Source organism: Danio rerio, chromosome 11 (assembly GCF_049306965.1).
Source record: "Danio rerio strain Tuebingen ecotype United States chromosome 11, GRCz12tu, whole genome shotgun sequence".
Lineage (NCBI taxonomy): Eukaryota > Metazoa > Chordata > Actinopteri > Cypriniformes > Danionidae > Danio > Danio rerio.
The window spans coordinates 26,651,608-26,768,663 of NC_133186.1; the positions used below are offsets into that span (position 1 = coordinate 26,651,608).

The window sequence follows — 117,056 nt, forward strand, 5'->3', positions numbered from 1 at the left end:
TTGAGCATGTGTGTCTGCTCAGACTCATCATGGCTAACTGTCTCCACAGGCTCTTCTTAAGCTGATTAGGAGCTCGGCAGATTAATTAATTCATTTGGAAATAGAATAAATGTGTTTAGGCCATTAAATCAGTAGGAAATTGGGACTATGTGTACATTTTTTACACGTGTACATTCTATTACATGTTTAAAAGATATATATCTACAACTTTTTAAAAAAATACTGTATGGCAATTATCAAACTATTAGCATTGAAAATGGCTCAGTTAAATTAAGAATATATATTGAATATTGATAATCGAATGTAAAAAAAAAAACGCAATTTTTTCAAGCAATTATAGTACCAAAATAAATATCACATTAACCCAAAATTTCTGACATTTCTTAATACTTTATTAATTGAAAGTAATTTAGTAAATTAATATTATATTTATTTTTAGAATTACTTAAGTATTACGACAAACTTTTAGTTTTATTTAAAGCAAAAAACAAAAATGCTGTTTAATGGAGAGAAATTTTTTTTTTCAGGACATTTAAAAAACATGACAGTTTTAATAGATCATTTAAAATGATTAATTTTGATATCTGCAAGATGACAGACAATGTTTTACTAGTTACCCTTGAAATCGGAATTATTAAACCCCCTTTGATTTTTTTTGTTTGATTATTTAAATCTTTGATATTTGAAATGATGTTTAACAGAGCAAGGAAATTTTCACAGAATGTCTGATAATATTTTTTCGTCTGGAGAAAGTCTTATTTGTTTTATTTCGGCTAGAATAAAAGCAGTTTTAAATTTTTTTAAAGCCATTTTAGGGTCAAAATTATTAGCCCTTTTAAGCTATATATTTTTTTCGATAGTCTACAGAACAAACCATCATTATACAATAACTTGCCTAATTACCCTAACCTGCCTAGTTAACCTAATTAGCCTAGTTAAGCCTTCAAATGTCACTTTAAGCTGTATAGAAGTGTCTTGAAAAATATCTAGTCAAATATTATTTACTGTCATGCCAAAGATAAAACAAATCAGTTATTAGAAATGAGTTCTTGAAACTATTATATTTGGAAATGTGTTGAAGAAATCTTCTCTCTGCTAAACAGAAATTGGTGGAAAAAATACACAGGGGATGATAATTCAGAAGGGCTAATAATTCTGACTTCAACTGTATTTTGCAAAATACTATTCAGCTTAAATTCTAATTATGTTTAATAGTATTAAACTCCAACCAAACTAAATAAATAAGACTTTATCCAGAAGAAAAATAAATTATAGTGTTATACAGTGAAAATGTCAGTGCTCTGTTAAACATCACTTGTGATATATTTGGGAAAAATGTTTTTAATTGCATAGCAAGACTAAAAACGAGGCCTTACAAAGTCAATATTAAAAATAGAATTCATTAATTTTCTTTTGGTTTAGTCCCTTCATTAATCTGGGGTCACCACAGCGGAATGAACTGCCAACTTATCCAGCATATGTTTTATGCAGCGGATGCCCTTCCAGCTGCAGCCCATCACTGGGAAAGACCTTTACATTCTCATTCACACACATACACTATGAACAATTTAGCTTACCCTATTCACCTATAGCGCATGTCTTTGGACTGTGGGGGAAACCAGAGCACCCGGAGGAAACCCACGCCAACACAGGGAGGGAGAACATGCAAACTATAAACAGAAACACCAACTGACCCAGCTGAGGTTCGAACCAGCAACCTTCTTGCTGTGAAGCAACAGCGCTACCCACTGCACCGCTGTGCTGCCCTAAAAATATAATAATAACAATAATTTAAGAACAAAAATAACTTTTAGAAAATCCGACATTTACAGTTTTCTATTCCTTTTGCCCCTGGTCTCCCCTTCTACTCAGCTCAACTGTTCATTTTTCTTCAAGGTTAAATTTAGACGGTTGAAATTGGAACTGTCTGCAGAAAACGGCCAAAGTCTGCAGTCAGAGAGGGAAGAGAAAACGAGAGAGACTGCCTGAGGTCTTAATCAGATGGTTTTTAATCAGTTCCTTTCCTTCACTCCCCTGTCTTACCCTTTCCTTCAGTTTATTTCTTCACTTTCCCAAGCCTTGTGTCTACAGTGAGTTTTGCCCTTCATCCCTCCTCGGTTTTATATGAAAACTTGTATCTACCATGCAATAAATAAAATAACAAAGTACTTGCAACCGTTTGATCCTTTTTTTTAAATAGGGGATAAAACTATATAGTTGATAGGACTGTACTGTGGATAGGGAGGCCTTTCAGCCAAAACTAAGGACTGATGCATACTCAGACTGATAATTTAATATGCATATGCATGATGTCACTGATATCACAAAAACATATTTCTATTATTTAGTCAAATCCCTGTTGTATCACCAAAAAAATAAAACATTTTCGGTTTTTATGTGCAATGTATGTAAATGTATGACTGTAAATGTATCCTCCAAATTTAGACGTTGTTTTAAGAATATTAAACGTTTTTTGCAATTCTGAAGAAAATAAAATAAGAAAATAGGCAAAATTGTGACAATAAGTTGCAATTATGTTACCTTTTTACTTTTTAACAGGCCTCGTAGTTTTTTTCATCATTCTTCACCATGACTATATAAAAGATATGAGGACATGATTGAATTTTTTTTGGTAAATTAGTTCTGCACAATAAAATAATATAGCAAGTTAGTACTACACTAACGTTACATGCTACATCCACGTGCTAATTTTAGCTGAAATGCTAAAAACAAAACAAAAATCAAGACATTTAATAGCTAAATAAATGACTATAACTTACTGAATGCCACTTTTCAGAAAAAAAAGTGTTTGTTTGTTGTTGTTTTTTTTTTTGTACAACAAATCCTTAACGACTGAACAGAACTAGTTTGTTTTGGTTTACCCATAGGGTTTACCACGTTCTCTGATTTTGCTGCTTATGCTTCTACTCCCCCTGGTGGTAAACACTCGTAAATGCAGAACATTTTATCCACAGACTTGTAGAGATTCTGCCGTCACATGAAATCAACAGACTGAAATTGTGAATCACGTGAATCTTTACACACTTTGTCTCAGCCGGTTTTCGTGGTGACATGATCTGTTAACAGTTGCGTGTGAGAATGAGTGAGCTGCTAGATGTCCCTCTGGGCTCACGCTGTCACTTTTCATTCCCTCAGGCACAAATATACTGAGTTCAGAGAATCAGCCTGCAGGCTCTCATCAACAGAGAAAACCACGGTGGGTTTGAAGTTTGGCCAGTTTCAGCTGCATTGCAGGTTCATGTTTATATGGGAGGGGGTTGGTTTACGGCAAGGACTCTGAAAAACCTGAAATCACATGCACTGAGGAGACCAGACAGCAGAAATAGGTACAGAAGCAAAAACTGGTTTTTATCATAGCTAGGATTTTGGTGTATAAACATTTCTATTATATTTTCTGGATTAATATATAAATTATTATAAGGAATAATTATGACTCTACTTCTAATAATATGCATGTTGCTTACATTTTTCTGATATTACTCATTTATGAGTTTTATTGTCTTTTTGTATCTACAGTTCATAGATGTAAGGTACTTTTCTGTCATTTGACTTTTGAAATATGTTATATGTTTGTCTTTATATCTGTACTAGATGTTCTTTCCAAAAGTCAGTATTTGAAAAGTGCTGATCTGCTGTTTTTACTGAAAGGGTGTCAAAACCACAATATGTATAATCTCTAAAGTTATAATCATAATTTTATCATAATTTTAGCTGTTGTCATAATTAAGTTAAATTTGTTGTCATAATTATGTCAAGTTGTCATAATTTTTTTAATTAGCTTTAATTGGGTTATCCTGACATGACCTATAGCCTAAACCCTGACCTAATTTCGGTGTAGAAAACAACTTGTAATATGTATATTAGTGACATAATGGTCATATTTGTTTGGCAGTTACTGGTCAGCATAGAATTAGTGCTAACTTAAGAAGACAAGTAAGTTCTCTTGCTAAATGTTTTTCTCTGGCTCTTGCTTTTTAGCACATGCTTCTAAGGCCTTTTATTTTCTTATTTTTTTTCTGAGCTTATTAATCTCAGATACTGTGATACTTAGAATACTTCTATTATTTTGGAATAATAATTAAAATTATAAGTGTATGACTCCCATGAGCTTGGAGGACCCCATCCATACATCTCTGCAATGACTTAAATAACTTACTAATAAAGTCATCTGGAATGGCAAAAAAAGCATTCTTGCAGGACTCCCAGAGTTCATCAAGATTCTTTGGATTCCTTCATCTTACGCCAGACATGCTCAATAATGCTCATGTCTGGTGACTGGGCTGGCCAATCCTGGAGCACCGTGATCTTTGTCTTTTTAGAAACTTTGATGTGGAGGCTGAAGTATGAGAAGGAGCACTATCCTGCTAAAAAATTGCCCTCTCCTGTGTTTTGTAATGTAATGAGCAGCAACACAAATGTCTTGATACGTCAGAATGTTAATGTTGCCATCCACTCTGCAAATCTTTCATACCGAATGTATGATTTTCATACCATGATTTTTAGTTCACCAAACATTTCTTTGTGACTCATTTCTGTGAGAATCTTGGGTCCACGCGGGTTCCAATAGGTCTTCTGCAGTGTTTGTGATGATCGGGATGCAAAAATCTACCTTCTGTCACTTTTCATGATCAACTAGAAGTCAAGTTATTATTTGTTACCGTACAACTGCAATTGACAAGAAGACCTTTGTCAGGTAGTCTATATCTAGAAGGATGTTCTTGCAGAATAAAGCCAGACCGGTTTATCAGCATCTGTTTTATAAAATCAAAGACTTTATTTAGGGAAAACCACTGAGTAGATGTACGTTATCTGACTTATAACATTTAACATGAGGGTAAACTAGAAACAAAACACTGATCTGAGCTATAATTTACTAGTTTACAATCAAATGTAAACTTGCAGTAAGGTTTCAAATGCCACCAAGCAGTCAAAAGCAGTCATGACTATGTTTTTGGATTGCCCCCATGATACCGTTTGGTTTGGACCATTGCCTGCCTGACAAAGTTGTAAACAAACTGCATTTGGACCCTCAACTCTATCACCCTGACCATTTGGTACAGTTACTAGTTTTTTCCACAGTTATCTGGGAATAACATACCTTGGAATGTTGTGATTGACCAATCAGAATCAAGTATTCCAGGCTATTCCAGTATTCTCTTGTAAAAAAAAAGGTTGGGTTCCACATAATTCCTTTGACACAACACAAACCAATTAAGTTAACTTAATTGTTTTTACAAATTTAAGTTGATTGAACATAAAACAATTAAGTTGTCCCCAAAAATCTCAACAATTGTTGTTTGAACAAGCAGCAAAAAATCATGTTTTGAATGTACATAAAATGTGTCACCCAACAATTGCGACTAGCAATTAACATAACAATGCTTAGGCAAAACAATCACTTATCTATAAATATCCATATCTGAATGTGTTATGTGTGAATTCCATGTGCTGTTTTGTAGCTAATAAATGCAGCACATTTACAGCATACTTGTGGCACCCATCCACCCACACTCACAGACGCTCTTTACTTTAAGCTGCTATACATTCATTTTAGCATAATCCTCTGTCCACTCTCCATATGTTGCATCACAGCAATAAACCTCATCTTGATCATTATGGACCCTTTTTAAGCTTCATTCAGCACCTCTATCTACATAGCGCATGATCTAATTAGCATTTAAAATAACCTCTAAGCCCGACAGCTACATTTTTCCCACCTGCTTCCTGATCGGATTCAACCTTGTATGGAGATAAAGACTAGACAGAGCGCACCGCGGACACAAATCAATTTCCAATCCTCCTACGTAGAAAACACTTTATAGATTAGCCCACAGGCACAGGTCTTTCTTAGACTGACCCGCGCTCATTACAAAGCTAACTATTGGATTTTGCCTCATTAAGACAGGGCCACATGCCAGCGGGCCCCTACCTGAGGTCAGCAGCTTCTTATCTCTCCTTAGACATGGTTAAAAGAAGCCAAGATAACAATGGCAGACCCGCTCACTGTGCTTCAATGTGGGAGGCTTCCGCAGGGCTACTGTAACTGGGTATTTTTAGTCATATGCTGCTGAGAAGCTAAATGACCCTTGTGGAATGATCCAGAATGAGGTATTCTGCTCACGTCCACACGCTCAGTTCTCAAAGTGAATAAATGGATGACGGTCTCTAAAGATCTGCAGTCTTCTAAGGTGCCTACAGGAGCTCCATCGCTCACAGTTCTCATTTCGGTTTGGCCCCTCTAGACTGATTGCATTACGACAGAGTTCTCATCCATCGCAATAAGAGGGAATAATGAATGCCAGATTCCATAGCGCGGGTGTTATGACATGTCCGCAAGGGTTGTGTTTTTGGGGGGGAGGTTTGCTGTAGGTTTTGTTCTTGTTGAAAAAGAAAGTAAATACTGAAAGAGGCATTCATCTAACACTGTTTTTTTTTCTTGGTTTGGTAAGTGACAAACTGGCCAAACTGCACTCTAACATACAGTACCTTGTCTACATACAATGCTGGGCAGTTTGTAAGTGTCAGTTGAGTTATTTTTTGCCATATGTTCCACATATTGGCTCTAATTATTTCTAGTCACATTGGTGGCAGCTTTCAGCATTTTTGAATTGGTGTTAGGGCTGTTGGTGAAAAAGATCACTCTGATTGGTTGTTCATTTTAGGAATCAGGAATAAACCACTGCATCTGATATCACATACCTCCATTGTGCTGTAAGTATATGAAAAACAATACATGAGCCGAGTAGTAATTTATATTAGTAGTATTAAACAATCGTACTTGTCAAAAATAAGAGCATTCAGTGGCCACTTTTTTATACTTTGAGGCCACAGGAGAGGATTTATGAATAAAATCACAGCTGATTCATGAAAACATCACAACTGATGCTAGATGATACACTCAGTGGCCACTTTATTAGGTACAGCTGTTCAACTGTTCATTAACGTGAATTTTAATTAGCCAGTGACATGGCAGCAACTCAATGTGTTTAGGCATATAGACATGGTCAAGACGAACTACTGCAGTTCAAACTGAGCATCAGAATGGGGGGGAACGGTGATTTAAGTGACTGAATGTGGCATGGTTGTTGGTGCCAGACAGGCTGGTCAAAGTATTTCAGAAACTGCTGATCTACTAGAATTTTCACACATCTCTAGGGTTTACAGAGAATGGTCCAAAAAAGAGAAAATATCTAGTAAGCGGCAGTTCTGTGCCTTGTTGCTGCCAGAGGTCAGAGGTGAATGGCCCGACTGGTTGGAGCTGATAGAAAGGCAACAGTAACTCAAATAACCTTCGTTGCAACCGAGGTATGCAGAAGAGCATCTCTGAATGCACAACACGTCAAACTTTGAGGCAGATGGACTACAGCTGCATAAGACCACACCGGGTGCCACTCCTGTCAGCTAAGAACAGGAAACTGAGGGTACAATTTACACAGGCTCACCAAAATTGGACAATAGAAGATTTGAAAAAACGTTGTCTGGTCTGATGAGTCTCGATTTCTGCTGCAACATTTAGATTGTAGAGTCAGAATTTGGCATCAGCAACATGAAGGCATGGATCCATCCTGCATATCAATGGTTCAGGGCGGTGGTGGTGGTGTAACGGTGTGGAGGATATTTTCTTAGCACACTTTGGGCCCATTACCAATTGAGCATCATGTCAACGCCACAGCTTACCTGAATAATGTTGCTGACCATGTCCTTTCTTTTATGACCACATGTGTACCCATCTTCTGATGGCTACATCCAACTGGATAACATGCCATGTCATAAAGCATGAATCATCTCCAACTGGTTTCTTTGAACATGGCAATGAGTTCACTGTACTTAAATGGCCTCCACACTCACCAGAATTCAATCCAATAGGGCACCTTTGGGATGTGGTGAAATGGGAGATTCGCATTATGGATGTGCAGCCAAAGAAGAAGGGAATTGACTTCTTGGGAATCACTCACTTTCCTTCATTTCATTATTCTCTTCTGCAACCATACATAGGTATTTTTATAAACAGTTTTCCCCTCATTTGTTTAGAAAATGTCTCTATCCACATAAATATAGATGCTGATGCCATGTCAAAAGCATCATGTTGGCCAATCAGATGCCTGCGAAAGGAGATAGCCGTGCATAATCTGACATCATACAAAGAAGAAATTATATGGCAAAAACTCGAATTTGACCAGCCACATGAGCACTGGTATTGGAGTTTCCGAAACTTAAAAAGGTTTCAGTCACCTGATATTGCTTTACTTGTGTGCGATTGATCAAACGGCATAGCTAAAAACTGCAGTTTTGAAAATATTGTGTTTATGTAGATGGCCTGAAAATATATTAGCTAATGCAACCGCCTGTGATGGAAAACACCTTACATTAGAAGCAATTTAATTGATCTAATTCTCCTATATCACATCTTTAGACTTTGGGGCAAACCAGAGCGCCTATGCAAACATGGGACAAACATGCTAACTTCATGCAGAAAGGTCAATCTGAAATCAAACCAGGCACTTTTTTTGTTGTGAGGCAGCTGAGCTACCCACCAAGCAATTGTGTGCTCCATCTTGGGATTCTAGTGCCACATAAAATGATTTACCAGTAAAGAGTGCTGTTTAAAAAAAAACATTGTCCCGTCAAATTATCTAAGAATGTTACGTTTTGAAAATAATTCCTTCTCATCTAATTTAGCTGGTGGTATTCAAGGTAAAATATTAATTGAAAAATTACAGAATCATCCTACATACATCAGTTTATACCAAAATAAATAGGTTTCCACATTTTTCAGTGTAATGTTTTACTTTTATTAACTCTACCATGTAGCATTCAATCAAATGAGCATCATTTTTCATCATTGATAAGCAGCACTGCAGATGGCCAAGTCAATGGAGTTACATAATTACTGTTTATGTGGAGATATCAGCTATAACTTTATAAAAAGTTCAAACAACTGACTTAGTGAGTGAATTAGCCAACCAGTTTTGGAGGTTTACTTAGTGGTACTAAGGTGGTAAAGGAGAAAGTATTTCTTTAAAAAAAGGGGAAATAAGAAAAAATACACAAAGTTTAAATATAAAAATAGGCTAAAAATCATCACAAAATGGGCGATTTTTCTTTTCGAAAAAAGCACATTAGCATTCATTGCATCAGCTGCAATTTTTAATATTACATTACTTCAAAGCTGCCCAATGAATACTACTGTAAGATGAGGATGAATAATAAACTCATGTGAATTTGCTTTCAGTAAAACAATCCATGCAGTGTCCAAAACAGTAATCAACCGCTATGAAATGGGCTTGTCCCAGTCGATTGGCTTGTCATTACATTTGTTCATTTTTAATTTAGAATTCATGTGGTAACTTAAAGCCCATTTAACATTCTAACTCTATTCTCAGGTCTTTGCATTAACACAAAGCATTGCGGATACTCACCATTTGCCATAAGAATGCTTTAATATCTATCTATAGATGACTGGCAGACCAATTAGAGTGCAACCTCAACAGCTGTCTTTAACAAAGACTTAAGAGCGATGGTTTTGACAGATAAAACCACCGCGGAATCCGCTATAGTCAAAGTGATCCGCCTTGCCTTACCCTATCCTTTAATCTCCTCTCTATATCTCTGGTGTGTCACAGTTGTGCAGGTCAGGACATAGACTGATAGCTAATGAGACCTTTCTGCATTAGTTGTTTTCTCATCTGGAAACAAGACACCCAGGGCTGTATATCACAGCTTAACTCTAGCATCCACTGACATCCATCTTATACCACAGTCTTGGATGGCCTGAAGCCAGCGGCCATTCATGACACACCACCATAACGTTCGTTCCTATGAGCACCATTTTTCTTCATTGATAAGCAGCACTGCAGATGGCAGAGCATGAAAATGGGATTTGTGTGTGAATACACAATGAGAGATTCGGAAACATCTTTATATTTGACAGTAAGTAATTATGTAAATCCACACATGATCTTGCACGATCATGAGTTATCTTTATGCAGAGTTATAATAACTGCTTGTGTGTGCACATCCTAACATATGTAGAAAGATATTGATCACCAGAATAATGATGATACATTGACTCCTATAGGGGAGATAATGTAAAATAATCATTGCTGTTATAGCCATATATTAATGTTAATATTGCTTTAGAAAATAAAATCTCCCATTTGTTATACATCTATGTCAAGTCTGATTTTATAAAGGCCACTGTAAAAGTGTAGCTTCACTGTTTAAAAAAAAATCTGAATTAACAGTTTCTGTATTTTGTCATTCAAAGTTGTTTTCTGTTTATTTACATTGTGAAATGCATTATGGGAGCATGATCTCTGCTCTGTTAATATTTCATTTCATTTTCTTGTCAGCTTAGTCCCTTTATTAATCTGGGGTCGCCACAGCGGAATGAACCGCCAACTTATTCAGCAAGTATTTACACAGCGGATATTTTACCTTCCAGCCGCAACCTATCTTTGGGAAACATCCACACACACATTCACACACACACACTCATACACTACGGACAATTTAGCCTACCCAATTCACCTGTACCGCATGTCTTTGGACTGTGGGGGAAACCGGAGCACCCGTAGGAAACCCACGCGAAGGCAGGGAGAACATGCAAACTCCACACAGAAACGCCAACTGAGCTGAGGTTCAAACCAACGACCCAGAGACCTTATTGCTGTGTGGCGACAGCACTACCTACTGCGCCACTGCCTCGCCCTGTTAATATTTGATGTTGAAAATTAAACTACCGTTTAACAAAGTGACTTAAATTGACATTTTAGTAGTTTGATATAATGTAATGTATAAAAAATAATATATAGAAAACAAGGCTGTAAAGAACAGAAAATGTACTGGCAGTTTATTACAAGTTTTTTTATCCTACTATACAACACCAACCCAGACAATATATCACTTTAAACTATTAAAAATGATAATAAAAGTCACTTTCTCGATTTTTTTCAAGGGTATAAGTTATTAAAAAAAAGATCAAGGTCACATAATGCAATGCATAATGCAAAATCATAAATAAGCAGGGAAATATAAAAACATGAAAAATACAGAAAACTGCTAATTTATGGGGTTTTGTACAGTGTGTGTTGTCTTCTCACATTGCTTTTGTCGAGCCAAAAAGTTTAACTTCATACACCAAAGAAAGACTACAGCCTATGGCTAACAAATATGTTCAAGGGACTGTCTAAAACATCAAGTGGCCAATATGTATCATTCTAAAGAGAAAACTAGCATTGCTATGATGCACTAATCAGCACAACCGACTACCTACTGTAATATGTTGTTGGGCTTCCTTATTGCAGGAAAATTAGCAGAAAAAGGGGTTCCATGGTATCTGGTACCAGGATGTTTAGCAGATTGTGTAGATTCTGAGAGAACCATGCATCAAGTTTATCGGCCCAGCACATTCCACCAGTGCTCAGTACGACTGAAATCTGAAAAATGGTCAGTAGCAGGGAATATTATCCTGCTAAAAGAGGCTATTTCCATCAGCAACCACCTTTGTTATGAAGGTTGTACCTCCAACCATGAAATAATAAAAAGAAAAACCTCAACAAAACATTTCTCAACAAAACCATTGTCCAGTTTGTCAACATCCAACAATGCATCCTGGTGCCATCACTTCTCCAGAAAAAAGATGCCAGAGAAGAAGTAAGTGGTAGGAATAAGAGAAGCGAGTGCATTGGGCAGAGATATTTGCTGAAAGGTGACTTGACCAAGAGGGCTTGGAGCAGATTTAGCCATGTCAAAAGCACAGAATTAGAAATGCCATTAACTGGCACACAAGCATAATGCTGTTCAAGTGCTTCCATGAACATATCCCAACAGATGTAGAGAGAAATTGATCACCAAAATAATGATGATACCTTGACTTTAAGCAGAGGTAATGCAAAATAATCATTGCTATTATAGCCATATTCATTCATTCTTTCAATCATTCATTCATTTTCTGCCACTTTTCCGGGGCCGGGTCACAGAGGCAGCAGTCTTAGGAGAGAACCCCAGACTTCCCTCTCCCCAGACACTTCCTCCAGCTCTTCCGGGGGATCCCGAGGCATTCCATGGCCAGCCGAAAGACAGTCCCTCCAGTATGTCCTGGGTCTTCCCCGAGGCCTCCTTCTGGTGGGACATGCCTGGAACACCTTAGGTAGGCTTCCAGGAGGCATCCAAAACAGATACCCAAGCCACCTCAGCTGACATCTCTCCATATGGAGGAACAGCGAGCCATATGTTAATGTTAATATTAAAAAACAATTAGGCATTTGTTATACATCTACATCAAGTCTGATCTTTATAGGCAAAACTAAGTAAGTGGTAGGAATAAAAGAAAAAGTGCATTGGGCCCAGATACTTACTGAAAGGTGACTTTACAAAGAGGGCCTAGAGCAGAAACCTTTGTTTATGGCCCAGGATTAGAAATACCATTGAATGGCACACAAGTGTAAGGCTGTTCAAGTGTTATAAAAGAAAAAAGGACTCAGAACACCTTCTTGAACCTTACTCTAAGGTCCAGTTCAGATGCTTGCATGCCCGTTATAGGAGTTTTCAATGGTAGACAGGGGTCATCACAGATGCTCTGATTGCTCTCAGGCTCACTGTGTGTTGTGATGCATTCCTCCTATAGTCATCATTAAAATTTTGTGTGACCTGTGCCGCAGTAGACCTTCTGTTAGCTTGGAACAAATGGGATAACCTTTGTTGCCCTATGCATCAATGATTTTTTGGCACCCAGCACACTGTCATTGTTTTGTGGCTTGTCTCTCGTCATGTGTTTTTTGACTACTGCTTAAAGTTTTTAGGAGGTGATTTATGGTATTCTCTTCACCTGTGTCTGGATATAATGTTTTGGCTCATTGGTACAGACCACGAGCAGCATTTGCTTTCCATTTTGAATGTGATTCATGTTGATAAGTTGGACTTCTTTATTCCATAGAGCGATGTTGTTATAAAATATTTCACTTTAGGTTTATCACTTTTGCTTTTTCTTCTCTTCATTCACGGGTTTGCTCAACTGAACAGCTGATCCAAGTGACCTCTCTAAACAACTGCCCAACAAGATTCATCATAATCAAAGGGGCAAAAAGCTGCTGACTGGGTCTAACTAGTGCTGACGGAGCAGATCTGCGCTGAAAGATGACCAGACATTGCATGCTAATGACTGCAGTGTCTAGTGTTAGATGCTAGCAGGCCTCTTGAGGCCAGGGGACTGATGTTTACTCACACAGTGACTACTAGCTGACCTCAATTACTATCAATCTCCTTAACTAGAATGACCACTGCAGCCATTCTGACCACTCACATAAGATCATATTTTTACGTCATAATTATACTCAAAGTTTTTCTTGGGATTATTGAGTCTGTTTTTCTGTCTGTCAGTCTGTCAAAATTTTAATAATTCATTAACATAAGAATATTATCTTTTTTTGTAATATAGCCTATAATTATGCATGAGTTACTAGACCAATTGCTAAACATATATTCAAATGCGCAGGAATAAGTAGTGAAGAAAATAAGTAGCTGAACTTCCTGTGGTCAATTTACCCTGGATGGCAATTCAAGGTAGCAATAATCAGAACTCTTTTGTGTTTTGTAAAGTTAAGAAATAATACTAAATTAAATAAAATATAAGAAAAGACAGTGTACTATAGATATATTATTTTTATTTTCAAAAGATATTACATTACAAAAGTCAAAATGGCTGCCTCAGTAGATCTAGCCTTTACCTCACTCATATCCGGGTCATGGCACCAATGTAACCCCTCTGGTTCTGCTGTGAAAAGCTTACACAGCATTCCATCAAAGAAACTATAGGCTGCATTATCTATTGTTACTTGCTTGCTTTGCCCTTTGAGGCAAGGAGAGGTTTACTTGTACTATCTGGCCTCCATTACTGTTCCTTACTGTATTTGGTCACCTTAGGCCAGTACAGACTCATCCTTCAGAACATGTTATGCCACTATGATGGAATTAATCATTCTGTCAGTGGGTATTAGACTCTCTGTCTGTTTCTACACAAACACAAAATCAAAGCAGAGCCACATTTATAATCTAGGGCTCTGCAAAGTCTATTTAGATCTTTGGCTGAAGAAAACCATGCCACTAAAGAATGCAAAAAAAGCAAGCAAACCTATATAAAAAGCACCAATAGAAACTCAAATGTCATTATATAGAGTATGAAGGGGAAATGAAGCAAATCAACAGGCAAACTATTATGGTACAATGACACTGAATAATTACATGACTGATACAGAACAATGGAATTGTTGTATGAAAAATATATTCTAGAAGGTGTAAAAATGGAAGCAAATTTCAGCCACACAAGAAGAAAAATAATAATAAAACTAAATGTTGAAATTATGCTAATTCAGAGTTGTGAGATGAAAATTAAAATTAGTTTTTGTCTTTTATAATTCACCTAATACAATAAAATGTATTTTTTTATATCATAATTATGATATTTAATGTCATCATGTAATAATAGTTTATCTCATTATGAAATTGTATCTCATAATTATCACTTCAAAACATAATAATTCTGATTTACCAAAGTATGACATTTTGAATTGTCAGAAAGCAGCAGTTGTAAAGTCAAGCTTTTTTTAGTTAAGACAGCGTAAAAAAGTAAAGCTATTTTTCTCAAGGCAACATTTTGAGACCATAATCCAAGCCTTTATCACCACTAGCCTGGATTACTGTAACTCTTTATGTGTGCACTTTGACAGCTGGCTGGGGTGCGGTGAAAAATATATATTGAAAAAACAGACATTAAACAACAGAAATTGAAATATAAAGGTTCACAAAACACCAAAACCATACCTGCCAAGACTCCCAGTTTTCCCGGTAGTCTCCCGTATTTCAGACCCATCTCCCGTTTTGTTTTGTCTCCTAGAAAACTCCCGGAATTCCCCCCAGCCCTACCCCAGTCCTCCGCTTTTTGGTACAGTCCCCTGATTGCCTACCCTGGTAGTACTGACCAGGGACCCCAGTCTTTAGTTTGAGACACCATACACCCCCCCCCCCCATACAACTTTGACACTTGATTTTATTGATTTTATATTTGTTTTAAAAAGTGTTAAATTATATCTTACTTATGCGTTTGTTTTCCTTATTTTAAATATGTTTTTACGTCTTGTGTTGTGTTGTGAAATTGGACTTTGGTCTGCTGTCTGGTGGTTGTTAAGTGCTTTATAAATAAACAAATAAAAGTTTGTATTGTATTGAATTTTAGTCTTAAAAAAATAAATAAAAATTTCATAATCACATGATTAAAAAAAAATAATGTTGTAGGTCTTTGATTAAAAAATATTCAGCCAAAATGCTAAATTAATCCTTCACTTCTCATCATGTCACCATATGATTGTCTTTCTGAACCCAAATGAGATCTTTTTTTGTATGTGAATGCAGAACATGACTATTGATCAAGGTTTTCAGTGAACAAAGACTTGCAGCATTTTCATATGTATTCAGAAGAGACTACATTTCAATCATATCAACCACATTGTGATGCTTTAAAGTACTTTTCTGACATTTTTGCCTCTTGACAAGCCCTAGTCCACATTTGCTTTGATATTCTGTTAAACTTTTCCTTTCATATTGCACAGTGAAAAAAAATCAAATAGCTTTCAAATGACAAGAGCGTGAGTGAATGATGAGAGAATGTTCATTTTTAGGTGCTTAGCGGGTGCATTGGTTTCCTTGAACTGCATTACTATAGCATCTTTGAATCAGGAGAAGGTGACACATGCATTGCCCTCCTTCAGAATTTGCACCTTATTAGCATCCCAACTGTTCAGCCTCCCTAATGCGAGCTCAGAGATGAATTTAGTTTTGGAAGCGAGGATGGTGTAATCTGAATTAGAATTAAAAACGATGAACAGAAATACTACTCAGCCGTTGATTAAAATTCTACTTTCATTTCTGATCTTCTACTGTACCGTTTGTCCTTGTTTAAACACCGCCCCGTTTCTCTCAAACTATTGAGTAAGGATTACATTATAAAACTGCAAAGTTAGCAGGTTTTGCCAGGACAGTTATAGCACCATTAAAATTGGTATGAAAATTTTAAAGACAGTATTTTGTGTGTATGTGTGTGTGTGTGTATGTGTCTGTGATATGAATCTTTAATTATTTGTACTCATTATGTATTGTATTTTCTTGTGAAATGTCTAGGAAAATCATTTTAATTTATGTGAATTACAGTATTATGGTTACAGTGATAATATAAGTCTTTGTGATCCATATGGTGTTGAAACCAAGGTGCTAAATACTGTAATCATTACAGTCATGAGCCTTTTAAATGGTTGAATGAGTACATAAATACATTGTTTATAAACAAAACTTATTTTTAGTCTCTTGGTTTTAAGGATATAAAGCTACCTAGTGTCAAAATTTATGTTAGAAAATATAAAACTGTTATAAACATGTAAAGCTTGCAGTTAGTCACTTCCGCCTTAATGGATCAACTATTTTTTTAAGTCACCTCATACTTCAGTTTCTTATCAAATCATAACCAATCAAATGCTCTCTAGTATTTGACATTTGTTGTCACACATCCACCAGAGACCACTGTATACGCTTTTTCAGATCTCTGAAAAACTCATGACTGAATGACTGACCAATCGATTGACCCACCCTCTTCCTTCCCTAAACCCAACCAATAGTGTTTTCAAAGCACAGATTAACCTATCCACCCACTTCTATAAACCCAACCAACAGTTTAGAAAGCAATCCAGAAAAAAAGAAAAGCCTTCGCCTGACTTTCAGCACGTTTTCAGATTTTACCACATTCTCACCCTGTTATTTACTTGCTTATTTTTATTTTTGGCTTCTGTTTTTGTCTTACCTGTTTTCTGGAACCGTTCTTCTCCAAGCCTGACTCAAACCCTGTCATCCTACTGGACAAACTGCTAACAGCAGGAAAGCATCCAAACAGAGGTAAGCGGTCAGCTGGTGAGCGTGAAAGAAATGGCATCATACCACCCAGTGATGCCCTGTGATGTACATCCTATTGAAACGGCCCTGAAATGATAACTCATGATCTTAATGATTTCGTCCATTATGAATTGATTGAATCATTGGAAGATAGGCATTGCTAACAAAATGAAGGAGCATTGATGAATGGACAAAAGGCAGAAACAAAACCCATTGAAAAGCCATTCCATGCTACCAGAAGTGAAGAAAAAGTTTCTGATAAAATATTATGAAGACAAATTTTTTTTTACAAAATAATGCACTGATACATACTGTATCAGTATAAATAAGAAGAACAAGAACACATTTTTGTTTCATTTCAAGAGTTCACACTCGGATATTGCTTGAAAATGATAGCAGGTTTGGCAAGCCGTCCCGGGAGAGAACCCTGAACTCAGAGATAATTGAACCCATGTCAATGAGCATGTAAGGGGGTACGAGATCAGGTAGTTCTTGAGAGCTCCTGCTGTTAAAGGAGGAAAAGAAGGAGATAGGGTGGATGGGGCAATTCTTCAAAAAACGAAGTTCTTATTAAATTAAAACTGTGTCAGTCCAGTTTTCATAGATGAATTTCAGTTTAGTTCAGTTCAGTGTGGTTTAATTTCACTGCTGAAAGTCCAAACACTGAAGAGCAAATCCATAGATGTGCAGCTCCAGAGTCCCAGACAAAGCAAGCCAGTAGAGAAGAACAAAGCTTCACCAATTGACGAAAAGAAAGGAAAAAAAAAACTTGAGAAAAACCAGGATCTGTTGAGCGCGACCATTTCTCCTCTGGCCAAACTTCCAAACTTCTGAGCTGCAGTCTAGACGCATGGAGCCTGGAGAACCCTTAATGTCCATCGTGGACAAACTGCAGATGTAAGTAGGTCAATGGTGGGTGTTCAGGCTGGCCCACGGGACCAATGTGAAGACTCCTCTGATGAGAGATGAGAGACCAGCCACGATCAATCATATCATCTGCTCCTCCCAAAATTATTGTTTGTGAATCTTCACTTAAAGGGGAGGGGAAATTCAGATAAATGGTTAATTCTGAAAATGTTTTGCATTTTGAACTTTATTTGTGGCCTCAATTTAATAAATGACTATCAGTAATCGTTGTCTAATTTGTTCAGATCCTGTTTTTTAATCATTAAAACAATGCACATATTTCAAACACAGCCCACGTGCTACATTACTGGCTCGACTTGCTGTGTTTATGTGCTATAACTCCCACAGGTAATTCAACAATCTGGATAAACTACATTAAAAAATGTGGATTACTTCCCGTTGAGCATCTCTGTTTGAATGAAAAGCCCTGCATACTGATTCAGTGCATCAGGATGGATACTACAGTGAGATACATGCAGGGAGCAAATGCAGTAAATCTGAGCCAGGGTCATATAGAGACCTTCAACGTGCTTCAAAGTCACACAGAAGAGAGCTGAGGGATCAAGCAGTTTGATGTTACAGGATGGCTTTGATCCAAAGTATTAACAAGAATAAATTAAACTATCCCTGTGCAGAACCTTTGCACAGAATTTTCGATCTAGTTTTAAATGCTCCGTTGATTAGTATTCTGTGTGTATTTAGGCCCTCAGTCCTCTGAGTTTAGTTCAGCATTGTCCTGATTGTAGAGTGTTTATTTATATTTTAGAGTATTTTAGAGTTTCAGGTCATTGACCTATTTGCCTGCATCATGAATCTTTAAGCAATTTACTGCATACAGTATAGTAAAAAACGACTGTTCTGACAATGATGAGGAGGAAAATGACAATGAAATATTTTGTTTTATGAAACAGATGGGAGTAAGCAAGCAAAAATATGTGACATTTCACAGAGATAATCAGATAATTTGTAAATCATTTCAGAAAGGTTGGTATATTTTTTCAGGTGCATAACTATATATTCTTTAGATACTGTAACTATTGATTTAACAAAAATAATAGCAATAATTATTTAGAATTATTTTTGTTATTATTAGTTAACTAAACAAAGTAATTAATGTTGTTTTATCTAATTCCTAATGCACCAATGCTATTGTAAAGTAAAAAATATATATAACATATTAGGAGGAGTTCAAGTATCTCGGGATTTTATTCATGAGTGAGGGAAGGATGGAACGCGACGTCGGCGCAATATGGTGTAGTGGCACGTCAGGGCATCCCGAGATCGAATCCCGGCTCGAGGACATTTCCCTACCCTACCCCCTCTCTCTCTCCAACCTTGCTTCCTGTCTCAATACTGTCCTATCTAATAAAGGCAAAAAGGACAAAAACAAATCTTAAAAAAAAAAAAAAAAAAAACGGATGGAACATGAGATGATCTGTGCAGTGGCAGCATTAATGTGGTCGATGTATCAGTCCGTTGTGGTGAAGAAGGAGCTGAGCCGAAAGGCAAAGCTCTCGATTTACTAGTCTATCTACATTCCTACAGCAGTCTCAACTATGGTCATGCGCTTTGGGTCATGACCGAAAGAACAAGATCTCGGATACATGTGGCCGAAATGAGTTTCCTTTGCAGGAGTTCTGTTAACCGAGAGGATCTTGGAATAGAGCCGCTGCTCCACCACATCGAGAGAAGACAGCTGAGGTGACTCAGGCATCTGTTTCAGAAGCCTCTTGGATGCCTACCTAGGGAGGTGTTCCAAGCATGTCCTACATAGAGGAGGGAATATGAGTGTACTCACACTGTGCTATTTGAACCATGCCCAGAAGCGTTTCCTGGTTTGTTTGAAAAGCGTGAGTGCTCCAAACCGGGCTCAGGCATGGTTCAGTTTTTCGACCCTGGCCCTTAGAAGAGGTGTGCTAGAGTTGGTCTTTGGTGCAGTACGTTTAAAGTGTGACAGCAAAGCACGTCTGAGCCCAAAACGGGGGAAGCCAAGTCACTTTTAAGGTACTGTTTCATTTGAATTTAATAATCATTATTACTTTTCAATTAATGCAAACTACCGTAGTTTAATATTTTGTATTTTATAGACACAAACCCCATGCTGCATGTCAGCTTCACCTACAGCAAATCTCCTAATACGTGCAGCACAAGGACTTTTATAACTATTTATGAGCGTCAAAAATTGTGGATCTGTTTGGTGATATATTTGACTGTGTGTCACTGCATCCCAAATGACTAAAACGATATAACTAAAGCAATCGCCACTGTACAGAGCGAGAGCGCTTCGCTTATTTTTGGTATTTTTGTCTTTATTATGTTAGGACATTTTTTGGATAGGAAGTTAAGGATAGGCAAAGGTCTGTGAGACGTGACTCGAACTTGGGACCCGTAATGCAATGGAGCTACAGTACTGTACATGCCAGTGCACTGCCTAGTGCCTATCAATAAAATTTTAGCAAAGTAAATATGTATATAAAATGTGTTTGAGTTGCTCAATGTATCTTAGTTGCATTTACAAAAAGTATACCACAAAGATCTTGACATGTGTTGCTGGAAAGCCAGAAACAATACTAAATGTGTATAAATAATAATGACAAAACATCGGCACATATATTAGCTTAATATCACTTTTGTTTACAACAATATATCATGCAACCATAATATGAGTTTATTCTAGCAGGCAGAATGTTTTGTACTATTACCAGAAACATCCTTTAATGACAGTTTTATGCAATATTTCAATTGCACAAATGGAAAAAAAATCCCTACAAATGTTTTGCTTGGGGGGGGGAGGGGGGGGTTGGGGGGGGTGGCGTTGTGGCTCCAGCTGTGCATTTCAGAGATGATTTTCACCTCTCAAAATAATCACCTGTTTGAGAGCATCTCGTAGTGAATGGAATAGCTGAAATGAGTTCTCCAGAGGCTGGCTATTTTTCTCCATCTCCGGTCTCTCTGCGTCTCTGGATGTTCTTGAAGGATTCAGTCACAGGTTGCAGCTGAGACCCCACACTGTTTGCATATGAAATATTCATCTGTGTTCAAGGCCTCAACGAATGGAGCCCATAAGTCTGTTCCAAGCAGATGCTCTGTATTAAGAGATAAAACCAGGAAAAAGTTTTATATATATAAGTTTCATGCTCTGCCTGTTGTCTGTATTATTGTTTACTTGTTTTTCCTCATATATGTTTTCTAAGTCTGAAGATGGAAAGAGACAAATAAGATTATGTTGGTGCCATGAATTATATCATATCTTATGAAAAAAAATGGTTCTTTAACAATTATTTAAAACAACTCTCAATCTAAAATAAAAAATACAAACAATAAATGAATACATTCGTAAATAAGAAAAAACATTATCGTCTTTCTACATGCATTCAAAATTATTTTTGTTGCTTGTTCAACCTATTTATTTATTTAAAATGCTGAATCAACATAATTCTTGAGTTAACTTAATTGTTTTTTGTTCAATCTATATAACAGGGGTGTCAAACTCAACTCCTGGAGGGCCGAAGCCCTGCACAGTTTAGTTCCAACCCTGCTCCAACACACCTACCTGTAGGTTTCAAACAAGCCTAAAGGACTCAATTAGTTTGATCAGGTGTGTTTAATTAGGGTTGGAACTAAACTGTGCAGGGCTGCAGCCCTTTTGGAACTGAGTTTGACACCTGTGCTATATAAAAAACATTAAGTTAACTTCATTTGTTTTGGGACAACATGAATGAATTGTGGGACGCAGCATTTTTTTTACAGTGTAACAATCTCTTTTAATTCAGTATGTTGCTTATTTTCATTTATTTTATTTTCAGCTTAGTCCCTTTATTAATTCGGGGTCGCCACAGCAGAATGAACTACCAACTTATCTAGCATATGTTTTAAGCAGTGAATGATCTTCCAGCTGCAACCCATCACTGGGAAACACCCCTACACACTCATTCACACACATACACTACGGATAATTTAGCTTATCCAATTCAACTACACTACACATGTTTTTGGACTTGTGGGGTAAACCGGAGCACCCAGAGGAAACACACAAACACGGGGAGAACATGCAAACTCCACACAGAAATCCCAACTTACTCAGCTGGGGCTCAAACTAGCGACCTTCTTGCTGTGAGGTGACAGCGACACCCACCCAAGTGTATATTTTTTTTATAGAAAAATTTTTCATCACAATTGTAAAGCCGTAATTATTACCACAAAAAACATAAATTATGCATATTCATCTCTCAAGGAAGGCACGAGGAAACATTTAATTCCTGTTTTTGGCTTGCTCAGGAACACCATGACATCAGGTTTCTTTTCAACGACCACAATACTTTTCATCTCTAGTCAGTATTCATCCTTTCCATCCCTTAGAGGGTCTCAATTGAGTCCACTGCCTTTGAATGAGAGAAGCAAACTCTCTTTAATGTATTCTCAATTCAGCTCTTTCGTAGTAACACAAATGCTTCAGGTTCTCTCTATGCGCAAAGGAAAGCTTTGTAGAAGGAAACATGAAAGTTTTAGGCAGAGCGGCAGTGAGGCCATGTCCTTGCTCTCCCTTCTACTCTCTTGGTGAATTTTTAATAAAGGATTTTTACTACACATCTTTCCTAGGAACTAAGATATAGCTTTGAACTGCAGCTGAATGTTCAACTAACATCCAAAAAGTACACATTTGATAACCCTATTTCAATAAACGAATGTCAAAATAAAAGCTTCTATTGTCTTGAATGACCAACGGAGGTCATATATAAAAGCATACATGGTTTATATAATATTTTGTATAAGTCTGAAAGATGGATACTCGTATTACAATAAAATATATTTCAGATCAGTGCATCAATGTTGTAACATGCTGTAAAAGTTGTTACAACATCTGTAACCTATTAAAGAGCCCCTTTTTTGCGGCAGAGTATTGAGTTCAGAAACGCATTTAAATCATTAAAGGAACATGGTTTTGGACACAATATGTGAATAGACCCATGAAGGTTTAACCCAAGAGATACAGTACAAGCACTGATCTATAATAAATAAGTGATTACAAGCTGTGCGGGGCGATTACAACTTAAAACACCCAATTAAACACACATTTTGCACTACACAAAACAAGGCAACAATTATAATTACACTTATATGTTATGAAGCGGAGGAAGAAGAAACTGGTCCATGTAAACTGCAACAGTCCCATACATAATAGTCTCTGCTGCTCCTTCCTCTAATAGCAAACGGCCGGCTGAAAAATCTGAAAAATGACAGGAGCAAACACACCACACCGTTGGCTACACTGTGGCATTGTTGTGAAAATGAACTTTAACCCTGTATTCCCCACAGCCAAATCTCCATCTGTGAGTTATCTTCATATTTTTCTCATGATCAGTCCTGTGATTCTTCGCGCTCATGCTAGTGTCTGAAGGGAAAGGCACGTTCACTTTTTACGGATCCAATAGGCTACTTTATATTTGGTGATGTACCCTATCAACGTCGACACGTTCAAGCGAAAGATCCGAACCCAACATGATTCCTTTATTTCACTCTGAGTTGACAATTTCGTTAAAGAATCAATAGTTTTGAACATGACGCACTTTTAGATTCAGAAACCTCAGTTGGATGTTTCCATTCACTTAGTGCTGTTACACACTGCATGGAAGGTCATTTTATAAAACCCATAATAGGAGCTCTTTAATAACGTGTTGATTAATATTAGCACATAGATTTCTAATATGTTTTGGCTCATGGCTAACATGTGTTATCTAAGTTTCCATGAATTGGCATGTGACAAGTTCAAATGCTAGCATGCTATTACTTGATTATGATTTGATAACATGTGTTCCAAGGAAGTTTCTATTGCATAAATAAGCAGTGTATCAGCACATTGTTTTTGACGAGTTAGCATATCGATTATTTAACATTCTGTTAGCATAAATACTTAGGTTGCTTGCATCAAGAAATAAACATGGAAATAGGCAAATACTGTTTGTAAATGCTGTTTGTATAATGTTTAAACTTTTTAATCTACATCCAGGACAAGCAAAAGTAAGTAAATGATAAAAATGTATCTCCATAATCTAATGCTCCATATTGGCATGTATTTGCTCAGGACCATTTGTAGGCTGTGTAAAAGGGGTCATTAAAGTTAAAATTGCTAAAAACTAATATTCAGTTTCTTGCACAGATCAGTTATTTTGTCTCTTGATGTCAGGTGTAATATATTAATTTAGTTTTGCCTATATATGTGTACTATCAAAGTGCCTGTCGCTGTTTGTGTTCATTGTGAACCATCAAGAATAAAAATACTACAATATTCTAACATTTACTAACAAAAAGTCACCCACATTCTGAATAGCCTGAGGGTGTGTAAATGAACAGCAAATTTAAATTTTACATAAGCCATCCCATTAAATACAAATACTAAATATGCATTAAATCTGCAATATATGAATTAAACATATGCGTGAAAGGATGTGTGATTAAAAACAGAACAACATAGGCTCTTTCTGAAAACTTAGCCCTATGTAGATTTCTGGAGACCGCAAATTATGTAGCCAGAAGTATGTTCGTAAATGAATGATACAGGGCGGTATGATGCCGTTCCTTTTCACGCTAACCAGCTGACCGCTAACCTCCGTATGAATGGCTTTCCCGCTGTTACCAGTTTGTCCAGTTAGTTCGCCATGTACATCTGTGACGCAGAGAGGAGTTGACCACAACGACGGGGTTCGAGTCCAGTGAAGAATGTTTCCAGAAATCGGGTGAGACCAAAAAGTAAAAAAAACACAGTTAGAATGTGGTAAAATCTAAAAATGTTGTAAAAAATCAGGCAAGGTCTTTTCTTTTTCTGGGTTGCTTTTGAAATCTGACAGTTGGGTTTAGGGAAGTGGGTGGAGGGGTCAATTGGTGCTTTTGAAAACATTATTGGTTGGGTTTAAGGAAGGAGGAGAGTGTGTCAGTCGATCGGTGGATTTACATGAGAACAGCAGGCACGAATGGCACTCGCAAAAGAAATTTAAGATCTGAAAAAAAAGCATACACAGTGGCCTGGTCAATTAGCGAAAATAAAAAATGCAAAAAAACATACCTCCTAGGGGACGTGTTTTGCGATCTCCAGAAATGTATACAGTGGCACATTTTCAGAATGAGCCTGGGTTGAAAAATAATCTATTCCAACCCAAAATAAATTAAAGCAAACTGCCAACAATGTGGCTCAGCATGTCAGTTCCAGTTTTAAGATACACACCTCCCACACTGAAAGCGAATGCACCACTGACCATGATGGAATATTCTATTAACAGGAAAAAGAGACATTTACTCTTGTTCTGCAATGTTGATATTGTGCATGGGCCTAAGAAATGAGATCCCTTCAAGTACCTCGCTCTCCATTACTCAACCAAAAAAAAAAAAAACGCATCAACAGACGATCAATAGCTACCCGAACAACACTCATCCCAAGAAAACCTTCACCAGAACATAAGAGGAGATTGCTGGTATTCCATCAGACTAAATAATAGAAACTTTAAACGCTGGGGAACAGTCTATAACAAAAAAAAAAGCCTCTAGCATCTAAATCAGGGTCAAGAAAGGAGCAGTGGACTGAAGAAGGAGGAGCTTCACTTTTCTCTATCCGATGTGAGAATGACAGGAGAAGGGAGGAACGAGGGGAGGGGAGTGGACAAAAAAACTGGCTTAGGCACAAAAATCTCCAAGACCTGTGTTTGAACAGTAGCTCAGAGGAAGATCTAGATGAGAAGCGATGCAGCACTTTGGCTCCCAGAGCACCTGGGGGTACTATTGCTTCATTAAACCTGCACAAACAATCGCCCACATGCGAACATCCAAGAGTTGCAGAACCTACAAGTAGTAGCATTGATTTTTCATGCACTGCGACCACCAGATGACAAACGGACAAAACGATTGGGATTTGGGCTCACAGAATGAGTGCCGTGGCCACTGAGGAGCAGGACATGTTTTGTGAGAAGGCTGTGGCCCTCATTGTTGACCTCTGCCTTGATGACAGCCCTCTTCTGGATGCGAAAACCTGTCAGGATTTCCTGGTGCTTCTGACCAATAAGAACCCCAACATCTCCAGTACAGGTAAGTTTTGTGTTTGTTAGGGGACGTGGGTGGGGGACGTGCTCATGTTTATTTGCGCAAATGCGAGGTGGGACATCAAAGGATGGTGACCTTTTAGATATGCCCACTTAAAACTGCGCTAACGAACTTTTTGAAAGTAAGTTGTGTATAAATAATGAATTGCCATTAGTTACCTGGCACTTTTCTGATTTGCCTAATGAGGCTGCTTGTGTTTGATGTTGTTGGCCTCTAAATTAAGCATGCCAGTCATTGGTGATTTAGATCATTTGTAACTGTGGTGCCTACTTTTTTCACTGTTTAATGACAAGTGCACAATTAAGCCTCGGTTGGAGAAACTCCATAGAAAGATGGATGCAGGTGTCTTGCGACGCACCGGTTCGTGGCAGTCACACAAGGTAAAATTGACATGAAATTGAATTTCAGACACAAGATCGAAGGAGCCGTGATATCTCGATGTTGGCAGGTGATAGGAATGTCTAAAGCAATACAAATTATAATGAATTCCCGATTTGGGCAACTGCCATGGTGGTAGACGCAGAATCTAATTGTCACTCTGAGTTTCTGTCACAGGAGAAATCAAATAAACCACTGCAGGCCCTGACCTGCATCATGTCCCTGACCACAGGGATAGTGAATGCCACTGTGTGTTATCCACAAATAAACATGAATCACTGACACCACAGAAAAGCTCTAATAATAGCTCTTTTTGATGCTGAATTTTAATAGAAAATATTACTATATAACATTACTAGATAAATACTATTGAAATGAATTAAAATTTTAAAAAAGGCTAGAATTAAAATAATACAGCCCATGTTGCAGCTTTCTTTTCAATTACAGTAGGCCTATATAAAAATAGCCTTTATAGACAGACTTTTGACGAAGTGTTCCTTGTTATACTTTGGGTGTATTTTAATGTTACTAATTTTGATGAATTAGCTAAAACTTGTTTAAGTTTTTTTAAACTGCATTTTTCTTTTTTATACTTCTATGTGTGCATTATTTTTCACATGCATATGCAAGGCGACTAAAATTAAAATTAAAACACAAAAAATACTGAGCCATTAGTTTTAAAAGTAAAAAAACAAAAAAAAACTATTATAATTTCGAAGGAGAACTGTGACTTTTTGAAAACTGAACTGAACTGAAACTAAATTAATAAAAATGAACTTGCGGGACTTTATTTATGTCCTGCGTTAATATAAATAAAAATAATTATTAAAATATTATAATTTTAGTAAGTCAATTTATTTTATGCTTTTGAAGTAGCATTCAACTTGAGCTCTTGAGACTATGCCGTTTCTCTGTGTTTCGCAGGTAATATCTTTAAATAAACATATATTTAGGCCTATTTAATGATTCATTTATTATTTATGTACAATAATTGAGACATAAAATAAGATATAAAATATAATCAACAACGAAAATGAAAAAGCTTACTTATTGACTGTCTTAGTCCTACCACTTTAAAATAATATATACTGTAAATCTCTCTAAAATTAGGCTAAAGCGCTGCTTTATTTATTTATTTAGGTCTACTTATTTGTATGGTTGTACTTTCATTTTATTTGTCTTTTAATTCTGTAATTTTCCAAAATGAATCCTCATTTCACTTAACAAGTTTACAATAATAGAACTTGTTAACAAGTTTTTTAATGATTAATGAAGGAATTATAATGCTTTGTTTCATTGTTTCATTTTCATTTAAAAGTTGTAGGCTATTTACAGCTACTGTATATTTTTGTCCGTTCGCATCTCATGTTCTTATTCCTTTAGTGCAGTGGCGGTATAAGTCAGGGCGGTAATGTTTCTTTTAAAGTGTCACCCACTGTATATATAGATGTTCCATGTGATATTGCTACTTTAATAAAAGTAAATATAATTAACTTTAATTTTATATATGTTCAGGTAGCAGCCTAAATATATATATATTTTTAAAACTATTATAAATTATTAAAGCACACAGCAAAACTTGTAGTTTTTTACTGTTACTTGTTGGTTAATTACTAAATTCCCTTAGGTTCTTGTTCTCTCAGTTTATTTGTGTTCCCAAATAAATTTTGCACTAGGTTTTTATTTTCCTATTCATTGCCTGAGATTTCCAAGTCTTGTTGGACCTTTTTAAATGAACTCTCTTAAATAAAACTGCAAAGAAACCGCATGTCAACGTACTGTGGATGCTTTCTCCATTCATAACCATAACAGTCATTCATGAATTATCAAAATTAGCCAGATTCCAGTCTGAAGACCTTGAAAAACCATAAGAAAAACTATACAATACAACAGAATATGACAAAAGCTCCATTAAATACACATAGGACTTGATACTTGTTTGGGTTGCCACTTTACACCCAATGTGAAATCTCAAAACCGTAGTACTTTATAAGCTTTAAATAGCTTATAATGTCATAATGATTGAGCTCTAATTAGGAAGGAAGTGCTGAGTGTGTGAGGGAGATGCCTGCTGACTTGACTAGGAGTGAAGGGAGGTTCTGGAACCTGCAGTCCACAGGCAGTAATACTAGATGAATGGAGGACTGCTGCTGGCCTCCGCAACCCCATGGCGAGAGCTGCACCCAGCCTGCCAAAAAGCAAAGGTCATGCATCAGGAGAGCCAGGTGGTGCAGCGCTCATGCAATGCCAAAACCCGACACGATAGAGCAGGACCGGGATCGTAACAGTGGATCTCTGATCAACTCTCTGCTTTCTGTTGCTAATGGTCTGAAGCGATTGTCCAACATCCCTCTTGAAGCATGTGTTACTGCAGCTGCACTGGAGTAAAGAGTGTCACTTCCTATTAGGAATTCATGGGATGCTTGGGTTGAAGTCATGCCTTGGTTTTCTCATGAATGAATATTTCAAAGATGTCAGATCTAAATGTAACAAAAAGCTGTTTGTTCAATAATTCAGGTTTTGCTTCCTACAGTTCAAAGAATCTTTCTGTGTTTCATTTTGTCTCAAAGAATGCGTACACAGGCCTGGATGCTTTTAAGTTTGCGTGACACTTTATGCTGTTCGAAATAAACATTATGGCATCTGTGTAATAGAACTACAAAGCATTATCTTACCTGTCTCTGTCTGTGTCATGGATGTTGCCACGGTCAATTATGTGCATGCCATTTTTAAGCACCGCTCATGGCATAATAATATAGGATTACAAGAAGCATTTATAAATGTGAAACAAGCTGGTGTTTTCATTTCATGTCCGTGTTATGTGGCAATCAAGCAATACAATTTGTCATTAGGGGCTGAAAAGAAGTTGTACTTATAAAGTATGTGTGCATTTGTTTGCTGATGCAGACAAAACACTGTACTAAAACACACTTATTTCCTGTTCTAATGTGTAGCCGTAAAAATCTCAATGGAATAATCTACAATGGCTAGTGTTTGTTCTTCAACAGAAGTATGATTCCAGAACAAAAACACCTTCAGATGTTTGCAAATAAGAACATGTCTTACGTTAATCTGGCTTTAGGTTTACTCCATGATTGCATGGAGAGTTGACATCTCATCTTTGCTATTTAAAACTGTTCCGAGTCCCAGCATCAAAGTTGCTTGACTACACCTAAATGCCAGTCCTAATACTCACAGTTGCAGCCATGGCCCTTGGCCATTTAAAAGCGGAAGTTGCAAAAAGTAAGTGTCCCAGACCTGAAAAACAGCAAAGTCCATTTCCTTTAAAACCCTTGTGTGAACTGGATGCAGCCCTTATGATGCAAGCTGAGATCACAATGCACTCAAAGGAGTGAGTGACATCACTGTGAAGGCTAGGGTAAGGTGAGCTCATTAAAGTTGGATGCAGCTCAGATTGCACTGCACCAAGTCTGCATCCAGACCCCTCTCAAAATTTCTGAGTTTTTATCTGATTTAAAGAGTTCACACTAAGGGCTCTATTTTGATGGTCCATGCGCAGAGCGCAAAACGCAGGGCGCAAACGCTTTCAGGGCGTGTCAGGACGCGTTTTTGCTAATTTAAGGACGGGAAATCTGCCTTGCGCCGTGGAGCATGGTCTAAAAGGGTTGAGTTAATTTTCTTAATGAGTTATAGGTGTGTTTTGAGAATAAACCAATTAGAGTCTCATATCCCATTCCCTTTAAGAGTCAGCTGCGTCGCGCCAAGAGCGCATTCGCTATTTACAGGACGCAAAGTAAGTCAAAGTAGAAAAAATGAGCATTTCACAAGCAAACAGTTAACAGTTAACATTTTTTTTTAACAGAAAACTGTTAAACAGAGCATCTACTGCGTTTAGTCTATAATTAGTCTATAAATAAATACTTTAGTTTGTTAAGCGCAAATATTCGTTTTAAAACTATTTCTAAATTTAGTTCTAATTTCCAGCAAGCGAATAAATGAACAATAATAACGAGTATTATCCTAAAACACATGCTGTGCCCCATATGGTCTAAAACCAGGTGGGCAAATCTAAGCTTGTTTTTAATAAAACAAATATAAATATGAATATAATAAATAATACTGCTGATAATAATAACATTATACAAAAGCAAATTGTTATGAATGAACTGAAAAAGCCTCCCGAGATGAAGAAGACATAAAAGCCGTGATTTTTCATATTTATGTAGGCCAGAAAATAATGTGTTTTGTAATATTTTAATCCTTTATATTTATATCCTATATCTATTTTTATTATATCCTATATATATCCTTAATATTTACATTTTTTCATATGTAAAGATATTTGCCTATTGCTCTCTTGTGTGTATTAAGCAGAGCGTAAGCGAGGCGCAACTCTGCACCAGAGTTTAGACCGGGTTAGTTTTGGTCTAATGAAAAATCTATTATAGTTTCTCAAAATAGCAACACGCCAGCGGTCCGCCTCAGAACGCCTTCCTTTTTAGACCAGAAGGCCTATGGGCGCACAAATGAGCGCTAATGCATTTGCTATTTAAACAGCGTGACGCAACGCCTCAAAACGACTCTTGCGCCAAGCTGAAACTACCAAAAGACTATTGCACCGCGTCTTGCGCCACACTGCGCCGGGTGTATGATAGGGCCCGTAGATACAGCTTGACATGATTTGCAGATTAGGCATGGTGTCCCGGGGGAGAACCCTGAGCTCGGAGATCAGGGCTCCTGCCTGGTTATTTAGCATAAAGGGGGTCAGAGATCGGGTAGATCTTGAGAGCTCCACTTGGTGAAGGAGGAAAAGGAGGAAATGGGGTGGAAAGGGGGATTCTTCCAAAACAGAGATAAGGCAAGTAGTGACATCTGTCTATTTATTGCTGATCACAGACGAGAGACCATCCGTCATCAATTATATTACATTCTCCCCTTAAAAATAGTTTATTTAAACAGTATGTGTGTTGAATATTAATTAAGAAATGTTAGCATCTGTTTGCTTTAATTGTAGGGAACAACTGGTTTCTGGCTTTGGCCACTTTAGAGTTTAAGTACATGGAACTTACTTGAAGAGGTGGTCTCGGAACACTTTCAAACGAACCCTGGAGTGGTTTCGTTTGTGGTGAGATTATGATCTGAATTAAAACAGACCCAACGGCAAAAAGTACTGTGCTTTTTTGTACTAATCCAGCTGCCGTAGGCCAATATGCTGTGCTATATGGAATGTGAAGGAGAGAGAGAGAGAAGGAAAAACATGATGGATCATTGATAATATTTCTGGAAGATTTTCAGTTTAGCTAAATTAATTCAATAATTCATAATTTGTAATGCTTTAAAACATTGTTTTTCAGATGCGACTCATTCTCGAAATGTATAGTTTTTAAGTGATGTATACCAACTATATAGAATACTATGAGCAAGGATACAATCAGTCAGCACAGTCGTAGCTCTATAGTCAAACGCAACATTTTGTGTCTGCCGGTTTGTTACTTGCATGAGTTCCATTGGCATTTTCCCACACGTGAATTCTGACTAATCAAAAAGCAGTTTAGGAAATATGTTCAACAACATCTGGCCAATGAGTGAATTGGGTTTTGTCAGATCACTGCATTTTGGTTCTTTTCAACTAATTCGGACCAAAGCAATCAGTGTTACGTGAAAAGGACCCAAAAACTGCAGAAAATGCTACAATGTATCATTTATTGCTCTTGGTCAGGTCCAAATGAAGCGAACTACAGATGTGAAAGCACCCTTAAATGCTATGGCATTAATTGTAGGTTTACACAACAACTACTGTATGTTGCCAAAAACAGAAAAGGTTTTGTCTGAAGTTTAAAAAAATAGTCACATTTTTCAAGACAAAGTTTAAAATGATCCATATTTACATATCCACAAAAACTGCTAAAAATATTTTATTATATGTATGCTAAAACGGTATTCAATGCTATCACATTGCTAGTAAACAATATCTACTGTATGAAAGTGATATGACGCATCATTTTTTCATGTATATATGATGCATCTCTGCTGTTTAGTGCAATGTGAAGTAAGTCCACACTTTTCTGAGGAACCATAAGCAAACACTCGAGCAACAACAACACTACCACATACTGCCATTGTTGCAGGGCCGGCCCAAGCCTTTAGGGGGCCCTAAGCAGAATTTTATTTGGGGCCCCCTTGGTGCAGACAATATGATAAATTATCGTTAATCCTTGATTATTTGCACACTTTAAATTTAAACACGCGTTATCAATTTTATTTGCTGTAGCTGTGTTGCTTACATTATAAAATATGCTTTTTTTCTTACATATACTTTTTGTATTTTCTAGTTCAAATATCTAAAAAAATCACTTTAAATCAAAATCAAATTAAATCAAGAAGCATGTTCCACAGAAAATCTGTCTAGAAAATGTTTATTCTTTAAGATTTTTAACATATTTGGACTAGAAACAAGACAAAAACAAAAAAAAGGAAAGAATTTTTGCAGTATTTACCAACTGTCAATGATTCATAGTACATGGCTGTGAAATTTGATCACAAGAAAACCAACCATGATATATAAAAATTTTTGCAAATGAAGAGTAAAAAATGCATCAAAAAGTTATAAGATGCATTTCTTTCATTAAAAGCACATGTTTATAGTATTGCAACTGTGTATAAAAGCACACAACTGTTCAACAAGCTTAAAAATGCAGAGATAGAGGGCGCATCTCTAAATTAGTCAGAGCAGCAGCATCACAATTAACCTAGTTAAGCCTTTAAATGACACTTTAAGCTGTATAGAAGTGTCTTGAAGAATATCTAGTCAAATATTATTTACTGTCATCATGACAAAAATAAAATAAATCAGTTATTAGAAATGAGTTATTAAAACGATTATGTTTACAAATGTGTTGAAAAAAAATCTGCTCTCTGTTAAACAGAAATTAGAGAAAAAGTAAATGGGGGCAAATAATTCAGGGGGGCTAACAATTCTGACTTCAACTGTGCATGTTAGAAAACAGTTAAAATAGCAATTTATTGCTTTCTAGTTTTCTATAAACTAAAGACATTTATTACAACTTGTCCAACCTATTTGATGTATTTTATGCATAGCCCTGGTTTATTTTTATTCATGCAAAATTTTGCATTGCCACTAGATTAATATATTTTCTTCAAGTGAGCACAGACTCCTCTGAGCACTTATAATTCCTCCAGCAGTGGAGAACATTAGTTATTTACTCGTCAGTTTAAAAAGAGCATTATTTTTAAGTTTTTCTTTTTAATTTATCTAATATTTTCAGCAAAAATACCATCTACAAGACTTTGCAAAAGTCTGCAAGGGTTAAATAAATGAAAAACCCTTCAAATTATGTGTTCTTGTCCTATTGATATCTTTATATATTTTGGCGGAATTAAATAGTGTGAGCCCATATTCCTGTATGAAGTTTCACAATTGCAATCGCTCATATGTCAGTGGTTAAGAAGGCTGGTGCGTCTCTGATGTATTGTTGATCCACCATTACGGGAAGAGCCACCTGGTGGCCACAGCGGTAAATGGCTGCAGTCAGATTAGATTAATTAATTCAGATCTTTTGTAAATTTTAGATAAATATCGATTATTGGCGCCAGAGCATATTGATATATTTGCCCCACCCATAATCTATAACCAAATTCTCCAACAAACTTAAACAAAAACGAAAGTTAATAATTTAATGCACTCTTGGGGGCCCCCTGGTGGCCATGGGGCCCTAAGCAGCCGCTTAGCTCGCTTATGCCTTGGGCCGGCTCTGCATTGTTGTGTTGGTTTCACAGTTGTTTTTACCTTAAACATGTTCTATGCACGTGCATGATGTCCGTGTCATTGATTATATTTTTCAGGTGTTTACACACACACACTCAATGTCTACAATTTCAAATAAATTCCATATTGTAACTCATTTTAAGTTTTATGCATTTTCAGTGAACATCAACGAACAGGTATAACACATTTTAAAAATTCTGGTTTTGACCAAAAAGTTGTTGTGTAAATGGTCCCTGAATCTTTCCCTTTTTTCAACATCCACAATTCCGGTCTTGGCCACTTGAGAGTTCATCTACGTGGCAGGAATAGTGCAAGGCTGTTCCAGGTCTAAAAGGTGACAAATCTCAGTCTCTTTAGTGCAAAAATTAAATCCTCCTTCCTTTACAGTACCCACACACTTCCGGCCTGGGCCACTTAAGACTTCATGTACATGCATGGCAGGAAGTGTGCAAGACTGTTTCAGGTCTAAAAGGTGGCAAATCTCACTTTCTTTAATGCAAAAATTTAATCTTTCCCCCTTTTTACAGTACCCACACACCTCCACCATGGGCAACTTGAAAGTTCATGTACATGGCAGAAAATGTGCAGGGCTTTTTCAGGTCTGAAAGCTGGCAAAATTTTTATTATTTTTTATTCAAAAACTAAATCTTTCACTGTTTTTACAGTACCTACACACCTCCACCATGGTCAACTTGAGAGTTCACGTACATGACAGGAAGTGTTTCAGGCTGTTTCAGGTCTGAAAGGTGGCAAACCTCAGTTCCTTTAATGAAATCTTTCCTCCTCACTTGAAGCCTTGGTTGCTTGAGAGTGTATGCTTGGCAACTGGAAGTGTTCAAGACACTTTAAGGTCTGAAAATTGGCAATGCCTGTAATCCACAAAATCTTTCAGGTTACCAGTCACCTAAAGGGATTTCAGAATAGAGGAACCTTTTCACAATTCCTAGAACTGTTGGTGGAAATACTCACTTTCTATGTAAGTTTGCAGGAACTGAAATCGGTTTCAGTTCTAGTAACACCATTTGCTACTACTTCAGACTAGGGTTGTAACTACACAGTTACCAGTGATGTAATAATATACTGATTAGGCATTTGTATGTTAAAGAAAAAAAATGCATTGTTTATTCCCAGCATGATATGTGGCATGATAAGTTGTTCTAAGTTTTACATTTACATTCCTGCTGTTTGATATTTGAGTTATGGCTTAATAATGAATGAACAAACTCCCTGTTTACAATAGTTAAAAAGTACAAAACAAAGAAGTTAAAAGTCACCCCATATTCTGTACCCAGCTGTAAATACTGAAACCCTCGATCATTCACAAAGTAAACAAGCATCACTCGTTTATTGACCACCTCTAATAAAAAAAGTGCTGAGAAAGGAGAATTTAAGATGGTCAAAGTCAATATAATGCCACTCATGCACACGGTGATGGCGTATGTTAGAGATGACCATCTTTCTCACCCCATTTCTATTTTATAGAGGCCCCCAAGGTTAAATCAATTACATTTCCTTTTGAACATGACAAGAGGGATATGACTGAGTGCAATGCTTGAGCAATAGAGGGCACATGTAGAGGGGGACCTCATTTCTTTCCACTAGTCTTGAAATAGACGAAGCGAAATCGTGCAGAATGCCAGTCGCATTACTGAGTGGCACCTCTCCCGCTGCTGTTTCTGTAGCACATTGAGCAGAACATTACTATTAGAGTAGTTTAAGCTCCACTGCAGCGAACCAGACGCTCGTTTTAGACCTACTACTGCAGCTACCGCATTATGTGGCCATGAATAAATAAAACAGCTAGTAGGCATCAGACCAGCAGGGGAAATCGCATACACACTCTATCTATCAGCCGAAAAAAGGATCAAGATAGAGAGGGAGTTTTGCGTGGCTGTGTGTGTGTGTGTGTGTCTGTTAAAATCACTACCAGGGGAGTCAATTCTCAGAAACCCAATGGGGAATTCCTGTGTGCTGGCAAAGTCCTGTGAGGTGTGATTAAATAATTTAGCATACCCTAGTGTTGTGTGCCAAGCTAATTTGCGACCGTACCTTTATAGACTTTGTTAATTACTGAACAGGTGTAGACTAGGCACAGCCAAAATTACCTCCTTTGTCATTCTTCTTTATGGGACGTAATCACGTTCTCTTGCACTAAGCTTTTTTTTCTTTTAATAGAAAAATCTAAAGGGAGTTTGGCTGTGCCTTTAACTTGGGTATGAATAATGTGAATTTATGCATGTAGACACCCAATGAGCTAGTGAAGTAAATGTGAGAACCAGTTCAGCAGTCTTGTCTCTCAACTTCGCAATATCACACTTGCATCAGACCCTAAGTTGGAGCATATAGGGAAAAAATGCTTTAACTACTGAGGCTGGATGGAAAGGAACATCCTGTCATTATTTATTTACGTTTAGTGGTTTTTAAGCTCTTAAAAAGCACCATATTATGAATATAACGCGCGCAGTGAATTTTATCTAGCATTTCAGTATGTTACTAGCATAAAGATATTTTAATTACTTCTAAAAAGTTTGTGTCATTCACTTCCTATAATCCCAGCAAACTTTTTTTAAAACATGTCTAATTGATGGCTTGACTAAAACTATCATGTGAGGGACGCTGTCAATGGAGTAAATGATCCATGTGCAGTTTATTACAAGAATGGTCAAGCATCCAGGTCATAAGATTTAGGTGATTTAAAACGTCCAGATCACATGATTAAGGTGATTCCAAACACTTTGGTCATGTGATTAAGGTAATTTAAAACACCCAGGTTATGTGAATAAGGTGATTTAAATGCCCAGGTCACATGATTAAGCTGCGGTCACACTGGGCTTTTCCTCCTATAGACTTCCATTCATATGCGGGCGAATGTGTCAGACCTAAAAACACAGAGTCAAGCGTCAAGTTTCCCAGGTTGCTAAGGTGCAAAATTCAAGCTTGGTGAACTCTGACCTGCGAAATCGCATCGCTTGACTGCGTGAGATCAATCGAGGATCAAAACATGACATCTCTGGACAGAAATTTAAAACATGGAGCAATTGCTCGCTTTTTTTAAATGTCTAGTAAGCTTGTTAAATCCCGCCCTTTTCGCAGCGCTGCACGACAGAATATCGTATGCTTAAACTCTAATGTGACGACAGCTTTAAGATGATTCGAAACACCCAAAGTCTTGTGATTAAGGTGATTCGAAACAACCAGGTTACGTGATTAAGAGCCTAGTGGGCTGTGTATGTGGACAGAGTAACTGTGCTGCAAATTAGAGATCTGCGCGGGACTAAATTTTGAATCCCGCTCCCGCCTGCACCCGCCAGGTTTTAGCCCGAACCCGACCGCTCCCGCTTATACTAAGAATTTATTGTCCCGCTGCCCTACCCGCCCCGTTTTCTGCCCGCCGTGCCCGATCCCGCTAAAGAGCGGGGGAGAACAAAACCGAAAATCCCCCAGCTATACAGTCCAGACAGGAATCGGGCAGTGAGTCCACAAGCATCCGGAGTCCGGCAGCCGGAGCCGGGCTGAGAGGTAAGTCTCTGGCAGGCGAGAATCTAGCCGGAACTGGCCCGAGTGTGTTTTTCTATCTGCGAAAGCTCTCTCTCTCTCTCTCTCATTCGCGCGCACGCGCACTAACATACACACACACAAGCACCAAGCACACACACAGGCAAAGCTATCTCTCTCTCTCTCTCTCTCTCTCTCTCTCTCTCTCTCTCTCTCATTCGCATAGCAATATCCGCGATATTGCTAGACAGCCTGCTCCCGTCCCAAATTAAACCCGTTACCGACCGCTCCCGCGATTTATTCTGAAATTTATCTGGTCGAGTCCTGCGGCGCCCGCGGGACAGCCACGGTAATGCAGACCTCTACTGCAAATGGCCCTAGTTTGAATCCCGTCTTGAAAAAATTCTCTAAAATTATGATTTGATGTATTTTAATGATGTTTTATGACCAAAAACAAGACAATATTTATTCACAGTTCATTCGAATGTCAGACCAGTGTCAAAACAAAACACGTTACAAAAACAGAGCATTTACAAACTAATATTTATAACTGCATTACCCTGGATTCATGCTAGTCTGTAACTCTCAACGCTCCCTTAAATCACTCGAAACCTCAGCTCTACAACTGGAAAACTGGAACAGATGTGTGTTTGTGGTGCATGACAGAATTTGTAGTCCATATGGTGATGGGATTGTAGTCTTCCAGCAATCTGTATGGAATAGAATGCTGATAATTGTAACAGATACAAAGGCTAAGTTTTAGGTAAAAATCTAGACATCTAACACTAGTCCATAAATAGATTATTCATCAAATAGACAGGAAGGAATGACTACATTTGAAGTCTGTCTATATAAAGAATAGTCTATGTTTTATACTATTGTTAGACGTCTATTTAATTTTTCCTTACAGCCAAATTGTAGCCTTGTTTTAGCCAAGAAATCTATGTTTGGATTTCTATTAGAAACCATGTTTTATACACAAATCTTCTTGGTTGGATAGCTCTTATTTATAATTTGAGTTACACTCTACAATAAAATATAATTTCTTGACATCAGCATGCTATCATAATTTACTGTTATATATTTTTACTATACTATAACAGTTTACATAAACTAAAAATGAAAAATACTTTTTATTCATTTATTTTCCCTCAGCTTAGTCCCTTTATTTATCAGGGGTCGCCACACCGTAATGAACACCAAAAATATTTTTAATGCAAAAAAAGTCACATTCAACATTCATTAATAACATAACATCAAATATATTTGTATTTACTGTAATATTTTACCTCATATTTGTAATTATTTATGCACCGTGGTGTGAACTAATCTGAACATAATTTTATAAAATTGCATTTATACAATACATTGCTGAAATGCACCCGTTGTCTTCTTTTTCAGTTTTATACACTGCACAGAAACCTTTATGTTCAGGCCATTGAGAGAAAGATAATGGAGGTCATTTTGTGCCAAATGTGTTTAGGCATTGCAAAGGACATTGATCTCTGATGTCCACCCCTATGTGCTTCACTTCTAGGAATCAAGACATTTAAGCCATGACCACCTTAAAAGATGAGAGCGAGCAAAAAAAGAAGACGGCTGAAAATGAGCCTGACTATAACAAAGGAAAATTGAATCACAGGCCGCCCTGTAGCGGGACATGCAGGGGGATTCAGGGGGTTTAGGTAGAGAGCAACATCCAAATGGACTCATTTCTAAAATCTAATTTCCAGGGTCTGCCTATAATGGGTGACTGTGACATTTCATCCCTGATTGTGTTAAATCTGTTCTCTGTTCAGTGGCATGGGCCGAGGTTAACAAGCCATGCATGCGGCCCGTTGACAAGCCCTGCAAATAGAGTGGGATTCTGACAGTTGCATTGCATCTCGGAGGTAAAATTCTAGAGAAAAAAATTCAGCTGTGAATCTGAATGAATCGCTGAATAAATCATATACATATATAGAAGTTATTAGGATAATTAGGTCAAATTAAATGTATATTACTGTATAAGGCAATGAAAGACATTTCAGCCTGTTATTGGAAACCCCCAAAACCAAAATATGACCTTTTATAATGCAGAATAGGGGCACTTGAAAGGTGTATTGCATAGCTTTTCCGCCATTAAATGGTTTAAAAAATAATAGTCCACATAAAACACTTCAGTTATGTGTGTTTATGCCTTGTATTACTTATGTTGTGGAAGCAAATGTCCCAAAAAGTATAGCAATTGTTAACAATTTCCCGTAGAATCTACAGTAACTTACTGGCAGCAGTTCACCAGTTCTTACTTATTCACTCCCAGGGCCGTTTATGTCGAAGTTGACATTAAGCCACCACCATGTCATCCAATTTTTACGACACACCTAGAGGACCAGGACATACACTATGAACAATTCACCTTTAGCGCATGTCTTTGGACTTATGGGGGAAACTGGAGCACCCAGAGGAAACCCACACAAACACAGGGAGAACTTACAAACTCCACACAGATATGTTAACTGACCCAACCGGGGCTCGAACTAGCAAACGTCTTGCCGTGCTACCCACTACGCCATTGTGCTGCCCTAGTTCGCCAGTAACTTACTGTAAATCAATTACAGTTATAATACTGTGTTTACATTTACAGCACCGTTTATCTTGCTGTATTGCAGTATTGTATATCTTTACTGTAAAAATATGCAGCAATTTTCACAATGACACTTGAAAATACAATAACATACTGCATAACTGTCCTACAGTAAAATTCAGTTCATATTACAGTTTAGTTTTCTAGTAACTTACTGTATAAATCAATTACAGCAAAAATGCTGTATTTACATTTACAGCACCATTTACCTTTCTTTGTATGTATTTACAGTATTGAATATCTTTTTAAAAAAAAGTAATTTTCACAATGCAACATTAAAATACAGTAACATTCTGTATAACAACTGTTCTTTGGTAAAATTCAGTTCATATTACAGTTAAATACTTTGTCATTTACAACAATCTTTAACAATGTAACAGACCACATTACATATCTTAAAGGATTTACTAAATTTGTTATGGACTTCAGTAAAAATATACATACTGTATGCAATCCTTGTTCCCTATAGGTGGAAACAAAGATGTTGAAACAACAGAGGGGGATTCTGAACTTCTGAACGACTGATAGGAAGTCAGGGTTATTTCACCAGATTTTTATTTTTAATACGTCTGAAAACATTGGTGTTGTGTTTATGCAAAAACATGTATGTAATCTATATATTACAGAACTAAACAAAAATCATGTTTTACTTCAACACATAACAATAAATTAAAAATCCAAGGAAATGGGAATATTGTTTGATGTGGTCTTGTAGTCACCTCTATTAATTTTTATTTTTATTTTTATTCATTATTTCAATTATCTCCATTTAAAAAATGTAGTTTTGTTTTAAATTCTGAAGAAATGTCATCAGTAGTAGTTAACACAATAAAACAAAAATGACTTTTTACTCAAACATTTACAAATAAATTGTGAATTCATGCATAATGAAAAAATTCAAGTGATCTTTTAACTTTTTCTCTATATGAAAATGTACTTTATTTATTCATTTATTTTATTTTCGGCTTGGTCCCTCTTTTAATAAGGGGTCACCACAGTGGAATGAACCGCCTGCTTATCCAGAATATGTTTTACGGAGCGGTTATCCTTCCAGCTGCAACCTAACACTGGGAAACATCCATACACTCTTCCATTCATACTCATACACTATGGCCAATTTAGCTTACCCAACTCACCTATACCGCATGTCTATGGATTGTGGGGGAAATCAAAGCACCTGGAGGAAACCCATGCGAACACGGGGAGAACATGCAAACTCCACACAGAAATGACCCAGCTGGGGCTCAAGCCAGCGACTTTCTTGCAGTGAGGCAATAGTGCTACCCACTGCGCCACAATGATTGTAAAATGTGTTTTTCTGTGTTGTTGTTTTTTCTTGGTGAAATTAAAGTAAATAAAAACAGCAGTTATTCAAGTTTATGAACAATTTTAAATGTGAAAATTCAACAGCAATGCATATATGCACACTTGTAAATAAATAAATTAATATTAAGATAGAAGAATGTTTTTTTATAACACATTTGTCATTAGTAACTAAGGGTGAAATCATTTAATACACATACACAAAATGCGTGGTGCATCTTGAAATTGCATATGCCACTCAAACAGACATAAATACACCTCTTGTTGTTACGATCATTTTTTAAAGTTGATTTAATAGCCTCTTCAGAGTGAATAAACGTAGTGTACAGCATTTGCTCAGTCAGTGAGCTCTAAAGCTAGAACAAGGTGACAAATAAATAAACACGTTAGATGTACAAACACTCGGGAGCTCGAGTGCTTTTCCATTTTAGGCAACAGCAAGGAGTAAACGGTTTTTGCCACCTGGGAATAGAACACACAATTTTTCAGCTCATAAAGCTGATTACACAGCGGCAAGTACAAAGTGCCATTGAGACCTATATTGCTGTGAGGTCAGAGGTATAATCTGTCCTGCAGTGGTTCCAAAGCAAGCCGAGAAATCCAAAAGCTATTGCTGCCAAACATACTGTATATGATCATTCATTAGATCAGTGTAGGTGCTGACTCCCACGTCATTCTGTATGATTTCATCTCTTAATTCAAAGCCAAATGCACAGACTGACAAGTAACTCTCATTAGTGTTTAATGTAGAACACAATAGGGCTTTTCTACGGTGGCCGAGAGAGCTTAACATGCTGCAGTTTAGGAAAACGCAAGCAATTACAAAAAACATCAGCAAATTGAGACAAGATCTTCATCAGTTTGACAGCACATGTGCTGCAAATTGTCACAACCCAAATACATATTTGAAAAACATCCTGCATTTTCTCACAATGCAAACAATTAATAAAACACACTGCATTTTCTCACAGTGCAAACAGTTTATGAAAAATGCTCTACATTTTCTCACAACACAACGGAAATGTTTTAAGGTGACCCCAAAACATGACAGACTTGGCTTTTTAGGTCATGGTTATTGAGGCTAATAAATACTAAAGACACTGGAATCTGTATATTAAAATAAACACACAAAAATCTCACCTTTCAAAGACCCCCTACAACTTCACTGAGCAATAGCCATGGCACAGCGGCGTGTCACGTTTTCGGGGTCCCCTTTTCCATTGTGTTCTGTTCTTTTTGTGTTGTGAAAAAATACAACGTGTTTTATTAATTTGTTTGTATTTTGAGAATTTGCAGCACATATGCTGTCAAACGGATAAAGATCTTTTCTTAATTTCCTGGTGTTTTCTTAAATTGCAGAACGTTAAGCTCTCATCAACCGTACACACTTCAGATTGTAAACCTCACGTAAATAGAATCCGTCTTCATTTCAACAGTTTATTCTGGATATGGCGACGCAGTGGCACAGTAGGTAGTGCTGTCGCCTCACAGCAAGAAGGTCCCTGGTTCGAGCCTCTGCTGGGTCAGTTGGCGTTTCTGTGTGGAGTTTGCATGTTCTCCCTGTGTTCGCGTAGGTTTCCTCCGGGTGCTCTGGTTTCCCCCACAGTCCAAAGACATGTGTTACAGGTGAATTCGGTAGGCTAAAATTGTCCGTAGTGTATGAGTGTGAGTGAGTGTGTATGGGTGTTTCCCAGTGATGAGTTGCAACATGTGTTGGATAAGCTGGTGGTTCATTCCACTGTGGGGACCCCAGATTAATAAAGGGACTAAGCCGAAAAGAAAATGAATGAATGAATATTCTGGATATTCGAAAACTCTCATAAACTCTACACAGAAATGCCAACTCGAACCAGTGACTTTTTTGCTGTAAGGTGATTGAGCTACCTACTGCACCACCGCGCTGCCTATATTCTGGATATTTGTGCTATAATTTTTTTATTAGCATTTTTGAGATTGTTTACCCTTTTTTCTTAATAGGTTTTATGGACTATAAAAGTAAAAGTAAAATTTTCTTGTCAAGTTCAAGTAATTATTTATTCTAATTATTTGAATTTCTTTGTTGCTATAATGTTATTATTTGTGGTTCTTTTTGGAGAGCTTTTAAAAAGCATAAATTATGGTTTTCCTTAACTTGATCTTACAAAGAAAATGGAACTATTTTACATATTGGTAGAAAAGTGGCTTATACATTCATATTTGTACAATTTTTCTTAGAAACCAAATGTATAAATAACAAATGTATACGAATTAGCCAGTAAATGTGTTGTGTTGGATTTTCCCTTTGACATCCCACCACACAGTGCACTGTAAAAAAAATCCTGGTTGACTTAAATTTTTAAGCTGAATCAAATTAACAATATCCATTGGCAATAGTCCATTGAACTTATATTAAGTTAAACTGACTTAAAACAGCTTGCATAACTTATGAATAAAGTTAGAACATGATTATTTTAGCTTAATAAGTTTAATACTTAAAAACATATTCTGTCAGGACTAATTGATCAAAGAATTTTTACAGTGTGTAAAAAAATGTAATGACAAAAAGTCAAGACCACAAATAGTTTAATGTTGCTTTAACTTATTTTAAAAAGTTAATTTGATTTCAGCTAAACTCTCTAAGTTATATAAAGTTTAACTTATTATTTTTAGACAGATTGATTGATGTACTTTGAAATGACCAGAAAAATTAATTTGATTCAACTGAAAAAAAAAATTAAGACTGCAAGTCTTTTTTTACAGTGCATCTACTAAAGGGCAAGGATGCAAAGATAAATATTTTGTTGCAGTGACATTTAATGCAGCAAGTGCAGCCCAGTTATCATCTTGGAAATGTGTGTGGTTATTTTACATTTTTAATCCAATTTTAGACAGATTCATTCATCATCTTGCTAATGGAGTATGTAAGGTGCAATGTGTTGTGAGGCACGGGTTTGCTCTACTTTTAAATCACCCAGTTTCATAAGCCATACTGTATGTTGAATCTCAAGATAAGGATTCAGGTTTTTATTCAGAAGATAGTAAGTGCAAATAGCATTGCATTTTATTCACAATATAGTTAAAAGCATAATTTTTTTTTGTATGTGACTTTAGATGTTATATTTGTTGAATATTTAGCTTATTTTTAACTCAGAAATAAGACTATATTATAAAAACATACAATAATACTATATAAAGTGTATTAAAATTACTTGTCATTTGTAATTCTAGTATTCATTTCTGAAACAAGGTACTTATATTTGTAACACTGGAGCATAACTGAGACCTGGAAGAGTTCACTTGATGTTGTCAGGTTGTCAAAGGTGCTTTTTTTGTGCTGTGCTTTTTTCGCTTTTTTTTGGAAGTGTGAAAGCAGATCAACTTTCAAAGTGTGAGGACTCACACATGGCAAAACCAGCTTCATCATTACAGTTTGCATCAATGTATTAATCAGTACTGAGGAAGCCGAACACTGTAAAACAATTATGACAAAAAGTCAGCACAACAAATACTCTTATGTTCCTTTAACTTATTTTAATAGGTTAATTAGGTTTCAACTACATTTTTGTCAACAAGTTATGCAAAGCTGAACTTAATATTTTTACTCTGATTGATATAAGTGGAGATGACTAGAAAAGTTCATTTGAGTCAACTAAAAGATTTAAGGCAGCAATATTTTTTTTCCCAGTAGAGCTGGAATCTCTCTAAATTGTTACTCAAGTGGAAGTAAAAGTATCTGGCCAGAAACATAATTGAGTAAAATTAAAAAGTATCACTATAAAAATGTTCTAGAGTAGTAAAAGTGGAATAAAATAACAAAATAAAAACTAGAGATTCTTAAGCATTAAGTCTCTTACAACAAAATTAATTAAATTAAATTAATTGAACCACATGTTTTTTTTTCCTGATTTAGAACTGTTAATTTTAACCAATGCTAAACAGCTCGCACACACCATAGGCCCAAGTCTATTCTTTGTTTATTTTGAAGAATGACACTCGGAGAAAATCCTTCATGTTCAGTCATAGCCTGTATTTAATTTTATTGTATGCGGGTGCCATAAAGGTATCTGAAAGTTTACCCCAAGTGTGCTGCACAGTCATGGTCCTTTTAAGTGACGCTTCCAGCCACTGCAGTACAAGTCATATAGCCAGCCATGTTAAAGGGTCACGAAACACCAAAACTAATTTTTTGAGCTGTTGACAGTCGTATATGTGTCACCCACTGCTAAAAACACTATTAGGACACATATATTTCACTAAAAAGTGAAAATTTGTTGTTTTTACAATATTTCGAGCAAATTCGTACTTCCGGTTTGAAACAAATTTTTGAAGCAGCGTCACGTCCATGAGATCTTAACATGTATTCCAGCGTGTAGACTGGACGTCTGTACCTGGGAGTGCCTTATTACGTCTCTGAGTGTGCTGCATTTATTCATGAGTAAAACTTGGTTCAAACCAATCAACACGCTCTATTGCTTACGCAGTGCAACTTCATTAATATGCATGATAGCCTTTAAGACTGTTTTTACCTGTTACAGTGTTCATACGGCAAAGAGACGCCACATTGTGTTGCAAAGCGAGAGAACAAGAATTGTTTGGAGATACTGTCGTCAGAGTTGCTTTTATAATTTGCTGCAGTGAAGGTTTTGTTTTAATTTTTCCTCTCTGAGAGTGCGGCTGGACTCACGTGTGGATTACAGTGCATGCGATGCTCAACAGAAATACGTGTCTAAGGAACATCGTTTACTCAAGAGCTTTTCTCATCTGGAAATGGTGAAATCCGGATTTGCCTCTCGTCTTCTTTTAATAAAGACGCAGCTCCAGTTGGTGTTGATTGTCCTGTCTCTACAGATTTGGTAAGTGAGTGATCCGTAGTCTTTGTTTGTTTATTTAGAGGCAAAATTAGTTTGTGTCGTAAGCATTAACGTTCGTTAATATTACCACAATATTATGGACTGAAAAATCTGCTGTAAATGCTGCTCTCCGAGTGTAAACATGTACACAGCACAATCAAACTTACCGTCGTGTAGGATTTTTGCCGCATTTAGAGACAGGAATAACACACATGGATTTCTGACGCTACCTACAGAGTGCATATAAGTTAAAGAGAAATGCGGAGGTTTTCATTCGCCATGCGGTGTCAAACGTTGCATGAAAAATACACACTTCCAGCAATTCCTCAAATCAAATGTCTTGTTTGTCATGAGGGGCATAAATGAAATTCTTGAAGATAAGAGCCAAACTGCAGTTAAAGTCCACCATTTAATAATTTGGCAAATAATTTAATTACTGATGTCCATGTAAACACAGTTACTGTCTTTTTCCTCTGTGAAAATCAGTGCTTGCCCAAACCGACACTCCCATTTTTATGAACATTTTTTACAGACCTTCCATTTTTCCCTCCTCCGACACTCCCCCCTAAACAGAGCTGAACACTTGCAATAAAATTTTGGTTTTGGTCAATTAAGGCCCTGGTTATCAACCTAATATGGGTTTAGATTTTCATTTTTGTAAACAGTTCATTTTTTGTTAGCCAGTAATTTAATACTATAACAACATGCCTTGTTTCAGGAGGAGATTGAAGTGATATTATTCAGTTTCTGTGTTATTTTACCATGATAAAATGAGTTGTTTAGCAATAAACTATACTTTCTGACCTACAGGATCTGATGGACCACTGTTTATTCAAGTAAATGTGGGCTTTTGTTTGCTGATACACGCCGAATGTTATCACGTCAAGGAAAACAGGTGATCATTATCTAGCAGTAACTCTTTTTATGGGTCTGAAATAATAATTAGGTAGACAAAACTAGCATTATTCCCCCATGGCAAATAGCTGTCCATGATGTGTGTATTTTGGGTCCTGTTAATTGCTAATTAAAAATAAAAAACATTCATAAAATTTCTGTGTTGTTTATATGTTATTTTTCATGTTTAACAAATGTTATTTCTACCCTTATGAAGATAATAAATACCAACAACCCATTATAAGAGAAATTTTTTTGTGCTCATAGCTTAGTTTCACTCAAGTTAGAGTGTATGAAACATTGTTTATTTTGCAGTCCAACATGTATTGTTTTTATTAAATGATTAAAAACAGTACGCACACAGTTTTTTAATGAATCGTATATTATTACGTGTTTTTAAATTTAAGCACTTATATTTATATTGGTGAGCCTTTGTGCAAATATGGGCAGTCAAATGAGAAGTTCGGGGGGCGTGGTTGATTTGAAGTACAAGCATTTAATTGGAAGCTTGATTCCGCAGCTCCTCCTCTGGCTCCATCATGCAGTCCTTCTGCGAATGTCCAGGCTCCAATTTCTGCATTTTTTGTGACAGTTTGTGCTCGTCTTGAAGTATTTTGTATTCAAAATGTTCAATTAAAAAGGCACTGACGCGTCCATTTTTTTTACAGTCATTGGTTTACCCTGGTGCCATGAAACCAATGTGCTGCATCTATCACTATTGCTGTGTCTTTAATCTAATATGATGAAACCCCAGGGGCCACAATCCAATGGGGAAAATGTGTGTTGTTTTATAACTATAAAATACTATTTTTTATTTTCTGTAGCATATGGACAAAATATGCTCATTCTAATTGTTTCATGAAATAAATTAGATTTTTGGAAATCATCAAGTGACCCCTGCTCATTATCCCGCGAACCCTCGAGGGGTCACGACACCCACTTTAGGATCCACTGTGCTAAGGTACTATGTGCTCTTGGTCTTGTGGCTGGTTTTGGATTGTTCACAACTTCTTCCTACTTTTTTTTTCCACTGATTGACTGTTTTACACTGTGACACTGATGAAAATGTTTCCTCTCTTCCTCAATTATTCTTTATTAGCCACACGCAGGCCAAAAGTTTATCTTAAGTTGTTTTAATTAAGCTTCTTCCAGACCTTTTCTCTCACCTGCTTATGCAAGGCTTTTTTCAGTTTTTATTCAGCAGTTTCACATGAACTGCTTTTTGCAGAGGTCACACTCACTGCGTTCATGTGGAGGGCAAGATTTTTATAGTACAAAGACGAAAACCTTGGGTTGTAAGCATTTCTTTTTTATGTGTGTAAACATATAGTATGGCTATAGCACACATAGATTCATACACATTGACTTTGTATAGCAAAGCAGGACAAAAGGCAAATTCATCATGCCTGGCAGAATCATTATCCAACGGTTGTGAATATCGATTTCAAACATGGTTGAATTATCAGGACTGAACAAAAGAACAGAGATACTGGAGTTACACGCAATAATACATCTTTATACACCATTAGTATAATTAATGACCCAGTGAGAAGATCAAGAAATGTTCCCCCTCTCCACCTTTTTAAGGTTTCAGTGATTTACAAATTCCACATTTTAAACATTTGCTGTATTGGATTGGATTGTTTTATGTGTTGAAGAAATGCGATATTTATTATAATACAATAATGAGACTGTGCACCCATCCAGAAATATTGGATTTGTTTTAGGGTGAAATTCATTTTATGCCACTGCAGTTTCATTGTGTGACATGATGGATTTAATTATTGTTATGTAACTTGAATGATTTCCCAGGTATTTAGTTATAAGGAAACTTCAGTCATCCTTTTTTACCTGTGATTTTCTATCCTCTGCAGAACACTAAAGTTGATATTTTAAAGAATGTCTCTAAAAAAATTTGTTTCTTTAAAAAAATCGTATTATTCCGCATTTACTCTCCTTTCGCATTATCTTTCTGTTAATTAATTAATCTCAATATTTACCTAGATAGCATTCAAATGTGGGCCACTTTAAGCAGTTATGCAGCACTGATGGTCTTCTTTCGGCCCAGACAAAACAAACTTGAGCCTGAAGTGGCTCAACTGTACAATGACAAAAGAGGGCCAAAGATTCCAATTCAAGTATGGGCCATTTTAGGCAAAGATTTGGCAAAATGTTATCTAAATGTAAACCTAATATGGTCCATAAATTTAGCCCAGATGATAGAGGACAAATGTGGGCCACAGTGGGCAAAACTGTGGCATAGTCATTTAAGGGTAATCTGAGTCTAAACCCAAAGTGGCTCACATGTGTAGGTGCAAATGTGGCCCAGTTATTATAAAACAAATGTGCACCACTTTTGGCAAATATTTGGCAGAGTAAGCTCTGGCTAATGTGGCTGTAAGCCTAAAGTGGCCCAGATGTGATTTGACAAATGTGGCCCAGTTATCTTAAGATATATGTGAGCCACGTTTAGCAAATATTCGGCATAGTAGGCTCTGGCTATTGTGGCTGTGAGCCTAAAGTGACCCAGATGTGATATGACAAATGTGGCCATTTATCTTGACATATGAGGGCCACTTTTAGCAAATATTTGGCAAAGTAAGCTCTGGCTATTGTGGCTGTGAGCCTAAAGTGACCCAGATGTGATTTGAAAAATATGGCCCAGTTATCTTGACATATGTGGGCCACTTTAGGCAAATATTTGGCACAGTAAGCTCTGGCTATTGTGGCTGTGAGCCTAAAGTGACCCAGATGTGATATGACAAATGTGGCATAGTTATCTTGACATATGAGGGCCACTTTTAGCAAATATTTGGCACAGTAAGCTCTGGCAATTGTGGCTGTGAGCCTAAAGTGACCCAGATGTGATTTAACAAATATGGCCCAGTTATCTTGACATATGTGGGCCACTTTAGGCAAATATTTGGCACAGTAAGCTCTGGCTATTGTGGCTGTGAACCTAAAGTGACCCAGATGTGATATGACAAATGTGGCCCAGTTATCTTAAGACATATGTGGGCCACTTTAGGCAAATATTTGACACAGTAAGCTCTGGCTATTGTGGCTGTGAGCCTAAAGTGACCCAGATGTGATTTGACAAATGTGGCATAGTTATCTTGACATATGAGGGCCACTTTTAGCAAATATTTGGCACAGTAAGCTCTGGCAATTGTGGCTGTGAGCCTAAAGTGACCCAGATGTGATTTAACAAATATGGCCCAGTTATCTTGACATATGTGGGCCACTTTAGGCAAATATTTGGCACAGTAAGCTCTGGCTATTGTGGCTGTGAGCCTAAAGTGACCCAGATGTGATTTGACAAATGTGGCATAGTTATCTTGACATATGAGGGCCACTTTTAGCAAATATTTGGCACAGTAAGCTCTGGCAATTGTGGCTGTGAGCCTAAAGTGACCCAGATGTGATTTAACAAATATGGCCCAGTTATCTTGACATATGTGGGCCACTTTAGGCAAATATTTGGCACAGTAAGCTCTGGCTATTGTGGCTGTGAGCCTAAAGTGACCCAGATGTGATATGACAAATGTGGCCCAGTTATCTTAAGACATATGTGGACCACTTTAGGCAAATATTTGGCATAGTAAGCTCTGGCTAATGTGACTGTGAGCCTAAAGTGACCCAGATGTGATTTGACAAATGTAGCCCAGTTATCTTGACATATGTGGGCCACTTTTGGCAAATATTTGGCAAAGTAAGCTCTGGCTATTGTGGCTGTGAGCCTAAAGTGACCCAGATGTGATATGACAAATGTGGCCCGGTTATCTTAAGACATATGTGGGCCCCTTTAGGCAAATATTTGCCACAGTAAGCTCTGGCTATTGTGGCTGTGAGCGTAAGTGGCCCAGATGTGATATGACAAATGTGGCCCAGTTATCTTAAGACATATGTGGGCAACTTTTGGCAAATATTAAGCACAGTAGCTCTGGCAAAACAGGAGTGTACCACCCAATTGCCATCATACCATGTGGTATGTGGGCCGGATGTAAGTGTTTGGTGTGGGCCGGATTTGAGCCACATAAATTTTACTATCTGGGTAACAACTACATTACACGTAAAAATAAAGGTACTTTTTGCAATTTAAAATAATCTAATAATTTTTTCCATTGCACAAATAGTCTATTAGATTTAAAAAAAATGTTTTTTTAAGTACTATTCATTAAAACTTAACAAAAATGTTTCTTTTGTGGCATTACTCCAAAAAACCCTTTAGAAGCCTTGTTTTTTAGAAATTACCATACATCCTCATGTCCAGAGAGTAAATTACCAATTAAACCTTCGTGGTTGGGTCTGTTGGTTTGTAAAATCGGTCTCCACAGTGGAAAAAACCCCAACCAGCATGATTGAGGGTGCGCATAATTACCACATGATTTACATTAGAATAAGCCTTGTTGTACAGTATCTCATTGTGGACAGGAGATGGAAATTAAAACAGAGCTGGCGCTTTTGACCAAACCCTCCAGAGGATCAGTATTCAAACCGCAGCCTTCATTCTGCCGTCATTAGCATCCTTTCCTACAAGCCCCTATGTTGAATTCCAAGATCCCCTGTTCATGTTTTGATGCAGAAGATAACAAAGCCACAATTACCACTAAGCAAATTGCATCATTAATAAAATATGTGCAGTATCATTCTGGAAAACTGTACGCTCTGTGTAGCACTAATGGACAATAGCACTGCACCGTTGGAAAATATTTATGAAACTGCACATATCTGTGAACATGCATCTCCGGCGGTTTCAGTATGTTTAAGCAAAGTGTGTTCATGAAGTATTCAGTGTTGCTTAACTGCCTTTGAGAAACGCAGAGATGAAAGTCCAGGGCTCTGCTCAGTGCTCAACCATCCTTCCCTCTGCAACCAAGAGCACATCCCCCTCCAGGATCACTGATGTTAATCTGTCTAGAAGTCAGCTAGGGGGAACTGTGACATCTCAGCTGGAGAAGTAGCGGCAAAGCACATAAATGTAATAACAAGACACATAGGGTTTGTAAGAAGGAGGAGCCTATTAAAGCAGCCATGCATGCATCGCTGAGCTTACAACTGTGGTCACAGTCAGACTTGGTGCATGGATCCATGAATAAAATGAAAGGAACATTTCACCCCGAACGAGCATTTTGTCATCGCTTGCTCACTTGTGCCAAACTTCTAGATCTGAATTTCATATACTGTGTGAAGAGTTCAATCTGAAGATCATTTGTCTCAGCCACTTCAGTTATTTCACTTTAAAGGCAATGAAATGAACACACAATCACCAAAGTGAAATGAATGACAAACATTTCGGACGGTTGTTGTGTCTGTACTCTTCATATTAACATTTGTTCATTTTTCATTTGCTTTGATCTGTGACTTGCAAATGAGGAATGCAACAAACAATTCATTATAATGTAAAGAGGGAACATAAACAAGATGTGCCTGGTAGTACAACGTTACCAATGTTGTTTAGAAGATGGCTGACTAGAACAGAGAGAAATGAAGGAAAAGTGAAAGCACACACTCTTAGAAAGAGTTTTCGCAGTAGTGATGCTATAGAAAAATCATCTTGGGTTGAATCCTTGTAGAGGACTCATCTTGGGTTGAATCATCATAAAAGAGTCATCTTGGGTTTCTTAAACTTGAATGAATATTTATTTAAATAGCAATGACTGGTTGCAACATAGGCTCATTGTAGCCTATGTAGCCCTATATAAATTTCTGGAGAATGCAAATTATGAAGCCAGAAGTACGTATGGCTGCATTTCATCTTTAAAACTAAGCTACAGTGCGGTATGATGCCGTTTAGTTTCACGCTTACTAGCTGACTGCTTACCTATGTATGGATGGCTTTTCCACTGTTAGTTTGTCCAGTAGTTCGCCATGTACGTCGGTAGACTTGAGATGCAGAGAGGAGTTGACCAAGACAACAGGGTTTGAATCCAGCGAAGAACGGTATGAGAAAGCAGGTAAGACAAAAACAGAAGCCAAAAATAAACAAGTAAATAACAGGGTGAAAACGTGGTAAAATCTGAAAGTGTGGTAAAATTCAAACGAGGGCTTTTCTTTTTCTCAATTGCTTTTGTAAGCTGTAGGTTGGGTTTACGGAAGGAGGAGGGTGGGTCAGTGAATTAGTCAATCAATCAGTCGACAGTGGCCTCTGGTGGATTTATGCAAGAACAGCAAGCACGAATGGCACTTGCGAGAGAAATTTGAGATCTGAAAAAGCATGCACAGCAACCTCTGGTGGATTCGGGAAAACACACTTGCAAAATACATAGCTCTTGGGACACACCTGCGCTTTCCAGAAATATATAAAGGGTTACGTTTTTAGAATGAGCCCGATTTATTAGTGTGAACAACAGTTCTGATCTAAAGAAGCTTTTGTGAAGTTTCCAGGAAACCATCAATATCAATAAAGTGAGACCGTTTTATTAAAGTGTTGATATTGATGGTGTCCATGGCAGCTTGGTTTTATAAATTGGCACTTTTCTGTTATAGAATGTTTGACAAGTGACATTCAATAATCTAGAAATTGTCTGCATTTGTGGTTGTTTGATGATGCGCTCTGAATTTTTCTTAGACTTCATTCATTCATTTATTCATTCATTCATTCATTCATTTTCCTTCAGCTTAGTACCTTTATTCATCAGGGGTCACCACCGTGCAATGAACCAACAACTTATTCAACATATATTTCACGCAGTAGATGCCCTTCCAGCTGAAACACAGCACTGGGAAACATCCATACACACTCATTAACACACTTAGGGTGTGGCCAATTTAGTTTATTTCATTCAACTATATCACATGTCTTTGGACTTGTGGGGGAAAACTCATGCAAACACGCGGAGAAAGTGCAAACTCCACACAGAAATGCTAACTCACACAACAGGGACTTAAACCAGCGATCTTCTTGCTTTGAGGCAACAGTGCTAGCCACTGAGCCACCAAGTCTCCCTTCTCAGACTTTATATGACAACATTTATTTTTTTAATTACTTAGCAACTACTTTCCATGTAATCACAATATTGGGTAAAAGTTTTCAAGACTCTAAAAAAACAACATAAAAGCAACATTATAGTTTATGATCGGATGAAAAGGATTTTAAATACAGTGCTCAAGCTAAAGAAAAGCAATATTATTTCTGTTTTGTCATTTTGGATCTGGATGGAGCCAGTATTCGTTACCTTTCATTACATTTTTTTTTTCACAAATTTTAATCTTTGTGATGTATCCCTTTAAGTGTCTAAGTCTCCTCCATGATTCATTGCATTTCAAAGTTGAACCTTTTAGGTCTTTCATAATTACCCTTCCTGCCTTTTAATCGTTCCGAAAATAACAACTAAGCCTTTCTTGTCAGTGCTTTTTGAAATTCATGAGGCTTTTAATTAATATGCATGCTTTTACGTCATCCCTTCTCTATTGTAAATTAGAAATTAAAGCAATTCCCCTTTTCCTAACTTTTTAAATAATGGCAATTTAGTAGAGAGTTTAAAATATGATAATGTCAGCTATTAACTGTAAAATCCTTTTGAGCTATAAACTCTTTTTTTTCACAGTGTCTGTGTGTTTTATAAATCATAAGCACATAGTATGTCATTGATTTGGGTAGATTGCCTCTACCATTACCAACAAATTAATTATCTTTTATCATTAAAGAATGATCGTGATATAAACATCAACAAAACAGCATGTTGCATAAATTTTGCATTTACATATTTAAAAAAGTAAATATTGTTTGCAGATTTAAAATGTAAAAGAAATGAATGAGCATTTTGGTAGCTGTAAAAATAGATAAAGCAGTTGATATATTGCATATAGCATTAAATGCAAATTGTTTAATGAAGATTTTGCAGCAAAACCCTTTTAAATTAAAGTCGTTAAATCAAAGGCAATTCCTGCAATAACATACAAGGGTTTTACTGGAGAGTTTTTGAACATTTTTACAGTCATGTAATGTTTGCTACGCGGGGTTATTTGTTTGAAGCAGTTGTGACCGCTCTTTGGCTTGGTGAAAGTGTGCGTGCTTCTGTGCGTTTGTGTGCGCGCGCGCGTGCCCCTAGACAATTACAATACAGCATCTCTGAGCAATGGCTGGCTTCCTTGCGGTGCCATAGAAACGCGGTCCCGTGCGCGCTGCTGTGGAGAGCTCATTCTGAGGCGAGCTTGCGGAAAGACAAGAGCTGTTTTGAGGCAGGGGGTCTCAAAAACTGCAAGAAAGCGACTTTAAGTGGGAATACCAGAAGTAAGGCAAGGAAAAACGCTTTGTGGTAAGAATCCATGCATGTATTTGTATTTACACTAAAGTTGAGGCTATTTGTTATTCCTGTATGCTGTGCTTTGACAGAACCGCATTACCTACAAAGACGCAGTTGTTGTTTATTTAACTCGAGGAATATTTCTATACTTTCGTGCCATTTTCATCTATAGTATGTTTTTATATGATACTTCTTGTTTAATTCAAGAGTTCAAAGTTCCTGTAGCATATAGGATTTTCATGCAGGTGTTCAACTGATTTGCGTCAACACCTACTGAGGCTCCCTCGGCTGCTGAGGGGATTATGGGTTGCCCTGTTTCATAATAGGCTAATTAAGAAGTAAATCTGCATAAACCATAACTTTGAGTGGGAGTGGATGACTTTTTTGCTGCTTTCTTCTAATCTAGTTTTTAGTACCACTTAATAGGCACCATCTGTGGCTGTTTCGTCCCAGGGAAAAGTCTTTATGACCTCAGGACAAAGGTTGATGTCTATTATATAGTGTTGTATTGATTTCACAATAGTGTCTGAGTGCTTTTGCTTTTAGCATATTAAACATATGGCAGTGAAAAGAAGGTGTTGCTGGTGCCCCGGGGCTGTTCAGAGCTACATTTTATACCAGTTGTATGTTCATTGACGCACAGAGTCTGTGTGCGAATTCAGCCTCTTGTGAATGGGGTGCTGAAAGAAGCAGGGATGAGTATGGTGTGTAAACACAGCACATACATTATCGTCCACTCAAACTGCAGTCAGCATCACATCACGCTCTTGTTCTGTGTGTTTACGTGTATGTGTGTTTGGTACAGCAAGTGCAGTGATCTGCTTGGTTGGTGCAATGGCAGTCTGGTTCATCACGGATCCTCTCAGCAGGTCGTCTAGAGCCTCTTCCTGCATTGGCAGTTGATCACACTAGAGGTGATAGTGTTAAAGCATTGTTGTCAGCTGCATTTCCCAAAGCTGCAATGTAGGCAAATGAAAGATTGGGTTACAACAGGCTGCTGAGCATATCTTGCCCATTAGTATTAAACTGACTCAGTGTCCCAACATTTAGGTGATAATGGCGGTGCTGCCAGTGCATTAGTTGTACAAAATGAAATATCTTGTTGTAGTACAAGGGGGAGTGGAAAAAATATCCAAGATGTGTGTGAAAAAAGTTGCACTCTAAAAAAAAATATGTTGAAAATTTAGCAAAATTATTAACAAACCCAACCAATGGAGTACATTTTAAACGTATTTAGAATTACATTTTTGAACTTACATGTTACATGTTCATGTTTTATCGAAATGTACCGAGCAGGTACATGGTGTCAACATGACAGCAGATTGACGTTGTACCCCAACGTCATGGGTAGGCATGGGCAGGTATAAGATTCTGACGGTATGATAACCTTGGATAAAAATATCACACTTCCACGGTTCACGGTATTGTGCTCACTGCTCAAAAATATATTCTCTGGGTAAAAAAAAAAAATTCCGATTGAAAACATATTTTATTTTTTTGAAAGATTCATGATATTTTGAAGCAGTAAACACGTCAGGCTATATAATGTTAATGAATAATTGACTTCTGCTGTCTTCATTAGCTTCAAAAACACTGATTTCTGTACAATTTAAAACAGTATCTTTGGATATTTTTTCTGCTAGCGATACTGTTCTTAAAAAAAATAATAATAATGTAAATAAAAAAATCTAACACATACCTTAGGCATGGTATTACAGACATTTTTGACGGTATTAAAACCTTGGCTTTTCCAAACCGTGGTATACCTTGAAAATGGTTATCGTCCCATGCCTAGTCGTGGGATGTTGCATTTTGGGTGAAAATGAAAATCGGGTTGCATTTTGGTTACTTTTCAACGCAACCTAAAAACAACAAAATATCAACATCTGATGAAACAGCTTGACGTTGTGTGGACGTTACCACTATGACATCTATCAGATGTTGGATTTTGGTTGCCACGCCTGACGAATAAATGTCAGTATTTGACGTCAATATGACTTTAGCTTAAAATGTTGGCTCAACATTGGATTTTGGTCACTTTAAAACACAACCTAAAATCAGCAAAATATCAACGTCATTTCACGTTGTTATTGGAAATCAAAATAACATTGTCTTTAGACGCTGGTGACCTAAATCTAACCTAATATCAATGTCTTATGATGTTGTGTGTCTGCTGGGTAGGTTGAGGGTACCCAGCATTTTTAGAGTGTGCATTCAAGACACGAGGGCAACAGCCACTGCTTGATTAAATTGTTAGTAATGATAATATTTCAACCATTTCCCAGTGACCTACATGTGATGTAATTATGATTTCATGAGACGTCTTTTGATGTTGCTGCTTGTAAACTTGGCAAAAAGTACATTTCACCAGTTGTACTATACAGCAGCTGTGTTTCAGGTCATCTTTCTGTCTCCAAGCTATATATTTCAGGGGTTTATTACTAATAATGGATGCATAATATTGGTTAAATTTTGCTGATGGGGTTGTATTTTTATAGGACCAATGGCGCTGTGTCATCAGTACAGCGCTAATGACTGGGTCGAACTACACAGTCAACCTCAGTATGCTTTGTTAAAACCTGTTTGAGGTTTTGTTGAAAGCTGCTCGCTTCCTCTGTTCATTTCTCTTCCACAAACTGCACTGCATTTTGATGGAAACACTTAGGGACAGTTTTACCTTTAGGCTTAAAGCTGTAGTCAGTTGTACCACCATGTCACCCCATATTGTCATTCTCAATTGCTTATCTTAAATGCCTCAATTTCACCTTTCTTGGAACCCCTGTTGTTGGCTTTTAGAATTGGCTGACAGGAAGATTTAGGGTTATTTGTGTAGCCAAATACAGGCATTGGCCAGTCACTTCAGCCTATTCTGTGAATGACTGGCCGTGTCCATCAAGACCAGTAAGCTAGCTCCTCTCTCGCCTTATCTCTGGCTCACACTCCCCTTTCGTCTGCACAACAAATGCTAATCTAGCCCAGTTTCAACCTAAAGGAAGAGGATGCCACTTCTAAGTGGCACATGATGTGATTTTTTTTGCTTATCTGGAAAAGGCACCATCCTCAATTGTATGCGATGCATGTGGCCTTTGGGGTAAAAACAATGCTTTTGAGTTTTGCATGTAATGAGCTGTATTTATAAGCGCTCTCAGTTCTCACTTCTGTGCAGAACGCACATTAGCCTGTGGGGTGCAATGAAGGCGAGGAACATGCTAATAACTTGTTAACACTGCAGTGAGATTTTCCTGCTATGCCTAATTACGAGGTGTATTTTTCAAATCCAGTACAGCTTATGACTTTGCTAAACAGATATATTTAAAGTTTTAGTCAGCTCAAGTTCTATTCTCCCTTTATATTTTAATATTGTTCCTCACAAAATGCTCTACTATTTGTATTCTGATTCATAATTTTTAAGATGATGTTTTATTTAAATGAAAACAAAATTGAATTACACATATATTCTGTATACCTCCTCCAACTTAAAGTCAGAATGAGATAAATTCACTTTATTTATTGTTATAGCAGTTTTTTTTTACAAATCTCATTTATTTTATTCTATCAATACCCAAGTCTTCATTTTTTGTTCTATTTTAATCTTTATTTGACTGTTATTGACCTTTGTTATTGTGTCAATGTTTTGTCCATGAAAAACTGAACTACACTGTTCCAGTTACTATGACCATGTATGTGAAGCTGCTTTGACACAATCTACATTGTAAAAGCGCTAAACAAATAAAGCTGAATTGAATTGAATTGAATTATTTTTAGATTTATTTTTGCCATTTTTTGCCTCAATTGTGAAAGGAAATTAGCTTGACAGGAAGTGACAGAGGAGAGAGAAATTGAGAAAGGTCTACAAACAAGGACTTAAACTCAGTCAGAGCATTGCCCACAAGGCAATGTACCAACTTTGGCCATTTATTTACACAATTATGGAATTTTGGGGGCCTGAAAGTGTGGGTGTCAAAATGCAAGTTTTGAATATGAGACTATTATTATTTCCATGTAAACTACAAAAATTTGGATTTGTGAAAATACTGATATAATGCTCATGATATGTTCAACTTAGGCTCATTTTGAAAACGTAGCCCTACATACATTCCTGGAGATTGCAAATTATGTAGCCAGAGCTACATTTGGCTGCATTTAATCTTTAAAACCAACGCTACGGGGTGATATGACGACTATTCCGTTTCTCGCTTACCTTTGTCTGGATGACTTTCCGCTGTTACCAGTTTGTCCGGTAGCTCGACAGGTCGGCGAACTTAAGACGTAGAATGGAGTTAACCGTGACAATAGAGTTTGAGTTCGGTGAATAACAGTTCCAGAAATCAGGTAAGACAAAAACAAAAGCTAAAAAATAAAATAAAAAAGTAAATAACAGTGTGAGAATGTGATCAAATTTGAAAATGTGGTAAAAATCAGGTGAGGGCTTTTCTTTTTCTGGATTGCTTTTTTAAAACACTGGGTTTGGGTTTAGGGAAGGGGGTGGGTGGATAAATATGTGCTTTTTAAAGCACTGTTGGTTGGCTTTTGAAAAAGCATACACAGCGACGTCTGGTGGATTCGTGAAAACAAAACCTGCAAAAAAACATAGCTTCTGGGACGTATTTTGCTCTTCTTCAGAAATGTATATAGGGGTACGTAATCAGAATGAGCCTGGGTTGGATATGTTCAACTATAGGCTTCTGCGACTATACTTAAACTAAAATCACAGGCAATAGGAATGTGTTTCTTTAGCGAAGCCCAAGTACTTGCCTGGCATGCATGACACACTATTTTTAGACATTTTCATTGATCTGTGTTGAAAAGGGATCATTTTTACACTGTAGTGATTTGTACACGGAATATTTTACAAATGTGAAGGAAAAGTCTATCAGGATTCAGTACATTGCAGTTATGTATACCTTTAGTATGGATACAAAGCTGCTACTTATGACTACAAGTAACATTCAGAATTGTGAATTGTGAATCAGAATTGTGTGAACTGCAATGTAAGATGTAGTGCTGTTCCGTCTATCCTCTATGAAGGCTAAATATTTACCTTATATTCTGTAGAATTTTGAGCAGTATTTTGTCATAATCAATATTGAATGTATTCTTTGAAGGAAAACAGTTTCAAAATAACCTAAAGCATCATATTTTGCATGCTGCCAAGTGTCACATAGTGTGTGAATGGACTGGTGCATCAGCAATTTTTCCAACAATACCTCTGCTCTGGGAGAAACCCTGCTTCGAGCGATCCTGCAGCGAAAGAAAACAAATGGCCTTCAGCTTTCAACAAACCTGTTCCTCACTCCAGGCAAAATAACACAACTTTTCCCGATCCCCTCACATAGTCTGGCCTGGAATGCACAGTATAGCTCAACGTCCCAATGCTGTAATTCTAAATGTCAAAATGGTTAAAGTTTGGACTCTGCAAAAGTCTAAAGACTTAGATATTCTTCAAATGAAATATAATAATGTTCGGGAGCCTCAAATATAAAAGTTTGCACACTGTAAATTTGATCTTAAAGTGTGCATATTAGGTCAAATATTGCATTTATGCGCAAAAGTTTTAAAATGTCTTAAACAGAATGTTTGCCAGAACTTACAGAAAATGAACACTGACATTATTAACTTGATTTAGATAACCAGCTCATTAGATGAGCTTCATGCATGAACTGTGCTCCGATTAACAGCTCCCTACCTAGTGTGAATTGTTGTCTATTTTATCATTGCTCTCTACCTGAGCACAAAAAAAAACTTTATTTCACCTTGGAACATTAATTCATGGATTTGCACAACAGCATTGCCTACAGTGTCTTCTCACTAGAGAAGTATGAAGTGTGGCATAATATACCTACATAAATAAATACAATTTAAATTCACATATCACACACTAAAAAAGTCATTTAAATTAAATGTATGCTCCCTTTAAAATTAAACTAAGGGGGAATATCCTGTGGAGTCCACTTTGTAGGACAAATTTCTGAAAAGTGAGAAGAGAAATGAATGAAAAGTGAAAGGAGAAACATACAAAAGGTGCCGCACAAAGATTGGGAAATGCTGGCCTAATAGAAAACCTTTTTTAACATGAGCATTACACAAGAAAGCCATATACTATATTCTTGTATATATATATACACAGACACAGTCTAAGTCAGAATTATTAGCCCCCTTTGAATTTTTTTCTTCTTTTTAAAATATTTTACAAATGAAGTTTTACAGAGCAAGGGAATTTTCACAGTATGTCTGATCATATTTTTTCTTCTGGAAAAGTCTTATTTGTATTATTTTGGCTAGAATAAAAGCATTTTAAATTTTTTTAAACACCATTTTAGGGACAAAATTATTAGCCCCTTTAAACAAATTTTTTTCTTGATAATCTATACAGAACAAACCATCGTTATACAATAACTTGACTAATTACCCGAACTCACCTAGTTAACCTAAATAACCCAGTTAAGCCTTTAAATGTCACTTTAAGCTGTATAGAAGTGTCTTGAAAAATATCTAGTAAAATATTATTTACTGTCATCATGGCAAAGATAAAATAAATCAGTTATTAGAAATGAGTTATTAAACTATTATGTTTAGAAATGTGTTGAAAAATCTAAAAATTGAAAAAATAAACAAGCGGTCTAATAATTTCAGGGGGCTAATAATTCTTACTTCAACTGTGTGTGTGTGTGTATATATATATATATATATATATATATATATGAAAGCATAGACTTTATATTTTGTTAATATGATGTATATTGTCATATTGCACAGCCCAACTTTTTTATATTGTGTAAACTGGTGTGGGACAAATGACATGCATTTTCTGTGTGTGAAAGTGAGGAGAAATCCCCTTGCTTGCCTTATTGCATCTGGAATATAGCCTATAAGTAAGCCCACACGGAATCTGCAAATGCAGAAATCCACAGATTTACGCAGATTTTTATCCCATCACTGAGTCTTTTATTTACTTGTGTAAATGTGTGTAAGTTTATATTAATTCAGTTTTTCAATTAATTCCAGTAATATTATTGACTAATAGGAACATTTTCATATTTACAATACAGATTAAGGAATTTTTTACATTTAGTAGATATATTATATGAAATATTACTTTGTTTACCAAGTAAGTGGTTCTAACTGAATTTGCTATGTGAATTTTCTATAAAAGTTAAAAAGGAATTATTTTTTATTTAATATATGAAGTTTTTTGTTATGATACCAAAATAATTCCGCATAAATCCACAGATTCTTTACAAAATTCTCTGAAGAAATTGCAAAAAAATATTTGCAGATTCTGTCTGGTCCGACCTATAAGCCATAGCTTATAGCATTTATGCTGATACAAAAAGCTGTGCAAGGGAAAGTGATGTGATCATACATATAACCACCTTTTCATGTATTTCCTATTGAAAATGAAGTAGAGATGAGCTTATGGTATTTTATGTGAAATTGTCTGTCTCACACTAAGCAATTTTTAATCATTCTAAATGATTGTAGCATGTCAGACTGCACGAACATGGCTCCCATGTCACACAGTAAGAGTTCAGCTGTCATAATGTCAGATTGAATGACAATAAAGTTTGACGTCATCCATCTGTGACACTTTTACTATTCAGCTTTCTGAAATGATGCCTTGCGGCAAACATAAACATAAATGATCTCAATAATAAAAGCAGAGGAAAAAAAACTTTTTTTGACAATTACTCGCTGTGTTTTGAGCTGATTGTGCCATCAGATCCTATTCGTTCTTAGATTTACGCTCGTCGTCACAGCTGTTCTTACACTGTAGGATACTGTCTGACTTCTGACACTGCCAGAACTTAATCAGCAGGAAAATCTAATTGCAATGACCATTAAGAGGCTGTTGGCGAACATGTCAAACCAAGAATCAAAGACTACAGATCTCACAAATCTTTTATTATTTCCCAAATTGGTCTCAAGATGATTAAATTATGGCTGAAATGGCACAGTGTGAGCAGGGCTTTACCTGGCCAGGCCCAATTCATGAGTGGCCCACCAGGAATTGGCCACTCCAGGCCTGCCTCTGCCTAAAATAAGGAGTATGTTGTTCTTCTGACCATTTTCATTGTTTCTCTACATAAGCATTCTCATAGAGCAATTTCCATTTACAGAAAAGCATCCATAACTTGTTTAGTTGCTATAAGAGTCTTTGACTGCTTGAATCACACTGTTGTGAAGCAGTTTGATCAATGTTCCTGAAGTCTAAGGGCTCAACAGAGACATAACATAAGACCAATAACTGAACTGCTGAAATGGGTTTTATGCACTAGGTCCACTCAAACTACAATAGAGAGGTAATCGGAGGTTAGCCTATGGCCATTACCGCTCAGCAATCAGAGTAATTGCTTGTCTGCAAATTGCTGCTGGAGTAGAGCATGGAAGAAGACGACTTTCCCATGTTGTCAACGTGGCCACTGCAAGGGCGGAGGGAAATATTAATGCCAGTGGTTTTTATTTAATCCACTCTGCTTTCACATTTTAAGGCCTTGAACTCTGCGATTGATGCAAGCATTTGGTGTTATTTGGAGCTGTATAAAGACTACCAGCTTATCTGCAGGACGTAAGATCTTATTACTGGCATCAATTTACCCTGCAGTTTTGTTCATGCTGGGAATACTTGGTCCTGCAGTGAACGAAATAAATGATTAAAAAGAGCAAATCATAGCAACACACCGACACAACTATAAATAGTGTGATTTTAATGAAGCATTTCTGAGATGCTTTATTAAAGTGCTTTGTATCTGCATTAAGGCTGTGTTTCGAGCACTGATAACAAGCATGTTGTTCTATTCATTAAAAGGGACTATAGTCTTATGCTCGTCCTGATTTTGCCAAGTGCTAGTTGTCCTGAGACCAACATATTTTATGATGACCCAGGGACAACATCTCTATCAGCCAATCAAATGTTATTACGTCATCATTATGAGCCTCCTGCAGAGTCCGCCAAAAAACGCAAATTCAAATAAGAAAACACACCCACCCACACACAGGCAACTGCCATTTTCACCAGTGAAGAGGACAGGTGAAGAGGACAAGTGAAGAGGTGAGATCACCGGTTTTCTTCTGTAAGTTTACAGAAGCAGTAATGATTGTAAAATTCATATGTTTATGGATTTGTCCCTTTTTTCCAGCGAAGTGAACGAGCAACGTTTAACTTTTGTTTGCATTAAGTTAGCCTAATTAGCCGTCCCTACCTAACGTTAGATTAGCGTGCTGCTCTACCGTTACTGTGACTTACTTTCTGGTATTAATTAAAACAAGCTAACAGTATTTTTTTGAATATTTAAATCTAGCAAACGTTATTAAACGCGACTAAACTTGCCCTCTTGCTAACTTAGCGCCATTTTTTCCTAATAATTCGGTTTTTAACATGTATTATGTCAATTTCATTTAAAGACACGCCAGAAATGTGGACCAAAACAGCACTAGTTTAAACACAAGACAGTAGGTTATTTGAGGTGTTAACTTAACTACTGTGAATCGCTGCAAAATTCAACTAACGTTAGTGATTTCATTATTTATTCTGTTAAATATGTTGGCATCATCACAGGTTTATTAATATCATTTATATTTTAACCTCCGGTCATCATCACTGATTTATTAATATATTTAATATGTAAACTCAGGTCATCATCACTGATTTATTAATATTATTAATATGTTAACCTCAGGTCATCAACAATGATTTATTAAAATTATGAGTATGTTAACCTCAGGTCATAATCACTGATTTATTAATATTATTAATATGTTAAACTCAGGTCATCATCACTGATTTGTTAATATGTTAACCTCAGGTCATCATCACTAATTTATTAATATATTTAATATGTTAACCTCAGGTCATCATCACTGATTTATTAATATTATTAATATGTTATCCACAGGTCATCATGACTGATTTATTAAAATTATGAATATGTTAACCTGAGGTCATCATCACTGATTTATTAATATTATTAATATGTTAACCTCAGGTCATCATCACTGATTTATTAATATTATTAATATGTTAACCTCAGGTCATCATCACTGATTTATTAATATTATTAATACGTCATCATCACTGATTTATTAATATGTTAACCTCAGGTCATCATCACTGATTTATTAATATTATTAATATGTTATCCTCAGGTCATCATCGCTGATTTATTAATATTATTAATGTGTTAACCTCAGGTCATCATCACTGATTTATTAATATGTTAACCTCAAGTTATTATCACTGATTTATTATTAATAATAATATGTTAACCTCAGGTCATCATCACTGATTTATTAATATTATTAATACATTAACCACAGGTCATAATCACTGATTTATTAATGATAACATGTTAACCACAGGTCATTATCACTGATTTATTAATATTATTAATATGTTAACCACAGGTCATCATCACTGATTTATTAATATTGTTAATATCTTAACCTCAGGTCATCATCGCTGATTTATAAATATTGTTAATATCTTAACCTCAGGTCATCATCACTGATTTATTAATATTATTTAATCAACCTCAGGTCATCATCGCTGATTTATTAATATTGTTAATATCTTAACATCAGGTCATTATCACTGATTTATTAATATGTTAACCTCAGGTTATCATCACTGATTTATTAATAATAATAATATGTTAACCTCAGGTCATCATCACTGATTTATTAATATTATAAATACGTTAACCACAGGTCATGATAATTGATTTATTAATATTATTAATATGTTAACCTCAGGTCATCATAGCTGATTTATTAATATTATTAATACTTTAACCTCAGGTCATCATCACTGATTTATTAATATTATTAATACGTCATCATCACTGATTTATTAATATGTTAACCTCAGGTCATCATCACTGATTTATTAATATTATTAATACGTCATCATCACTGATTTATTAATATGTTAACCTCAGGTCATCATCACTGATTTATTAATATTAATAATATCTTAACCTCAGGTCATCATCACTGATTTATTAATAGGTTAACCTCAGGTTATCATCACTGATTTATTAATAATAATAATATGTTAACCTCAGGTCATCATCACTGATTTATTAATATTATTAATACGTTAACCACAGGTCATAATCACTGATTTACTAATGTTAACATGTTAACCACAGGTCATCATCACAGATTTATTAATATGTTAACCTCAGGTCATCCTCACTGATTTATTAATATGTTAACCTCAGGTCATCCTCACTGATTTAATAATATTATTATTATGTTAGCCTCAGGTCATCTCTGATTTATTAATATTATAAACATGTTAACCTCAGGTCATCATCACTGATTTATAATTATTATTAACACGTCATCATCACTGATTTATTAATATGTTAACCTCAGGTCATCATCACTGATTTATTAATATTAATAATATCTTAACCTCAGGTCATCATCACTGATTTATTAATATGTTAACCTCAGGTTATCATCACTGATTTATTTATAATAATAATATGTTAACCTCAGGTCATATTCACTGATTTATTAATATTATTAATACGTTAATCACAGGTCATAATCACTGATTTACTAATGTTAACATGTTAACCACAGGTCATCATCACTGTTTTATTAATATTATTATTATGTTAACCTCAGGTCATCATCCCTGATTTATTAATAATATTAACATGTTAACCTCAGGTCATCATCACTGATTTATTAATATTATTATTAATACGTCATCATCACTGATTTATTAATATGTTAACCTCAGGTCATCATCACTGATTTATTAATATTATTAATACGTCATCATCACTGATTTATTGATATTATTAATATGTTAACCTCAGGTCATCATCACTGATTTATTAATATTATTAATATGTTAACCTCAGGTCATCATCACTGATTTATTAATACGTCATCATCACTGATTTATTAATATGTTAACCTCAGGTCATCACTGATTTATTAATATTATTAATATGTTAACCTCAGGTCATCATCACTGATTTATTAATATTAATAATATCTTAACCTCAGGTCATCATCACTGATTTATTAATATTAATAATATCTTAACCTCAGGTCATCATCACTGATTTATTAATATGTTAACCTCAGGTTATCATCACTGATTTATTTATAATAATAATATGTTAACCTCAGGTCATATTCACTGATTTATTAATATTATTAATACGTTAATCACAGGTCATAATCACTGATTTACTAATGTTAACTTGTTAACCACAGGTCATCATCACTGTTTTATTAATATTATTATTATGTTAACCTCAGGTCATCATCCCTGATTTATTAATAATATTAACATGTTAACCTCAGGTCATCATCACTGATTTATTAATATTATTATTAATACGTCATCATCACTGATTTATTAATATGTTAACCTCAGGTCATCATCACTGATTTATTAATATTATTAATACGTCATCATCACTGATTTATTAATATGTTAACCTCAGGTCATCATCACTGATTTATTAATATTATTAATATGTTAACCTCAGGTCATCATCACTGATTTACTAATGTTATTAATATGTTAACCTCAGGTCATCATCACTGATTTATTAATATTATTAATACATCATCATCACTGATTTATTAATATTAATATGTTAACCTCAGGTCATCATCACTGATTTATTAATATTATTAATACGTCATCATCACTGATTTATTAATATGTTAACCTCAGGTCATCATCACTGATTTATTAATATTATTAATACATCATCATTACAGATTTATTAATATCTTAACCTCAGGTAATCATCACTAATTTATTAATATTAATAATATCTTAACCTCATGTCATCATCACTGATTTATTAATATGTTAACCTCAGGTTATCATCACTGATTTTTTTAATAATAATAATATGTTAACCTCAGGTCATCATCACTGATTTGTAATATTATTAGTACGTTAACTTCAGGTCATCATCTCGGATTTATTAAAATCATCTTTTAAAAATCATATATATATACACGCACACACACACACACACATATGTGCGTGTGTGTGTGTGTGTGTGTGTGTGTTTTTACATAAAAACAAGCAATAAATATTTTGTTCAGACTTTCTTAACTCTTTAATACCTAATAAACTCTTTAAGTCTGTTTAAAGCTGAAATTTTAAACACATGTTAAGGATTGAGCTTCTAGATTGTAGTTTTGTGTAAAACCATTTCAGATTTACTAGGCCCAGCAGCACAAACTCTCTTATGGCATGGAAAAGTAGCAGTTTTTGGAGATGTTATAGTGTTTTATTAAACGTGATGTGTTTTATTGTAATATTAACATAGTACAAACTTTTCAGCCTGTTGTCTTGTCCCTTTATCAAGAAGTCAATTTATCAACTAGAAAATGAAAATCTAGCATCTTTTGTAATTTTGTATAACAGGCAACTCGTGATTGCAAGTAACATTATTGTTTGTTTGTTTTTCAGGAGGAGCATTGAACAAGATAAATGTGCAAAACCTGGGCCTTGAATCATGCTTTGATTTGGCAACTCATTTCTTGGAACCTCTCGCAGTTGATGTTTTCTTCTTCCTTTCTAGAGGACTGCCTGAAATAAGCTTAGTACACAACTAAGGTGGTAAACAAAAACAAAACTCAGATTACGTTTTTACAATTAGAATTTTATTTCATTTTAGACAGTTGTTCTATTGTAAATGTTATGTTCTAAACTGATATCAGATATACTGTACAAAATAAAATAAAAAAAAAACTTGTTTTCTTTGCGTTTTCTTCTTGGTTTAATAGCAAAACCGACATCTAGGGTCAGTTCTTCGTACGTGGATTACTCAGTTAGCTGGATTTGGATAATGACGATTTGACACGATTCAGGATCGTTTCGTTCTTCAAAACTGATCCGAGAGTTGTTGTCATAGCAACAGTTCTGGTAGCTCAAACCTGGTCGGGAGCAGGTTCAATTAATATAAACAGGATTAGATCGGGTCAGTTCAAGCAAAGATAATACAGAAAGAATGTACCAGATTCTGACATTTTCTTACAGTAGTGGTTATATACACTTGGGAAAATAGTAAATATTTTTTAACTATATATATATATATATATATATATATATATATATATATATATATATATATATATACATATATATATATATACACACACACACATATACATACACACACAACAATTCTGTCTGGATTTTGAATTGGCTGATAGCCGTGATATATTTAAGCATCCGTACTACCTTTTTACCCTTTGTGTATAACTCCGCCCACATACAGCAGACACTACAGTTTGACAAATATTATTGCTGTTACACAACAAAATATACTTTTGAGGCTTTTTTTAGTTGAGAATGTAGTTGTTTTGATTGCAACTATGCAGTTTATTTGCAAGAATAGTGCTTATTTTAAAATATTTACAATTTCTGAGAGACAGCTCGTCGTCGACAGTTGACGTTTTCTATCCACAAGATGGCGACAGAACCGCATAATAAGTCCTTACGGCTGTTTCACACCTGCAAATCTTTATTTTACAAATTTTATAGATCAAACAGTCCTGTATGCTTCTCAAACTCTATGAGGAGTACGTCAGAAGACAATCGCCAGTGATATTTGGTTTTTGATTGACAGGATGTTGTAAGCCTATAGTTATATCTATACAGTAGTTATAATGATATTTATACATAATCCACTTCAGTAATGTCCAGCGGCAGAGTAACTGCATGTTAATTTATGCTCGTGCAAAGGATGAGACGGATAAAAGTGATCAATGCATGCCCTTCTTTTACTTATTTTCGTGTTGTCAGGTTCACAGTGCAAACAGCTCCCAGGTGAAATAACTTGAGCGAACAAAGCAAAGCCGAATAAAGCTTTCTTCCTCTGCTTAAGCTGCACAGCACACAGTGAGTTCACATCATCCAGCATGGGTGTCGAACTACACTACCCACAATACGCTTTGCTATGGACTACAATTCCCGTAAATCACTTCCCCTCTCCAACAAAACTGATACTAAAACTGTTTTACTATTGGTTTTGTAGTTCGAGCCGAAATAAAGGTTTGTTGCAGTTTTTATTAGTTTAAGTTCATTTGATTGACTATATGTAAATCAGTTTATATTATTGACATTTATTGGGTAAAATTGTTACTTTTTACTGTTATTCAATGTATTTAGGTCATTATCAATGCACTGTCACTTTAATTGAGCGTGAGCAGCGCTATCGCTGCACTGCTGCTTCAGCGATGCTCACTGACACGCTGCTGCGTGCGGTAAGAAAGTTCTAATCTGTTAACATGGATGCCAAAAAAACACGCGCCGCTGACGCTTGCGGTGTGAAACAGGCGTTACGTTTAAAAGATATAATAGTCTGATTTCTAACTATAGCAGATCAAATATTAAACTGGTGAGCACACCTGCCAACACTTGCGTTTTTCATGGGGGTTTATCGCGTATTTCAGACCAGTCACCCTGTTTGTGTCAGAGTCTCTGTTTATAGCATCTTCCAAAGTTAGACCACAGATGACCAATTGTCTCCCAGTTGTTCCTGAAGTACTTGCAGACATATTTGAAGTTCCTAAACTGGCAGTGAAACATCTCAGCCTTTTCCTTAAATTCTTGTGCCTGTAAAAATTGACAAGGAAAATCATGTTTCATGATGTTAGCATAAGAACTGCTGTAGATTTTTAGCTCATTAAATAATCCTTCACAAAGACATATACCCCAGTGTGTATGGTAAATCTACTGAGAATCTTTATTGTTCTTATACTGTCTAAATCACTGTAGGTCTATGACTGGATAAAACAACATAACATAATACTATTTGCAGTAACTAAAACAGACCCACCAAACAATCCATGTTTATAACAAAAAAGAAAAGTTGCAAAGTTATCATAAATTATAAAATCATAGTTTCACATTTAATCAAATTATTATAAATTTAATCAATTCCTTTTGGACTATGTAAGATCCATGATCTGAAATGTTATTCAGAACAGAATTAAAATATATCTTTATTTAAAACAAAAACATTTAGCTCATGCTGTAAAATGTACTTTAAACTGACCTAAAAAGGTATTAATTAAGGTTGTTAATATAAATGGAATGCTTACAAATGTGTGTAAAATATGTAAAGTTAATCTATGAAACTCTGCACACCTAGCCTAGTTTATTTCTGAACACAGTTGATAAGCAGCAAAAATTCATTTTTGAAGGAGAGTAATTGTGTGTGAGTGAGAAGAGGCCAGATGCAAGTGTTATCTGAAAATTTCTCTTAAAATTAGAATTTTTTCTACAGCTCCTGTGTGTAGGTTCTGTAATTGAACTTTAATGGTAAGGTGTGTTTTTACATTGCCTTTAAAGTTAAATAACAGCATAAACAATAAAGGCTGGAAAATATGCTAATTTTCAGCGTACGACAGTAGAATGTAGTTTGGGTAACTTTATTGACGTTGCTAGCAATCGTTCTTCTCAATATCATTCTTTTTGGTAAAAATAAAATGAGGGGATAAGGATGTACATATTCATATTTACTTTAACATGTTCAATACAGCCAACAGTAAAATTTTACTAATGCACATTTATCCAAATCTTAATATGTATATGAGGAAAATCTATTCATGAGACCATTTGAATCGAATATTAGCAAAACTATCATATTTACACAAACATGTGTAAGCCATAAAAAGGTGTTTGTACAACAAAGTACAGGGGGTATAAAACTGATTATAATCAAATGACCCTTGAATATTTACAAAAATAGAGCGCTTGCGGACATATTTTTCAATGTTTAAATCAGCCCCGGAAATAATCTGCATGTGTTACTCTTGACCGCACACTGAGAGAAATCGAAAGTAACCCTGTCACTTAAAATGTAACTTTAAATGTCCAGTAGGTGGGGAGTCAAAACCAGAAGTATGTGATAGCACAACAATGATAGCGATTCAAAAATATATGTTTTGATGGGCTGAATATCATTATATTTTTGATGTCAGTTGTGGGCCGGATGGAGGAGGCAGGGCCGCAAATGGTTTGAGGGTCGGCAGTTTGAGACCTGACTTAGAGGCTTTTGCATCTGAACTCTTCATACTGTATGTGGGTTACCATTTTATATTAGCTGTCATTAACATAATTTTTTCACATATTAATAATGCATGTTACAAGCTTGTTACCAAAGTAGAATGACACATTAGAACATACAATTGTACTATAAGGGTGCTTTCACACCTGTCAATTGATTTAGTTGTTCCGAAAAAGAGATTAAAAATGTTAACATTGTTGCTCTTTGCTCTTGGAGCGGTTCACTTTCAGACTGCAAAATTTCTAATCGGACCAAAAGAGCTAATACAAGTCAAGTGCGAGTAAACTCTCCTCACATTGGTCAGAGTGCCAGGGTTTTTTTTGCAGCGTTCCGCTCAGCTGTCAGGGGGAGGTGGTGGTTTGGTGGTGATTGACGAGGCGCGCACGCGCGACGTGTCTGAGGAGAGATGCGGTGGGGAGGGGTGAGAAGGGTGCGCGACGATGCCTATTTGAGGACCGGGAGGGTGATGCGAGATTACGGGGAGGTCATCACTCGTTTTCGGGCATCCGGAGACTTGCGAAACTTCCCACCCTACTCATAATTCTCTCTTCATATAGCCGTATGCCTATCACATATCCATAAAACACTGTAATAACCGTGCTCGGATCGGATCGCTTTCTCACTGCAAACGAACCACTCCAGGGTTCGTTTCAATCGAGCCGAGACTACCTCACTCAGGCGGTCTCGGAGCGATTACTTTGGCGTGGAATAGAGCGCAATTGCCTTGTTCACATATGCCAAACGAACCGCGCTAACTGGGCAAACAAGACAGGTTCTGAAACAAAAGTATAGGTGTGAAAGCACCCTAAAACAAATAGCAACACACCTTTGAACAGCATTTCATCTCTGACATAAACTGTATGATGTGCGCTCTTGAATCTGTCTTTTCAGGTCCATTCACACCAGATTCAGATATTGACAGCCAACGAGTTACTGCCTGTGTGTAATAAATGGTGGAAAAACGTAACACAACATATTTAATATGGTCAGAACTTCCATGACACATTCGACATTATTAGGATCAAGTATTATAAGCTTCAAGTTAAGGGGTACTCAAATCAAAGTAAAAACAATATATGTTATTGCTATAGCTCAGCAAAAGTTTGAACTTTTTTTTTTGCTTAAGTGCATCGATGACTGACATAAACACACATTAATACCCAGATAATGTCAAGTAATATTACAGTATGTTGTGTGACATGTTGCAATGTGAAATAAGCTTAAGCTCAATCCACTGATTCATTAGCAACTGAAGATAAAAAAAAAAAATGTGAATGGTAATACTGTTAGAGATTTACATAAAAAATATATTAATATGACAGTTGATAAAAATAGAATATGAATCTATAAAATGAGGAAAAACAAAAGCAGTATCATAACTTAGTACTTACTTGCGTTACATGGTACCAACAAAGGAGAATGTCTGACTCGTTGAACACCTTACGGATGGCATTGACTTCAGCCTGGTCTTTATCAACCATAAAACACCTAAAAAATAAATACTATAAACTTTAAGATAGAGAAAACAAATACAAAATATTACAAATGTTTGCTCTCCAAAGAATGCATTTTGTTGTTTACTGTTATTTACCTTCTCTAGAAAAAACTATTTTTGCAATGCATGAAATCAACATCTAGCAAATACCAATTTTGACCCGAATTTGCTAATATAAAGTAAAAATTCACAATATTAACATTGATGACCTGAGGTTAACGTATTATTAATAAATCAGTGATGATGACCTGAGGTTAGCATATTAATAATATTAATAAATCAGTGATGATGACCAGTATATTAATAAATCAATGATGATGACCTGAGTTTATTGTATTAATGATATTAATAAATCAGCGATGATAACCTGAGGTTAACGTATTATTAAAATAAATAAATCAGTGATGATGACCTGAGGTTAACGTATTAACAATATTAATAAATCAGTGATGATGACCTGAGGTTAACATATTAATAATATTAATAAATCGACGAGCTGAGGTTAACGTATTAATAATATTAATAAATCAGAGATTAAGACCTGTGGTTAACGTAGTAATAATATTAATAAATCAGTGATAGTGACCTGAGGTTAACATATGAATAATATTAATAAATCCGTGATGATGACCTGAGGTTAACAAATTAAAATGAATAAATCAGTGATGATGACCTGAGGTTAACACATTAATAATATTAATAAATCAGTGATGATGACCTGAGGTTAACATGTTAATTATATTAATAAATCAGTGATGACCTGAGGTTAACATGTTAATTATATTAATAAATCAGTGATGATGACCTGTGGTTAACATATTAATAATATTAATAAATCAGTGATGATGACCTGAGGTTAACATATTAATAATATTAATAAATCAATGATGACCTGAGGTTAACCAGGGCTCTACAGTAAGGACTTCCCGATGGCCCGGGGCCAGTGTGAGAGATGCTCGGGACAGTAGACAGAATTGTTACTGGCCCGATCGGGGCAGTGCTGCCTTGTCACTAAATTTTAATAGACGGCAATATGACCGCGACATTAAATTATGAGGCTAAAGGAAATGTCTGTTTCTAACTTTGAGGAAACATTTAAATTGGTACAGCATGACGAAAAAAATGTGATGTTTTGCTTAGTTTGCCGTCACTTTTAAGTCAGCCACCTTTTGTTTTGCAATAAAATACGTGCACGTTTTCCATACTGCTATATTTTACTGCTAAATATTTTTCAAATATTTAAATTCTACAACTACTGACATTAATTTCATTCATTCATTTTCTTTTCGGTTTTGTCCCTTTATTAATCTGGGGTCGCCACAGTGGAATGAACCGCCTGACATTATTTCGTGAAACATTATTTAATATATGTGGCTAACTTTTTTATTTCTTTTATTGGGCCAGTGAAAATTTTGGCAGGGCAAGTAAAAATCTGAACCACTGGTCCAATCGGGCCAGTAGAAAAAATCCTTAGCGTTGAACCCTGCTAACATATTAATATTAATTAATCAATCAGTGATGATGACCTGAGGTTAATGTATTAATAATATTAATAAGTCAGTGATGATGACCTGGGGTTAACATATTAATAATATTAATAAATCGACGACCTGAGGTTAACGTATTAATAAATCAGTGATGATGACCTGAGGTTAACATATTAATAATATTAATAAATCCTTGATGATGACCTGAGGTTAACAAATTATAATTAATAAATCAGTGATGATGACCTGAGGTTAACACATTAATAATATTAATAAATCAGTGGTGATGACCTGAGGTTAACATATTAATAATATGAATAAATCAGTGATGACCTCAGGTTAACATGTTAACTATATTAATAAATCAGTGATGATCTGAGGTCAACATATTAATAATATAAATAAATCAATGCTGATGACCTGTGGTTAACATAATAATAATATTAATAAATCAGCGATGATGACCTGAGGTTAACATAATAATAATATGAATAAATCAATGATGACCTGAGGTTAACATATTAATATTAATTAATCAGTCAGTGATGATGACCTGAGGTTAATGTATTAATAATATTAATAAATCAGTGATGATGACCTGAGGTTAAATAATAATAATATTAATAAATCAGTGATGATGACCTGAGATTAACGCATTAATAATATAAATAAATCAGTGATGATGACCTTTGGTTAATGTATTAATAATATTAATAAATCAGTGATGATGACCTGAGGTTAACATATTATTAATATTAATAAATCAGTGATGATGACCTGAGATTAACGCATTATTAATATAAATAAATCAGTGATGATGACCTGAGATTAACGCATTAATAATATAAATAAATCAGTGATGATGACCTTTGGTTAATGTATTAATAATATTAATAAATCAGTGATGATGACCTGAGGTTAACATATTAATAATATTAATAAATCAGTGATGATGACCTGAGGTTAACATATTAATAATATTAATAAATCAATGATGACCTGAGGTTAACATATTAATATTAATTAATCAGTGATGATGACCTGAGGTTAATGTATTAATAATATTAATAAGTCAGTGATGATGACCTGGGGTTAACATATTAATAATATTAATAAATCGACGACCTGAGGTTAACGTATAAATAAATCAGTGATGATGACCTGAGGTTAGGGTTGTAACAATATACCGGTATGACGGTTTACCACGATTTGAACGTGCACGATTATCATACCATGAACAATTGCATATCAACGGTTTTAACCCTTAAAGACCGAGACAGCCGCCCGCGGCTAAAAATAAGTATTGCTCTTAAATGTTTAATAACTTTTGATCCGCTGATCCGATTCATACAATTTAAAGATTGGCATAAAGAAGAGAATCTCAGCTTTCCAGTGCTGTATCACATATCATTCGCGGACTTCCAGAGGCTCCGGAATCAGTGCGGTTACGTCATCAAAATTTGACAACGCTGATTTGACAAAGAAACGCTCGTCACTGTGTCTCCGGACAAACCAGACATGATACATTGATGCATTGTCCCTCCTCCATGCCCAGATTGGTTCAAACTCGCTATATCACAACCAATAAGCATAGGTTTCACTTTTGTTTGTGGACCAACACTGAGCTTTTTGAACAACACGGAATGAGAGATAGGCATACATTTCTGCACGGCTAAATAAAACGCAAAAAAAAAAAAGTTTTGCATGAAATAATTCTCATACTAAGTACTTTTGCATGCACAGCAGTACAGAAACATGACAAAACAGTGACACAGCAAAGACGAACTGCTGCTCTTACTGTTTTCAAAAGACACAAATGAAGGTGCAGCTGTTTGTCTGCATTGCATACAACCACATCCAAATCCATATCCACAGACAACCATATCCATGCTGGCACATAAAACCTAAGGATGATCCATATTGAATCTAGTTTCGTTATGTAACTATTTAGAGTATAGTAAATATTTATATCTATTTTTTACTGAGGATTTGCACCATGTTTATTTGGACTTTGACACATTATTTATTATTTTCTTATTTTTTTATTTGTTCATTGTACAAGTGGACACATTCTCTCACCTCAGCGGTCAAAATTAAGTGCTGAAAATCTCAACATGCTTACATTTCTTCATCACAACCTAGACTGAAAAAAAACAACGCTTTAAATTTTTACAGCCATAAACTTGGTATTGCACTTTTGGTCTCCCATTTATCCCGCTTATAAGGACGGACAGTTTAAATTTATTTTTGTCTAATCTTAAAAGACCTTGCTTGTTTATTCCTTCTAATTTAATTTATTAAAATGGGAGATTTTTCAGTTTATTTTTATAAAAGACTTCTATAGTTCTATTAAAATGGTTCTTTCAAAAGTTTGATGAAATAAAACCGTTGTTCTGTCAGAAAACGTGTTCTTAATCTTTTCAGGGTCTTTGCTATGAGAATTACTATTTAATACCGTATACCGCGAAACCGTCAAACCGTGGTATTGTTTTAGACGATTATCATACCGTAAAAAATTCATACCGTTACAACCCTACCTGAGGTTAACATATTAATAATATTAATAAATCAGTGATGATGACCTGAGATTAACGCATTAATAATATAAATAAATCAGTGATGATGACCTGTGGTTAATGTATTAATAATATTAATAAATCAGTGATGATGACCTGAGGTTAACATATTATTAATATTAATAAATCAGTGATGATGACCTGAGATTAACGCATTATTATTATAAATAAATCAGTGATGATGACCTGTGGTTAACGTATTAATAATATTAATAAATCAGTGATGATGACCTGAGGTTAACATATTAATAATATTAATAAATCAGTGATGATGACCTGAGGTTAACATATTTTTAATATTAATAAATCAGTGATGATGACCTGAGATTAACGCATTATTATTATAAATAAATCAGTGATGATGACCTGTGGTTAACGTATTAATAATATTAATAAATCAGTGATGATGACCTGAGGTTAACATATTAATAATATTAATAAATCAGTGATGATGACCTGAGGTTAACATATTAATAATATTAATAAATCAGTGATGATGACCTGAGGTTAACATATTAATAAATCAATGATGACCTGAGGTTAACATATTAATATTAATTAATCAATCAGTGATGATGACCTGAGGTTAATGTATTAATAATATTAATAAGTCAGTGATGATGACCTGGGGTTAACATATTAATAATATTAATAAATCAGTGATGATGACCTGAGGTTAACGTATTAATAATATTAATAAATCAGTGATGATGACCTGAGGTTAACATATTAATAAATCAGTGATGATGACCTGAGGTTAACATATTAATGATATTAATAAATCAGCGATGATAACCTGGGGTTAACAAATTACTAATAATAATACATCAGTGATGATGACCTGAAGTTAACATATTAATAATATAAACAAATCAGTGATGATGACCTAAGGTTAACATCTTAATATTAATAAATCAATGATGACCTGAGGTTAACATATTAATAATATAAATAAATAAGTGATGATGACCTGAGGTTAACATTTTAATATTAATTATTCAATCAGTGATGATGACCTGTAACGTATTAGTAATATTAATAAATCAGTGATGATGATGTATTAATAATGTTAATAAATCAGTGATGATGACCTGTGGTTAAAGTATTAATAATAATAATAATAAATCAGTGATGATGACCTGAGGTTAACGTATTATTAATATTAATAAATCAGTGATGATGACATGAGATTAATGCATTAATATTAATAAATCAGTGATGATGACCTGTGGTTAACGTATTAATAATATTAATAAATCAGTGATGATGACCTGAGGTTAACATATTAATAATATTAATAAATCAGTGATTATGACCTGAGGTTAACATATTAATAATATTAATAAATCAGTGATGAAGACCTGAAGTTAACATATTATTATTAATAAATCAGTGATGATGACCTGAGGTTAACGTATTATTAATATTAATAAATCAGTGATGATGACGAGATTAACGCATTAATAATATTAATAAATCAGTGATGATGACCTGAGATTAACGTATTAATAATATTAATAAATCAGTGATGATGGCCTGAGATTAACACATATATATATATATATATATATATATATATATATATATATATATATATATATATATATATATATATATATATAAATAAGCGATCATGACCTGAGGTCAACATAATTAACAGAATAATTAAATTATATCACTAACGTTAGTTGAATTTTGCAGCGATTCACAGTAGATAAGTTAACACCTCAAATAACGTTACTGTACTAACGTTACTGTCTTGTGTTTAAACTAGTGCTGTTTTGGTCCACATTTCTGGCGTGTCTTTAAATGAAAATGACATAATACATGCTAAAAACCGAATTATTAGAAAAAAAATGGCGCTAAGTTAGCAAGAGGGCAAGTTTAGTCGCGTTTAATAACGTTTGCTAGATTTAAATATTCAAAAAAATACTGTTAGCTTGTTTTAATTAATACCAGAAAGTAAGTCACAGTAACGGTAGAGCAGCACGCTAATCTAACGTTAGGTAGGGACGGCTAATTAGGCTAACTTAATGCAAACAAAAGTTAAACGTTGCTCGTTCACTTCGCTGGAAAAAAGGGACAAATCCATAAACACATATGAATTTTACAATCATTACTGCTTCTGTAAACTTACAGAAGAAAACCGGTGATCTCACCTCTTCACTTGTCCTCTTCACCTGTCCTCTTCACTGGTGAAAATGGCAGTTGCCTGTGTGTGGGTGGGTGTGTTTTCTTATTTGAATTTGCGTTTTTTGGCGGACTCTGCACGAGGCTCATAATGATGATGTAATAACATTTGATTGGCTGATAGAGATGTTGTCCCTGGGTCATCATAAAATATGTTGGTCTCAGGACAACTAGCACTTGGCAAAATCAGGACGAGCATAGTCTTATGCTGCCTTTGCCGGCCCGGACCACAACTGTCACAACTGTATACCACAGGGACTTGTGAATGGCTGCAAGCTAATAGCGGGAGCACACTTAACTAGATTTCACCCTCTCCCCCCTCCAGGGCTTTGATAGGGTTCAGTAGCATTTGATGGCCCTTGCATTAAGTTGTAGAGGTTGTGAGGAAGTGTTAAGTCTTTATAAATCTCTTTTCGTATAGTGTTTGATTTACTTGGTAAATCAATAAGCTGAATAATTGAATCAGTTTATTGTTCTGAAAATAGAAACGTAATAGTTTCTTGGAAGGAGTTAATAATCTATTTAATCCCTTGTACATCAGTTTTAAAATGTTACACATTGGTACACAGAGGACAAACCATACATACATACATATATATATATATATATATATATATATATATATATATATATATATATATATATATATATATATRTGTGTGTGTGTGTGTGTGTGTGTGTGTGTGTGTGTGTGTGTGTGTGTGTGTGTGTGTGTGTGTGTGTGTGTGTGTGTGTGTGTGTGTATATACATATATATATACATATATATATACACATATATATATATATATATATATATATATATATATATATATATATATATATATATATATATATATATATATATATATATGTTTAATGATTATATTTAAAAAGGAATTATGTTTTTTTTCAACCCTGATAATAAATAACAGATTGTTCATACAATGCCATAAATAATGTTTTCAAAAGAAAAAAACAACACTAAAATCTGTTTTCCTTTATTAACATTATAAGTCCCTTTAAGGCAAGATAAGTGCACTTGCTTCATTTAACAGCACATATTTCAAACTTTATTTGCATATATTTTTCATGTCTGTGAAGCAAGTATTCGCTCACATTCCAGTGCGTTTGTTGACCACCAAACTGTCGTAAAAACGAACTTCAGTCTATATTGATCAATGATTGGCTTCTGTATTAGTAGGTTGGGCTTTAATCACCATATTGACCGTTTCACTTTTTTCTCATTTAAATGTCTTGTGTATTCTAGAGTTTTTGAAGCTAAGTTTTTTCCTCTTCTTCTTCTTCTTTTTCACTGTTACAGTGTTGTATAAGTCGATGATAAGAAGCAACATTCATTTTAATGTGTCATTTATTGTGCAGTGATACATTTTTCAGTATACAGCGCATACACTATAAATCAAACTCTGATACATCTAATATCACTCTTGTTTTACTTCAATTCACTTACTTTGCCACAATTTTGAAGCCTTGTCAACAAAATGCAAAACTGTTAACAAAAATCTACGACTTTTGCTTAAAGGGCATTTAAAGAATGCGTTTAGTCCTGCTGTAATCTAGAGTTCCCTTTATCCCTTCAAATATAATGTCATCAGTTTTCCTATTTAATCTCATGGCTGAACATAACAGTATTTGATGGCTGCTGCTATTACAGTATATCAAAAGCTGCTATGACTGAAACTAATTGGCCAAACATGTTCAGCACTATTTCTATGATTGCATGAAGGTTTGAACGATAACTGAAAGGTAATACTAAGACAGATTAAAGCGAAATATAGCCATGGTTTGCAGTTTTGCAGCAGTGACAGCAACACTATCAACAATGATGCTAAACCCTTACTTCTCAAGTGTAAGCAGAGTTAAAATAGAGAGTGGGATGTGTCTAATGGACGTGTTTCTATGGATACCAGGTTAGATTTGAAGACACTTCAAGAGAAGTCAAAAAAAAAAAAGCCCCGGGGCTTTGGTTGCTGTCCGCCACTGGTACCAAACAAGCCTTAATTAGATTTATTGGTCACAGGAAATGTTCCACTGGATTTGTTTGAGCTTCAGCCAGGAAAGCGACACATACACATTGAACTGAATATTTGTTTATGAACAAACAACAACTCTTCAACTCGTTTAGTTTTAAAATATAAAAAAATAGTTTATTTAATTTAAAACTATCGGAGTTTCTATTTTGAAACTCTCTGAAATGTGCAAGCCAGTCTGTGAAAACAGATTTTTTCAAAGCTGTAAATAAAGCCTGGATAACTGTAGAAAACCTTACAATATAGTACTTCAGATTTTACGCTATAAATTTTCGCATTTAAACTGGTTATGAAAGAATTTTTTTATTTTAATATGAAATATTAAACTTTTTTTGCTTTTAACAACATGAAGCATGAAATAAAATCTTCCTAAAAGAGCATTTCAGGTTCGAGACAGCAAAGGGTCAATGTGCATATACACAATAGGAACTAGATTTTATTATTGATCCATCTAGGGTCACTTTTAGTCACAGAAATTTTCTTCAACGTCTGAAAAGCACCAGGCCGGAACTGACATTGGCAGAGTGCTCAATAAAAAAGTATAAAAAAGTAAGCTGTGAAGGAATTTATACTGATACTTTGTGGATTTTACTAGGAAATAAAAAAAAAAAGGGTTGTTTATATGCTTTCATCTACAAAAGCCATTAATGACACATGAACAAAATGCTTTTAAAATGTTTGATAATACTAAAAAAGCTATTCTTTACTGAAATGTTGGTGTGTAATGCAAATGAAAAGGGAATCATTTAAACAACAGTCTTTCAAAGTTAGAATTTATGTAGTAGTTCTAAATATAATATCAGAACTTTTTATTACAGGGCGAAGCAGTGGTGCAGTAGGTAGTGCTGTCGCCTCACAGCAAGAAGGTCGCTGGGTCGCTGGTTTGAGCTTCAACATATTTGGCGTTTTTGTGTGGAGTTTGCATGTTCTCCCTGCGTTTGCGTGGGTTTCCTACGGGTGCTCCGTTTACCCCCACAGTCCAAAGACATGCGGTACAGGTGAATTGGGTAGGCTAAATTGTCTGTGGTGTATGAGTGTGTGTGAATGTGTGTGTGGATGTTTCCCAGAGATGGGTTGCGGCTGGAAGGGCATCCGCTGCGTAAAAACCTGCTGGATAAGTTGGCGGTTCATTCCGCTGTGGTGACCCCGGATTAATAAAGGGACTAAGCCGACAAGAAAATGAATGAATGAACTTTTCATTACCTCTTCTTTCAACATGAACAATCGATGAATTGCAAAGTTTGTGCAAACATCTATTAATGTTCATTTTCGATTGATATTATATGATTGCATTTAAATACGAAATACCAACATAATAGTACTACAATAACACAATGACACTTATGAGAGAAAATGTATGTACTTTCTTTATTAAATGATGCAGTTCAATGTGAATCAATAGCATTTGTGTTGTGGATTCAGTGAAACTCTAGTTAAGAGTGTGACTTGAAAACTAGTGAACCTAAAACTAGAAAATCTTGTTCATGGGGTAAAATGGAAAGGGTGAAATGTTGAAGTTAACAATTTTTTATGCATCTTTGAGCTAGACTGAGGCTGAGACTAGCAGTTAACGTCCAGTTCTAATGGGATTTAGAACAGTTTCAATTACATGTGGTAGCCATTATAATAAAGAGTGAATCTATTGCTTAGGCTTTGGATTAGTACATTTACACCGTGTTTATTCTGCTTTACTCGAGAAGTGTTGAATTCTCAGCATTTTTCATGCTTTTATGTGCTACACTGTAGTTCATTAGCTAGCCAGTGTAATAATGAACACTATTCAATTAAAAAAGGATCCTGTCAGGTAACCATATAAAATCACTTTGAGACAACTTAATTAGGTCACTTAAAAATAACTCGATAGAATTTGGTTAAGTTTTATTTGTGTGACTTGAGTCATTGGAGCCATTTAAATTCAACACATTTTTTCTGTGAACTTCGAAGCTCAAAAAGATGCAAAAACATTTCCATTCAAATCCTCTCTTTAGTTAGAGTCATGTGATAAAGCTGGGACACCCTATTGAATTTTTATAGTTTACCTAGTCAGGACATAATAAATAACTAAATGGCCCTTGGTAGATCTTAAAATTTGGTTGATAAAGTCTCAGATAAATAACATTACATGACCTCCCACACCGTGCTATTATTTATGTAACAAAAATAAAGACAAGATATAAATGCCATGGGTGACAAACTTAAGACACTTTAAGATTCAGATGAATGTAGATGCATTTTAGCAGTACTTACTTAAAGGGTGCCTATTACGCCTCTTTTTACAAGATGTTAAAAAAGTCTCTGATGTCCTTAGAGTGTGTATGTGAAGTTTCAGCACAAATTACTACACAAATATTTATTATAACTCAATGAAAATACACGTTTTGGGATTTGATCCAAATTGTGCCATTTCAGTGACTATTACTTCAAATTCAAATAAGATTGTGCTAGGAGGCAGCCCTATAAAGACCTATGTGTCAGCATAAGTAGCATATTCAAAACAGGCTAATGTTATCTATGTGAATATCTGATATTGTCAAAAAATGTCTATAGAGACTGCAGTGCATTCTACAACTCCACATTTATAATGTCTCTTAGTCGCTGGCATTATCTTTGGCAGGTGAAAACTCTAATGTTGGACAGCTGCTTCTCACTCAGGGCTGTTTATGCTAATGAAGGAGAGATCACTACTGACTGACTTAATAATCTATTAATCTACTACTTTCCCCCTTGCCATGACATGTAACACCCGGACAAAACCCACGCGAACACGAGGAGAACATGCAAACCTCATACAGAACCAAACTGACCCAGCCGAGACTCGAACCAGCAACCTTCTTGCATGTTTAAATATCTACTTACTAATTTAAATTTTCTCTTTCGTCAGATAGGTTCAGGTAGTGCCTCTATCCTGCTGCGCTTCAGCAAAATACAGAATCATAAGCAAAATGACAACCTTGTGTCATATAACATATATCAACCAATCAGCGTGGTTGTCAAGGCAGAATTTCAAGCGCAACCAATAGTTTAAACAAAGACATGGGCTGCGTCCGAAACCACCTACTACTCAGTAGGTACTGCATTTGAATTTAAACGTACTACTCAGCCATTAGAAAAGTACGTTCTATACAGTATGAATGTGAAAAGTATGAATGGAATTTGTACGTACTACATCTGCCATTTTCACATAGTCACGTGACGTACCTGCGTAATTTGCGTCGCTTTACTCTATTTATGACTTCGCTCGCAGGGCATCATGGGATAGCACAGCCTGCATGGGTTACGCACTCCAGAATCTCGCCGAAAGTAGTAAGTCATCCGGGTACTTCTCACATACTGTTTTTCTATGAACTTGGACATACTACTCGGCTCACATACTGATTTTAGCGTACTATATAGTATGGTGGTTTGTGGTTTCGGACGCAGCCATGGTGAGTCGTGTAAAGAAATTAAAATGTTAAGTTCAGAGAACTTAAAATATTATTTCAATTTTTTTCTCCCTAATGAGAAAGTTAAACATACCTGTAATGTGAAGTGACACTGATAACAGGGGTGAGTGTGGATCCAAATGCAGGGTTTATTATACAGAGAAGGTCAGGCAAGCAATGGTCAACACAGGGGCAAACAGATGTACACAGGCAATCCAGAGTCATAGTCAAATATCAGGTGGTCAACAGGCGTAATGTTCATTATACAGTTTAACAAGACTCAGCAACATGTGTTTGAGACGTGTATGTATATATATATATATATATATATATATATATATATATATATATATATATATATATATATATATATATATATATATATATATATATATATATATATATATATGAAATTAGTCTGTGTAATTAGTCCTGAATAGCTTCAGCGGTGTCTGTTTGCAATCATAGAGATCTAGGCCAGGTGTGTAAGTGGTGCATGACTGGACATGTAATTTTTTTGCTGGCAGATTTGTAGTTCTTCAGTGATCTGCATGGGCTAGATCGCTGGTGACTATGACAATACCTGTTTACATTTTGATGCCAAAACTTGGTATTTTAAGCAATGTCAAGTTATATTAACTTAATATCTTTAGTAATGACAAGAGCGGGTTTACAGTGTATTACCATAGGGAGAATATCACTCAATATAACAGTCTGTATTCACAGACTGTTGCCACACACCTGTGTTTAAACCAACTTATTTTGCACAATAGATGCCGTTTTAAGTCATCATGTTCTGTATGAAATATACATTTCAGTCAAGATGAGGAACTCTTTTTATGAGAAACTTTTATTGGACTATTGCACCACATTTTTAATGCAGATAGAAGCTTTTAATTGCAAAGTAGTCATTTGTCTTTTGTTTATGCTCGTAAAGATCATTCACATCACTATAGAGTCTCTGGGGCCTTTGGAAGATAGCAGTTTGTTCTTGTTAATGCTCTCCAGCCTGCGTGAGGTGAAGCTGTCAAAGCATAAACAGTGTAATGATTGTGTAACCTTGCATCACATCCATTAATATTTCATTTGCGGCAGAAAGAGTCCAACTGTTGAGAGATTAATACATCTCTATCTGACTATGTGATCTGATGAAGGTTCAAGTCAGGCCACATGTGGACTTAAAGGGTCTGTTTGCACCAAAATGAAAATTTACTCACCCTTGTCTTTTAAAACTTGTAAATAATGTGCATGTTTATAACACATATGAGGATGTTCTTAATAAAATATGAGAGATATCTGTCCCTCCAAAATGTACTGCAAGTAATAACATTGAGAAAAATAAATCCATATGCATTGAACGGTGGTTTAATCTTCTGTCATCTGAGGAGACATAAGTGCTTTAGATGATGAACAGACGTATTTTGGGCTTTTATTCACATATAAACATTGATCAGGCAATGTAGAGTTGAGCTTCTGTTTATGCTCACTAATCAATGTTTATATGTGAATTAAACTACTCAATTAATATGGATTTTTTGAACAGTGTTTATGAAGGTGTCAGACTGTCAATGAAGGGACAAAAAGCCCTCTACATTTTTTTGTATTCACATGATAAACACAGATTATAATTATTGGCTTGGGAAGACATCAGCATGAGTAAATGATGACAGAATTATTTTGGCTTGAACCTTTTGATATTATTATTATTTTGTGAAAGCTTAAAGTCTTTTTTTTAGAATCCTTCATGAAACAGAAAATGCATGTAAGAGTTAGGCCCACACGGAATCTGCGCGCGCAGAATTCCGCAGATTTTTTGCAGATTTTCCGCAGAATTACGCAGATTTCTGCAGATTTTTAGCCCATTATTAATTCTGTTTATTTACTTGAGTAAATGTGTAAATCTAAATTTATTCAGTTTTTATTCAGTAATTTATTACTTTTTCTATATATATTAAGGTTTTAGTTTTGATACTCCACTGGATACTCCCAAAATAATTCCGCAGAAATCTGCAGATTTTTACTAAAATTATCCGCAGAAACAGCAAAAAACGTCCGCAGATTCCGTCTGGCCCTAGTAAGAGTAAAAACTGGGTGGTAACTAAATTATTGACTGACATGTACAAAAACATTTGTAGCAATACAGCATTAGCATTAATCTAAACAAAATTTGACTGACATACTGTAACATTTAAAAACTAAACTACTGTTTATACAGTATAACACTGGTACTGATAATAAAATGTTAGTTCACTCAAAAAGGAAAATTATGTTATTAATTACTAGTCCATATCGTTTCAATCCCCAGAGACCGTCGTTCTTTGTTCTTTGTCGGTCGTCGTTCTTCGTCGTGCTGTGTCAGAAATGCTACTACTCAGTAGATATTACATTTAAATTTGAATTTGCAACTCGACCGTTACAAAAGAATGTTCTATATACTGTAGTATGAACGGAACTCAGATTTACTACATCCACCATTTTGTCATTCTTAGACCATTTCAAAGTCCAGAAAATGCCAAAAAAAGCATTTTCAAAACAGTCCACATGCCTTCAGTGGCACATAATACAAAAAATTACTTTATTCAACAGTTTCTTCTCCTCAGTGTCAGTATAAGGCGCACATTCACAATAGCGTTGTGCACTGATGTACGCCTCGGATGCCCACGTGCGACTTCCTCTGTTTGAAACACAGCAGAGCCACATAATCGGGGTAATACATCAAAGGCGCATCCGAGAAACTGTTTATTGAAGTCACTAATTTTGATTATTGTGTGCATTTAGGTATTTATGTAGTGTATAATATTCTGAATAAAGCATTGCATATGGTCTGTTTTGAAGATTTTTTTTGGTATTTTTCTGAAATTTGAATGAGTCGGGGAACCATGCTGTCTATGTAAGATGAGGGAGCTCTTCGATTTCACCTAAAATCACCTAAAAGATTTTGCTTTATTTGGCTTAACCGTTCTTGGGTGGCTCACCAAAGTATTAGATGACTCTAATACATAAAATAAGTAATGCCGAGTTCAGACTGCATGATTTTCAAAGTAGTCGTATCACAGATGTTTTCACACTGCATGACTATCTGGGCTAGCGTTTTGTCGCTGCTTTGTTGACACTGCAAGATGGATCAGCGACAGGGGCTTTCACATTGCATGAATTAAAAGGAAGAATCGTCGACAACTTCATCCAAACTACGTCTCACAGCCAAAAACCCATAGTATGTATTTTGTTGTTAACTACATAATGAGAAAGAAGCCTTTAATGGGGTAGAAAATGTACATATATGCTCACCTGGGTTTGAAGGGAATTAGCAATTTCTCCTCAACTTTCTTTTTTTAACTTTCTGTATGAAACGTCAGTAACACTTTACAATAAGGTTCATAAGTTAATGCATTTACTAACATGAACTTATCATTAAAAACAAATGTACAGCATTTATTAATCATAATTGAACATTTACTAATGCATTATTAACATCCAAGTCCATGCTTGTTAACATTAGTTAATGCACCATGAGTTAACATGAACAAACAATGATACACTGTATTTTCATTAACTAATGTTAACTAACATGAACAAATTCAGTAGCAAATGTATTGTTCATTGTTTGTTCATGTTAGTAAATGCATTAGTTAACATTAACTAATGAACCTTATTGTAAAGTGTGACCGAAACATCAAACAGACACGGGTGCATCTGTCAAACCTCCACTAGTTTATCCTCCATTTCTCGGGTCCAAATAAACCGAAAATGAGCGCTTTAAACTTCCTCCTCCCCTTCCCGCTGGCTAGCCTGCAGGTACACACACACAAGTGAATGCTGCTCTCTCATTGGCTGTAGGTGATTGCAGATGCTATTTTCAGTCAAAACTCATTTCACACAGCATGATTTGAATCTGTGCGATGTGCTCGCTTTTTTGCGTCTCGGGCGCCTCTCGGGAGCGCGCGCCGTTCGCGCCCGCGCTGTTCTTGCACGAAAACCCGCCGGATCGGCGGACCTAGCCGCCCTCCTCTTCCTGCTCCTCCTCCTTCCCTAAACCCGAGTGACGGTTTGCAAAAGCCGTCCAGAAAAAAAAAGCAAAAGCCCTCGTCTTCGATTTCGACCGCGTTTTCGGATCCCGCCGCGTTCTCGATCTTATTTTTCGGATTAAGTTTTTCGTCTTACCTGATTTCGTGAACCGCTGTTCCCCGGACTCGATCCCGGTCGTCGTCCCCGCGACCAGCTCCTCTTTCTCCGGGGCCTCCACTCCGCTGACGTAACGCTGTGAGCTAAGCGAACAAACTGGTTGCATCGGGAAAGCCCTCCACTTAGAGGCAAGCCGTCGGCCGGCGAGCACGAAGAGGAGGAGCGGAGAGGTGCCACACCGCCCCGCATCGTTCGCTCGAAAAAACTAAACGCGGCCGTACGTACCTCCGGCCACGTAAATCGCGGTCTCCAGAAACGTCCGGGGGGCTACGTTTCCAGAATGAGCTTGGGTTGAATCTATCAATGAGTAATTAATAAAATACCACTTTTAATGAGGGAACTAACACTTTAAGTACTGATAAACATTACTTTTTATTACCAGTTATTTATTTTTCTTAGCCAAGACTTTGGGTGCTTTCACATCTGTAGTTCGCTTCATTTGGTCCGCACCAAGGGCAATAAATGATACATTGTTGCATCTTCTGCCGTCGGTCCGAACTAGTTCAAACGAACCAAAATGCACTCATCTGACAAAATCCACATCTCTCGTTGGCCAGATGTTGTTCTCCCGCAGGTAAACAAAACCGGCAGAGACAAAATGTCGCTTTTTACTATGAAGGGATGACTGCGCTGACTGATTGCATGCCTGCTTTAGACAAACTATACATTTCGAGAATGAAGCGTGGTCTCGGCTGGAAAACAGTGTTTTAATTCATCGCTCGTCATTTCAGGAGGAGGCATGAATTAATTTAGCTAAACTGCGACATGCTCATCTTGCGGAAATATTACCAACGATCCATCAGGTAATGTTTTCCCCTCTCCCTCTCTCTCTGTTGGAAAAGCGCTGTCAACAAATATTTTTCCTTCATATCCCATAATGCACAGTGCATCGGCCTACGGCAGCTGAATTGGTCCAAAAGGCGCAGTACTTTTTGCGGTTGGACCTGTTTTAGTACGGATCATATTCTCACCACAAACGAACCGCTCCAGGGTTCGTTTGAAAGCGTACCAAGACCACCTCTTCAAGCAGGTCTCGGTACGCTTATTTGGTCCGCTTTTGATGCGCACTCAAGTACGATTGCTGCATTCTCACCTGCCCAAACGAACCATACCAAAAGGGGAAACGAACACTAGTGCGATTCAATCGAACTAAATAAGGTAGGTGTGAAAGCACCCTTTGACTTGAGCAAGCAACTACAAAATCGATTGTCTACTGTTGAATGTCTGTAGAGTGCACAGAACTCAACGATAACACGTCTGCAATTAAGCTATAAATTAATAAATCTCTATCTCCATTGAGTGTGTGTGTTGTAAATTTATAATTTCCCCCCACAAAGCCTCCCGAGTGCTCGGTTTTCCACACTTACTGGCACATTAATTATTTTGTCAAGTTGTTTATGTGTTCCCACATTGCCCCAGTTGGAGAAGCGAACGACTGTGAGAGTGTGATTGAAATGAGAATGTACATCGATGCAGCACCTGTTTGTTTTCTTGGTTGGCAGCCAAGTGCTCCAGCCCTGAGAGCCCACTCCAACGCATTTGTAATAATCTTAAAGAAATAGATCAACATTTTTATTCATTCACTCGGATATATAATTGTTTCCGTCGAGCTGGAGTTTGACCAATGACCTGCTCTTCTTGTATGAAGAAGTCTGTAATTACATTTATCTCATTTGCAATTCCATCTGGAAGCTGTGTGCACTTAATACTGCCTACTCAGTGGTGTTGATAAGTTTAGGCGGTCTGACGATTTGCTCATTACCCTGTGATATTCGCACTTGAAATGGCTTTAAGAAACCTATTTCAAAGGCAAAAGAACCAATTGCTGTCTCTAGTAAAAGGGAAAGAGCCATACCAGACCGGGCATCACACTGAATGATCATTTCCACAACTATGTTGTAGGTTGTGTTCTCAGCATGTGATGATTAATATTTATGCGAGTGCTCTGTGGTGCTTGACCAAGATGTCTGCAGCATTCATGGCATGATTTGTTTTAATTAACTTCACCACAGGCAAACGGAAGAGACAGGAAACTTGAAAAATGCTACTTTAGTAAACTGATGAACACTGGCCTCGGGTTTTGCTGAGGCTAAACCACTGAGGTCTCTTTCATATATAAGCAGCTTTTTCTCCTCACGTTTATAAAGAGCTGCTTGCTGTTGCTGATTTTATATAGCAGGACTCAACAATAGGGATGGCCTGCTGGTCCAGGATTAGGGTGAAAGAGCTCTGAGTGAGTTGACACGCAGTTACTTATCCTATCAGACTTGTGCTGTGAAACTGAAATTGATATGCATTTATACTTTTAGCCCTTGATAACTTAAACATCTGGTTTTGTGTGATTTATTCTTCATTGTAGCAAATTCTGCTGACTTGACACTAAGAAAGAGTTATGTAACACAATGGTTCTCAATCAAAAAGCCTGATTAAGGGCATCAGAAAATATCAAAGGGGCACAGGTTAATAGTATTAGTGTAGTTTCACAAAAAACTAATTTCCAGAGAAGCACATGATATGATTAATCACAGCTGGTCATTATTTTAGTGAATTTGCAAAAATTACATAGGCTGTGTCCGAAATCGCCTACTACTCAGTAGGTATTGCATTTGAATTTGAATTTACTACTCGACCATTAGAAAAGTTTGTTCTATACAGTATGAATATCTGTAGTATGAATGGAACTCAGATGTACTACATCTGCCATTTTGTCATGATTATGTGATCTACCTGCATCAGTTCACTCCCATCCATAAATTCTTACGCAAAGCATAATGGTATAGCATAGTATCCGTTGGATGCACACTTCAGAATCTCACAGGAAGTAGAAGGTCATCCAGGTTCTTCTCGCATACTGTTTTTCGAATTTTTCAAATTCAGACATACTACTTGGCTTGCATTTTTAGTGTTCTATATAGTATGAAAGTATGCGATTTCAGACGCAGTAACAGACCAGAAGTCATTCTTTCCAATGGAGAGCAGTCCAGAAGCTGCACGGAGGTCCGATCATCTCCGTATGCAGAAAATTCATATCCGATTTGAGCTGCAGAATTGTTAAAATATTTGAACTCCTGCGACTAGAGGCCGATCGGATGTGATTTATTCCAGTGTTTTTCAAGCAGGTCAATGTGCACAAGATGAGAAATGGTAGTTTTCAGAGTTCACACTTAGCTGATGATTGATAATAAAGCTTGTTTGGCTTGCTGACCCGGGAGAGAGCCCTGAGCTTATGAGATCCGCAAACCCTGGGCTCCCTCCCCTGTGCAAGGCGAGAGCGGAGCTTAAGTAGATCTCCATAAACTCCCCTTGGCTTATTTCTAGCTAAATGACGGATATGGATGACTGAGGAGAGGTGTACTCGCTAAGAGCTTGGCTATGGTATCAATTTTGTGTTCAATATACTTTTGCATTACGTGTTTTTTGGACTTTGGGAGGAAACCTGGAGAACCCGGGAAAAACCTGTGCGAGCATGGGAAAAACGAGCAAAACTCCACACAGGAATGTCATCTGGTTTAGTAGGGACTTTAAACAAAGACATTCTTGCTGTGAGGCAACAGTGCTAATCACTAGGTTAAGAATCAGCTTCCCACCCATAGTGTACGACAAAACTGACATTTCTGTGCAGCTGCCACAAGGGGGCGTATTCCGACAGCTGTGTCCAAATGTCATGCAGTGGAAATGTAGCTATACTACAAGCAACTACAATTTTTTTTTTTAGCTTTCTAGAACATGTCTTTATCAGTTTGTATATTATATCTTTAGGTCACAGTACTTAGATTAACACACTCTACAGTTATTTGAACCCACTTTATAGCTGAAACACTGATTGAAACCTGTCTAAAGTCCTTTAGTTTGTTGTGTGTGCTTTTCCTTTTCCAATGTCCACCTCTGTTCATGTTGTATCTTCTGTCCAGACATTTCCTTCAGTCTCCTGCTGCTTGTATTTGTGGTGTGCGGTTTGGCCCTGCTGGGTGTCATCAGCGTCGCCACCTGGAAGCTGTGCTGGGTGTCCTGGCGCAGCAAAGTGCTTTCCTCTAGCGCCACCGCCCTTGCTCCCACCCAGCCAGAGAGAGAACAACCCAGAGAAGAAGGTCACGGTGACTACTACCCGGCCCTCAGAGACATTATGGCAGCAGACAAGCTGAAGGATCCTGGGAACTTTCTGGAGGCGGCAGTGAAGATTAGTCATACGTCGCCAGATATCCCCGCAGACGTGCAGCTGTCCATGAAGGATCATCTTCTGAGACGGACGCGTATCTCACGGCAAACAACCGAGCCGGCCTCCTCCAACAGGTCAGTGTTCTGGAAGAATGAAGAAATGCTTGTCTCAAGACCTTCTTATAGGTCATTGCAGTTTACTGTATTTACAAAGCCATTATGAGGTTAGCTCCAGTCATTCCTAATCATGTTAATACTTTGGAAATCTCGTAAATGTCAGACACAATTAGACCCGAAGTTCGTCTCTGGGACTTATTGACTACAAAGAAGGTCAGACAGTGGAAAAAACACAATAAACTCTCAGAAATAAAGGTATAAAGGTTGTTGCTGGGGGGTATCTTTTCATAAGGTACACATTTGTTCTTTTTAGGTTCTAATTTAGACACTTTACAATCTTAAAAGAAGAACCTAAAATGTTTTTCTTTATAGTGATGCCATAGAGGAACCTTTGATGGTTTCATAAAGGATCTTTTAGAAAAATAATTCTTGAAAATAAAAGTTTTATCATAGCCTAAAGTACATTTAATCTTAAGCATGTTTTTCCACTATAAAGAGACTTTTGTCCTTTTTTTGTTTGTTTGTTTGTTTGATTGATAAAAAGGTGCTAAGGATGTTAAACAATCTTCCTGGAATCATCAATGCCAAAAGATAACCTTTATTAATAAAGGGGAGGTCAATCAGCGTTGTTCGAGTGCTCTGCAACACTTCACTGAAGCTAAGCAGGGATGTGCTCAGTCAGTATCTGCATGGGATCCCACATGGGAAAGCTAGGTTGCTGCTGGATGAGGTATTAATGAGACCAGCAGCTAGTAAAAACAGAATTTGCTGCGTGAATCTTTTCTTTATTTAATAACTGACTTGTGTCTCAGAAGGCAATTTAGACACGCAATGAACATGTGGTGGCGTTTGAAGGCATGAGACGCGGAGCATAGATGCTCTTGACTCTGTAGGTCATTAATAATATAATAACACTAATACTGAAATAGTTAAGGTGTTTTAGAATGAACAAAACAACATTACTAATGTTTTACAGTATGCTCAGCCTGCTGATTTATCCATTCACACACATTTTTATCATCGCATAATTTCTTATAACAAAATCACATGACCTTTTTTTAATGCGCATACTGGAATTTGTTTGATAAACGTGTTACCATCACAGTTTATGCACATCTTTTCTTATTGAATAAAAACTTTATCCTACTCAGTTAAAATTTATGCACATCATGGCATTTCCATCAACCGTTTTTTGACGTGCATCTCCAAAATGCGCATAAAATAGGTTGATGGAATTGTCTTCACTCCACTAATCAGCTGTTGTGTGGTGTGCAGATTGGCGCAATATGGCTGCCGTCACGTCATCCAGGTGGATGCTTTAGTCTGGTGGTGGTTGAGGAGATTCTCCCCAACTTATCAACTAATAAAGGGCTTAGTCCTTTTAATAATCCGGGGTCGCCACAGCGGAATGAACCGCCAACTTATCCAGCACGTTTTTACACAGCGGATGCCCTTCCAGCAGCAACCCATCTCTGCGAAACACACACACACACTCATTCACACTCATACACTACGGAAAATTTTGCTTACCCAATTTACCTATCTTTGGACTGTAGGGGAAACCGGAGCACCAGAGGAAACTTACGCGAAGTTAGAGAGAACATGCAAACTCCACACAGAAATGCCAAGTGACCCAGCCGAGGCTCGAACCAGCGACCTTCTTGCTGTGAGGCGACAGCACTACCTACTGCGCTACTGTGTCGCCTATTATTATTATTATTATTATTATTATTATTATTATTATTATTATTATTATTATTATTATTATTATTATTATTATTATTATATCACACTCTGCAAGGCAGTTTCTGCCCTTATACATTTCTGTTGACTTTTTGGTTGGAAGCTCCTCCAACAGACATAAGAAATAAACTTGGTTGGTCAACTGGCCCAGTCTGTCCTCATAGCTAACCGGACATTTTCAGAAAAAGCCACACAAGGGTTTATGTAGATTACAGGGAGTGTAATGTCACTAACCCAGAAAGAAGCTTGTTGTTGTCTCTACTAGCTGTTTGTTTTTGGCCTCAATAAGCGAATTCTGTATAAGAAAATACCTCTCTTTGCATTGAATGTTGAGCGTTGTAACTTTTCAAATGTTGTTTTTCTCAAACAGCAGCATAACACACAAACTGAAAAACTGAGTAAAAAAGGTACTATCCCAGTGACAGCTTATGTCCCCTTTTTCTGACAGTGTATTTTACGAGAATATAGCGGGAAACTAATAGCACATCCCAAAATATCACCATCAATTTGCATTTTGATCATGGTTTATTATTCAAATGTAGATTAGCACCTGGTGTGCCTTTTGTGAAAGAACCAATACAGAATGATTCACCCACTAAATTTTGTCTGAATGTTGCCAGGCATAGTTCCTTTAAGAAGCACCTTCCCAGGCAGATGCACCATGTCACCAGTCTGGACCGCGGAAGTGAATTTTTAGACGTGGAGGACCATCCCAGTTGCACCGCTGCCTCTCTTGGACGCATCCAACCGGAACTTTATAAACAGAGCACAATGGAAGCAGAGGATTCTTCTAAAAATGACACTGACAAATCATGCGGCAAGATCAACTTCTCCCTAAAGTACGATTATGAGGGAGAGCTCCTCCTCGTCACTATCCTCAAGGCATTCGATCTTCCTGCAAAGGATTTGTGCGGGAGTTCCGATCCATATGTCAAGATCTACCTGCTGCCTGACCGCAAGCGTAAATTTCAAACTCGTGTTCACCGCAAGACGCTCAACCCCACGTTTGATGAGACCTTTCAATTTCCAGTACCATACGAGGAGCTGGGGTCCAGGAAACTCCACTTGAGCGTTTTTGACTTTGACCGCTTCTCACGGCACGACATGATTGGCGAGGTGATCCTGGAAAACCTCTTTGAAGTTTCAGACCTCTCGCGAGAGACGTCCATCTGGAAGGACATCCAGTACGCCACTAGCGTAAGACAATACATCCTCTTTACTAATTTAGCAAGCCCAGACCCCAATGGTGATTTATCACATTAGCATGGCTTAATGTGACCCTAATGATTTACTTTTCTAATATAGGAATCCACTTCTATTGAATATTTCTCTGGAAACACAAACAATGAATAATTAGATGATTCATAGACTATGTGTCCTTTGGGGTGTGATATGGTAATTTGTCGAAACTATAATTACCTAACATGATAAATTGTGCAATATACATACAGTAAGTACCAAAAACATTGAGGGCAATAAATAAAGATTATTGCTTTATCCTTTCACAAAAAAGAGTCTGCAGTAAATCATAGTTGTCATAAAGTAAAGAAAATCAAACCTCTATCATTATTTATTTACCCTATCATGTTTCAATTCAGTATTGCTTTTCTTCCTTCTGAAGGTATTTTCAGTGACTGTATAATGACAGTGGAGTCCAAAAGAAAAAATATCCTCTTTATATGCATTAAATCACTAAGATATTTAGTAAGATATCCTGTTTTGTGTGAATTGCATATGTATCATGTTCAACTTAACTCAGTTAACTTTCAATATCATTTTGTGTCTGAACAGTTGCATTAATTGCCAACAGTTTTTTATTCATCAAAAATATTTTGTGCAGATATTTAGCATCAGATATAATGTGTTATAGTGTGAGTCCTGTTCACACTAACAATAATCCACAAAACAATATCAGCACAGAATAACCATAATGTAAATCCTTTTCTGTATAATTTTCCTAGCTGATCAATGATAACAGCATTGACAGAAAATCTAAATCCCTTCTGCTTTAAATAACTCAAGCATTCCAATATATCCAGTGCTCAGCATAAATGAGTACACTCCATTTTGAAAATAAATATTTTTATCCATTTCTAAGTTAATAAAGATAATATATGTTGGTGCATTTAAACAAAACTGATTTATTAAACAGATATATTTATTAAAATAATATTTTAGTCACCAAACATATTTAGAAACATTATGTATTTAAGTCTAAGTAAAATATTGAAACACTATACAATAAGGTTTCATTAGTTAATATTGGTTAATGTATTTACTAATTTGAACTAAGTATGAACAATACTAGTGCAGCATTTATTAATCATAGTTCAACATTTACTAAAGTCTTATTAAAATCCAATTTCATGCCTGTTAACATAGTTAATGCACTGTGAGTAAACATGAACTAACAATGAACAACTGTATTTTCATTAACTAGTGTTAACTAACATAAACAAATACTGTAATAAATGTATTGTGTGTTGTTTGTTCATGTTTGTAAATGTAATTACTAACATTAACTAATACAACCTTATTGTAAAGCGTTAATATTTTTTGTTTTCTCTTGGTTTTTCCACTTTATAATTTTTTATGTAAAAAATTCCTAGAATAAACATTTTGGTGTAAACATTTTAAGATGCTGATTTAAAGTTTTTGTTCTGGATCTGGCTTCAGTACTAACCAACCTATTGTATAAGCACAAATATAATATTGCAAAGAATCTTAAAGAAAATATGAATAGCCAGCACTAATAGTAACAGTTTTTGACACCAGTAAGCTACAAGCATAAATTAGGCGTCATTGGAAAGAAGACACTCTGGGCTTTACTGTGGTAAAAGGAGAAGTTTCTTGCTCAAAAATATAAAAAGTTTAACATCATGAAGTCATGAGAAAAAAATGGTATTGTGTTCAATATTTGTTTTTCAATATACAAACACAGGAAATGTAATATCCTAGAAAAAATATACCTTGAAAGCCAAGTGTTTCATAAGTTTATATTTCAGATTTAGTGAAGATAGCATGCAAAATAAGATTTCGGGAAAAAAAGTTTTTGAGACTATATCAGTGTCCTTCTTTTCCTCATCGTCAGAGGCATTTTCTCAAAAATGACCTTCCCAAACTAAAAAATTAACAGTTGCTGAATAATTTGGTTTAGATTCACAGTTCATGTACGTACATATCTTTGGAAAGAAGACACTTTGAACTTTATTATCCATCATCTACAGTTTATAGTGCTCAAAATAAAAATAAATATAGATGAAAAAATATAAGATGCTTAAGTATTGGAAAAAAAAATTGCACCGAACTAAACATTTTATTATTTCATAAACAAATATATGAAATTAGTCCTGGAGCAATACAGAAAAGTAATAGGTCAAAAGATACGTATCTCCTGGGTATTTGTTTCGAATTTGATGGCAATGTCATGCAAAATGAAGTTTTTGGAATTATTTTTCTAAGACAATGTCTTTTGATTTTCTCCCTCCCCTTGTTTGTGGAGAAGCAGTCTGATGACCACACGTATACTGAAGGTTTCTAACAACTATTTTCGTCTTTTCACATACTACTTATTTTCTTAATTGCAAAAGATAGATTTGTGAAGGATGTACTCTTATATGCTGAACACTGTATGTCTTTTTTTATGTTGGTTTACATTTTAAAATGACAGTGTCAGTGCTAAATGAACCAGCACCAAATGTATTATGTTCATTTTTGCCCCAAACCACACAAACCAGAGAATTTACCTACAAGCATGAACACAACCTTAATCTTTGAAATGTAATAAAGTAAAAAGATTTTCATTTCCCAATAAGGACAAAGTATTTTTCATGATCTGTGGTTTCAAAGCAACATATTCATCATATTAAGAAGTTTAATTAATAACATTTCCTACGGGATAATTTTGGTGCATTAGGACTCTTGGTTCTTCTTAGTATTTTCTCTTGTTGTGAGTTTTTGAATGTAGTGTTTTTGAACTATAAGTTTGTATCTCTTCTTCTCAGTAGACAATTTCTGGCAGTATAAACAGTTGCCTTGGGTTTTGGAGGGCAAAACTCTCAGACTTGCACTTCACTTCTGTATCGCTCGACGCAGCTGAATTGACAGCCTTGTGCAGCTTGCTTTCAGTTCCACCCAAACACTCTCAATGAAATTTAACTTTTCCAAGCAGCTTTTCTGGCTTGTCTGGTCTCGCCAAGGGCACCATTTGAGTCAGGACTGCCACTGCTTCTTGTTACATTTGACTGAAGATACTCCAGCTATTCACTGCCTATGCAAATCATAAGTAAAATGTCTGGGCATAGAGAAGATTGTAGACTGGCAATTGACGCAATGAAAAAAGCAACAAGACTGCACAGATAACTTGTAAAACAGCGGATGCTAATGATATTACTGATACGTCAAGCACACAAACTGCAGTTCAATGAACCCAGCTTGCTCAGTGACTCATGAAATTGTCTTGGAGGTAATTGCACTCTCATCTTACTACAGTAGAGTGCTCAGCTATGATTATAACATTGCTGAGAAAATATGTATGTGTATACGTTTATATGTTGATTTATTGTAGTGCAAGCTAAAGAGATGCACAGCTGTCAATATGGGTTAAATGTTGGAGGAAGACCTAAGGATGTGTGATCCAGTCACTCAATACCTTGTTGACTTGTGTATTGAATGTTTTGTGCAAATTAATACGATCAATTTATTGACTGAAGTTGGCTGTGGACACCATGACAGTGATGTCTAGATTTAAGGCTTGTTAAAGACACTAAGTTTAAGCTGTGACAACAGCACCTTTAAATGACAGAATATTATCTTTTGTGTACAGAATACAGAAGTGATTCACAAACTCGCAATGTTTGATGGTAGAAAAATCTATTTGTGTGACATTTAATGTATGCTGAATGAAAGTTTTATTAAAAAACTAAAATGATAACTTACCCTCAGGTCTTTCAAGATATAAATGCATTTTTTCCTTCAGTAGAACATTAAAGGACATTTTTGGTCCTTTGTGAGTCATAACATTATTTTATCATTATCATTTAATTATTGGATGCTGCAATCCAAAATAAAACATAAGATCACATTCAGATGTGCAATTTCAATTGAAAATGTTCGAGGTTACTAAAGTAACCCTTCGTTCCCCGAGGAGGGGAACGGAAGCACTATAAGTGGATTGATGTTAAATCCACGTATGGGAGATTCGGTTCAGAAGCTACTCGTCTGAAAGAGTATTGAACGGGCCAATTAAGAATGAATTGGCAGCGCAAGCCTGCGCAGGTGTGCTGCAAAGGCAATTAACTGAGCATATAAGCACACCTGGCGCCAGCAGACGCTATCCTTTTTAAGCTGAAGAGACTTTTAACAGCTAAGGAACAGTCATTATGACGACGGAGTATAGTGCTTCCGTTCCCCTCCTCGGGGAACGAAGGGTTACTTTAGTAACCTCGAACGTTCCCCTTCGGGGGAAACTCCAGCACTATAAGTGGATTGATGTTAAATCCACGTATGGGAGCCCATTGAAAGCGCCATAATGACTGCACCTTACCAACACCCATCATGAGAGAGCAGTCAGGCAAGCGTGACGCACCCAGATCATGAGAGGCGCGGTCCTCCAACGTGCCCTTGGCCCTAACTTATCCTACTTCAAAAGTAGTTTTACGAAATAGGTATATATATATTTTTTTGTCGCTAGCGTCTAGATAACTCTAGGAATATACGACAGTACGTTGGGAAGCGTGCCATCCCAGTAGGGAGGACGCTGCGGCGACCATCCGCACCCAATAGGGAACAAAATGGAATTACATATGGACTAACCCTGAGAAGGGGGAGTGCGCATAAGAAGGTGGTTAGCGGATAGGGAAAGCACGGGTCCACCCAGAGGGGGGAACTTAACCGTGGCGGAAAAGCATATGGGGATCACCAGCGGGGATCGGCCATAGCAGGCACCTATACCCAAAACGCGGGCTGACCAGCGGGCAGACCTACAACGTAGTGGGCCAGCAAGTGACTTCTCCGCTGAGTCAGTGCTGGGGGCCTCGGAGGAATCTGCAGGGCTCACCAAATGGGGAACTTTACTGACAGACAGAAGGTTGCACATATCTCCGTGTTAGGAAAAAAAAAGGCACCGCAAGCGTGTTACAACACCTACCGAGTTGTTTCCTCAATCACCAAAGGTCCCTAACACCCTTGAGGAAACCGGTTCCACTCGCAGATTATAAAACCTTGCAAATGTGTTGGGTGTCGCCCAGCCCGCAGCTCTACAAATGTCTGTTAAAGAAGCGCCGTGCGCACACGCCCAAGAGGATGCAACGCTCCGAGTGGAGTGCGCACGCACTCCCGGGGGGCGCGGCTGACCTCTGCTCAAATAAGCACATGTAATGGCCTCCACAATACAGTGGGATAACGTTGTTTAGACACGGCATTTCCCTGCTGCCGTCCGCCATAACAGACAAAGAGCTGCTCAGAAGATCTAAAGTTCTGAGTACGGTCCACATAAATGCGCAGTGCGCGAACTGGACAAGTAAGGACAGGGCTGGGTCTGCCTCCTCCGGGGGCAGCGCTTGCAGGGTTACTACCTGATATCTAAAGGGAGTGGTAGGAACTTTGGGCACATAACCCGGGCGGGGTCTCAGGATAACGTGAGAAATTCTGGCCCGAATTCCAGGCACGAGTCACTGACCGAAATTGCCTCCAGGTCCTCGACCCTCTTAATGGAAGCCAACGCGACCAGCAGAGCTGTCTTCAGGGACAGAAATCTTAAAGATACTGTATCGAGTGGCTCGAAGGGATCAAATCGCAGGCTCGTGAGAACGAGGGCGAGAGAGGGGGGCGAGTTGGATTAATTCGCCTAGCGCCTCTGAGGAACCGGATGATGAGGTTATGCTTTCCCACGGTGCCGCCAGCCACCGCGTCATGGTGAGCGGAGATGGCGGCAACGTAACCTTGAGAGTGGAGGGCGACAGCCTACTGTCCAGCTTCTCTTGAAGGAAAGAGAACACAACACTGATCTGGCAAGATCGGGGGTCTTCTCTGCGAGAGACACACCATTCAGTGAATAGACTCCACTTCAGGGCGTAGGCGCGCCTCGTGGAGGGGGCTCTAGCCTGAGTGATGGTATCAACCACCGCAGGCGGCAGGTTACCTAAGTCTTCCTTGCGTCTATGGACCACATGTGGAAGTTCCAGAGATCAGGGTGAGGGTGCCAGACGGTGCCTTGTCCCTGAGAAAGTAGGTCCTCTCTCAAAGGGATCTGCCATGGGAGGGCCGTCGCGAGGAGGGAGAGCTCTGATCACCAGGTCCGGTTGGGCCAGAGGGGCGCAATTAACAGAACCTGTTCCTCGTCCTCCCTGACCTTGCACATTAACTGCGCGATCAGGCTCACTGGGGGAAACGCATACTTGCGTATGCCCCGAGGCCAGCTGTGGGCCAGTGCATCCGTGCAGAGAGAGCCCTCGGTCAGGGAGTAAAACAACTGGCAATGAGCGTTCTCGGGGGAAGCAAACAGATCGATCTGGGCCTCCCCGAATTGCGCCCATATCAGCTGGACAGACTCGGGGTGGAGTCTCCATTCCCCAGAGTGAATCTGCTGCCGTGAGAGCACATAGGCTGCACGGTTGAGCATACCTGGGATGTGAATGGCGCGCAGCGACTTCAGCCACGGGTGACTCCAGAGGAGCAGACGGCGGGCGAGCTGAGACATGCGGCGAGAGCGCATACCCCCCATGCGGTTGATATACGCCGCCGCTGCCTTACTGTCCGTCCTGACCAGCACGTGTTGCTGCTCCAGCACCGGAAAAAAACGGCGGAGAGCAAGGAACACTGCCAACAGCTCTAGGCGATTGATATGTCAATGCAGCTGGGCACCTACCCACAGGCCCGCAGCAGCATGCCCGCGACACTTGGCTCCCCAGCCTCTGCTGGAAGCATCTGTCGAAACAACAACATGACTGGACGCCTGTCCCAGAGGCACACCGGCCTGCAGGAATGAGGGGTCGTTCCAGGGGCTGAGGGTGCCGCGACACAGCGCAGTAACAGAGACTCGGTGTGTGCCCGCATGCCATGAACAAGAACTCGGTCTTGAAGCCAGTGCTGAAGTGGTCTCATATGGAGCAATCCGAGCGGCGTGACAGCCGCAGTGGAAGCCATATGCCCCAGGAGCCTCTGAAAATATTTCAGTGGGACCACTAACTTGCTGTCGAGCTCCCTCAGACAGTTCAGCAGCAGGCGAGCGCGCTCTCCGGAGAGGCGCGCTACCATGGTGACCGAGTCCAGCTCCATTCCGAGAAAAGAGATCCTCTGCACCGGGGCGAGTTTGCTCTTTTCCCAGTTGACCTGCAACCCCAATCGGCGAAGATGCCGGAGCACCTCGTCTCTGTGCGCAGTCAATTACTCCCGAGAGTGGGCTAAAATCAGCCAATCGTCAAGACAATTGAGTACGCGGATGCCCGCGAGCCGAAGGGGCGCTAGGGCACCCTCTGCGAGTTTGGTGAAGACCCGCGGAGACAGAGAGAGCCCGAAGGGTAGGACCTTGTACTGCCATGCTTGACCTCCGAACGCAAACCGCAGAAACTGATGGTGGCGTGGAAGAATGGAGACATGAAAATACGCGTCCTTCAGGTCTATGGCTGCAAACCAATCCTGAGGGCGGATGCATCATTCTGAACGACAGCTTGTGAAGGCAGCGATTCAAAACGCGCAGATCTAGGATTGGCCGTGACCCACCGCTCTTTTTGGGTACGATGAAGTACGGGCTGTAAAACCCGCTCTCCATCTCGGCTGGAGGTACCGGCTCGATTGCACCCTTCGCCAGGAGGGCAGCAATCTCCTCTCGCAAGACAGGGGCGGACAGGGGATTAACCCTGGTGAATACACGCCCGTGAACTTGGGACGCCGTTCGAAAACTGCAGTTCGTAGCCAAGTCTGATCACGCGTATGAGCCACCGCGAGGGGCTGGCCTGCGCTAACCAGGCAGGCAGAGCCCTCGCTAATGACGTCATCGCAGCAATCGTTGACGTACCCGCGGAGGGGCAGTGCGGTGCGGGTGTGCTAACCCGGGGAGCGTGAGGGTCCCAGAGAAGAGCTGGAGGAGACCGATTTGCTCTGGCTCCGCACCCTGACTCCGGAGGGGGGGCTTGGGGGCTGGGAGAAGGGAGACGAGAGGCGGCGCGTCCCAGGCTGGCAGGGCCTGCAGTGCCCGTGAGCCACTGGCGGAGTGCACCGAACCTACGAGCTAGAGAGCTGAGCTCAAACTGGCAGATTTCGGGCTGTCACCTCCGGGGAAGTGGAAAAGTGCCCTTTCATTTCATGGCAGTAAAAGGTGCCGTTGGAAATGGCGCCCCGCCCTCCAGCAGGGAAAGAGCAAGTTCCCTCCTCTCCAGATGACCTGTCCCAGGGACGCTTCGCGGTCCGTTGCCGGACTTAGCGGCGTTCTGGGCAGGGGGAGTTGCCTGCTTCCGAGGTGCTCGACGCGCTCGCTTCGCCAGGGGCGAGTGCGGGGGCGGTGCAGCTCTCGTAGGCAGGCGCCTTCGGCGAGGAGCAGGTATGGATGGCATGGGCTTACGGGGCCGCCGATTAGACATCACCCATCGGACTGCTCTCTCACTGCCTCGAATTCCTGGGTGAATTCGCAGACTGTGTCGCCGACCAGCTTGGGATATGGGCAAGAAATATTTAATGAAGGAATAATGAGTCAAGAAAGCGGACTTTGTCAACTTCGCGCATATCAACTAAGTTTTGTTAGAGGTGGGGCTCCTGGACCACTAGTGTGGACATCGTCCTCCCCAAAGCACAAGCAGCGGACTTAGAAGTCCGAAGAGCTTAGTCAGCTGCGGTGCGAAGCTCATAAGCCTGGGTTGGACCCACCCTCGTGCAGCTCGGCCAGCGCCTGCGCTTGGTAGCGCTGGTCGGTGGCTATCGCATGCAAGGCGGATGCAGCCTGGTCTGTAGCTTTGTAAGCTCTAGCTCCGAGGGAGCCGAAAACTCACAGGAAGAAGGGAACGCCCCTCTAGTCAGTCCGGCCACGGAGCTGGGGGATAAACCATCTCCAACCCACGGCCGAAGCAGCCCGGGAAAGCACGGCTAACACGTCCGTTTCAGTATCCGTTTTGACAGCGCTCACCTGCCCGAAGGGGGCGAGCGGGTCCGGATCATCGTCGGACAATGAAAGCCCACCCTCCGATGCCGCGGAGGACATCTGATCTCCGGTGTCAGCGAGCGTGAGAGCTACCATCTGATTAGACGGATCACTCCCAGCGCCCGAAGCTTGGATGGAGCGCTTGGAGAAGCGAGAGGTCCGCGAGCCCTTAGGCGGCAGATTTTCTTTCGCTGGAACCCTCAGATCTGCCCGAGCGCCCGCTGCACAACAGGGGGCGACCAGGGTGGCTCGCTCTCTCACGAAAGTTAGCCGCGATCTCAACTGCGCGACGGTCATGGCATCGTAGTGACGACATGAACCGCCCCCGAGCACCACATTAACATGCTGGACCCCCAAACATGTAATGCAGTGATCGTGCCCATCATCCGGAGCCAGGAAACCCCCGCAACCAGAAACGCACAGTCGGAGCGCCGTCCTGAAAAGGACGTGCTGCACGACTGTGTTGCTCTTTTAGGATGCTTTGCAACAATACGCACCGCTCTGGAGGACCGGACCCAAAGGGACGCCAGGCAAGGGAGAAACCCAGCTCGACCATCTGCCGCTGCGTGGACTCGCTCTGGACCGGGAGACACTCGTTCGCTCGAAGTGGCTGTAGACAGCAGGAGGAACCCTCATGAAGCTCGATCAGAAAAGTCTCTGAAGCTAAAAGGATAGCGTCTGCTGGCGCCAGGTGTGCTTATATGCTATGTTAATTGCATATGCAGCACACCTGCGCAGGCTTGCGCTGCCAATTCATTCTTAATTGGCCCGTTCAATACTCTTTCAGACGAGTAGCTTCTGAACCGAATCTCCCATACGTGGATTTAACATCAATCCACTTATAGTGCTGGAGTTCCCCCCGAAGGGGAACTAAAATGCACAGCAAAATTTCAGTTTTGGGTGAACTACTGTATCATTTCTGTCAATCAATCGATCGATCAATCAATCAATCAATCCAACCCAGGCTCATTATAGATACGTACCCCTGTATAAATTTCTGGAGAATGCAAAATATGTCTTAGGAGCTATGTTTTTTTTGCAGATTTTGCAAACTGTGTACGCTTTTTGAGATCTCAAATTTCCGTTTACACCTGCTCTTCTGAATCCACCAGAAATCCACCAGAGGCTGCTGTCGACTGACTGACAGACCGACCGACCAATTACCCCACTGACTCCCTTTACTAAACCCAACCGATAGTGTTTCAAAAGCAATTCAGTAAAAGAAAAGCCACATTTTCATATCTTACCACGTTCTCCCCGTTATTTACATGTTTATTTAATTTTTTGTCTTTTGTTTTACCTGCTTTCTGGAACCATTTTTGCCAGAGTTGAACCCCATTGTGGGGGGCAACTCTGCTCTGCATCTTAAGTCTGTCGACAAATGCGACGAGCCACTAGGCAAACTGATAACAGCGTAAAAGCCATTCACATGGAGTTAAGCGGTCAGCTGGTAGTGCTCAAAGGAAGCCGTCGGCGACGTCATACCGCCATGTAGCGTTTGTTTGAAAGACAAAAAGCAGCCATACGTATCTCTGGCAACATAATTCATGCTCTTCAGAAATGTATACTGGGGTACATATTCACAATGAGCCTGTGTTGTCTTGCAACAATCAATCACTTTCCTTTGGCTTAATCCTTGATTTATCAGGAGTGGCAACAGCGGAATGAACTGACAATTACTCTGGCATATGTTTTATGCGGCGGATGCCCTTCCAGCCTTAAACCATCACTGAGAGTACACAAACTCATGAAAACACAGACACACTTTCCCATTCACACATAAACTACCTGACAAAAGTCTTGTCGTCGATCACAGTTGTAAGAGCAACAAATTATAACTTGACTTCTAGTTGATCATTTGGATAAGTGGCAGAAGGTAGATTTTTCTGTTAAATAATTTGTTGAACTGCATCCCAATCATCACAAACACTGCAGAATAACTATTTTAAGTTACATGGACCCAAGATTCTGACAGAAATCAGTCAAGTTTGGTGATGGAAAAATCATAGTTTGGGGTAACATTCATTATGGGGACATGCGAGAGATCTAAGGTATCCAGACATTTGAGCTGCTGATTACATTACGAACCACAGGAGAGGGCAAATCTTTCAGCAAGATGTTTTTTCTCATTCTTCAGCCCACATATCAAAGTTCCTGAAAGCAACAAAGATCAAGGTGCTCCAGGATTGGCCAGCCCAGTAACCAGACATGAACTTTATTGAGCATGTTTGGTGTAAGATAAGAGGAGGCATTGAAGATGAATTCAAAGAATCTTGATGAACTCTGGGAGTCCTGCAAGAATGTATTCTTTATCATTCCAGATGACTTTATTAATAAGTTTTTTGAGTCATTGCAGAGATGTATGGATGTAGTCCTCCTAGCTCATGGGAGTCATACACAATATTAATTCTATTCCTGCCGCACCACGACTTTATATTATAAACTGTACATTGTTTCTGTTAAGTGCCAAAACTTTTGTATTTTGTAATAAGCGTAATCTAAAGGTCTTGGCCTATCATTTAAGCCATTTCTGATATCAAATGATCAAACAGAAGTCAATTTATTATTTGTTGTTCCTAAAACTTGCATAGGTGGCAAGACTTTTATTAGGTAGTGTATATACTATGGCGAATATATACTCACGCACTGATAGACTTTGGTCTGTTGGTAAAACCGGAGCACCAGGAGGAAACCCACACAAAGCTGTGGAGAACATCCAAACACCTCACAAAAATACGACCTGACCCGAACCAGTGACCTTCTTGCTGTCCAATCAATCAATCAATCAATCAGTCAACTGCTTTTGATAGTTATAATTAGGAGTATAGATCACCCCTACATGTGTTCATCATTTAATTCCATTCAAGTCATTTATAAATTAACATTATTTGTAACCATGGTAACTTTTTTGTAAGTACACCATTATGTAGTAGATTTGATACATGTTTGTTTGACTCTGCAGGAGAGTGTGGATCTCGGAGAGATAATGTTCTCTCTGTGCTACTTGCCGACTGCAGGGAGACTCACACTTACAGTCATCAAATGTAGGAACCTCAAAGCTATGGATATTACTGGTTATTCAGGTATGCAGCTGTCCTCCTGTGCATCTTCATTTTCTCACATCTGTCGGCTTGCTTCCCTCTTCCTGTTTTACACTTGGACAGCCACATTTATCATTGTCAGAAAGTCAGACATATTAGGATCATGGGAAGACAAGGGGAAGATGTGTTGAGAAAAGTGTGTCACACCTTCCTGCTCTCTTGACAGATCCGTACGTGAAGGTTTCGCTGATTTGTGATGGGAGACGCTTGAAAAAGAAGAAAACGTCCATAAAAAAGAACACGCTGAATCCAACATACAATGAGGCGATCATCTTTGACATTCCCCCGGAGAATATGGATCAAGTCAGCTTACACATATCGGTTATGGACTACGATCTGTAAGTGCTATTTGAGTGTTTCTTTGTACAAACATCGGTAACACTTTACTTTAAGGTGCAGTAGATGATTGTCTTCAGAAACATGTATTGTTGTGCTAGTTTTAAAAGTCTCTTCACAATCCAATAGTGATGATTAAAGTAAATGATCTAAATGTGTTTATATGTATTTTATTCTTGGTAAGGCATAAAACTAAAAAATGTTCATCCAATTAAATATTGTCGGGCCAACATCTCCCATAATTCCGATAAGTAGCCCAAACTGTCTGGCAACAAATGTAGATTTGGACTGCTCATCTCTGTTCATGTATATCCACCATTAGCGTGTGCACAGCTGCATACGCGCCGCGCGTTCATGACACGTGCACTCGAGGCACTCACAGTCACAGTAAAATCAAATGCTGAATTTAAAATTTTTAAAATCCTGAATCTTTATTGCAGTTACTTTTGCACGACGGAGGAAGGACGATACCGTGGCTGAAGTGTTTCAGTTAGACATCAGTAAATAACGTTATTCCGCCTGTTATTATAAGTTGCTTTTATATTCACATTGGGTCATTTTTGAACAATGACAGCCTCCCTATACTGTTTACCATGCTACTCTGAATATTCGCTCTGAAATAGCATGTGAGTAATAAGTGAAATTCGTGCACGACGCCAGACAAACACTAACTACATTTCTAACTGGCGAATGACATGAACTAGAGTGCTGTCTGCTGTCATGTCGTGGTGTGCGCGCTCGCAATTTCAAAAGGCGTGGCTTTGAAACACAGTCCCTCCCCACCGTCTAAAGATAATATACCAAGCAGTTAGCATTTTGGCAGATCACCTACTGCACCTTTAAAGGAGGTGGTCGTAAGACTGACTCTTTTATAGTCATGAAATAACAGGTCATGAATGTAAATGAGGTATGTCTATAACAACTCTTGTTAACTGTCATTAGCTCAGTTATGTCATTTAAAATACAAAGATGACATTGTTTGAGATGTTTTTGGTATTACAAATACATAACTTAAATACATAAACAAATACATCACATCCAGTTGCCAGTGGTTTTCAGATTGCCCAAGCTAACAACCATACGCACTCAAAAGGAACAAGATCACGACACCAACCTCATCAATGGGCAATCTACACGTTATCATTCTCGGATCAATGCTTCGTTGGATCGCTCTGGTCTTCTGAATAATCCACATCTTGGTCTTGATGGCGAATCTCCTCCAGAAATGATAGCGACTCTTTGTTTACAAGTTTGTGGCCATTTAAGTAATTGCTGTCATGTGACAGGAAGGACTGTACCTCACGTTCATTTTATACAAATTACAAAACCAGAAAACTTTTGATTTCAAATGCACTTGGTTCATTTTAAAATACAGATATCAAGCTTTATTTAGATAGATTTCTTATGTCAGTGAAGCAAGTATTCACTGAAATTCCAGTTCATTTGTTGACCACCAAACAGTCATAAAAGCATACATCTGGTCTGAGCTTTTCCCTGGAGAAACATCAGTCTATAGTGATTGGCTCCTGTATTAGGGGGCGGGGTTTCATTAACCATATTGACCATTACACTTTTCCCCACTCAAAACTGTGACATGTCTTGTGTATTCTAGTCTTTGGTTCCACACAAGTGTTTTGTTTCGGGACATCGTAAGGGAATTAAGTTAGCTTATTAGTTTTTTTGCAAATTTAAGTGGTTTGAACATAAAACAATTAAGTTGTCCCAAAAAATTTGAAGTATTGTTTTTCACATTATTTTATATAAGTTTTTTGACCAGACACAAACATCATTTTTTCGAGTGTAATACATCTGCTGGGTTGTTGTTATCATGGCCTACCCTATTATGACTTATTCTTGCCAGTTGTGTTTGCTTCACACCCATTCATAAAGTTTCTCACATAGCATTGTGGCATAGTACAGAGTCAATTGGACAACCCAAGCTCATTCTGGAAACGTAGCCCCGCGGACGTTTCTGGAGACCGCGATTTACGTGGCAGGAGGTACGTAAAGGCCGCGTTTGGTTTTTTTCGAGCGAATGCTGCGGGGCGGTTTGGCGCCGCTCCGCCCCTCCTCTTCGTGCTCGCCGGCCGACGGCTCGCCTCCGAGTGGAGGGCTTTCCCGACGCAATCAGTTTGTCCGCCTAGCTCACAGCGTTGCGTCGGCGGAGCGGAGGCCCCAGAGGAGAAGGACGAGCCGGAGCCGGCCACGGTGGACGACGACCGGGATCGAGTCCGGGGAACGGCGGAACGGAACGGAACGGGGAACTTCCCATGCGACTCTTTATCGATCGCTCTGTGCAACAAACTAAGTGTTATTTACAACTATATTACCTGTTATTCACAGCCTATGTAGGTTCTGTTCACTATAGTTCACTAAAGCAGGCATCATTGGCGGATATTCTCTCGGTAGTAAACAAACAGTGCGTCAGCTCACGTGTCATTTCGCAGCTGCAAATACATCATTACAATAAAACGAAAATAACATTTTTGGATGAATTATCCTGTATAAATATAGCATGTGACACTTTTAACTCATTTTGGAGGTGTCCATGCTGCTGAACAGAGGCTATATAAAACTTGTGTGTCTGTCTTTACTCTTTTCTTCTGTCTTTGGCTGAATCGTAGAAAAGCTGAATTAAGTTTGTGTGTAGGGTCGAATCGAGATTTATCGTGCAGCCCAACAATATAGCATGGAATTATGTGATATTTGGCTCAGCCTTTGTCTTGACACTTGACACTACCAAGACAATTTTAAAATATTGGTCATAACTATAATTGACTTGAGGCTATCATACAGGGTGGTCCATTTATATGGAATACAATGGGAATGGTTGGTGAGATTACCTTCCTGTTTGTGGCACATTAGTATATGTGAGGGGGCAAACTTTTCAAGATAGGTGGTGACCATGGTGGCCGTTTTGAAGTCGGCCTTTAAGAACTTTATTCTTTCATGAGGTGTTATGTACAAGTTTCTGACCTCTTACTGTATAAAATGTGTTCTTATAAGCCTGTGCCGGCATTTCTCCTACGGTGTTGCTATCAGTGTGTGAAGAGTGGGATAAGAGGGTTACATTGACAATCCAACACAATGGGCAGCACATTGAACACATTTTATAGGTTGACAGAAACTTGTAAATAACTTATGAAAGAATAAAGTTATCTTAAAACCAAGCACACCATTGTTTTTCTGCTGAAATTCTTAATAGATTTAATGTGTCAAAGGACCCTCTTCCTATTGAAAAAACAAAAGTTGGATCCAAGATGGCCGACTTAAAAATAGCTAAAGTTTGCCCCCTCACATATACTAATGTGCCACAAACAGGATGTTAATATCACCAACCATTCCCATTTTGTTATGGTGTATCCATATAAATGGCCCACCCTGTATTCATGAATGTTCATGTTAAAAACTTTATGACAGCATCATTAATATTTAATGACTTATAAGATTTTAATGACTAACTAAATTACCAATGTAGTTGATGTCAAGAAAAGTGTTAATGATGTTGCTATAAAATTCATAAAATGGTATTATGGCAGTCATGTTTATGACAGTTTTATGACAATTTATGTTGTCTTGATTATGTCAAGTTGTTGTGACAAAAACATCTCAAACATTGTCACCTTTACATTTAAAATGGCATTACTGAGCTAATGACAGTTGTTGCATAAAATCTCATGTCATGTTTTGATTATAAAGGTTCCATTACTGTCTTATGACCACCCAAATATATTGCTGTCAGTCTGCTTCACAAATCTATTCCTCATTCTCCCGGTGTGTAGAGTGGGACATAATGAGATCATTGGAGTCTGTCGTGTAGGGATCCATGCCGAGGGGCTTGGAAGAGACCACTGGAATGAGATGCTGGCTTACCCTCGAAAACCCATCGCTCACTGGCACCCACTTGTAGAGCCCAAGAAGTCTGAGAAGGAGGTGACTGTTTATCCTTAAAACTTTTCTCAGTGGAAAAGTACATTTTGAAGAAAAGTTTCTCTGTTTTCCTTCTCTCTTTCAGTGGAAGGCTCGCACCGCAAGCTTTGACAGTCAAGGCTCTTGTCCATCTCCCAGACTCCCTTCAAGTCCATAAAAAGAGACGGCCTTTCTCTTCGACTTCAAGCCAAGTATCTCCAATGTATCTGGAGAGATTCGAGAAAAGTCCTTAAACGACATGTGACACAACTTATGTCTGTGTGGACATGCAGCGGAAAGCAGAGTGCATCCTAGCCAAGTTTTAGCTTATGTTGTGCTTGGATTGAAATGTCACTTTCCTACATTGGGTAGATCTACAAGCCACAACTCAATGAGGTTGAAGAATACACTTTAAGATGAATTAAAGCACCATAAAAGGGTGTATTTTCTGATGAATCTTGTAAAACTGATAGATGTAAATTATATTTTATCTGACATTCTAATAGTATGAAGATATAGTTTATTATATATTTAGCCATTTCTTCCTTCCTGTTCATTTGTCTTGTGTTTAAAGATTTGTATGACTGGAAAGATATATGAAATCCTCTGTGATATATTAGCCAAATTGTATGTTGTTTACATGCTGATCAGAGTAATTCCATTGATCTTCCTTTCGTTTGTGAAGTAGTGAATCTGTTCTGCCACCAAAAACACCAATGCCAAGAATCGTTTGTATTCTGTCTACAAATATCTCATCATCCGTGTAAATTGTAGAGGTTTTGTTTGTATTTAATCATTAAAGTTGCTGTTTTGAGTGTTCTAAATATTTTTCCATTGTTTTCCATTATTAAGTTCACCTCACAGATGTATCCTCCATTATCCATAATGTGTGGTTAAAATCATCATAATTTCTCAACGCAGTAATTGTAGCTTCCAAAGTATAAAAAAAACATAACGAATAATCAAGGTTGCAAATAATCCTTGGCTTTCTAAAATGACTTGAAATTATGTCTGTGTAAATTAGAAGCACTGTTTTACAAAGACTGGTTTTGTATTTTACATCAAATGTGAAAAATGTTCATTGTTCTGTATTTTTCCTGTTACCTTTGATGTGTTTTCTCTTTAGATAACATGATGTATTTTGTTGGCTGGCCTGGCTGGTACTCATTGTAATAGTCACCGGCGTTTCTGTATATGAAATGCCTGATTCAGAGCCACTTGCACCTTTTATATTGAGAATTTGTATTTGTATTGTACATTTGCTGTTTCAGAACATCCCCTTGTACTTCAAAGGTGTGATTAAAGTTTTTGCTTCTATTGGTTGATTTGTTCTTCTTTCATTACTTGTTTGGCTAAATGTTAGAAATAGCTGCATGATTAGGGCCAGTTAATATGTGTTTCTGCACTGTAAAAAAAAATGTAAGACACAAGGGAGTGGAATTTAAAAAGCCTTTTAGGTTTCAAGATGAGTTATTTTAATAACTTGTTTTAATTAAGCTTCACGTTTTTCGGGTGCTGTACTGCATTTTGCGAAGGAAACTGTAAAAGTTGTAAGTGTATTACATTGTGCTGCTTTACTTTTATTGCTCTAGGCCTGTACACATGAAATAGACAAACAATGTGTTCTGACATACTGAAGCACTCCAGTTATAAAACCCGGCTTCAAAAATATGCTTTTCCTCACTTGTTTCATTTGTCTACCCTTCATCTTAAAGGGATAAACAAAAAATAAAAATGTAAGCTAGTACTCTAAAAATTTATATTTATCCTAATGTGGTTCCAAACATTCACAAATTTGTTTTGTGTGTGTGTGTGTGTGTGTGTGTGTGTGTGTGTGTGTGTGTGTGTGTGTGTGTGTGTGTGTGTGTGTGTGTGTGTGTGTGTGTGTGTGTGTGCATGTGTGTGTGTATAACAAAAGAAGATATTTTAAAAAATGGAAACATTGACATTTATAGTATATATAGGATACCCTCGTTTTGTCAGGAACATTCATGTTTTGGTCGCTGCATGTTATGTTATCTGAAGCTGTCCACTAAAATGTTTCCGTTTTAAACACACACTTAAACGACAGCCACTTGAAAAGGCCTAACAAGTCGTTAATTATGAACTGATTATTTTCATACAACAGTTCTGTCTGGCTCTTGAATTTGATTGGCTAATAGCCATGGGATATTCTGCAAATAACAGGACTCACCCTTTATCCTATTACTCCATCCACATACAGTGACAAGCAGAGTTTGACAAATATTGCTGCTGTTGGACAACATGTATTTTTGAGGCTTTTGGGTGAGAATGTAGTTGTTTAGATAGCAACTATGAAGTTTATTTATGAGGATAGTGGCTATTTTAAAATATTTATCATTTCGGAGCATCGGATTCAGTGTATTGGCCACCATCAGCCTGTCTGAGAAGACCAAAGAAAGTGACGGTTGACGTTCCGCCACAAGATGGCGACAGAGACCGCATAATAAGACCTTAAACGGAGGAAAAAATCAACGTTTTCTCAACATGTTTCAAACTATAGCTAAACAAATAATTAAAAATCAGGTAAGTGTCATTCTAAGTTGATGCCTCTCTTTTAATTTTGTAGTGCTGCATTTATACCACAAAAACTGGTAGTGTTTGCTTTGCTTTGGCTTTTTTGGGGGGTTAATTATTGTGATAACCCGATTGCAATAGAAAAATACTGGGGAATCGTTTGCTTACAAATTAATGACATTTCTTGCTGTTTAGTCTTATAAACTTACAATGTGAGCAAAACTACTTGTTTTATCATCAATTTAGACAGAGAAACATGCAAATACTAGTTATAAAGCGACGTTTGTGAACTGGCAATGGTTTGTTCTGAAGGTCAGCTGCTGATGTGAATGAATGGTGGAAGAAAGTAGTACCTTGCACAAAAAGGTTTTTGAGACTCTTTTGTTTGTTTGTTTTTGTTTCATACACACGATTATGCCGTCGAACTGTTGTATTAACGCAATATCACTATAGCAGAGCAATATGGCTGCAGCCTCGAGCCAACACACTCCCTGAACCAGAGCCTGTGTACGGCCGTATCGCACTCGTGTGATATTGCTCATTTATCAACAGAAGGCACTGCCAGCTACGGTAATATCATTGCGCCCAAGCAGGGAGGAAGAAGAACGAATGTTATTTTCATCGGTTATCAACAGAAACACATGTTTTGAGGTTAGTCACATGTCATCTATTTCATAGTTCACTACATTTAAGTAAAAAGGAATTGTAAATTGTTTAGTACAAGATAGGCGGTTCATTCCGCTGTTGCTACCCCTGATGAATCTAAGGTCCAAGCCTAAGGAAAATAAATTATAGAACAAGATATCTTTTTCACTTCGTTTTTAACTTCAAACGTTCCAGAAAGTTCTAACTTCATAATGCGGGAACTTCCATAAGCGCAACTATGGTGAGTGAAAACAAGAATAGAAGGAGACCATGAAAAATAAGCTGTTTATGCTCATACATTGTGATTAGCATAAATAATAAGCCTCGTTAGGGATGGTCTGTTTGCAAAAGAATAACTGTATAGCCTACTATACAGTTTGAACAGTTTTGTAATTTGTTGTTGTAAAATCCTAATTTTATCAAGTAGGCTAGGCTGACACT

The 117,056-nt window shown here is 37.3% G+C and overlaps 1 protein-coding gene across 2 annotated transcripts; it reads left to right on the top strand.

Annotated features, from left to right (window-relative positions):
• Positions 1 to 25,463: 25,463 nt before the first annotated feature.
• On the top strand, positions 25,464 to 114,749 carry syt6b (synaptotagmin VIb). 2 transcript variants are annotated; one of them, XM_068224344.2, is made up of 7 exons: positions 25,464 to 25,935; positions 93,851 to 94,229; positions 96,575 to 97,151; positions 109,049 to 109,169; positions 109,354 to 109,525; positions 113,306 to 113,456; positions 113,539 to 114,749. In XM_068224344.2, the coding sequence occupies exons 1-7, from the start codon at positions 25,776 to 25,778 to the stop codon at positions 113,608 to 113,610; spliced, it is 1,632 nt and encodes a 543-aa protein (XP_068080445.2). In that variant the 5' UTR covers positions 25,464 to 25,775; the 3' UTR covers positions 113,611 to 114,749. The 2 variants fall into 2 exon arrangements, with proteins under 2 accessions (XP_068080445.2, XP_073772834.1); XM_073916733.1 differs by lacking the exon at positions 25,464 to 25,935 and adding an exon at positions 55,386 to 55,503.
• Positions 114,750 to 117,056: the final 2,307 nt, after the last annotated feature.

What these genes read in the sequence shown, in the direction of transcription:
- syt6b (XM_068224344.2), top strand. Translation starts at nt 25,776, where the DNA reads ATGAGTGCCGTGGCCACTGAGGAGCAGGACATGTTTTGTGAGAAGGCT. An exon ending in TCGGTTATGGACTACGATCT is followed by an intron (nt 109,526 to 113,305) that starts GTAAGTGCTATT and finishes CCCGGTGTGTAG; the next exon opens with AGTGGGACATAATGAGATCA. An exon ending in CCAAGAAGTCTGAGAAGGAG is followed by an intron (nt 113,457 to 113,538) that starts GTGACTGTTTAT and finishes TCTCTCTTTCAG; the next exon opens with TGGAAGGCTCGCACCGCAAG.